The 143,771-nt window shown below is 47.8% G+C and overlaps 3 protein-coding genes across 8 annotated transcripts; 1 reads left to right on the forward strand and 2 right to left on the reverse strand.

The window, feature by feature from the left end:
- Positions 1 to 5,710: 5,710 nt before the first annotated feature.
- Positions 5,711 to 19,308, reverse strand: LOC146333727 (serine protease 57-like). 2 transcript variants are annotated; one of them, XM_084825817.1, is made up of 5 exons: positions 19,224 to 19,308; positions 15,968 to 16,139; positions 11,364 to 11,505; positions 8,002 to 8,262; positions 5,711 to 6,121 (listed from the first exon to the last, which is right to left on the reverse strand). In XM_084825817.1, exons 1-5 carry the CDS (start codon positions 19,294 to 19,296, stop codon positions 5,969 to 5,971), a joined length of 801 nt encoding a protein of 266 aa, XP_084681943.1. In that variant the 5' UTR covers positions 19,297 to 19,308; the 3' UTR covers positions 5,711 to 5,968. The 2 variants fall into 2 exon arrangements, with proteins under 2 accessions (XP_084681943.1, XP_084681944.1); XM_084825818.1 differs by lacking the exon at positions 19,224 to 19,308 and adding an exon at positions 17,311 to 18,316.
- LOC146333728 (phosphatidylinositol 4-phosphate 5-kinase type-1 gamma-like) lies at positions 19,293 to 89,773 on the reverse strand. Of its 3 annotated transcripts, XM_084825809.1 has the most exons (18): positions 89,098 to 89,773; positions 53,653 to 53,684; positions 51,774 to 51,866; positions 51,264 to 51,394; positions 50,850 to 50,967; positions 50,495 to 50,647; positions 48,694 to 48,993; positions 48,095 to 48,300; positions 45,912 to 45,995; positions 45,313 to 45,361; positions 43,049 to 43,133; positions 42,013 to 42,174; positions 40,123 to 40,261; positions 37,987 to 38,019; positions 37,084 to 37,188; positions 35,939 to 36,071; positions 31,836 to 31,910; positions 19,422 to 28,965 (listed from the first exon to the last, which is right to left on the reverse strand). In XM_084825809.1, exons 1-18 carry the CDS (start codon positions 89,756 to 89,758, stop codon positions 28,963 to 28,965), a joined length of 2,562 nt encoding a protein of 853 aa, XP_084681935.1. In that variant the 5' UTR covers positions 89,759 to 89,773; the 3' UTR covers positions 19,422 to 28,962. The 3 variants fall into 3 exon arrangements, with proteins under 3 accessions (XP_084681934.1, XP_084681935.1, XP_084681936.1); XM_084825808.1 differs by lacking the exons at positions 19,422 to 28,965; positions 31,836 to 31,910 and adding an exon at positions 19,293 to 19,403; XM_084825810.1 differs by lacking the exon at positions 31,836 to 31,910.
- A 40,341-nt stretch (positions 89,774 to 130,114) lies between these two features.
- Positions 130,115 to 134,820, forward strand: LOC146333729 (vomeronasal type-2 receptor 26-like). Of its 3 annotated transcripts, none has more exons than XM_084826132.1 (4): positions 130,115 to 130,869; positions 132,365 to 132,583; positions 133,080 to 133,206; positions 133,780 to 134,820. In XM_084826132.1, exons 1-4 carry the CDS (start codon positions 130,228 to 130,230, stop codon positions 134,682 to 134,684), a joined length of 1,893 nt encoding a protein of 630 aa, XP_084682258.1. In that variant the 5' UTR covers positions 130,115 to 130,227; the 3' UTR covers positions 134,685 to 134,820. The 3 variants fall into 3 exon arrangements, with proteins under 3 accessions (XP_084682258.1, XP_084682259.1, XP_084682260.1); XM_084826133.1 differs by having other exon boundaries at positions 130,139 to 130,869; positions 133,083 to 133,206; positions 133,780 to 134,819; XM_084826134.1 differs by lacking the exon at positions 132,365 to 132,583 and having other exon boundaries at positions 130,144 to 130,869; positions 133,780 to 134,816.
- The last annotated feature ends 8,951 nt before the right edge of the window (positions 134,821 to 143,771 follow it).

Here is a 143,771-nt window from a genome sequence, read left to right on the forward strand (position 1 = left end):
TACATAAAATAGGGAGTTCGCACCAACCAGCTGAATAAACCTGTTTTAAAATGCACCTTAGCAGATATCAGTGCAGATGGTGGTGCTGTCGGGGTAGGACTTTGGGGCAAAAGCACAGGGCCCCATTTGCACGGTGAGCAGGAGGGGAACCTGAACACAGCAGGGCTGGCCTACTGTATTTTCAAGAAATACACAGTACATACTAAAGAGCAGGGGTTTGGACTCGATGGTCTTGTAGGCCCCTTCCAACCCTATGATTCAATGAGGCATGTGTGTGTGTGTATTAAGTCCAAAGCCTAAAATTATTGATTTATTTTACAATATTTATATAACACTCCACAGCAAAAGATTTCGGAGCAGTGAACAGCAAAGATAAAAACAACAGCAGCATGTTAAAACAAAGCATTTTAAAAAGAAACACATTTCTGATAAGACCAAATTTAATAAACTGCAGCTGGTCACTCAAGGAAGGCTTCCTGAGATAGCAATGTCTTCAGGAGGTGCCGGAAGCAACACAATGTTGGCGCCTGCCTGACCTCCGAAGGCAGGGAGTTCCACCGGAAGGGGGCCACCACGCTGAAGGCTCTTTTACTAAAATTACTGAACTACTTCACTTAATGCAGCAGGTGATAAAAAATGTACAGGTTTAAGCCAGCCGTAAAAACAAACAAAAAACAAACACCATTATGTCTGGACATTTCTATCCCAGCCTTTCTTTCCTTGAAGGAGGTCCCATGGTTCTTCATTTATGGTTCTTCTCTACAATCTGTCTCAATTGTATCCTCACAACAACTCTGTGAGGTAGGTTAGGCTGGGAGAGAGAGACTGGCCCAGAGCTTTGTAGCTGTGTGGGGATTTGAACTTAGACCTTCCCAGCTCTGTGTCACCACTCTAACCACTATGCTACACTACCTATCAGGCTCCATCACTGACACATCCTGTACATCTCAGCCGTGTAACCCTCCAACCCCAACTTCCTAGGGCGGTGTAGCTGGCTGGGGGATTATGGGAATTGTAGTCCAACACATCTGGAGGACACCAGATTGGGGAAGGCTGTTTCAGAACTGGTTTGTTGATGTGGATCGAAACACCTGCCTGCATTTTTGCACTCCCCTTTGATGGAGTGCCCACCGGGGCTGTCATGATGAGCGCCTATACTTCAGAACTGACCACTATTCCACTGTTGGCGACCACAGAGGAAGCTTCTTGCCCGAGCCTCTCTGCTCTATCAGCAAAAGGCTGTTCCCCAAACCCAACCAATTCAGCAGGGCTGCTGCACTCCTTGGGGAAACTTGACATGCCTGTGGTAGGGCAGCACTTGGCAAGACAGGAGGGAGAGGAGAAGAAGGTCAAGCTAACCCGCTCAGCATCATTCCTAACCACTGATCCTGTTTGTCACCGCTCCAGCCTCCTCCCTCCTTACAGAGATTGGACATCAGGACATAATTAAATGCAGTTGTTTTTGTCAAATAACACCCTCAGCTATTAAGACCATATTGGATTGTTTCTTCTCTCACTCTCATTCCGTCTCTCTGCTTTTTCTTTTCCAGCTGGGACAGAAAAGTCAAAACAGATGGAAGCACTTACTCTCCATCCTCTGGTTGTTGCCGGGTCTTGGTGCTGATCTCAAAAGGCAGCTTGGCCAGGCCTGTCTGAACGCTGGTATGCCCGGGGGGAATGCCAGGACAGTGAGGTGTTAGGGGGGGGAGGCAGAGAATCTTGTCTGGGGCCCCCCGATTCCGGGTCTAGAGTGAGGAGCAGGTGGAAAAAAGATGGCACAGGGTTATAGAATCATAGAATAGTGGGGTTGGAAGGGGCCTACAAGGCCATCGAGTCCAACCCCCTGCTCCATACAGGAATCCAGGTCAGAGCATCCCTGACAGGTGGCTGTCCAGCCTCGTCTTGAAGGCCTCCAGTGTGGTTTGTGGTACGCAACCCGTCTCAAGCTCAGGTTAAGCCCAATCAGGTGACCTGGTTCAAGTTGATGTGGTTTCTTTACATCAGGGCTGGGTCACTGCAGGAGATCCAGGGGTGGGGCAAAAGACCCCCCTGCAGGCCACAAACAAGTTAACTTTGACCTTTTGAGTGCTCCTTATGCCACTGTGGGGGGTGCTGATTTTGAGGGGAGGGGCACATGCAACCTACCGTCTATGTGTTGCCAACCCCTGTTCTACATTATCGATGCACACATGTGCATGGATTAAATGCTAAAAAAAGTCACCTTGATATTATTGTATGTGTGGTTGCATCAAGATTCTCTTTCTTGTTTTGTTTTTTTAATCAATAAACTTAAGAGCCCCGCTGGATCAGACCAAGGTCCATCTAGTCCAGCATTCTGTTCACACAGTGGAAAACCAGCTGCCTGCAGGCAACTCACAAGCAGGACAGGAGTGCAACACCACCCTCCCGCCCATGTTCCCCAGCGACTGGTGTACATTAGCAATCAATGCTTTGATTGATTTTGGCTTTGTTGTTGTTGTTTTTAATTGGTTCTATCCATTCTGGGACTGATTGTATCAATTTCTGTTATGTTAATTAGTTTCCTGTATTTGCATGTACCAGTTGCTTTGAGATGGCTTTTTGTGGTGGGAAGCAATGCATACATTTATTATTATTATTATTATTATTATTATTATTATTATTATTATTATTATTATTATTATTACCACCACCACCACCAACACTGCAGCCAATGATGATACAGCACTGGCAGAATTTAAGCCCTAGTGAGTAAACATGCATCTCATTAACGTCTACCTATCCTCATGTCTGCAAAACTAAGTGGAGAGCCAGCGTAGCGTAGTGGTGAGAGTGTTGGACTGGGACTTGGGATACCCGGGTTCTAGTCCCTTCTTGGCTATGAAGCTCACTGAAAGACTTTGGCCCGTTGCTGACTCTCAGCCTAACCTACCTCACAGGGGTGTTGTGAGGATAACACGGAGAGGAGGAGGATCATGTAGACACCTTGGGTTCCTTGGTTGAAAGGCAAGATATAAATGTAACAAATAAATAAATGAATCAGTTGGAGCCCATGCAAGAAGGAATTTTAGTGACAGCAACTCTATCAACAGGGCATTTTGCAGAAACAATTAAACATGCTTGGTGAATGACAAAACTATTCGTTTGCTATTGCTTGGCTCACTCTGGCTGCATCTGGGTGGACAGCTCCTAGCGCCTCCAGTCAAAAGACAATGTGCAGCTATTTTGTCTTTTCCTCCTTAACGGATTCATTTTGTGGGGAGAAAAAAGGCAGAAGAGGTGGTGGGAAAACATGGGAGTGTCACAAACAGAAGACATGGTGACCAGAGACCCCATAAAATTCTGTGAATGAAGCAGGATGATTGCAGGATAAAGGCCTCATTTGAAGCCATAGGACTTCAGACACAAATGACCAGGATTGTTGGGAAATATATAACATACAACTGAAAGGAAAAATTTAAAGGCTGAGGTTTCGGTGGTCACTTTCTTTTTTCTAAAAGTCAACTCAAAGCGACATTGGCTTTTTTTTGTAATGGCCTGAAATCGTGCCCAAGTTTCTTTCTGCAAAGCTACGTTATGTGAAATATAGAGAATTGATGGAAGGTGAAAATGGTGTTGGCTGGAAGTGGTTTTTTCCTGGGGGGGCGGGGGGAGTAAACGTCTTGATGCTTCTATTGGCTCCAAGAATCACATCTTGGTTCCAAAGATATTTCAAACCCTGTTCACAGACAATCATTTAAGTGATGTTTGGAAGAACAGATTTTTTGTGTGTTTTTTTTGGTGCCAGATAGAGATTATATGTTTTCCTGAGGCAGGAACCAAGTATATTCATCAATCAACGCCCCCTTCACTAGGGCTAGGATTTTAAGAGAAGCTGAAAACACCAAGATTTGCTTGATGATTTACGCTAATTAGGCCACAGTGATGATGGAGAACCGCAGGACGGGAATACCCCTTTTCTGACTGAGACCCTGGAGTAATTGTGCAGTGAGTGGTCAGAGTTTCGGGATTTATTAGCAGGGTCACTGAAGTCATCTGCCCCTGCCCCCCGCACAAAGACTTCTTAGTTCCTTCTGAGCTTAGCTGCAATCCTCACAGTAGCTGGGGGAGAAGGGGAAGAATTTCCCCAGCAACACTATACTGTCCCAATGCAAAGGTTTTTTGGGTAGCTTGGTCTTGAAGGGGCAATTCTGACTAGGAATGTATGGATAATGTAAAATTCATTCCATTTCACAGATTGCCAGATGCCTTTTGTTCTGGTATCCGCTCATTGTTGTGATCAGATCTTTTCCAATTTCCCATATTTATGCAGATGCGCATTTGCGCAAAAATGCACTAATCCTTCCCAATGTGTAAATCTCCCATGCTCATTTTCATGCTTTAGAATGGTGTGGTGGCTATAGCGTTGGACTGGGAGCCGGGAGATCCAGGTTCGAGTCTCCACTCGGCCACGGAAGCTCACTGGGTGACTTTGGGCCAGTCACAGACTCTCAGCTCAACCTACCTCACAGGGTTGTTGTTGTGAGGATAAAATGGAGAGGAGGAGGATAATGCAAGCCACCTTGGTTCCTTGCAAGAGGAAAAAAGGCGGGATATAAATGCAATAAATAAATAAACAAATAAGGGGGAAATGCACATATTTGGCAGTGTTTTGTTATTTTACGTATGTTCTATGACTAAATTTGCATAAAATTGCAATGACAGCTATGCTTGATGCAACATAGAGATAACAAAAAGAAGTGGCCCACGGGTCACTTGAATTGGGGTAACCAGGATGGTGGGACAACCTTCCTAGACTCCTTGCTACTGATGTTTATATACACTTACCTTGGGTGGAGTGGGATATTTTGCCTATAACATGGGGGCAGTCGTTCAGGCCTGAGGGCCAAATCTGGCCCTCCATGGTTCCCCAGATGGCCCCTCACCCTGGCCCTCTTCCCTTTTCATCAACTGCCGATCATTTGGTGGTTTCCTGGCTTTTGTGCAGTTTTTTTTCCTGTTCTAAAAGGTGGAAAAGCCTCTCCAAAGGCTCAGTGACCGGCAGGAAGAGCTTCAAGCTAAAATACGCTGGTATTTTTGGCGCCTCCTCTCTTGCCTTTGGTCCACCCACCGCTGGATGTGGCCTCTGAGAGCTTCCCCAAAATGGAATTCAACTCTTGGACTGAACGAGGTTCAACATCCCTCACCTATAAGAACCAGTCTCCCCTGGACTGAAGCCAGCTCAGGGAATGACATAAACACAAGGGGGAATGCCTCATCTGAAATAAAGCATTCCCCTCTTTTCTCTCATATACACATGAGGGGGATGCCTCTTCTCTCTCCCCTCCCCCACACAAGGGGAAATGCCTCTTTTGAGAAGAGGTATTCCCTCTCTCTCTCTCTCTCCCACACACACACACAAACAAACACATGTGAGGGGGAATGCCTCTTTTGAAATGAGGCTGTGGCATTCCCCCTTCTCTCTCTCTCTCTCTCACATACTCATGAGGGGGTGCCTCTTCTCTCTCCCCTCCCACACATAAGGGGAAATGCCTCTTCTGAGAAGACATATTCTCTCTCTCCCCCCCCCCTTACACACACACACACACACACGAGGGGGAATGCCTCTTTTGAAATGCGGCTGTGGCATTCCCCCTTCTCTACCTCTCACATACACATGAGGGAGGTGCCTCTTCTCCCCCCACCCCACAAGGGGAAATGCCTCTTCTGAGAAGAGGTATTGCCCCTTCTCTCTGTCTCTCTGTCTCTCTCTCACACACACATACAGGAAGAGGGAATGCCCCTTGTAAGATAAGGCATTCTCTCCTTCACTCTCACAGGCACAAGGAGGGAATGTCTTTTCCAAGATGAATTACACTTAGCAATTTTATTATTATTATTATTTGTAATTGACTTAAAAATGCTTTCAGTTCTCTAATGCATTACTTCCTTTCCAATGAACAGATGGGCCTTCTATGGGACCCCAACATGGCCTTCCTGAAACCTCCACTCAAAATGTCACCAGCGTGTAACGGATCCAGGGGATGTATTTGGAGACCCGGGTGTAGATGTCGGGGTGCCTCCGATCCCCACATCTCTTTCCATTGAAGGACACGATCCCATGTACTCTGGTGCCACAAACTAAGGGTCCACCTGAGTCGCCCTGGGAAAGAGGAAAGCATAAGATCAGTGACGGGGTATCAGTGACGGGGATATAGGGCTGGTGGTCTGGAGTCTAGACAGCTCAAGAGAACCTCCGTCTGTGCCTGAGCTCCAAGTCTGAAGGAATCAGATCAGAGGCAGCAGCTTTATAGGGCCACCTGGAACCCTATTGGTCCCCTTGTGTCACCTGACTTGGTGGCTGCAATACCACCTTCTGGCCATCAGCAGTGTGGAGGCACTGCAATGGATCAGAAAGAAGGAGCTGCTCCTTCCATTTCTCCTGGGTTGGATGACCTTGCACCAGTCATCATCTCTGAGCCTAAGCTACCTCAGAGGGCTGTTGTTAAGATAAAACGTGGGGGCAGGGGAGAGGAGATGTATATGCCTCCTTCAGCTCCTTGGGAGAAAGGCAGGATATAGGTGTAATTAATAAGAATAAACAAGTAAATTATTTATTCTTATTGAAGGAGGAGGGTACCTCTAAAGCAACCTTTTCCAACGGTCCCCTCCAGATGTTTCACATTACCACTCCCGTCATACCCAATGGTTAGGGATGACTGAAGAGGTAGTCCAAAATATCTAGGGGAGACCAGTTTGGAGAAGGTTTTTCTTTTGCACACCCCACTGAAAATTAGTATGTTCTGCACCTGTACTAATTAACTGCAAAGATAACCCTTTTTCAAGTTAGCTCTGGGAAGTTTCCATTTTGAGACTGCGTCTGTCTAAACTGCAGACCTCACGGCCGCTACATCTGGCTAACATTTTTGGGACTTTACTATTTCTTTTCCCACCCCCTGCTTTTTGGATCACCTAGCCTGAGGAAGAGTTCTGGAGCATTTGAAAGCTTGTACACTTTTGTGGAATTTTTGTTGGTCCTATTGAAGGCATTGCCCAACTATAGATTTGGGATTTTTTCCCCTTTCTCGTGGAACAGCATGGGTAGATAAACTAGGGCTGTGCATGGACCCCCCCTCCTGACCCGACTCGGAAGCCGCTTTGGGGCTTTTGAGGCGGGCCCAACTCGGCTCGGACAGATTCCGGGGGCCCTGACTCGCTTCGGCCTACGAAGCCGAAGCGGGATTCGGACATCTGAAGCCCGGTCCCCCCACCATGACACACAACCCTCAGCTCCTTACCTGGGCCCTTGTTCCATGGGGGGGGGGGCTGCAAACCCTCTTGGCAAGGAGGGAAGAACAGGTGATGGGCGGGAGGCACCGGCTGCCTGTCAAGCCTGCATGGCCTACTTCCTTGCACGGAAGGAGACCATGCAGATTGGACAGGCACAAGGGCAGGAGATACCCACCAACTGCCCTCTTTCCCTTCCTTGCAAGGAGGGGAGGGCACCTGGTCGGAGGACAACTCCTACCTGTACTCAGGCCTTCAGGGGTTCCTTGCTAGTGAGGAATCCATGAAACCTTGAGTCAGGCCAGTGGCGGCAGCTCGCGACGAGGATGGGTTGCTGCGGGTGCTGCTGCCAGCTCCTAGGCCCTCTGGACGTGCGCTGGCAGCCGTTTTATTGTTCCAGGGAATGGGGGGAGCCATTTTTTAAAATGTTAAAAAGACGGCTGCTGGCGCGCATCCAGAGGACCCAGGTAAGGAGCTGGGGGCTGAGCAACAGTGTGGCAGCTGGGCCTCTGGATTGCAACGAGACGCACTGAAGCACTTCAGAGCAACCTGATTAACTTCGGGCCGCTCTGTGCCCCCTCCACCTTGATTTGGAGGCGGCCCGAAGCGGCCCGCTTCAACTCGGAATTTGGGCTTCGGGCGAAGCAGTGCACAGCCCTAAAATAAACCCTCCATTATCATTGAAATTCCAGAACATTCCAGATTTCTATTCTTGGGGTTGGGGTGGGAAATCCACTTTGGTCACCCAATACTCACTGAGCAGAATCCACGGAGTGTGGGATTTGTGTTGGCTGCACAAACCATACAACTGAAGACATGGCCGCCCCATGATATATTGCACTCTTTCCTGTCCACGATGGTTAGTTTGGCTTCCATCAGTTCGGTGGGGATGGTTCCATAATTTGAGACGTCCCCCCAGCCGGTCACTTGGCACATGGCTCCGGGGCGGGGGTCGCTGTTAGCTTGTGGGAGCCTGATGCGTTGGATATTTTGGTTCAAGGTGGCTGATGCGTTCAACTGGAAGCAGAGCAGGAAAATGGGGGCCATGTCAATTCCAGTGTGAACTCTTTTTCTCTCTCTAGTGGCAAAACCGTGTTTCAAGCAAGGAATGCAGGAACTGTAGAGCTACGTCAAGTAGCCATACAGCTGTCTTGCCTAATTGCCTGCAATGTGGCAACCCCTCCACAATGGTCACCAAAGAACTGCTCACAAAGCTAATGCAGAAGATCCAGGTTCGATCCATGGCTTCTCCTGTTAAAAGGATCATATATAAGACCTGGTATAAGGTAGATTTCTATGTTCTTGGAAGGGAACTTTCTCAAGGGTCAGGGTGGCTTTGCTTGCTGTGTTTCTAGTCCTCATGATTGTGAAGAGAAGCTAGTCCATAGTGTTAGTGCTATATTGGCTGTTGTTCTGATGTGGTTGCATTGATCTCCTCGCCTTGCCTTCTATGAACAGCTTGAGGGGTGGGGGGAGATGGGGTATAAATCTGAACTGAACTGAAAGGTTGGCCTGTTCTTGCAAAAGCTAAGCTTCTCAGTTTGGTGTATTGCAAATGTATTCATTCATTTATTTCACTTAAGAACATGAGAGGACCCCTGCTGGATCAGAGCAAATGCCTATCTAGTCAGACATACTGGTTCCATAGTGGCCAACCAGATGCCCCAATAAGAATGTTCCCCAGCAAGTGGTGTACATAGATATACCGTCCCTGATACTGGAAGTAGCATATAGCCATTCATGCCTAGTAGCCATTGATAGCCTTCTCCAAGAATTTGTCTAACCTCGGTTTAAAGCCATCCAAATTGGTGGCCATCACTATGTCCTGTGGTATCGAATTCCATGATTTAACTCTGCGCTGGGTGAAAAAGTCCTTCCTTCGATCGGTCTTGGTTCTCCCACCAATCAGCTGGATGGGATGATCCCAGGCTCTAGTATTATGAGAGGGGGAGAAAAATGTTTCCCTGTCCACTTTCTCCACCCCATGCATAATTTTGTACACCTCTCTCATGTCTCTCCTTCCCCTCCTTTTCTCCAAGCTAAACAATCCCAGCTGTTGTAACCTTCCCTCGTAGGGGAGATGCTCCAGCACCTTGATCATTTTAGTTTTCCAACTCTACAATCTCCTTTTTGATGTGCAGCGACCAGAACCGTATTCCAACTGCAGTTGCACCATAGATTTGTATAAGGGTAGTATCATACTGATAGTTTTATTTTCAGTGCCTTTCCTAATTATGCCCAACATGGCATTTCCCTTTCCCACACAAGCCGCTTATGTCCTGTAGCCCCAGAGTGGCTTAGAGTGGTTTTTGTAAAAATGAATAACATCCCTCTCACCTAAGGGCCTGCCAATATAAGGCAATCAAACAGTTTGGGGTACACCGCAAACTGCTGAAACACTGCACAGAGAAACCTGTGATACAACCATAGGAGAATCACAGCATGAATGGTTCTTTGCAGGGCTCCATCAATGGACACCCAGAAACCCACATGGGGATGTAAGGGGAAGTGTGAACAGGACTCCGAAATCCCAAGGCAAGTTTGGAGGAGAGGGATTTGAGAGGCAACACTTTCCAAAACAGACTGGGCTTCTTGCCACAGGGTTCAGATTTTTTAAAACCACGTGATTGCACGCATTGGTGTGCTGTGCTGAATTACTGGCAATTTCCCTTCCTCCGATCCCCTCCTATGTGACACATAGCAGTTATACCATTATCATACTGCAGTGATAACTATTGGGACCCACTGGTGTCATGCGCACCAATAGTTATCATTGCGGAATGACGATGGTGAAACTGTGACGTGAAGATTCAGCCAAGGTATGTATTGCTGCTGCTGGCAGATATTCTTCAAAGGCCTGTCCTGCCACCTAGTGGGAAATTTTTCAAAGGCCGAAAACAACAGAATGCCTTGTGGTGCTTGAAAGGCTAAGAGGTACATTACCTTCCTCACGCCGGCTTGGGCTGATGGGAATTTTAGTCCAATGTAGCTGTGGGCCGCCAAAGTGGGGAGGGACACAGAGCCTCTTTCAGCAATGAGGGCTGCATCCCATTTCAGATAAGCTTTCAGGGGCTGTATTCCAGCAGTGGGTGGGGCCAAAGGCAAAACAGGGGGGGGACCCCCAAAATGCAAGCATATTTTAGTTTAAAGTTTTTCCTGCCAGTAACTGTGCCTTAGGAGAGGCATTTTAGAATGGGGAAAAAACTGCAAAAAAAGCTGGGAAACCACCAAAAGACCACTGGCTGGAGAAAGGGGGTGGTATGCATGAAGTATAATCTGAAATATATGAGCTATTCTACAAGAGGCATAAGAACATAAGAAGAACCATGGTGGATCAGACCAAGGGTCCATCTAGTCCAGCATTCTGTTCACACAGTGGCCAACCAGCTGTCGACCAGGAACCTACAAGCAGGAGAAGAATGCAACAGCACTCTCCCACCCATGTTCCCCAGCAACTGGTGTACATAGGCATACTGCCTCTGATACTGGAGGTAGCACTGAGCCATGAGGACTAGTAGCCATGGAGAGCCTTCTCCTCCATCGATTTGTCCTATCCCCTTTTAAAGCCATCCAAAGTGTTGCCTATCACTATATCTTCTGGAAATGAATTCCACAGTTTAACTATGCGCTGTGTGAAGAATGTGTTATGTGCTCGTTATTCCCTACTCACAGTTGTTTATGGGTTCCTTAGTCAACATCTTGACCCTCCAATTTCACTTCTGTTTATAAACAGCTCTTTTGGCGAGTTTTTTCTTAGAGCAGTGAAAATGTGGTAATATTTAAAGAAAGCAAAAGGAAGTGTGATTTCCTCTTGTGTATTTGCACTATACCATAGTGCCCCCTAGAGGTCACTAGCGGAAAAGCAGGAATGCTTCATGTGGCAGAAAAGCAGGAATGGAAATGCTCTTCGTGTAGTGCTCGGATCTCAATTCTGTGATGAAACTGAAAGTAGATAGAACAGATGAACAGCCTCATGTAGAAAAGCCCTCTCTATACACACACAGATGCTTGAGGGGATTGTAAGCAGAGGCATTTGTCAGGCCATTGCCTCATTCACAGAGATTTACACATCACACACATTAACATAGGCACTCCGTCCCCCTCCTCTCTCCACTCACTTTGAGCAAGCGGATATCATTTCGCACTGTCTTGGGGTCATAAAGCGGGTGAGGAAGCGATTCCTGGATGCTGAAGATTTGCTGCGAGGCCTCAGGAGTCTTGAGGGAGTGGGCGCCCAGCACGACGCGGAAGGAAGGCTCCCTGGAGTTGAATTGGAAAGCGTTGGAAACAGCAATATTGTCATGGCCCTATGGGAGGGGTCCCCCCTCAGAGGAGGACCTGGAACCCCCAGAGACCCAGGACACCCCAGATCAGGTACTGCCCCCAGACCAGCAGGAGCCTGGGCCCTTGGGGATGATGGTTGCAGGTCCCTCTCTGTCAAGAGGAGGGGACTCTGCCTCTGAAGCAGAGACTGAACAACCCCCCGGCCCCCAGGGATGTCATTGCCTCAAGTGACAAGCCAGCAGGCCCCTGCGAGAAGGAGCACTCAATTGCAGAGAACGATACATTTGACATCAGGACAAATTTATTGACCTGATGTGAGAGCGGTACATTTCAACTACAGTGTGCACAAGTATCCAGAAGGATGCTCGTTCATTCCAGAGCAAGAAAACAAATGGCTTCTAATAGCTCCTGAGGAAGACAGGCTTCCAAAACGCATCAAGTGCAACAGATGTTGTTCTCTTGAGCACTGAAGCTTGTCTCCCCCTTCTTCGCACAGTGATAGAGAGAAAGGCAGAGAGACAGATGATCCCTTCCCAGCAAAGGAGCTGAAGCCAGACTGTATCATTTTTTTTTTGGCCTGTTTTCATCCTGGCAAAATCCTTAACCAGCTGACAAGTCACCCAATGAGCTCTGTGACTAAGGGGGGATTCAAACCCTGTTCTCTACCTGATCTCATTCCAACATTCTTTGTGCCCTGGTGCTGAAATTGGGGACTAGCTCCCAGTTTGAGGGCACTCGCCTTGATGTGTGGATGTATGATCGGTGTCAGCCCAAAGCCTCTTGCATAGCGCACAGCCCCAGTTCCATCTTTGCCATTGTCATCTGGGGTCATCAGGCATTCACGTACTTTGCGCAAAAAGGACTGTTTGGTTCGGAGGATGTCATGGTTTTTCTTGAACAGGACAGTCTCCCAATCATGGAGATATATGATACGGCAGGGGTGCGGAACTCTTTTCAGCCTGCGGGCCAAATTCAATTTAGGAGAAGCTATGCTGGCATCCCCTTCATGGATCACTGCCTTGTTGTGGCGAAGGGGCTTGCGTAACTCAGTGAAGCCATAAGCTATGCCGTGCAGGGCCACCCAAGACAGACAGGTCATGGCAGAGAGTTCTGACAAAATGTGGTCCACTGGAGAAGGAAATGGCAACCCACTCCAGTATTCTTGCCAAGAAAACCCCATGGAACATATCACAAGGCTAAAACAGATGACGCCGGAAGATGAGCCCCTCAGGTTGGAAGGTGTCCAATATGCTACTGGGGAAGAGCAGAGGGAATTTCCAAGTAGCGCCAGAAAGAGTGAAGCAGCTGGGCCAAAGCCGAAAGGACACTCAGCTGTGGATGTGTCTGGTGGTGAAAAGAAAATCCGATGCTGTAAAGAACAATATTGTTTAGGAACCTGGAATGTCAGATCAATGAATCAAGGTAAGCTGGAGGTGGTCAAACATGAGATGGCAAGACATCGACATCTTGGGAATCAGTGAACTAAAATGGACAAGCATGGGCGAATTTAATTCAGGTGACCATCATAACTACTACTGTGGGCAAGAATCCCTTAGAAGAAATGGAGTAGCACTCATAGTCAACAAAAGGGTGGGAAAAGCAGTACTGGGGTACAATCTTAAAAATGACAGAATGATCTCAGTATGAATCCAAGGCAAACCATTCAACATCACAGTAATTCAAGTCTATGCCCCAACCACTGATGCTGAAGAAGCTGAGGTTGATCGGTTCTATGAAGACCTGCAACACCTTGTAGAACTAACACCAAAAAAAGATGTCCTCTTCATCATAGGGGATTGGAATGCTAAAGTAGGAAGTCAAGAAATCACCGGGATAACAGGCAGGCATGGCCTTGGTGTACAAAATGAAGCAGGACAAAGGCTCATAGAGTTTTGCCAAGAGAACACGCTGATCATAGCAAACACTCTTTTCCAACAGCACAAGAGGTGACTCTACACATGGACATCACCAGATGGTCAATATCGAAATCAGATTGATTATGTCCTTTGCAGCCAAAGATGGAGAAGCTCTATACAGTCAGTAAAAACAAGACCTGGAGCTGACTGTGGCTCAGATCATGAGCTGCTTCTTGTTGCAAAATTTCGACTTAAATTGAAGAACGTAGGGAAAACCACTAAACCATTCAGGTATGACCTAAATCATATCCCTTATGAATATACAGTGGAGGTGAGGAATAGATTGAAGGGATTAGATCTGATAGACAGAGTGCCTGAGGAACTATGGACAGAGATCCATAACATTATTCAGGAGGCAGCAACGAAATCCATCCCAAAGAAAAAGAAATGCAAGAAAGCAAAGTGGCTGTCTGATGAGGCTTTACAAGTAGCTGACGAAAGAAGGGAAGCGATGAAAAGCAAGGGAGAAAGGGGAAGATATACCCAACTGAATGCAGAGTTCCAGAGAATAGCCAGGAGAGACGAGAAGGCCTTCTTAAATGAACAATGCAAAGAAATCGAAGAACACAATAGAATGGGAAAGACTAGAGATCTCTTCAAGAAAATTGGAGATCTCAAGGGAACATTTTGTGCAAAGACGGGCATCATAAAGGACAAAGAAGTCAGGGACCTAACAGAAGCAGATGAGATTAAGAAGAGGTGGAAAGAATACACACAAGAACTATCCAGGAAAGATCTTAATGTCCCTGATAGCCATGTTAGTGCGGTCACTGAACTTGAGCCGGACATCCTAGAGAGTGAAGTCAAGTGGGCCTTAGGAAGCATTAGTAACAACAAAGCTAGCGGAGATGACAGTCTTCCAGCTGAGCTATTTAAAATCCTAAAAGATGATGCTGTAGTGCTGCACTCAATATGCCACAAGACTGGAAAAGGTCAGTTTACATTCCAGTTCCAAAGAAGGGCAACGCCAAAGAGTGTTCAAACTATCGTACAATTGCGCTCATTTCACATGCCAGCAAGGTTATGCTCAAAATCCTACAAGCTAGGCTTTAGCAGTATGTGAACCGAGAACTACCAGAAGTACAAGCTGGGTTTCGAAGAGGCAGAGGAACTAAAGATCAAATTGCCAACATTTGCTGGATCATGGAGAAAGCAAGAGAATTCCAGAAAAACGTCTATTTCTGCTTCATTGACTACACTAAAGCCTTTGATTGTGTGGATCACAACAAACTGTGGCAAATTCTGAAAGTGATGGGAGTACCAGACCACCTTACCTGTCTCCTGAGAAACCTGTACGAGGGCCAAGAAGCAACAGTAAGAACCAGACATGGAACAACCGATTGGTTCCAAATTGGGAAAGGAGTACGACAAGGCTGCATATTGTCACCCTGCTTATTTAACTTATATGCAGAGTACATCATGAGAAACGCCGGGTTGGATGAATCACAGGTCGGAATTAAGATTGCCGGGAGAATTATCAACAACCTCAGATACACAGATGATACCACCCTAAAGGAAGAAAGTGAAGAGGATCTAAAGAGCCTCTTGTTGAGGGTGAAAGAGGAGAGTGCAAAAGCTGATTTGAAACTCAACATTAAAAAATCTAAGATCATGGAATCTGGCCCCATCACTTCCTGGCATATAGAAGGGGAAGAAATGGAAGCAGTGACAGATTTTATTTTCTTGGGCTCCAAGATCACCGCAGACGGTGACTGTAGCCATGAAATTAAAAGATGCTTGCTCCTTGGGAGGAAAGCTATGGCAGACCTCGACAGCATAGTAAGAAGCAGAGACATCACCTTGACAACAAAGGTCCGTCTAATCAAAGCTATGGTTTTCCCAGTAGCAATGTATGGCTGTGAGAGCTGGACTATAAGGAAGGCTGAGCGCCGAAGAATTGATGCTTTCGAACTGTGGTGCTGGACAAGACTCTTACGAGTCCCCCGGACTGCAAGGAGGTCAAATCAGTCCATCCTAAAGGAAATCAACCCTGACTGCTCATTGGAAGGACAGATACTGAAGCTGAAGCTCAAATATTTTGGCCACCTAATGCGAAGAGAAGACTCTCTGGAAAAGACCCTGATGGCAAAAGGAGAAGGGGACGGCAGAGGATGAGATGGCTAGATAGCATCACCGATGCAATGAATATGAACTTGAGCACGCTGCGGGAGAGAGCGCAGGACAGGAAGGCCTGGCGTGCTATGGTCCATGGGGTCACAAAGAGTCGGACACGACTAAACGACTGAACAACAAATACAGCCTGGGGCATGCTGGGAATTGTAGGACTTTTCCTGTCTAAACATGCAAAGGATTGCAGCCTTAATCTTTTAGAACTGGGACCCCCCAGTATGATATGGGGAGACAAAAGCTTAGTTTGGGGTGCAGGTTTGTTGACGCATTCGAGCGTTATTCAGTTTACTGAGTGAGCTCTCTTCTGAAGCTTTGTACATATAAGGAACGAACAGTAACCAACTTCAATAGTGGGTCTGTGATGCACTCCATGCTGACTTGCACGTACTTACTTGCCAATCGGGCAATGGGCTGCCGTCATCACCCATCTGCGCCGCACCAAAACCCCGCCACAGAAATGGTCCCCATCCTTCTGTATGGATGCCATAAAGGGCCGGGAATGAGGTGTCACTTCCTTGCCTCCTATAACCCAGGTCCTCGAGGTGCTGGTGGTGAACCAAAGACCTACAAGAGAAAAGGTATCACATTATGACTTCGGGCTTTCTTGAAGACCAGCTGATGATTGGCCAAGGACCTTCAAACAACCAGGATAGTAGATATCCCTTGATAGCTAAGAATCTCTCTTTGCAGCTGTTAGCGTGCAATGCCCTTCAGAGTTTTGGAGGAAGTGAAGCTGTCCAGCTAAAAGGAAGACTGGAGAAACAGTTTGGAAACAGAATATGCAATGTGGATTTATTTAGATGGGAGCGTGGGGAGAGTACGCATAGATCCCAAATAACCACACCCATTTACATGGCACAGTCCCTGTTTTCTGGGGAATAGCATATTGAAGTACTGATGAGATGATAGAGGACAAGTTAGAATCTAGCCATCGCTGCTCACCCACGGTTGGATGGCAGGATGGAGAGTTTCAGTTGGAACCCTGAGGGTACTGTTTATTCTTTTCCTTCATTTATATACCAATGGTGAGCATGGCTGGTCACAAAATACTCATTTTCCCAACAACTGGGGAGGCTAAAAGAAAAGCAACTTGTCCAGAAACGGAAGTCCAAGGCAGAAGTGAGGATCTGAGCTCCAAAACATAAAGCCAGTCTTTGGAACCCATATAATGACGGTGCAGTAGAAAAAAGAAACATGTTTTATTTTTTTAAAATTGATGATGATGATGATATAAACATTAGAATCAGCAGGGACAAGGAACCTGGCAGGTGCTAATAGAGGTGTCTGCAGGTACATTGGAGCCTGTGGGCAAAATTAAGTATTCTTAATTAGAATTAAGCATTCATTAGAAAGATACGGCCCTAATTATTACTGAAGAAAATACAAAATGTTTGTGCCCGAGCTGAGGACTTAAGTTCTACCAAAGCTTCTTTATAGCATGCTAGAGGGAGAACAGGGTGACGTGATCCTTTTTTGGACCAAGTGGAAGAATTTCAAATCTCAAAAACAGAGAAGGTGCACACCTTTGAAAGGGAAATCCCAGACATTGCCTCAGCTTAAAAGGAAAAAGTTTTAGGATATGAGGCCATATGGGGAAACCTTTGAGAGAAGGTGGCCTGGTCTGGTTTTTGCAACCCCAAGAGGAAGAAAGGTGGGATACCTAAACTGGATGAGCTTTGAGAGGGGATTTATGTGATTAGAAAAATAGAAGATGTAGCATTTAAGGTCAACATACCTCAGGCTTGTGGAATATACGTTATTGTTTAGAACCCTAAGGTCCATCAAATGGAGCCAGGATCAAAATGGTGGCATGGTGGTGGAGCCAGGATCAAAATGGTGGTGTGGGGGTGGAGCCAGGAGCAAAATGGTGGTGTGGGGGTGGAGCCAATTCCTACTGCACCCTATGAACCACACACTGGGATACCCTGCATATACAACAGAGATGCAGAACCTCAGCCTGGGGGCCAAATCCAACCCTTTGGTGTTATCTAGATGACCGTGCCCCTTCCCCTGGCTCCACCCCCTTTATTCCAACTGCCAACCATTTGGTGGTTTCCCAGCTTTTGTGCAGTTTTTCTCCCTTTCTAAAAGGCCGAAATGCCTCTCCTATGGCCTAGTTAGTTGCAGTAACAGCTTTAAGCCAAAATATGGTGGGTTTGAGGGGGACCCTTTGGCCCTGCCCACCACTGGAATATGGCCCTTGAAAGCTTTGTCAAAGCTTGGCTGAAAGAGATTCCACACACCTGCTCTACAAGTACAGCCTTACACCTGAGGTACTATGGATCAGGGATTCTAGGGGTGCTTCCAGACAGAGGGCTGCAAGCACTACCAATCAAAATACAGTGCACATCTTTTCCTCCTTAGCAGATTTATTTTTCTGGTAAGAAAAAAGATAGAAGCAGCAGTGGGAGAACATGGGAGGGTTGTTGTTCACTCGTTCAGTCGTGTCCAACTCTTCGAGACCCCATGGACCATAACACGCCAGGCCTTCCTGTCCTGCGCTCTCTCCCGGAGCGTGCTCAAGTTCATATTCATTGCATTCATTGCTATCTAGCCATCTCATCCTCTGCCGTCCCCTTCTCCTTTTGCCTTCTGTCTTTCCCAGCATCAGGGTGTTTTCCAGAGAGTTTTCTCTTCGTGTTAGGTGGCCAAAATATTTGAGCTTCAGCTTCAGTATCTGTCCTTCCAGTGAGCAGTCAGAGTTGATTTCCTTTAGGATGGACTGATTGGACCTCCTTGCAGTCCAGGGCACTCGTAAGAGTCTTCTCCAGCACCACAGTTCGAAAGCATCAATTCTTCGGCGCTCAGCCTTCCTTATAGTCCAGCTCTCACAGCCATACATTACTACTGGGAAAACCATAGCTTTGATTAATGGGAGGGTTACAGGATAACAATGGCTTCATTTGGGCCCCTGTAAAATTCTGACAGCCACAGCTGTGTCTGTGTGTCATGTAGAGATGCTAGAGAAATTTGAGACAGACTAAAATGAGTTCGGATTTCTAAGAATCTGACCTGCGGAATCTGTTGCAGACCTGTCCCCTCTGGGTCTGTGGACTCTCAGATTATTATTTTTTTTACTTTCCCAAAATTTACACAAATTTATTCATAAGATAATATATAAGTTTCTGCTGAAATTGGTAAATATACGTGGAGAAGAGTTGAATGGAATGGAGAATATGCTAAATTATGTAAATTGTTGCGAACCCTCTTACAGAATTGTGTATTTTTCCGCATAACGAAAAAAAATATGAATCTGTCTGTGAACCGACGCCGGAACAAATGAGATCGCACAATCCATGAAACACACACGGGATGGATTTCACAAAATCCCTAGTGTCACGTGCCTTTCCCTGTGTCCCCTAAGCTAGCCTGCACCCCCTCGGTGCATTGGAGGGTACCATCCCATCACAATAAGTGTAGGCAAACTTGGTGTCCTCCAGATGTTTTGGACTATAACCCTCATAATTCCTGACCATTGGCCATGCTGACTGGGGCTTCTGGGAGTTTACTACATCTGGAGGGACATGCTTCAATGGCCAGTCCAGTTTGCTTCTATTCGTAAGAATGGGATGCTAGGCCATGTTGAAGGGGTGGGGTGGATTATAACACAAATATCCCAAATACAAGGAAAGGAAAAGTTTATTTTACCTGCTTGGAGCAAGACGAGAAGCAGCACTGGTCTCCTTGCCAGCAGCATCATAAAGATTTTGGCTATCTTCATGGAACTGGAGCTGTATCTGGGACTGTCTCTGAACTCAAAAGCAGCGGCAAGGACCACAGGTTGACGCGTCTAGAAACAGGGGCGACTCCTTGGAACTGGAAACTCTCCTAACAGAATAAAGCTAGGAGTGAAAGCTCCGACAGTAGGTTGGTTGGTTGGCTCTTCCTCTTCAAGCCCAGACAAGAAAGGAGTTACTCAAGCTAGCAACTGGTGTGGTTTTCCACGCCAAGCACTTGCCCAACTCCTTCCTCAAGGCCTTCTGGTTGAAGAGAAAGAGCCAGTGAAGTTACCGTTGGAATATAACCTCTGTCAAGGAAAGGAAAGGGTGAGGGTAGTGGGTAGACGTTACTTCTGCATATTTTAGACTCTGGAGTTAATGGTTTCAGAGGGAGGGGGGACTCTTGGTCGGTAATGTGTATTCTTTCAATTACTTCCAAAGGTGGTAAGCCAGTCCTGCAGATGTCCTCTTTTACAGAGGAACATCCTCTATTTGAATCATAGAATAGTAGGGTTGGAAGGGGCCTGCCTATGAGACCACCGAGTCCAACCCCCTGGTGTCCTCTATTTGAAAACAACACCAACAAATAGCATACCTCCCATTGTAACCATTTCCAGAGGGGTAACTGACAGATATCATCATGAAATTGCTGAAAGATTCCATCAGGAAATTCAACTCTGTCTCCTGTGGTATGGATAAGGACAAAGGTGTTGTTGTTGTTTTAAAAAAATCATGCTACCTGTTAATTGGCTCACCATTGCAATGATAAAAAGTCCTGCAGGATCTTAAAGATGAACAAATTTATTCTGGTGTAAGCTTTTGTGGACACTGTCCAATTCATCGGATGTATTAGGTGTTAACCTCAAAGTGGCAGATTTATATACACGTGCTGGGGATGGGGGGAATATAAGTCATGTTTTCAGAGGGAATCGAAATGCAGAAAGTCCAGGCAGTGATGATTGCCTTAATGCTTGCCATTCACAAAACACTGTTGGGTGATAACACAGATACATTGCAATGGCAAACTGATTAAGATATGTAGTGTGATTAAAACACACACACACCTTTGTTCCTATTCAAACCACAGGGGCTAGAGTTGAATCTCTTGATGACTTGTACTTCAGCAATGTTGTGTTCATAACTGTTGGCTACCCCTCTGGAAATGGTTATAATGGAAAGCTATTTGAGAAGCTGTCCTGTCCAATTCTGTTTCTTAGAGATAATTTTTTTAAAAAGAAAAGCAAAACACAACAACATAAACACGCAATACACATACACTAAAATGTCTCTTTAAGATTCTAAGATATCTACCTTTGGCTCCCCTTACACAACAAATGCTTATTATTATTCTCCAGTTCTTATCTTAGTTGTAATATCATACATGGAGTTCACAGAATTATCTCATTTCTCTCCTAATTTTAAAAACAAAAAAAGAGAACCATCTCAAACTTCTAAATCCACATACATAGATATCATTTTTCTCTGTTTCTTGCACAGATTCTATAAAAGGTTTCCAATCTAACATAAATTTAGTTGTTGACCCTTCTTGAAGTATAATAGTAAGTTTTGCCATCTCTGCCAGCTCCATCATTGTCATGATCCACTCGCTCACAGTTGGTATGGTTTCATTCTTCCGCTTTTGTGCATACAGTAACCTTGCAGCTGTTGTTATGTAGAGAAAGAGGGTTCCCCCCTTCTCTTTTATGTGCTTATCTGTTAGTCCCAATAAAAAAGTTTCTGGCTTTAATTCTACAGTAGTCTTTAATATTCTTTGAGTTAAAGACTCTATTCATTTCCAAAATGTTTTAGCTTTTTTACAAGTCCACCATAAATGATAAAATGTTCCCTCTTGATCTTCACATTTCCAACATTTTCCAGAAATACCTTACAATTTAAATAGTGACATAAACCATCTATATACTTCATCTTACAAAAATTCTCTTTAAGGCTTGTACATAAAGTAAATTTTAAATCTTTTCCCCACATAGTTTCCCACTCTTCCATTGATATATTATGACCAACATTTTATGTACATTTTATCATACGATCTTTTACTTGTTCATCTTCTGTCTCATACCATAATGTCCAATTCTGTTTCAAACATTAAAAACAAACATGAAAACTGTTGCACATCAAGTGTTAGCACTTGGGCAATAGACTGAACAAGCACACAAATTACCAGGTCACAGCCTTCTGCACCGTGGTAAGATGTACTGCATTTCTATCAAAATAAAAATAATTCTTTCTAGATTTGCATCGATACGTATCAATTAGCTCACGCACATTTTCATGAGTGCCCACGGTAGACACAGACTATAAAGCTCAGAGGCAATCTCTAAAACACTGGCGGTGTCATACAGCAGGTAGGGAATGCTGGCACAAAAAGTTGTAGAAATCCAGCCAACTTTTTTCTGTATTTTCCTCTGGACTAGAGAGGATGATACTTAGGGACACTTACAAAATTCTGCTCACCATAGAGAGAACAATTCCCATCACCCTTACCAGCGTTTGGCCATGCTGTTTGGGGTTGATGGAAGTTGTAATCCAACATGCCTGGAGGGAGCATGTTTGGGGAAGTCTGCGCTTAGAGGGAGACTTCTTTACCATAGGAGCCAGGGAGAAGGCCCAGTCCTAAATACAGTAACACCAGGACAGGCGATGTTACGAAGACATATGCGCCTTTTATGAACCTGTTTTTGTAGGATATTCTCACCCAAGTTTAAGAACAGGCATGCCTGTAGTTTTCTTCTGAGTCACTAGGGATATCGGAGAAATCCACAATGGAATCAAATGAATTCAGACTTCTGTGAATCTGACCCATGGATTCCACAGCGGACCTCCTTTTCCTGAGTTGCACGGATTCCATGGACTTGTTGACCTGCCCCTTTTTTTAACTTTCTGGAGTTTTATGCAAATTTAGTCATAGAAAAATACATAATATATATTAAAAAAAAACCAGCCCAAAATGTGCATTTCCCCCATAGACTAAAGCATGAAGATGCACATGGGGAGTGGGGTGGATCTGCTCACTTTGACAGGGATTTGCAAATTTCCTCAAATGCGAATTTGTGCAAATTTGAGAAACGGGAAAAATCCAGTTCTGTCAACGCGTGGACGATGGAATGAAAGGCATCTGACAATCTGCAAAACGCAGGATTTATTTTCCAATAAAAAAGGGTGGGTAACCTGTGGCCCTCCTAATGCTGTTGGACATCAGCCCTCACCACTGGCTAGGGCTGATGGGAGTTGTAGTCCAACAACATCTGGAGGGCCACAGTGCCCATCCCTGCAAGAAACAGACACATTTGGTGTCAGAATATCTCTGTAAAGTGGGGAACTGAACCTCAGGCCTGACACCCCAATCGAATCCTCCAGGGATTGCCAAGCCATGCCTCCTTCCCTGCCCATCAATCACTTGGTGGTCCCCCCTGCCATTCTGAGAGGTTGAAATTCCTCTCCTTGAAGGTAAGAGCTTTAAGCTAAAATAGGCTGGTATTTTGGCCCTTCCCACCCCTAAAATGCAGCCTCCAAGAGCTTCTCTGAGGTGCAATTTGGCCCTCAGGTTGAAAGAGGCTCAACACCCCTGCTGTAAAACTTTTAAGACTCAAAAGATCATTTCCCACCCCATGCCCCTCTTGCTTTCGTTATTTCCTCTACTTCAGGCAGGCCACCTGAATTTACTAGTTCTTTGTCCATGAATACAAAGAACGTAGGAAGCTGCGTTCTACCAGATCAGACTGCTTAGCATTTTCTACTCTGACTACCAATATGGATGGCTTTAAACAGGGATTCAACCTACTCAAGGGGGAGAAGGCTATCAAGGCCTACTAGTCACAATGGCAATATATTACTTCCAGATTTCAGAGGCAGTAGGCCTCTGTATACCACTTGTTGAGGAACACAAGTGGGAAGATGCTATATCTTAACTGTGGGCTTCCTAAAGGTATTTTGTTGGCCACTGTGGCTTGATATGCCTTTGCCTGATGCAGCTCGCTCTTCTTGTGTCCGTATTTAAATTCTTGAGGGCTATCCAGAAGTTGCATTCAGCTCAATGGGCCTCACTTTTCAAGTTGACATGCATCATCTTGCACAGTTAAATCTTATTGATCGATCACCTCAAAACAATATTTAACTAGAGCCAAACAGTTAACAAATAAAGAAAACAAAATAACCAAGAGTGATTTTATCTTCCTATTTTATTAGATATTTCCAAAAATAAAGGAGAGGTAAGGGATGCCAAAAAGGGGGGCATTGCATATGAGAACGTTGACTTTCTTTCCTGCATGGTTCTATATTTGAATTCAGAAGTCACACAGGTATGGGTTACACTCCCCCTTTCCAAAAGAGAAAATAAGGGGGTGGGAGAGGAGAGAGAGACCGTCAAGCTTAGGGGATTGTCCACTTACGATCAGGCAAGAGAATGTTAAAACACTGAAATCCTCATAAATAAGCGTTTTTAATAAATTACACACACACACACACACACACACACAAGATGGCGTGAGGACAGGCCACGCCTGACGGAGCGTAAATCAGAAAACGGATCACACTCAGAAATTGTCCTGGCCACTTGGAGACAGCACTGCCAGGATAACTAACGGGATGGAGGTGGCCTGGGGGATCCACTCCTGAAGGGATGAGTGGCAAAGCAGTTCTGGAGTTCACAGACTCCATATACGTATGCACAAGGAGCCCAAAGAAGAGACGGATCATCGGAGGTGGAAATGAAATGCCACTGAGAGGAAATAACTGGAGCAAACGGAAAGGTCTCCTGTCATATGGAATGCTGCCTGCCCCCTGGCTGTTTTGGCCTACAACACCCATCAACCTGGGCCAGCACTGCCAATAGGAGTTGTAGACCATGGGAGTTGTAGGCCAAAACATCTGGAGGGCTGCAAGCCGTTGACAGGCTTCAGATAAGGAGAGGGCAACCTGTGGCCATCCAAATGTCCTTGGGATCCAACTACCATCTGCCCCAGCCATGACTAATGGTCAGGTATGATGGGAGTTATAGTCCAATGTCATCTGGAGAGCCACTGATTGCCCACTCCTGGCAAAGTTTAGACAAACAAAGGGTGCCATCGTCACATGCTTCATAAGTTATTTACAAGGTGGTGATGGTGAGAGAAAAAAAAAAGAGGGAAGGAACCATTTCTGTCAGGATGCATTTGTGTATATATAGAAGAGAAAATTAGCCTCTGGTTTTATATCAAAGACTACACTGCGGTCACATAGCTTCATCATACAGAATGATTTACACTTGAGGGGCGAAAATAGGTCTCAGGAACAAAAAGCAATTTGTGACTCAACAAAACCATTAAAAAGATACATGACGTTAACAAACCAAGTCTCACTAGCTTTTCTCCCCCCGCCCCCAACACTGCCCCACTCACATCATCATCCCCAAGTCCAATACATTCTTTGTACAAAGCATATAACAGTACAGATGTTCTGGGAAAAAATGACCTTTTTGCAAAATAACAAAATCAGAAAAATATATATATATATATCATGTATATACACACACATGGGTCTAATGTAGACTTCTAAAATAGTCATCTCAGACATAGTTCCTGTTGGCTTGAGCGTCAAGTTGTCTCTCCAATGAAATTGGGAGGAAAAAGGTGGTCTTTGAGGGTAGTTTAGCTGCTGGGGATGGGAAGCAACCAAGGTTTCTGGGGAATAGCAGGAGCCATTCACTGGGACCCCAAATCTTCTATCCAAGGGAACCTCCTTGCAGAGTTCATGAGGGCCTCTCTTTCGGTTGTCAGACCAGTGCAGACAACAGTGAGAAGAAACCCAACGCTGCTTATTGGCAGTGACAGCAGAGGACGCCAGGATTCGTAGGGGCACAGGGAGCATCACTTTGAGACAGACGCTGTTCAGTGGTGGGGTGAACACATCCCTGTCCTGAACTGCAAAACCAAACGGCTCTGCAAGGGGCATTATCAGTCAGATTTTGTTGTTGGGCTGCCTTGATTAGGACAACATCCTTGGAAAACGACCATGGCCAATGTAGTGCCTGGGCCAGGAAGTCTGTGCGTGCCTGCATGCGTCTTCCATTTCCCCCAGCTTGACTGGCTGAGCTAACCGGCGGCAACTCTCTCAGCCCCCAAATACAGAGACGCTCCAGGGCTTGATATGCAAAGGGCAACTTTGGAGGAGCCTTTCCCAACTTGGGGCCCTCCAGATGGCTTGGACAACAGCTCCCAGCATTCCTGGTCCTGCTGGCTGGGGTTGATGGGACCTGCAGTCCAACCCACCTGGAGGGCCCCAGGTGGGGGAAGGCTGCCTTAGAATCTGGCTTGCCATTCAGCCTGAGTTGTGCACAGTCTTAGCAACACCAAAGCCTGCAGTGATCACTTTTATGGATGGAAGAAGTGAGAGTGTGTCGGAGGCTGCTCTGAGTCGGAGGGCCACTCTGACAACTGGCAAAATTTGAAAATGAAAAGGGCACTGATGAGGCAACAGGCCCAATAAATCCAGCCAGACTCAGAAGTCCTTGATGAGAGAATGGCAGCTTTAACTTCTCTATCTCATGGCCCAAGGAAAAGAAAGAGGGCAGAAAAGCTTCAGCAATGGCTTAAGACGGGGAGAACACGAGGCCCTCCAGATGTTGTTGGACAGCAACTCCCATCATCCCTAGCTCTGGGTTGATGAGAGTCGCAGTCCAACAACATCTGGAGTGCCATATGTCCCGCAACCCTGGCCTTCAGAGAAATCTCAGCTGCCCAATCAGAAATGGAGTTGCACGAATCAGTGCTAACTGCAGACACCTTCAGGGATGCTTTTAGCCCTTGTGACAACAAAGGCTATCATGCCAGTGCAAGAAGCCAGGTTTCTAATTGCCCTGTGCTCTGAAGGACATGGCAGGAAGGTGGGAAACACTGCCCTCAAAAAGCAAACGAGGAGCGTGTGTCGGATGAAACAGACGTGGGTGCCTTTCCAGGCCTATGTTTTGGCTCCAAAGCAGAAGCTTTTGCTACAGTTCTGCCCTAGATGGGATGGGGCGTTCAGCCTTGGCTGGACAGCAGATGCTTAGGCAGCCCAAATACCCCCCTCCCCTCTTCCCAGCAGCAAAGGGCCTGTCTTTACAAGGGCAGGTTTGAGGAGGCCCTAGGCAAAGTGCAGTCTGGTGGGCCCTCTCCTGTCAGTGGGCCTTGGCAGGCTTACCTGTCTGCCACAGAAGCACTCTGCCCCCCTTCTCATTTCCCACAAGGCCTCGGAGCAACAGACTACCTGGTTCTGCTCAGAGTGCCACGCCAGGAAAAAAAAAAATTAAGGGGAGCCCCAAGATGCCTCCTGAAATCTCACCTCACCCCAGCACCGCTGCGAAAGATGGGTATCCAGGCAACCACAGGAGGGGCTGGAATCCCCAAGGATTTTCTTGCTAGCACTAGCAAGGGGACCCCCAAGCTTGTGTTTGTGGCAACCTGGCCTCGCCTGATGCATCCCTCAGCATCAGAAAGGTTGGATACCTTTGTTTTATAGAGTGGCTTCCCATAGCTTGGCATGAAATTGCAGCAAAGAAGGAACACCCCCCCCCCGCCCCATTTTGCAGGGAGCTCTCTGAGCAGGCTACACGTTACAGGAAAGGGTACTCCTTTTTTGACATTCAAGGAAGTGCTTAAATTTCACTTTTTCTGTGCCAGACCAACGTGTGTACATGTGTGTGGGGGCATTTATCAGAATAAAAGTTAAGGATTCTAATAAGGATTAGTGCTCTCTCACCTCGTGGTGTGACTTCCCTGTAAAAAAGGAGGAAAAAGAGTTGATTGAGCAAGAGGAAGAGCCTGTTTTAGTTCCATCAGGTTGCAAGGGTGGGCAGTTTGGCCTGAGGATGAATGACTGGGAAGAGCTTTTGGGGCCAGATCTTGGGACCCAGCCAGCAGGACTGGGGTGGCGGGATCTGGTTTCTTTTGATGACTGCACTGATGAGGTCTTTTGCTTTTGAACAGCTGCTATTTGGAGAAGTTCTCTCCTCTCCTCCCCCCCCCCCCACAACGCAAAGATTTGTCTGTGTAACCTGAAGCGAGGAGAGTGAGCACAGGCGTGCGTACACAGCGTACTGTCACAGCTGCAAGAATTATCTACCTGCAACAGCTCTCAAGGATGCGATAATTTCCAGCACTTTGGAGGTTGGCTGAGAGCATGAATAACGTGCACACACACAAAGGGCTGGATTGTCATGCCGCCTGTTTTTCCACATATCACATGACCGTCTCTTCTCCCACCCAGAATTCTAAGCCACAGGAACTACAGTGCCATTGTTTTTAGGGACAATATACTGGCCTCTCCCCTCAGTATTTGTTGCATTTCCCCCAAGACTGAGCACGCCTGCCCTGAGATTGGTAGACTAAAGCCCCATAAAAAAGAAGTCCAACTCCCCAAGTAGCCATGCCCATCTCTCTGGCAAAGTTCTCTCCTTTCTGAGCTGCTCATCTCAAGACCCAGAGGCCCATGACTGCTTCTGCTTGCTACGTCCTGTGGCTGAGGCCAACTCTGCTTTCACATGGAGTGCAATGGCGTTGTCTCCCACGCAGTGCTCTCTCCCATATCCACTGGATGCATCTGCCAGGAGAAGAGCCACGCCACAAGATCCTACAGAAGAGCTTTAGTGGAGTTGAGCTGCCCTAGCCAGAAAAACGGGGACTCGAGAGCATACATAAAACAAAGCAGGCAGCATGCACAGGAATAGAGCGCCCCCCCGCCCCAGATGGGAATGTGGTCATCACAGCAGCCAAAGTCTCCACGTTGCCTCAGCAGTGAATAGAGGCCAACAAGAGTTTTTGTTAAGCACACAAGTCGAAGAAGGATCTGCTTGCCTTGGGACAGAAAGTCCGCCCCAAAAAGACACAGAAAAAAAGCTTCCTGAAGGTTCCTGCTTGAGGCTTCAAATGTTTCAGCGAAGCGGGCCATTTCTCCCTTTTCTTGCCAATGCAAATGGAAGCATGGGACAGTTCAGTGATGGGCCCAAGGCTGCGGAGGCCATGGGAACAGGTGCTTGGCTCTTTCTGCACCCACGTCAGCCTCTTCACCATGCTGCCGCCCCTGCTCTGAGGCTCTTGATGCCTCGGATCCCTCTCACTGAGCAACACCCCCTGACAGACACTTCCTGGACAACGGAAGTACCACCTGGTGGACCAACTATACAAACAGAACGCCTTCCCCGTCGTGCCCCCAAAGTGCAGCAAACCAAATGCTTAAAAAAAAAAGCACAGGTGTGCTATGTCTGCGCAAAGATAAACGAAATAAATACATGATTAAAAATAAAAAGAAAGTTCACAGTATCATGTACAGATAAGTAGCTACAGTAGTGCACTTTGGGGGGAGAAATAATATATGTATACATATATAGAGACGTCTTAATTGGTCACTACCCGGACTTCATGGCCCCTTCCAGCTTTGGATGTCCCCGGGGCCAGGAGCTGCTTGGAAATACACATTGTGGAGAAAATGGAGGGAGGAGGAAGGAATGCGATGCGATAAAGGATGCTTTTGCTCCATCTTTCTGATACAGTTTGGGATCCTGGAGTGCAGCTGACGCCAGTGCAATGCGTTCTTCCCCTCATTTCGTCAGGGCGCCTGACGGCTGGCCAAAAGGTAATGCCTCCACCAGTGGCAGGAGGAGCACTCTTTTCAGGGCAGGCTGGGGGTTTGCATAGAAGTTACTGCAAGGGGCAAAACAGAGAGAGAGAGAGAGAAAGAGAGAGAGAGAAGTCACTGAAAGAGCACAGCCCATTTCCTGCTGTTTATGCTTGGGGAGAGGTGAGCAGGAGGGTGAAAGCATGCAGACAGAGACTCAGCGACTCCAGAAAAGGGTCAGGAGTCCTACGCTATGCTGGTTTCATTGGGGAGTTACTGGATGTGGGAAGATTTACCCGTAGGTTGGACTAAGCATGTTGTCTCTGGAAAAATCCCAACAGGGCCGAGTTCCTAAAAATCCCAGGTCATATCAGGATTCAGTTCCAACTGTCAGGAATAACTTGGCTCCTGGCCAATTTACAGTTTATCCAACCCGACAGGGACAGACACTCTGCACATGTTCAGAACTTCTTAACTCAGAAATGCTTTTCCCTTAAAAAAAAACACAGGTATATTTTTGGAAGAACTTACTGTATCACTCTCCTCATCGGAGACTGACTGGATTTGAGTGTTATAGTGGAGAGGAGAGTACACCCAGCTCCTCTCGTCTGTCGGCTGCTGGACAGCAAAGCAGAAAGCAAGAGCACAGCAGAGGCAGGGAACACAGAGAAATAAAGAAATAAATAGAGATGAAAAGTAGGACATTGATGAGAACAGCTGTATGGCTGGAAAGAGAAAGCACAAGAACAGAGCGTAGCCTGAACACAGAAGCTACCTTCTCTCTCGCACTTTGGTTTATACCTTGTCTACACTTTTCAACGGCTTGTGCCACAGAATCCGCACAGCTAAGACTCACTAACATGCAGGAGTTTGGGTCCTTTGCATGCTTTACTTCTAAACAAGAGGTGCTGAGGTTTGAACTGACCTGGGAGCCAAGCCACACCCTCTACTGAAAAGGGCCAGACACGGAGAGGATTTTGCTGCTACTGTTGTTGACTCAGTGTGGAAGAAAAGGCATTCTGTACATGCCCTAAAGCACACTCGCCCTGTCCTTAATTTTATGCACTCTATGGCAAATGGCCCCTTTGGCAGAAACAGAGTTGGAAAGGGGAAAAACATTCCCCAACCAAATTCTATACACATACAGATGATAATCTCCTACCTACGTAGCCCTGTGGGCAGAGATGTCAAAAGTCAAAGACACAGGAATGGTTTAGTCGCTCTTACCCCGCACCCACGTTGATGGCCTCTTTAAAGTATCTGAAGCCATTCTACTCTTTCCTAACTAGAGATTATATCAGGCGTAATAATATGAAGAGGTCATTCGGAAAATGTATGGAATTCCAAGAACAACCTGATGATTAAATATGCAAATGTTAAACTTTTTTCTTTTTAAACAACCTAACAATTGCATGTTAGCATGTCAGGGGTCCCCAACCTCTCGGTGGGCACTTTAGGAATGACGAGTGTCATGGGTGCTATCACAAAATGGCTGCCATCTACAGGGGACAGGCTTGCTTCTTTCATAACGTAGTTGTCAAGGTGGCCGCAACGAGTCACAAAACCCTCAGTTCTCAGAAGGCAAGCTGGGGGAGGCCTACAGGAGCTTCTAATCTGGCACATTAAGAGCCTATGGTGGCTGTCCCTCGGGTCTAGTGCCCTCCCACCTTGGCAGGAGATGTAGTCCAACACATCTGGAGGATACCAGGTGATGGCTGGTCTATGGCCACAAGCTAGAGAGGAAAAGGCGCTCTGAACTGCCAAGGATGGGTTCCAAGTCTCCTCCCACCCATGATTAGATAACCCCACTGAATAGCCGAAGCTTCAACCTGCAGGCCAGCCAAAATTCACCCTCTATGCCTTTGTAAGATGGAACATGAGAACATCCACCGTGAGCAAGGCCAGGCATAGTTAGCAGCTGAGTTACAGATCTGGAACACACACCTCTGCCTGCTTTGACTCTCACCTCTGCAGTGAACTCACTAGGTGTCTGAAATATGGAGAGAATCCTGACCTACTTCACAGAGCTGTTCGTTAAGGAATATGATTATGATTTTCATTTTTATACCGCCCAATAGCTGAAGCTCTCTGGGCGGTTCACAAAAATTAAAACCAAAGAGCACACAATAAAACAATACAAAATATATAAAACATTAAAACCACTGTGAACAATACAACCAGAATAAAACCTAGCAGCAGAGCAAGGGTTTAAAATACAGATTTAAAACAGTAAAGCTAGAAGTCTAAAGAGCTAAAATGCCTGGGAAAATAAAAAGGTCTTCACCTGGCGCCGGAAAGAATACAATGTAGGTGCCAGGCAACCCTCACTAGGGAGCTCATTCCACAGCCAGGGTGCCATAGCAGAAAAGGCCCTCCTCCTAGTGGCCACCCGCCTCACTTCCTCTGGCAGGGGCTCACGGAGGAGGGCCGCTGAGGATGATCTTAAGGTCCGGGCAGGCACATATGGGAGGAGATGACCCTTCAGATAGCCTGGCCCCAAGCTGCTAAGGGCTTTGAATGTTAATACCAGCACTTTGAATCGGGCCCGGAAATGGACTGGCAGCCGGTGCAGCTGGAAAAGTCCTGGCGTAATATGAGCTCGTTGGCCAGTCCTTGTTGACAATCTTGCTGCCCTATTTTGGATCAGCTGAAGTTTCCGGACCGTTTTCAAAGGCAGCCCCACGTATAACGCATTGCAGTAATCCAGACGAGAAGTTCTCAGAGCATGGATCACTGTAGCTGGGCTCTCTCTGTCCAGAGAAGGGCGTAGCTGGTATACCAGTCTAAGCTGATAAACATATTCTTTAGGAACATGAACGTGAACCACTCTTATCGAGTCTGGCTAGCCCCAGCACTGGGAGTGACAGCGGCAAACCAGGAGCCTCAAAGCACCCCCAAATCCCAAACATGGTGTTTCAAGGCTGGGGCTGCCTTCTCTGCCAGCAAATTCACTTACGTCCCCAGAGGAAACAGAGGCCGCTCGGAGCCTGCGCAGGTGGGGGGAGTAAATCCAGTACCTTCCATCTGTGAACTGGATGGCACACGCCAGGGCGAATGAGAAGGGGTGGGGATGAAAGAAAAAAAGGGGGAGGAAGGAGAAGATGAGAAAACATGAACAGGGGCAGAGGGGAGGAGAGAAAAGACAATGTTTCTGGAAAGGGTGAGCATGCATGAACATGAGAGACAAAAGCCCAAGGAGGGGACTATGCATGGGAAAAGAAAGATGCTGCTGGAGCTCAGATGTATGAGAAGGATGTCTCTGGAGCTCAGCTGCAAAAGGCTTTCTCAGGCCTTCTCTGCAGGAAGACATGCATGAATGGAACCTAGATTTATACCCAGAGAAATCTGCTACTTATTCTTAAGGCACTTTGAAAATTACAAGCATTTTTATAGCTCTAGTCAAAACATACTGCTTGCAATTTGCAAAGTTCTGATCCTGGCGTTTGCCTTTGATCTTCTGAGAGAGGCAATCCTTAAATTCTCACTTGATGTTTGGCTGTGAGCTGAAGCAGAGGGGAGTCCAACATGCTTGAGTTATAGCGTGAATGCGCAAGACACACCACAGGCACACTGCACACTGAGGTACATGCAAAACAGGAGCCCTGTAACTCAGCCTTTGGAGAGGCATTTTGACCTTTTGGAACGGGGGGAAAACTGTACGAAAGCTGGGAGACCACCAACTGGTGTTTGGGGGAAGGGAGCGTGGCCATCTGGGGAGCCCAGGTGGGCCAGATTTGGCCCCCAGGATGGAGGTTCTGCACCTCTGTTACAAAGCAACTTAAACAGGCTGCCTGATCATCAGGACTGTATGTATGCTGCAATTCTGCACCAGCACAAAATCTGATATTGGCAGCTGAAATTCAGCTTCACGAGGACCTCAGCACCCTTTTCTTTTTTGTGAAGCCAAGCTCCTAGCCCTTATGATTGCAAAGGCAAGCGCAAACATGCATGTGTGTGCAATGCCTCAAGAATCTCAGAAACTGAAAGAGCTGGCTGAATAAGGTTTGCAGTGACAGCGATCATTTGGGGAGGGGGTTGATTGTCTTCTCACAAAGAGCAGAAGTTACACCAAAGTGAGTTTATATGCACGTTTCCTCAACCTGCATAATCCGAATGCGGGCTCAGACCTTTGCAGCTAAGCGCAGCATGAAATACATAGAAAGAGCTCTGCTGCTGGGAAATCAGAACAGACCATCTGAAATCAGAACAGACCAATATTGGCCCAGGGGACTGAACTGAACCCATGAACGTTCAAAAGCAGCAGACCCTTGCAGGGATGGGGGGCATGTTTGAGAAATGGCAATGCGAGAAACATGGCAGTCAACCAATTCCAGATGGCCAGTTGCAAAGGGCAAATGTTAACAAAATAATAACAGAGGCAGATGGCATCTCTAGCACACATGCATTGTAAAACCATGCTGACCAGCATCACAAGCCGATTCCTTCTGTAGATAGTTGGAGATGTTGGCATGAGCAGGTGTAACAAGGGGGAGTGGATGGAAGAGGAGGGAGGTGGAGGCAAGGTGGAGAGGGGTGTCCTCTGGGATAGGGGGCAGAGGAGGCTTGGGGCTAGTCCACAACAGCTAAAACAGGCTGCAGGTGAACCAGTAAAGGGCACCTGAGGCAAAGAGAAGGATGGGGCCAGTCCTCTTGGCTGTGATCTAGAGCTCTAGCTGAACCCAGAATTACCCCCCCCAGCTGGGGGGAAGGGAGTCAGATACGAGGTTTTAAAGGCACAGTGGCTGCCAGTTCCCTGGTCTGCTCCCTTTGAGAAGGAGCTGGTGTGCTCCTATTGCTTTTGGGGTTGCATCACCCTGGGCACAGCTTGGAACAATAAGAGAAGGGATTTATTATCTGGCGAGGGGCAGCTGGTGACTATGCCATATCCCTGTTTCAGCACTGCCTGAAAGCAGCTTTCCCCAATCTGGTGCCCTCCAGATGTATTGGCCACACATCTGGCTTGGGATAATGGGAGTGGCCAATACATCTGGAGGGCATCAGGTTGGGGAAGGCTGGCCTAAAGGGGATCTATTTTTAGGCATCTGCTTCCCAATTGTCTCTGATGACAATTGCAATTGCTATGCATCAAACTTTCTCATCTGCTTCATCGCCATGGCAGATGCGACAATTGTCTGGTTCGCATGTAACAACAACCAAGGGCATGGGTTGTCCTTGAATCATGGGTTGTCGTTACATGCAAACCATGGATTATGGTTTAATTACGGGTTGTTAACTACGAACAACCCAGGAAGAGAGGTCATGGTTTGTTGTTGGATTGTGAACTCTGGGCTGTTTGTGGTTAACAACCCAGAGTTAAACTGTAGTACAGTGTTCGCACATAATGACAACCCATGACTCAACCCATACTCTGGGTTGCTGTTACATGAGAACCAGGCCATTGTCTCTCTCAACCCTGGTTAAGAGATTAGGATCGTACATTCCCTGAGATCCATGGAGCAAATGCTACCGCCTCCTCTTTCTGATCTGAACAGTGGTTAACAGATATCACCATCACCAACATTAACTGTGATTAAGGCTAACTGGGTCTCCCACTTAACCGGCCCTATTTAAGAGATAACCTGGTTAGGCTTAACCTTGGTTAGCTGGCAGTGCCAATACATCCCTTAACCAGAATCAAGACTGGAGAGTGAGGGGAATTTGATCCAGGAAGGGTAGGATATGCCTGTCCATTTGGCCGCCTGATTTCCTAACCCTAGTGGAAAGAGCCTGGATATAGGAGCACTGTGCAAATAAAAATGTTATTCATCAGCCAGGCCATGAACTGAGGGGTGGAGAAAATGGGCAGGGCACAGACCTGGAACCTGTCAGCTTTCCACCTCCTTAGTGGGAGGACATGACAGCGCTTTTCAAATCCCCGAAGGGCTGTCACACAGAAGATGAAGATGTGTTCTCTGCTGCCACTTCAGAGGGCAGGACTATATCTAACAGGTATAAGTTATAGGAGGAGAGATTTCAGCTGAATGTTAGGAGAAACGTCTTGGCGGTTGGAGCAGCTTGACAGTGGAACCAATGACCTAGAGTGGTGGTGGGCAGATGGTGGATCTTTAATATTTTGGACTTCAACTCCCAACATTCCCCGTCACTGGTCATACTGGCTTTTGGGAGCTGAAGTCTAAAACATCTAGAGATCTACCTTCTGTCCAGTCCTGTCCTGGAGGGGTGGTGGGCTCCCTTGCTGGAAAGTCTTCAAAGCAGAGGCTGGATAGGCCTGGATTTCCTGCCTTGAACTGGGGTGGGTTGAACTAGATGGCCTACAAGCCTGCCCTCCCCTGGCCACCTAAGCAGCCCTCCCAGCTGGAGGCTTTAGAACACAAGGAAAATCTCACATCACGTCTCCATCTTGTGTGAAACATCACATGACTTCACTCCCTGTATCCGTGAATACACCCTTACCTTGCCCCTTCTTTGGTGAAAGAGGACTCTTTGCCTTCCTTTCTTTAAAGCACGAGGGGCTATTAACCTCCAAAAACATGAGGGGAGAGGCTGGAGACTGTTTTGTGTTTGTGTGTTTCGTTTTTGTTGGGGAGGGGCAGGTGAATCCTCTTAGCACACTTCCCAAAAGCTAAAAAGGTAGAATCCAGCACAAGGTGACTTCTGCACACACACACGTGCACACACTCACACACCCTGGCTGACTTACTCCCCATCTCAGCCTCCCTAGACTTCCTCCTCTGAACCCACTTCAGCCTGCTGGGAAAGGAAAGGCAACAGTTCTCCAACTGCTCCTGGGAGCCCTGCAGGATCAACATTTCCCGGGCCGTCTGCCTGTTTCCAGGGAATCCCACTCTGACAGAGGAGGACTTCTGGGAGTCCCCAGTCGGGTGCAAGAGGACAAGCCTGGAGCAGGGTTTCAAGTCACGTCGAACAACCCAGTTCAGGAGATAAAAAAAATAAATTCCCCCCCCGAAAGGAACAGCTGGAGAAGCTGAAAGATTCTTACGGAGAAGGGGAGAAGGAAGGAGAGAGAGGGGAGAATGGCCTATCACAGCTGACTGAGCACTTTCCTATGCCTGTAAAAGTAAAAAAGGGGTCACTTACGAAATAGATATCTGGGACTGGCAGATCCTCCTCGTCCGAAGCTTGGCTGACGGGCTCGGAGGCCTGGCTGGCCGTCTCCACCTCAGCTGCAGCTGCCGACAGCATAGCGGTGCACGCCAGCGAGGCTGCCTCCCTGGAAAGGAGGTGGGGAGGCGAAGGAGGATTAGTGTTGGGTCCGGTGTGAACACACAGCAGCCCTGATGGTTGCAGAAACTACTGTTCCTGCCACCACTCCCCACCCCGAGAGGTGATGCACTGTCGCAGTTCCAGGGCTGTGTGCCATTTGAGCCCCCCATTCTGGCTCACACACTGCAAGAGCCTCCAATCTGTGAGTGGGGGTTGGTCTACCCCTGCAGCAGGAGGGAGGCTGGAGAATGGGCTATACCGTGGTCAAGTTGCTTCAAAGGGGGATGCCGTTTTTGAGTGCTGCCCTATATATATTTTCTTAAAAACCAACCCTTTGCAAGAAGGAAGTGAGCACAGCAGGGAAAAACAAGTTTTTTTTTTTACATGCTTGGAGGATCTCCCCCCCCCCCCCCGCCTCCTGAAATGTAGGAGAGCGTTCAGAAATGGGAACCTCTCCACCTGCGATGGAAGAACAGACAGTTATGCTTTAGACCAATGGTCTCCAAAGTGGGGTGCGGAAGATGATCCACTGGGGTGCACGAGCTGCCTGATCATTGAGCAGCCTCCTGCTGCTCCTATGAGCTGCCATTGTGTGCAACGACGGCAGCAGTGGAGGCAGCAGGAGGGGACGGAAGCCGAGAGGGAAGCTCCAGGGCATTTCTGCCTCAGCTCCAGTCCTGTCCTGCCTCTGCTGTGGCCACCGAAAGCAACTGCGCCAGTCTCTGCTAGGCACGGCAGGGGAAGGTCAGGTTGCTCACTCAGCTGTGGCAGCAGAGCAGCTGCCATCCTGCTGAAGGGAGAGCAAATTTATATACGTCTGCCCGAGAACTGAGATCTGTTGGAGGGGCCCTTCTCTGCGTCCCACCTGCCTGAGGAGTGTGTGGAGACAGGCGTGCATGCAAACAGCTATCCCAGCATTGGACTTCAACTGCCAACATCCCCAGGCTAGGGAAGGCTGGGCTATCCTGTAACAGCAACATGCAGAACTGTGAGGGCCCATAGCTGTGGGAGGGACTCACCCGGCAGCCGCCACATCAGGGACCACGATCTCGACGTTGCACTTGGGCTGGAGCTCCACCATGATCTGCTGGAGGTCCTCTTCTGCCCGGACCTGTTCGCGAGACCTGCAGTTCGGGAGGGGCATGGGACGACGACAAAAAAATCCTTCTCAGTGCCCATCGATAAATCTCTGTTTTCTCTCACTAATGCTAGAATTCAAGATCGCGTACTGCAACAGGCTGGCGGTAGCAAGGTGCAGGACGGGTGTGGGCTGAACATGGCTGCAAAGAGAAAAGGCAGCACTGGACTGCAATAGGAAGAGTGCTGGATGCTGCCTTCTATCAGATCAGGGTCTCAGGAACAGAAGGGTTTTCCCCATCACCTGCTCCCTGGCATCCATTTTGAACTCCAGATGGCAGATTTGAACCCGGGACCTTCTGCCTTCAAAGCCTTTGCTCTGCCACAGAGCAATGGACACTCTCCATGTGCAACATAGGTAATAACATCAGGCTCTGTTTAGATTGTGCAGCCCCCCCCCCCCCCCCGGGCCAGCTGACATCAACAGCCCTGCAAGAAAGAAGATGGGGTGAGGACAGGAGCAGGGAGCAGGTATATCAGGGCTTGCTCCAGTTGGCTGGGGGTAAGCAAGACCATCCAACCAGCCTTGCTGAAAGTCTACTTAATTGCTTCCCTCTCCATCTCTTTTTCCTAGCATGTTGGGTCATTTTTAGAATGTATGCCTATGGGCAGGGACCATCTTGTTTCACTCCAGGAGCCTTTTTTGGCCTGAGGAATGGGATAAAAATACTTTAATGACATAAGTAATACGCATCCTCACTAAAATAAACAGTGCTATATATGAGGAACAGGACACTGGGGCCTGCCGATGGAGGCAAACCGTTCAGCAAAAGTGTCTAACTCACCTTCCGTCCTGTCCTGAGGACTGGGTGCGCCGCCTGTGAAGGAACAGCAATGCATGAAGTTTACAAGTTAATTAAGAATATACGAAGAGCCCTGCGGGATCAGACCAGGGGTCCCTCTAGTCCAGCGTTCTGCTCACACAGTGGCCAACCAGTTGCCCATGGGAAACCCGCAAGCAGGGCAAGAGTGCAACAGCACCCTCCCGCCCATGTTCCCCAGCAAGTGGTGTACACAGGCTGACTGCCTCTGGTACTGGAGGTAGCACAGAGCCATCAGGACTAGTGGCCATTGCTGGCCTTCTCCTCCAGGAATTTGTCTAACCCCCTTTTCAAAGCCATCCAAATTGGTGGCCATCACTACATTTTGTGGAGTTGCACTGTGTGAATTATAATCAGGCGTAATCCCTCCCAGCACCCCCTTCTTCGATTGTAATTATTCCCATCCAAGCTGCATTTGATTACTTGGAGGAGCAAAGTTCAGTAAGAGCCCTCTTTAGCATTCCAGGCCTTTAAAAAAAACAAGCCCAAGCATTCAGAAAGACCTGAGCCATCATTTCTACACAAAATTGGGGCTCGGTGAAGGAGTGGGTGGCTGTCGGATGCTTGCAGACCATGCGGCACTCGCGGACAGGTCTTGTGAGTGCCATGCAGTCCACGAATGGGGTCCGGGGGGGGGGGGGAGTCCATCAGACTCCACCCCAATACCCCCCCCCCCGACATCCCTTGTAGTCACTCTGGATGCTATTGCAGTAGACAGTGTAGGAGATGGGTTAACTAGACTCTTCTTTTATGTTCTCTTATTACATTTTTTTCTATGCTGTTCATAATGGTTATTAGTCATATACAAGAAAATGAATAAATGAGAGTGAGTGAACAGTAGGCATGATTATGAGCTCTCAACCACGTCCGTTAGGTCTTACAATATTAGGGCGAAGAATGGAAAGGGGAAGAGTGTAGAGAGATTCCACTGATAGCACTTACTTAGAAATGTGAAGGCTCGGAAAAAAAAGAAAAACCAAGTGTTTTTTCCCTGAGGACCATTTTTGTTTTTTCCCCCAAAATTGGAAAAATTGAATAGCTTTGGATTATGAAATATTTTCTTTTAAAAGTTAAGACAACGTATTTATATATTGTTACCCAGCCTTTGCCCCCACCCCCACCCCAAAATTAATTCTAAAAACTATATAATAAGAACACTTTTATAGAAAGACTAGAGAGGTAGTGTGTCTGGAAATAATGAAGCCATGGCGAAAAATATTTTTAATCCTCTCTGTAAGATTCTCAGCATAGCTATTTCTTCCATTCCTTCTTAAAATTATTGATCTAAAGTATATTTTACTGATAGACATTTATGCTCAACTTCCTAACATATGAGTCACCATTGTGTGTTCTTGACAGTAAATGTGCATTCTTGGCAGCTTGGGTTTTGTTCTATAGAGTCCAGTGTTTCTGATGCTGTAGCAGTCATTTAATGTAGTTCTAATGTATTCAGGCAAGAATTACAAGTTTACTGAATTTTCTTTTAAAAGCTTGAGAATATGATAATTTTATGAGCAAATGAAGTTATACATTAATAACTTCTTTAAGCCAGCGTGGTGTAGTGGCGAGAGTGTTGGACTGGGAGCCAGGAGATCGGGGTTCTAGTCTCCACTCGGCCATGGAAGCTCCCTGGGTGACTTTGGGCCAGTCACAGACTCTCAGCCCAGCATACCCCACAGGGTTGTTGTTGTTGTTGTGAGGCTAAAATGGGGAGGAGAAGGATTATGTACGTCGCCTTTGGTTCCTTAAGGAGGAAAAAAGGTGGGATATAAATGTAAGAAATAAATACATACACTTTAGGAACAGAAAGGCTGCTTTATCTTCCTAAAGCAGCCCTCTCCAACCTGGTGCCCTCCAGATGTTTTGGACCACAGTGCCCAGAATTCCTGACCACTGGCCATACTGCCTGAGGCTGATGGGAGCTGAAGTCCAAAATACCTGGAGGGCACCAGGTTGGGGAAGGCTGCCTTAAAGCAAGGAAGTGACTTTAAGATCTGCAAAGAGCACCAAAAAAAAAAAAATATTGCTTATTTTTCCATTCTTCCCAACATTTCCATTTCCCTCCTAAAATTTCTGGAAATGTTACATCTCTACACTTACCTGTACCGGGGCTGTTCCGAGGACTCGGAGGGAGACCTCTCGGGGACAGAAAGAGATGTGGATGAGAGCGTTGTAGTTATAGATGCGGTGGTCGCTTCTTCAAATGACGGCGGGGTGCAAGGAAGCAGGTCTGGCCGCCCTGCCATGTCCATGAAGAGAAAGGATAGAAGAGAACATTGAGTAGCAATGCAAAAGAGTGCTAAGCCCTCCCCCTATCGAGGGCGGGATGCAACGGAGTGCTGTTCACACAACTATTCTATGTACGGGAGTACATTTGTTGCCAGTTTCCCCGCAAGGAAGATTGGGTTCAGCCAAAGGCACAGCAAACATCCCACAATGCTTTCTCCACTTTCTAGAGAGAAAGTAGTTTTCATTGGGGAAGGGGAGTTGTGCCTTATGGTGGACAGAAGCACTCACAGGGGAAGGGGTTGGGTAGCCCTGCTGTGGTAAGGTTCACACGGACAAAATGGTTCAGGAGTTGGGGGTGGGTTTGGTATCAAAATCACCTCTTGCAAAAATCTCTTGCGGTGGAGCGTGGTTCTCTGCTACCTTGCTAGCATTGTGAACAAGTCTGGTCTACTGCCAGTTATGTGTACGCACACCCCTGTGCCAAAAGGAAACCAGCCACGCCGGAGGAGCAGAGAACGGGGCAACTTATCTCTCCTGATCATGGAAAAGTTTTCAGCAGATGGGCCGAGATATCTGGGTCGCACCACTCTCTTTTCAGAACAGAGAACGTTAAGCTGTTCAAATTTCACTTAAAGAAAGAGAAGCAATCTCCTTGCCCTCATGATTGCAAAGAAAATGTGGAGGATATGATGAAGTCTATTTCTGCTCACACATACACACAGAGACAGGGAAAACCTTGGAGAGTCTGCATCCCACACATTTTCCTCTTGCCCCCTCCCTCCCTCAGCTTGAACCCTTTCAGGGGTAGAACATGTTTTTTAACACACGGGCTATGGTTGGGAAATGTTCTAGCCCGACATCTTCTCTCCTCCCTTTCAATTTCTCCAACATAAAACGTATCCATTTCTGCGGTTTGTGACGCACGCACAAAACGCACAACCCAACTGGCACACCTAGAACCGAGGCACATCAAGCACAAGTCAACCAAAGGCTGCAAATGAAATTTCATAGCGTGGATTGTGGGCAGAATCCCGCTGAAGCAGCCCCTCCGTGTTCCCCCCACCCTGCCAGAAGGTGTTCTTTCGTGTGTGCCCCCTGCCTCCAGAGGACTCGCCCCTCTTGAGATGCCAAGAGCTGACTCTAACCAAATCCTGCCTTAAAACGGGCTTTAAAAAACCTCTGGGTGCTTTGAGAAGGATCATGCACCCTTGAAACTCAAATGTTGATCCCAACCAACTCCAAAGGGCTGCCAGGGAAGATAAAAAAGAAGCAAAAAGTATCACAATGAAGTCCTTAAAGGCAGGAAGTTTAAAGCCACTGCACAGCCATCGTCTTTGTTCACCAAAGAAAAAGGAGGGACCCCAAAGCCCTTCCAGTACAACTTCCTACTGACGAACAGAGGGAGAAATCAATGTTCTTGCCTTCCCCCCTGTTGAGGTTAGCTTCAGCAACTGCAAAAGCACAGCAAGAGATCGAGGGAAAACGATCTGTGGGATGGTGCCAGGATTCTGGGAAGCGCTACCTGTACTACGGGGTGGCAGAGGACCGGATGTGTCCAGGATAGCCACTAAGGCAGTTTTCCCCAACCTGGTGCCCTGAAGATGTGTTGGACAACAACCCCCATCATTCCCCAGCCAGCATGGCCACTGGAATGGTGGCCTTTGTGGTCCAACTCATCTTGAGCCCGCTGGGTTGGGATGGCTGAGCTACAGGCAGTGCAGAAATCAGGCAAGATGAGGGTTAGTGGGTGACACACGTTACCTTCGTCGTCTAGAGTGGGGTAACTCCTGGCTCCCCGGAGGTCGTACTGGGCCTCGTCTTTCTCTGAGGGGATCTGGCTTGCTGAAAATGCAGCCATTGGGCCAGCTGGCTTGATGGCTAACAAGGCACTCCGCCCTTTCTTCGAGGGAGACGCTTTCAGAGCTGCAAAGGGGAGCGGTGTTGGACAGCAACAACAGATGTCAAACAGGGGAAGGAAGGTGAGGGGACTCTCATGTGTGCAGGATCCAGCTCTTGGCCCAGAGAAAGCCCCTCAGCCCCGGCAGAAAATCACCCCCCCAACCTGAGAAAAGGTTCACAGAGCTGCCCTATGTATATATTATTGATTTATTAATATTTATATACTGCCTTTCCACAGGTGTCACCAAGGCCGTGAACAAGTCTAACAAGAATACATAAAAACATGAAAGCCATGCAATCATATTAGAACAGCGTGACTACTGTTCAATACAATTGTATTGAGGGGATGTGGAGGAGATATATAAATTTTATATTTATTTATTTAAAACATTTCTATCCCACATTATATCATTAAGATCTCAGGGCGGTGTACAGATAAAATCACTTTAAACAGTATAAAATGATAAATAATTTAAACACCTAAAAACCTATTAAACCATTAAGCAAGCTAATACCAGTTAAAATCTAAAACAATAAAACAGTTAAAACAATATGCTATTTATGCATTTAGCCCTCAAAGGCTTTGGTAAAAAGCCATGTTTTTACTTGGCGCTGAAACAAGACCAATGCCTGCGCCAATCGGGCCTCCAAGGGGAAGGCATTCCACAACCAGGGTGCCACAGCAGAGAAGGCCCTCCCACCCATATGTGTGGGACTACAGCTTCCATCATCCCCAACCAGACCCTGTTGGAGTTGTAGTCCAACACATCCAGAGGGCACCAGGTTGGGGAAGGTTGCCTTATCCCATTCTATCACTATACAGCAAGCTTTCCCCCGCTTCAAAGCCTCAAAGGGAAATTAATTTTTAAAAACGAACTGCAGGCAAACACACACGTACAGGAACTCTTCCTGAACACCGTATTGGTCATGAACTTGAAGAACCTCTCTGCATAGAAGCTGGGCCTGTGGACTGACACCGTGTCCTAGAAAAACAAGGATGGAGAAGGGAATGATAGTAAGAATAAAAGAATAACGTAAAGTGGGAGAGGCCTTCTCAAAATAGCCAGGTCTCCAAGGCAAAGTGTCGTGAAGCTGCGGCTGTGAAGAAATCAGATTGCCATGTATTGGCTTCGCCCTTGCAAAAGCTACAAATAAAGCTTGGAGTTCTGCTGCCTGCCTGATTGCGCTTGTGATTAGCTGCTTGCTCTGATTTTGCAACGAGCTTTATTATAGAATTACTTATGCAGATCACACTACCAAGTGCAATGAGGTGTTATGGAGTGACAATGAAGACAGGTTCCTGCCCTAAGAAGCTTACAATCTAAAATCAATGCATGGAGGTGAGAGGAGGAGGAAGGAAAGAAGGAAATGTAGATGTGCTGGGAGGGAGTTGCAGTCATAAGGAAGAGCAAGGGAGAGTAGATTTATACATTGTAAATCCCTGAGGGCAGGGGCCTGTCATTCATGGATAGTGCAATAAGAAGGACGAGAAGAAGGGAGAAAGAGAAGTCATCACACATTTTAAAAAGCGAATTATACCAGTACTTATAACAAGGTGGCAGAGAACAGGCATTCCTGTCTGTGTGAGAGGGAAGGGGGAATGCCTCTTTGAGGTTGGTTCGTGCTGTGACATATGCATACATTGTTATGCAGAACCAGAAAGCATTGGTGCAATCTTGGCATTCCCTCCTGTGTGAGAGTAAAGAGGAAAAACCTCTTCCAAGATGGTGCCTGCCTCTGGCAGTTCTTAATAAACACTTGCATTAAAAATGTTGCACATTTTTAGATGGCATGCGTACATGCTGCAGAAGGCACCAACATTGAAGATGCATTCCCCTGTATGTGAGAGTGAAGGGGGAATGCCCCTTCCAAATGGTGCCTGACATTAGCAGTTGTTGACTATTTTCAATACAAACACTTGCAAGCATTCCGGAAGTAAGATTCCACTTTTACTCTCACATGGCAAGGAATGCCTCTTCCAAGATGACACCATTTCCTGCTGGTGCTGCATAACAACGCATTTGTATGTCTTTGGCATTACAATATCAGTCTCTGTCCATTCCAAGACCCTGCTCTGCTATTCTTTAATTGCAGGAATAGAAGCTGGTTGCAACAAATACATTCTGCAATAATAAAATAGCTACCCTGGGTTGGATGCCATCAAAAAGATTAACAGAAATGCAGGAAGCTGCCTTATATCCAATCAGACTTTTTTCTCCATGTACCCCAGTATGGCCTGTTCTGACTGGCAGCAGCTCTCCAGGGTCTCAGACAGAGAATAGTCTTTTTCATCATCTGCTAGCTAATCCTTTTTTAACGAGATGTCGGGGATTGAAACTGTGACCTTCTGCATGCAAAGCAGGTGCTCTCCCGCTGAGGTATGTTCTCTCCCCAACAGTCCAAAAGATTTTGTTTTAATTCTTTTTTTTTATTGTTAGCTGCCTTGAGTGCCATTTCTGGGTAGAAAGATGGGATATTAAATAAATGAAATATAAGCAAGAGAGATGTGGTCCACACTCTTACACGGGGCTGGGGTGGACATAACAATCCCAGCTTCATGAACGACTGTTGGGCCAGCGTGCTCCCCAACATCCCTTCCCCCTGCTGTGTGCCAGCTTGTGTGCTTTGCTGCTGATCTCTTTAAACCACAGTGCCCCCTTATGACACAGGTAGCGGTTGTTAGAAGTGGCTTACTAACCAGGATCGAATGGTGAGTTAAGATCCTGGTTAGGAAACAGGCATTGAGCCTACACAGTTCCCTGTTGCGGACGTAACAAAGAATTGTGGTTTGATTTAACTAGAACGCAGCCAGCACCAGAGCCAGTGTGCGAGGAGAACACCAGGTTTAGGAAGCTGGGATCACTGCGTCCAAACTGGGAATCACTGTGCCCTATTTTCTGTGCCCTATACATCTACTTTGTTAGGGAGTGTAGAAAAGTTACGACGGCTTTCCCCAACCTGGCACCCTCCAGAGGTGTTGAACTACGACTCCCAAAATCCTCAGCTAGTATGGCCCTTGGTGCTAGTCTGGGGAAAGCTGACCTATAGCATCTGTTTCTGTGGCAACCTACACTTTGGAGAGCATAGAGGAGCCCCAAGAATGCAGCTGGGCCGCCACCAGAGCACCCCATTTGCTTGGCGGCCCTTCTGGCTCAAACTCACCCCGTCATGGACGAGAGCCTTCCACGTATGTTCAAGCTTCTTGATGAACCTGGATTGTAAGGAAAAAAATGGGTGTGTGCGCATAAATAAGACGGCATTATCCCTAAACCAAAAGGGCCATATTCCTTGCCTTTCTGCAATCAAAAGAAGGGGTGAGAGATGGGTGGGGTAGAATTTTAAGGGCTGGTAGAACTACGGCCAAATCACACTCTAGGGTAGGAGGACCCTTAACACCCCCTACAGCCAAATACTGCCTCCCCACCGCCAGTTTCCCCACCGCCTGTACTTTCCACTCCCTTCCCCACTCCAGAGAGTCTCAGAGAGATACCTCCTTCCTTACTGCTAGCTGGAAAAGAGCCAACAGAATCTGGGATTACTGGATGCGCGCGCCTGCATGCTATATGTGCTCCTGCATGCATGCGAATGGGTGTGCAGCAGTCTGTGCATGCAGCTCCTGACACCCCCCCAAAAAAACCAGGGTAACATGTGGCCCCCGGAGCCGAAGAAGTTGTGTGCCCCTGTCCTAGGGGAACTCAAGGGGGCAGATCTGTGCACCTTCTTCCGTCGAAGGTCAAAAGAGAGTCCCAGAATGTGCCTACCGGTAGGACTGGAGGATGTCTATGATGCCCACGTGAAGGAGTAGGCGCTCTGCTCTGCCATTCACAGCTGGAATGCCGCCCATCCTGAAGGGAAAAGACCAGGCCAGGCTCGTTAACAGCCCCTCACTCGGATAAGGACACAATCCTAAAGTGCACTTACAAGGGTGCAAGTCCTACAGCACCCAACGGGGCTCGTCTCCCAAGCCAACATGCCTGTGCTTTGGCTGTGTTCACTGCCTCAAGGCAGAACCACATACACAAAGGGGCATTTCCCCTAACAAGAGTCAAACGTATATGTAAGTCAGGATGAAGAGAAAAAAGTACTACAAACTTGCAAAGACTGATCGGTCCTATATATGCACAAGCACACACATGCATGTGCGTGTACATATACGTGTGTGTGCATTTAGGACTTTGATATATTTGTATCAGTCACCTCAAAGCAACCAGTTGGGAACCGTTTTATAGCTTGTATCATTTTCCTCTTTATTTAGAGAGTCAAAATGATGAATGCACATTAAGAGCAGCTCTGTTGGTGTTTCAGAAAGCATCCTGCTCCTCACAGTGGCCAAACAGATGCCTTCAGAAAGCTCACAAAGCAGGGTGAAAAGGAAACGGCTCCCCTGCCTTGATTACCTGCCCCCTCTCCCAGCAACTGGCATTCGGAGGTGGACTGCCTCTGAATATGGAGGTCCCATTCATGCTCCAAAGCCACTGACAAGACATCTTGCCCTCCATAAATTTGCCTAATCCCATTTTAAAGCCAACTGAGTTGGCTTCTTCTGACTGGGTGGTCTACAACTCCCATCAGCCCCAGTCAACACAGCCAATGATCAGGAGCGATGGGAGCTGTAGTCCAACACATCTGGAAGGCTGACCTAAGCGAAGTAAGAGACTGGTGTGTTCATGTAGACACACACAGACAAACCTATTATTATCTGTATCTGCCACCCCGGACATGCTGACGTGCTGCACTGTAACTCTCATCATTCCCAGCCAATGTGGCCACTGACCAAGGCAATCCAACACATGTGGAGGGCACCAGGTTGGGGAAGGCTCATCTACATAGCTCCAGAAGGATATATGGCTCTTTACAGAGTACAAGAGAATGTCTTCTACCCCGAGGAGCTTACAATCTAAAACTCAACCACAGAGAGAGGCAGGGCGTAAACAGTGAAGGAATCTGCAACTGTTTCAGCTGCGCAACTAAAAGCAAGGGAAAATCTGCTGGATTTACTACCAACAGTTCTATAAAACTGATAGGCGGTTAATGCATTTTTTTCTCCACCTAACTCCTTCCATTCTGGATCACTAACAAACAGGCATCGATTGTTCAAAAATTCATCTGTTTTCTGTCTCCACCTCTTAAGCCAAGGCTTGGGGGAGCCTATGGCCTTTCAGATGTTGCTGGACTCCAATTCCCATTAGTCACAGCCAGCACGGACTGACTTGGATTCCTGCATGGTTGGACTCGGTCTTATAGGCCCCTTCCAACCCCACTATTCTATGATTCTATGATGCGAGTTGGGGTCCAACCATCTCCAGAGGGCCACAGGCTTCCCACCCGGCTTAACCTCAACCATTTCACTTCACCCCAGGCTCTGGGAACCCATTCATTTATCAAGGGTATGACAGGGTTAACGACTGTACTTTGCGGAGACAATTTTGGCTGCCATTTGCAATTAAATAAATTGCAGCTAAAATGGTCCATGCAAAGAACTGGCTGATTCACTGCAAGTAATTACAGGCTGACTAACATTCCACAGGCCTGGCCTTCCCTTTTTCATTTAGGCCAATAAGACCGCCCTCCTGTGACTTCAGCAAACGTTCCCCATGTTCTGCAATCTCTCTCCAGCCTTTGGAATGAGATGTTCCTCCTCCCTAACTCCCCACCCTCTGACTCCCCTGCGCACAGAAAACTCACAGGTCAGTGAGGAGACTGGCTCTGAGCGATGCTTCTCAGACATCCTGTTTTTCCATGGAGCTGGCTCAACATCCACAGCAGCTCGTTTGGACAAGCCTGCTCCACCCTGGTCCAGCCACACTGGATTGATGAGTCAAGTCCACAGGCTTCAATGAACATAGGCCACAGCACCCTTGAGTGGGAGGCTCTACCTGTACAGCTCTTCTGCTTGCCCCTGCAGGGAAGGGGGCAAAGGTTCGGGCCACCAGCCCCCACTTACGTGTCGTCCGTGTCGATGGACTCTCCCCGGGCAGCTCCGCCCTGGATCGACTCCATGGCTGTGGAGTACAGGGCTTTCTGCCCCACGGGGCGCTTCTCGTCGGACATGCTCTGGGCGCCGTCTGCCTGCCGCTCCCGTTCCTGCTGGTCTATATTGTGGACTCCCAGGAGCAGGCTGTAGTCCATGATTTTGAAGCTTTCGAGCACCTGGAAATGGGGGGAAGGAGGGAGGGATTCAAGGGGGGAAAAGGGGGGATTAGCCAGGGAAACCACTCCGGTTGTGTTCCACAAGCTAACTCCGCAGTACAACATAGCCTAGCGGCTAAGAGCGTGAGAGAGGGGGTCCCCAAACTCAGAGGTGGAGCACATGCTTTGCAAGCTGGCAGTCCCAGGTTTAAACTCTGCTGTCCCCAGTTGAGTGGCCACAGACAGCAGGCCTTGGAAAGGCCTCTAAGTGGCTCAGTGAAACAGCCTTCCCCAATCTGGTGCTCTCCAGATGTGTCGGACGGCAACCCCCACCATTCCTCTTGCAGCCCAACACATCTGGAGGGCACCGGGCTGGGGGAAGCAGTCGGGTGGGCTTCGTCCCCCTGGACCTACCAAGCAGTCCCTCTGCAGCGTCTTGACCAGGGCGCTGAAGGTGTCCGTATCTAGCATGATGCCATCGGGCATGTCCTGCATGAAGTCCAAGTCCTTGTAGGTGGGGCCTGACTTCTCCTTCTCCTTTTTGGACGCCCGGCGCTTGTAGGTCGAGCCCTTGAGGTCGTATTTCAGGTGCATCTTCACCACCCGGGGCAGGATATTGTTCATCACCACCACCCGAATGTTTTTGCCCCCGGACTGGACGCAGTAGAGGCCGTAGAACTTGGGCAGCAGCGTCCGGGGATTCTGGTTCAAGTTCTAGAAGAGTTTGAAAAATAAAATTAAAACATAACGTTTGGACGGGCACCTTGACAAATCGACAACACACAACTGTGTGATTCGGGTTCCAACGTGAATTTTCAGCATCCTGGCCACTTCAGCTTTCACTATTCAAAAGTGAGGTTTCTAGTCCTCATGTGTTTGTAATTTATTCTGTTATATATTTATGTTTATTTTCAATATTTATTTAAAGAATTTTTTTTAATCCCACTCTTGACTGGGAAAAAAGGCTCCGAGAATGGCTTACAGATAATATTCATTGTCATCATCAGATTTATTTGTCGGCCGACCGTAACATACAGATGAATAAAACAAGAGACAGTCCCTTACAACTGAAAAGTCACGACACAAAAGGAAAAAAAAGGGATGGGGAGGGAGGAGGGAAGCAAATGGGACGTTGTGAAATTTTTGTCCCATCCTTCCCTTCAAGGAACTAAGGCAGCATACATGGCTCCCCACACCATTTTATCCTCACAACCGAGGCCACCTAGTGAACTTTGCAGCTGAGCAGGGTTTTGAACTCGGATCTTCCCAGTCCTAGTCCAACGCTCTAACCACGACCCCAGATTGGTTCCTTGAAACCATACGGCAGCTTAAAAAAAAGAAAGGGAGGCACAGACTTATCAATTGAAGACAGCTACGAAGATAAGCTTGAAGACACGCAGACAGGGCCTGGTAAAACCTCTGAAGCCAAAGGAGAGCACAGGGAAATAGGAAACTGACTTATGATGGGGTTGGACCATTGCTCCATCTAGCCTGCATTATCTTCTCTGACCTTCAGTGGCTCTCCAGGCTCTCAGGCAAAGAAGGGTCTTTTCCCATCACCTGCTAACTTGATCCATTTAATTGGTGATGCAGCTAATTACGACACGTTAAAGTGCTACAGAAAGGGGGAAATGACCTCAGTTGTGATTTTATTCTGGCTCTGTGTTGGCTTAGTTTTATGGCCTCTCAGCCTTATAGATGATACTGCTTATGATTGGTTTTTACAGCTTTATTTTTTAAAATGATAATTCCTTCTAGTAGCTAATGCAGGTGGCCAAGTGCCCATCGTTTTGGAAGCAAAACAGGGCAGCCACCCAAAAGACGGTAATGCCTTCTACACACCTTAGGAACAGAGAGGTTTGCAAATGAAAAGAAAAAGGTCAAGGGGAGGGGAAAGCAACCTAAAGCAGCCCAAGGACACCTTTCAGTTTCAAATTATGTATATAAAAAAGAGTTCAAGACGAGCAAAGGGTTGGATGTGCCCGATCTCGGAAGCTAAGCAGAGTCAGCTCTGGTTAGTACTTGGATGGGAGACTGCCTGGGAATCAGACTTCCTGCATTGTGCAGGGGGTTGGACTTGAAGGGCTCGACCTATAAGTGCCGGGCATCCAAAAAGGAGAAGGAGAAGTCTTACAGGCCCCTTCCAACCCCATGATTCTATGAGGGGTTCCTGCTACAAACCCACAACAGCCAGGAAGTGGGTTCTAGCACGTACCATATAATAGCCCGGAAGAAGCTTCTGGAGGAATTCGGCCTCTTTGTGCATCACCGTTTTGATAATGAACTCATCGTCACTGGTGACGTAGAAGAGGGAGCCACTGGCTCCGGGGTTGGACAGTTCGATCAGGGGCTCGTTGCACAAGGAATACTGAGGGAGGAAGGAGAGGAGGCAAGAAAGAGGCAGTCAGGAGTGTGCAGGGGGCTCACATTAATAGGCAAGCAGGTGGGCCCTCCGTCCACCCCAACCCAAGTCCCACGCTGCTGACCCACGGAATCTGGATATTGCTTGGATCTACACACCCGAAGCCCCACTTTTTATTTGGGCAGGGGTGAAGAGAAGCCGCTCTTACCAAGTAATCATCTGGACGAATGCCAAAAAGCTCCCGGAAATACCGAAAAGCCACTGGCGCGTACGTTTTGAACCTGAAGTCCGGGTAGTGGTGTGCAGGGGTGAGGTTACTGCCTTCGCTGCATGGGGCGGGGGAGTGCAGACACAAACCGAACAAGTCAAGCATTTTCCTCTCAGTCAGTAATAGTTATCAGCTGTAGCATTTTTGCTGTTAATACCAGAGCTAGCTGCAGCACTCCACCCCCCGGCCCTCTTGGAAAGGGGCTTGTCATGTGTGCACACCTCCCAGCATGACCAAGAGATACTGGCTGAACTGCCATTCACATGACACCTAAAAATCTCCCTTTTTGCATGATGCAACCTCCCTCCTCACTCGAAGCAATCTCCCCTCCCAGCACTGCCAGTGGCATCCTACCTGGGAAAGAAAATGCTCTCCACCACGTAGAAATCCTGCATCAAGACGTCCCTCTCGGGCTTGGAGCTCAGGTTGCCCACCGTATAGCCAATACCGAGTTGGATGGCCCCCTTGAGCGTGGACGATGTGGTCTGTGGTGGACAGGAGGGGACAACGTCAGTGCGATCTCCCCGAGGCTGAGTCATTGGCAGAAGGAGGAGGGAAGCACGCAGGGTTTGGATGCAGGGAGAGGGGGCTCCACCTGTACTCAAAGCTCAACCCTAGCCGGTCTCCAGATGGCCTTGCCCCCTTCACCCACCCCACACCCTTTCTGTGCTTTTGCATGTTTGTCCCCATTTTAAAAGGATGAAATGACTCTCCTAAAGCATAGAGTTTTAGGTAAAATATACTCCTATTTTTGGTATATTGGCCCCGCCCAATACTGCAATGTGTCCCTGGAGAATGTCTCTGAAATTGAATTTGGCCCATAAGCTGAAAGAGGTTCAACTCCCCTGCGCCAGGAGATCACACCTTCTTGTACGTGGTTTCCCCCGAGGCATCGACCCCTCGGTGGCCAATCTTCTTCCCCTGGCCGGGCCCTGGCTGCCCTGTCAACGATGGTGCCTGAGAAGGGAAGGTGTTCAAGGTGAGCACAAATAAGCAAGGAAAACCCACCCTAGATGTAAAAAAGAAGTGAGACAGGGGGCACAGGGAAGGTAGGAGTCCCATGGAGCTAAGACACAGAGAAAGTCAGTTATTGCTCCTTGGGGATACTCTCAAGGGATGCTGGTCATGTTCCTCAGGAGAGGGAGTGCTGGACGAGTTTCACTTACTGTATTTATTTCTAACCTTTGCGTTCTGTACTCTTAGCCTGTGGGGCTCTTGAAGCAGCCAACTATCTTTACAAGCTCTCCTATAAATATTACCATAAACTACATGATTTCAATCACAGCTAAAACCCAAAAGGCCCAGAGGGCAACCAAAGAGGCAAGAAAAGGCAGCCTCAAATCTCCCTCTGGTGATCAACACCCAAGACGGTTTGTTTCTTTTAGGCAACCTGCTAAAGATCCAGGAGTAAATTAGCCAGGGAGTTCTGGATGAAGGCTTGGCTGACCTAAGACACTCGTTCTCCACCCACCCTGGGAGCAGTGTGCCTAAACATCGCAAGGGAACCTAGGGGAGGAGGCATTCCTTCAAGAATCCAAAACTATGCAGGTAGCCAGAACTCTCTGCATCCTGCTCCCTCAACTCTGTGGAACCTGAGCTCACAAGGAGGAAGGATAGGGTTGGAGCAAACTGTTAAGGAAGGAGATGTGGATGTGATGGAGCTAGCTCATGGGTGGCAGGGGGAGAGACACTCTTTTTATGCTTCTGGCAACTACAAATTGAGGAAAAGGCAACTCTGCAGGGGTAACAACAGCTGCCAAACAGGAGATAGTTCATTCATTCCATCACAGCATTATTACTGGCTCTTCAGCCAAGAAGTTTTCTGGAGTGACTTAGATGCAGTCAGTAAAAGAAGAGAGTCCCTGTCCTCAGGCTTACAATCTAAAAAGACATGGCACACAAGGAAAAAGGGATGCGGAGGGAAGAGGAAAAAATAAGTCGCCGCTCATCACTCACTCTCACACACAGCACCACCATCACAACTGCAAGTTATTCTCTGGGTGTCTGGAAAAAGGATTGGGCCAAGCTGTGGAACTGTTAGCTGTGCCTTGGAGCGAAAGAGGATGGACATATGAATCAATGGTTTACGTGCAGCTCCTCTAGCCTGCTGCCTTCCAGATGTGCTGGACTGCAATTCCCATCATCTCCAGCCAGCATAGGAATTGCAGTCCAACATATCTGGAGGGCATCAGGTTGGTGAAGGCTGCTGTACACTTAATCTTGGGAGTAACTCACACTAAACTCAGTAAGACTAACTTCTCAGGAGACATACGTAAGATTGCACTGCAAGAGAACCACAGCCCCCAGTTCTATTGACTTCTATTTTATTTTATAGATTTTTATCCTGGTTTTCCATATAAAAAATTAAATATTAAGAAGCTGCTAACAACATATTTAAATCACACCAAAAAAAGTCAGGATCCATAAAAGCACAACTTAAAATATAAGCCATATACAAAAACAACAAACTCAGAAGCATTAAAATAAGCTAGTCAAACCAGCCAGAAGCAACAACTGGCTCACTGAAACAGCTACAGTACAGCTACTGCTTTAGCGTGGAAAGAAAAGGTTCCCTGGAGAGATCTACAGTTTTGGGTGCCACCATGGAAAAGGCCCCATGTATCTTGCCCACCCATCCTCACTCTTCTGGTAAGAGGACAAACAGCAGGGCGTCCTGAGGCTCAACTTAAAGCTTGGACAGATTTGTAGCATTTCCTGACAGAAGGAAAGCAGCAAAACTCACCTCAGTTAGAACGGCTTTCTTCAGAGCGAGTCCTGGGAAAAGGAGAACGATATGGTAAGGGGGGATGAATATCAAAGCATGTTGTCTTGGCAAACTGATGACTGAACCAGGTGTGGGGAGATCACTGCCACCTTCCTCTGTCCCTCCCAGAAAGCTGCACTCCTTGTTTAAATCCCCACTTTAAAATTCAAGTCTCTTAACTTACACTTATATATCCTTCTCCCTTCCCCTCATCTTTCTAAGGCTGCAAGCCTATACACATTTACCTGGGAGCAAGCCCTATTAAATATAGTGGGATTTACTACTGAGTAAACAGAGTTCCTTGGGCACCAGGGTCAGGCAAGAATACAAACTAGGATCTACTTATAGGTCTCTCAGTGATTTGCAATAGATCAGCAAGGATTTCTGAACCCCAATGGTTTAAACCCCAAAAGGCTCCCACAGCCCTACTAAATTAGGTTGGTAAAATCAAGAACGTTTTGGGGAAAGTAGGAGTAGATTTATGTATGTCAAAGTGTGTGTGAGAGCTCAGATCCAATTCTGAAACCTAATTCCTGGGATGACCAAGTGTGCAGAGACACCTTGTTCCTCAATTCTATGTCTACTTTCTCAATCCATTCTTTTCCACCTGACTCCAGTTGCTGGACCATGGGGTTCTAGTGAAAAAGAAAAGGCGATGTTCCCCAAGCCTAAAATCTGCCCACTCCTATTTTACACATTAGTCAGGAGGCTAGTTCTCAGTGAGGTAGTCAGCCGGTGTCTAAGCCAGCCTTTCTCAACCTGGTGCCCTCCAGATGCTGGGAGGTGAAGTCCAACACATCTGGAGGGCACCAGGTTGGGATGGTCTAGACTTCATGTAAGACTTCAGATGGGGACTTGACAGGCCAAGTCCAGCTCCAAAGGATAACCCTCCCCATATAAATCCCAAGGAAGAGATTTCCTAAGTGGAGGAATATTCCTGCCCCATGGAAGAGGAACATTTGGCCTTGCATGTGGCATATACTAAGAGTAGTAAAGTAATTTAACAGATACACTGAGTTCCAGCATCTCCTTGAAGTTCTTGGCTCCTGCCCCAAGACACCCCACAGCCCATATAAATTATGCACGGCAAGCAAATTTGCACAATTTCTCTGGTTTTACATAACCTAGTGATCTTCCCTCAGTCAGAGTAGCGGATCCCTGCCCACAGCCAATGAAATGCTTCTTTTCAACAATCCAGCGGCTCTTTAAGACCTGGAGTTTATCTTCCCAGCCATGTGAACTAGGAATGTGATTTTTATTTTTAAAAGAGGCAGTGTTTTCAGCAAGCTGGATCTGGCACACACTCTGCTTTTTCTGGTGTAAACAGAGCCCCACACAATGACAAAGCACGAGATCTCCAAGATCAGATCTCAGTTATGTGATCCCCACAACTATCCGCTATAATGATGATTTTTTAAAAAGCCATGCCTTCCCACACTGCTAGAGAGATTCCAGGGGAAACTGTGCTGGCTAATCCCTTTTCTGCACTCTTGTCAAAATTCCAGAGCAGGAGATTGGCTTCAATTTTGCAATAATTCCACAAGCAGCTTTGCCTTGCAGCTGCTAAGCGCCTAATCGACTCATTCCTGGGTCGAGCATGGCCCAGGCTGGAGGAGAGGGAGCACAAGAAGGGCTGAATCAGCAACCTTGGGAAGAAAAGAACAGCAGAAGGAATTTTGGACACGTTCATGCTTCGAATGTGCAACGGGAAAATCTGATTTGCAAGAGGGGCCTGGGCGAAAGAAATGAAGCCCTTTGTTGGCTACTGGTTGGAAGCATTAAGGGAGCACTTATCTCTTAATCATGCTGACAGACAGCCTGGTGAGATACACACACACAATAACAACTAATTTAACTCCAGTTTCTCGGCAATGCTGTACCACCAGGGGAAGCATCATTTAAGACTAGATTCCTACACGCAAGCCTTGCTTACCCAGCTTGATTCAAATCTCGTGACCGCATGGAGAAGTGTTCACATGAACCAGACAGTGTGTGTGTGTGGGGGGGAAAGGTGGCCATCCAACGATTCGTCCGATCGCAGGAGCTGAAAGGGGTCCTTTCTTGCACGCAGGAACTACCCAACTCAGCCTTCCCCAACCTGGTGTCCTCCAGATATTTTGGATGACACCCTCTGGCATTCCTGACCATTGGTCAGGGGGGCAGGGGCTGGTGAGAACTGAAGTCCAAAACATGTGGAAGGCACTAGGTTGGGGAGGGCTGCCCAACTCATGCTTTGCTTCCCCCACTCCCAACCATCATGAGAAGCAGGCTAAGGACATGAGCAAACCATATCAGGTGCCAGACCTGAGAAATGGGGCAGAATAGCTCTCCAGCCCTACACAGGCCAGCCTTCCCCAACCTAGTGCCCCCCTAGTACTGGGGGAGGGGGGATGCTGGGAGTTGTAGCTGAACCTATCTATTGGGCACCAGGTTACGGTAGGCTGCTCTATAAAGTTCAATTCTATCACACGTGGCTTAAGATCAAGACAAAGGCTTCTTATCACATGACATGTCTTAAGAGTTCAGCTGTTCGCCATTGTAATCTCCTCTTGAAATTCCTATATTCAAGAATGGCCACAGCAGAGGTTGGCAACCTGGTGCCCTCCAGATGCTTTGGACTACAGCTCCCTGGCTGCGGCTGATGGGAGCTGTAGTCTGAAACTTCTGGAGGGCACTAAGTTGCCCACCCCGCAGTTACAGAGTGTTCCGGAAGGCTGAAATGTTCTCCCACTCTTTGTCCTGGGAACTGTTGGTGGAAGGGAGGTATAGGAATATCCAAAAGAAATAATAAACCCACACACTAAGTGTGGAGCTGTAGTCCAAAGCATCTGGAGGGCACCAGGTTGCCAACCTCTGCTGTGGCCATTCTTGTGTAACTTTTGGAGACCTTGGGGATGGAGCTGCACCCTGAATGACAATGCCAACAACTCATGTTAAGAAAATATTAACAAGGAAATTGTTAACGATAAAAGGAAAATAGAGAACGTTGAGCATATGGGCGTCCATGTTTCCTTGTGCGTCTTGCCTAATTCACTCTGCGCTCAAATGGAAATGCAGAGAGAGAAAGAGATTAATAAGGGCCAATGAGCAATCTCACTCTTCAGTCTAGACAACCAAGGGCATGAAGAGTGCAACTGGGACAAGAAGATACACTTTTGGAACAGTCCGTTCTGAAAACAGCAGCATCCCCAGGTTGATGTGCCCACTCATGAATGACAGCGATAGGGCAAGGTGGAGAATTTAAAACAACACAGGGAGGAAGTGCTGAAGGATAAAGGTGCACAGGACATAATTTTCCAAGATAAAGGCATTGCAAAGGAAACAGAAAAGCATCCGTCACACGCTGAAAGCGTTACAAAGACACAAAAACATACCATACTGCATTTCTGTTTTAAAAACATGACTGCCTTGGGCAGCCTTCCCCAACCTAGTGCCCTCCAGATCTGTTGGACTGCAACTCCCATCATTCCCAGCCAGCATGGCCATTGGCACCAGGTTGGGGATGGCTGGCGTAGGATTTCTCAATGCAAAAGTGAGGCTCCTAGGAATCTAAAAGATCTCTCCAGACTTGTGTCAGCCAGTTGCATCCCACAATATCCTTCTCAAGTGCAACCTTCACTATCAGAAAAGCCTCCTCTCACCCTCCAAGGAGTATCCAGGCACAAGAGAACAAAACCAGGGAGGAAGGAAGGCTTTCTTGGTAGAATGACAACTAGGCCACGCTGCACCAACATTGGGGTATTTCTTTAAGGTTGTACTATTATAACCTGGGAATGTATGAAGCCTAACACCAGGGCGGCCTTATTAATCTATCCAGGATTATCTACTCTTGACTGGCCACAGCTCCCTAGGGGGCTCAGGCAGACAAGGGTCTTTTCCATCACCTGCCCCAGGAGGGCAGGGAGAGAGACATAACAGCCTCCTTTTCTCTCCGGCACACAGTGAAATGATAATGCTTCTACAAGACACTTTCTTCGTCCCATCCGTAGTCGGAAGAAGGACAGTCAGCAGGGGAGTCTGTGTGCCCCACTGGACATCCCAAGGTCAACTTCCTGGAGAATGCCTCACCCAGAGCGGGACCTGATGTTCCCTGACTGGACAACCCCCCCAGCTCCAGACCGTCCACAGTCACTCTCCCCCACCCCCAACAAAACCCAGAAGGCACAAGCATATTTGGCAGTGTGGGAACTCCTGTGTCAAAGCCCTATGTGGGAGGAGGAATCATGAAACCAACTACCTTTCAGTGCTCCATGGATTCCCCAAGTAGCGGTGGGGCAGCAGGGGCAACTATGCAATCTCGCACAGACTACTTGGGTGTTGCTGGTGCAACACCTCATTCCTTCCAGCATCTAGTCGTGTGCGCTGGTTCCAATTCCTTGGCTGGACAGCTCCCCTGTTGCGTCAGCTTTGCCACAGACCTGTCCCTTATCCTGCTGGACAGCTCCCTACAATACTGCTTTGAGCTTAAATCTGCTCTGCTTTCGATGCCTCTGGTTTTATTGTTATCTCTCTCTCTCATGTACTGCATTACATTTGTGCCCTATTTTGGTTCTTATGGGGGGGTTTGCTTACCGCTCTAGTATCTTGCAATGAAAAATGGGTTGAAAACACTTTTAATAAATAAAATGAATAAATACATAGGACACAACTCTGGGTTGGTGAGAACAGGACACTGCCCAGATCATACCAAAGGGGGGTGTCAACTGCTATTGGGTGGTATAGAAATGTCAAAAATAAATTAAAATTCAAGTGCATGTATTTGCTGGTAATTCCAAAATGAGTGGAATGTCGCCATGAAATACCCAGACGGCACCCACCAATACCCTGCAGCGGCACCCACCATCTGGAAAACCCTCTCTTATGTAGTTCGGGAGCAGAAAACGCGACATCTTTCAAATGCCTCCTGAAAACACACTTGTCCACCCAGGCTTTCCCTGGGTTGTAAGCAAATTAATTACGATGCTCCATTTTACTGCTCCTTATTTTTTTACTGTAGTTGGAAGTCCCCTTCATGGATCACTGCCTTGTTGTGGTGAAGGGGCTTGCGAAACTCAGTGAAGCCATAAGCTATGCCATGCAGGGCCACCCAAGATGGACAGGTCATGGTGGAGAGTTCTGACAAAATGTGGTCCACTGGAGAAGGAAATGGCAACCCACTCCAGTATTCTTGCCAAGAATACCCCATGGAACCTATCACAAGGCTAAAAGAGATGACGCTGGAGGATGAGCCCCTCAGGTCGGAAGGTGTCCAATATACTACTGGGGAAGAACAGAGGGAATTTCCAAGTAGCGCCAGAAAGAGTGAAGTGGCTGGGCCAAAGCCGAAAGGACACTCAGCTGTGGATGTGTCTGGTGGTGAAAAGAAAATCCGATGCTGTAAAGAACAATATTGTTTAGGAACCTGGAATGTCAGATCAATGAATCAAGGTAAGCTGGAGGTGGTCCAACGTGAGATGGCAAGATTGAACATCGACATCTTGGGAATCAGCAAACTAAAATGGACAAGCATGGGCGAGTTTAATTCAGGTGACCATCATATCTACTACTGTGGGCAAGAATCCCTTAGAAGAAATGGAGTAGCACTCATAGTCAATAAAAGGGTGGGAAAAGCAGTACTGGGCTACAATCTCAAAAACGATAGAATGATCTCAGTACGAATCCAAGGCAAACCATTCAACATCACAGTAATTCAAGTCTATGCCCCAACCACTGAGGCCGAAGAAGCTGAGGTTGATCGGTTCTATGAAAACCTACAACACCTTCTAGAACGAACACCAAAAAAAGATGTCCTTTTCATCATAGGGGATTGGAATGCTAAAGTAGGAAGTCAAGAAATCACCGGGATAACAAGCAAGCATGGCCTTGGTGTACAAAATGAAGCAGGACAAAGGCTAATAGAGTTTTGCCAAGAGAACACGCTGATCATAGCAAACACTCTTTTCCAACAGCACAAGAGGCGACTCTACACATGGACATCACCAGATGGTCAATACTGAAATCAGATTGATTATGTACTTTGCAGCCAAAGATGGAGAAGCTCTATACAGTCAGTAAAAACAAGACCTGGAGCTGATTGTGGCTCAGATCAGGAGCTTCTTATTGCAAAATTTTGGCTGAAATTGAAGAATGTAGGGAAAACCACTAAACCATTCAGGTATGACCTAGCTTCGGCTATTGGGCAGTATAGAAATGAAATAAATAATTAAATAAATAAAAAGACCTAAATCATATCCCTTATGAATATACAGTGGAGGTGATGAACAGATTTAAGGGATTAGACCCTTAATTAGACAGGTTGGAATTAAGATTGCTGGGAGAATTAACAACCTCAGATACGCAGACGATACAAGCCTAATGGCTGAAAGCAAAGAGGATCTAAAGAGCCTCTTGTGGAGGGTGAAAGTGGAGAGTGCAAAAGCTGGTTTGAAACTCAACATTAAAAAAACGAAGATCATGGCATCTGGCCCCATCACTTCCTGGCATATAGAAGGGGAAGAAATGGAAGCAGTGACAGATTCTATTTTCTTGGGCTCCAAGATCACCGCAGATGGTGACTGTAGCCATGAATTTAAAAGACGCTTACTCCTTGGGAGGAAAGTTATGGTAAACCTAGACAGCACAGTAAGAAGCAGAGACATCGCCTTGCTGACAAAGGTCCGTATAATCAAAGCTATGGTTTTCCCAGTAGCAACGTATGGCTGTGAGAGCTGGACTATAAGGAAGGCTGAGCGCCGAAGAATTGATGCTTTCGAACTGTGGTGCTGGACAAGACTCTTACGAGTCCCCTGGACTGCAAGGAGGTCCAATCAGTCCATCCTAAAGGAAATCAACCCTGAGTGCTCATTGGAAGGACAGATACTGAAGCTGAAGCTCAAATATTTTGGCCACCTAATGCGAAGAGAAAACTCCCTGGAAAAGGCCCTGATGCTGGCAAAGACTGAAGGCAAAAGGAGAAGGGGATGGCAGAGGATAAGATGGCTAGATAGCATCACCGATGCAATGAATATGAACTTGAGCACGCTCCGGGAGAAAGCGGAGGACAGGAAGGCCTGGCGTGCTATGGTCCATGGGGTCACGAAGAGTCGGACACGACTTAACGACTGAACAACAACAAGTTGGAAGTGTTTTTGATGCTGTGTTTTTATGTTGCCTTTTTAATATTGTATTTTCATATTGTGAACTACTGAGAGATTTGATTACATTCAGCAGTATACAAACGCCACAAACAAATAAAAAAATAAAATTGTCTCGAGTGGATTGAGAGCAAGCATTTCTCAACCAGCTCTATCTGTTCTTAAAGCTGCTTGGCTAAATTTTCTAAGATTTCATTCTGCGACAGCTGTTGTTGTGTGATCTGGAGATTTTCCTGAAGCACACAAAACCGCTGAAACGAAAACCAAATCGAACCAAAGATTTGGGGGGAGATATGTAAATGCTGCTGGGGAGGGATAGGCATGAGACTATGTTAGCCTTTCAACCTAGATGAGCATCCCTAACCACTTCTTTTCTTCCTTATGTCATACGGGCTATTAACAAGGAGATATGCGTGTTTGTGTGTCTGTATATATCTAGCTATACACCCACGAATATATCTATATATACACACACCACTGCCTTTTAAAAGGATGCTGTCTGTCTAGAGATTCTTGAATAGATTCTTTTTCAAGCTGCCCGTTTCTAACTTACTATCCTGTGTCCTGCATTCTTGGGGTGGGGGGAAGGTTATTTCCCAATTTGCAAAAAAGGCAGCCCTCCAAAAGCCTAATACTACACAGTGTTATCACAGGGCTACCTAGGTGGGAAGAGTACCTGCTTAAATGCTTCTTCCCCCATTGTCAAAACTCCCCTTCTCAAATTACAATTTGTTGACAAACCTTCAGTGGTTCTGTCTCTTTATGCAACACAATTCTTGATTTGGTGGTGGTGAAAGACCAAGGAGGCCTGAGGCCCCGCAGGCAGAGCTGCCCTTATGTCAGAGAAACATCAGCCAGACAGAAAGCCTGTCACAGAATCAGGGAGTTGGAGGGACATTGGGAACACAGGAACCTGCCTTCTACTGAGTCAGATCCTTGATTCATCTAACCCAGTATTGTCAACACTCAGTGGCAGTGGCTCTCTAGGGTTTGAGGCAGGAATTTTTTCTACCCTACCTGGGAATTGAACCTGGAGCCTTCTGCAGGGTTCTGTCACTAAGCTACTCCCTTACAAGCTCTTCTAGCCCAACCCCCTGCTGATGCAGGTGTGGCACCTGGGGCCACAGGCTCATTTAAATAAAGATCTGAGTGGGGAATTAAAGGATTCAGACAAACACCTCGTATATTAACAAACTTTCTTCTTCAGAATTCAAATGAGTAAGGATACATTTCCCCTCCCTCACTTTACATTGGAATCAACCTTTCGTCTTCCCTTGGTGTGTGCACACAGTATCTTTGCTCTGTCTACTGCAACAGTGTGCTGTTCGGATTTCTGAAATGGAGATGGCCTCCTGCTCCTGCCAGCCCCCCCCCACACACACATATTCAGTTCCCTGATGGTCAGGCTGGCTCCTCATCTTGGCTTCCTGCTCACATGCTGGTTAAAAACATCCACTTCCCAAAGCTACCTTCCTCTTCTCTCCCCCCACAACCGACTTTTAACCGCTCTTCCCCGCTCCTTCCATTTCCTCTAGGAACTTTGCCATGACTCTCCCCTTGACAATATCCCACTTGCCTGGCTTACTCATCCCATGCCGTGCAGGAAATCTACTACTATAACAGCCCTGACAGGTCGACATCCAGTCTCTGCTTAAAAAACCTCTAATAAACAAGAACCCACCACCTGCTGAGACAGTGTGTGAGTGGTGTGTGTTGTGTTGTGCTGTGTGTGTATGTATTTATATGTAATACACTATACAAATATTGTCACACTACACCATAACACAGGTGGTGTAGTGGCTAGAGTGTTGGACTGGGAGTCGGGATAGCAGAGGATAGGACCTCAGCTTTCCAGAGGTCCTATCCCCTGGAACAAGAGGGAATAAATCTGTTCCACCTATGTGTCAGCCCTTTGGACATTTGAAGATGGCTACTGCATTGCCTCTTCATTGAATGTCCTCCAGCCTAAACAAGCCCAACTCCATCAACCTTACCTCAAAGGACTTTGGCAGAGTCGTTGGGATCTGAAGGGAGGGAGCAGGCAGGCAGAAAGGCCCAATGGAAGAGGAAAACCAGAGGCCTAAGAGAGAGGCAGGTGATGTAGAAGCAGGGAGAGCTCAGGAGGGTTTGGCTTGAACTTGGGAGAGGGAGGGGAACTGGGGTGTGTGTGTGTGTGTGTGTGACAAGGGCAGCTGGTAGAGGAGGAGGGGGAAAGGAAGCAGTGCAAGTAAGGAACTGCATACTGATATGAAATAGGCAGCTAACGCTTTGGCTTGCAGACTTCAAGTCAGAGTGACCCAGCCTCTCAGGTCAGCTAAGCCAACCATCCCCAGGACCCAGTGCCCCCCAAGTGTGTTGGACTACGACTCCCAGCACACCCCCCCCCCCTTGCCAGCCTGGTTGGAGAAGGTGGAGCTAAACTGTCAGGACAAGCAAAGGCTCACTACCCAATGCTTCAGAGCTCCCCAGAATGAACCAGGAGGAATAGCTGCCAAATGTTTTGCCACCTGCACTTTTGCTGTCTGCCCATCAGGCAGTGGGCCACAATTACACTTTCTGCAGCTGGCATGAGGGGCGGTAAAATAGCAGAAATGTTCAAAACAAAAACGACCAGTGCCCCCACCCAAGTAATAAGGCAGCCTCCAAGTTCCTCTTCTTCCTACAACCCGAATCCTGCCATGGAGTGTAGGGAGAAGTTGGTTGCTGCGTTTGCTCACCTTCTGATTTTTCCAGCTTCTCCGCAGCTCCCAATGGCTATCTTTGTCAGACCAACGGAAAAGCAAGCACAGAACAAGCTTGGAAAACTGCAGTGTAAGGGCCTGGGTCGCATAACAGATTGAGGCAATTGGAAACAAAACACAGAACAGTCTGGCAAGGGGGGGGGGGTGCACATAGTTCAATTTTCCCTGCATTCTGTTCTCAAGGGCCAGCAGTCCCAAGCCAGCATGGACTCCTCCTCCTTGCCTGTGGCCCTCTGTGACCTCAACAGTGAGCCCTGCGCCCTCCCCCTCCAAACTCTCTTACTGCCAAGAATCCTACTTGAGATCACAGTGGTGCCAGCTTAGGACCCTTTCTCCCCTGAAGTGAACACTCAAAATTATTCTTCTTTGCATAAGAGGGGCCATCACTGCTTTGCACACAGAAGGTGCCCCAGGTTCAATTCTCAGCATTTCTGGTGAAAAGGATCAGATAGCAGATGGGAAATCAAACAAAGAAACAAAGGTGTTTCTTTGCCTGAGATTCTGGGGAGACACTACTACAGTAGACAATACAGGGCTAGACAGACAAACAGGCTGACCTGGGAAAAGGCAGCTTCTGATGTATCACAGCCCACCTTAAGCTCAGGGTGGTGGACCTGTGGCTAAAGCGGGGTAACCCACAACCACCCTGTGAGGTTAGTTTGGCTGAGAGACTAGCTCAAAATCACCCATTGAAGTTCATGGCTCTGCAAAGATTCAAATCCCGATTTCACCAGTCAAAATCCACCCTCTAGCCCAACCGGGTGCCCTCCAGGACTGCAACTGCCCTGAGATGCTCTGACCTGGATTCCTGGACTGAGCAGGGGGTTGGACTTGATGGTCTTGTAGGCCCCTTCCAGCCCTACTATTCTATGATTCTATGAACTCCCATCCTTCCCAGCCCCAGCGTGGGAGTTGCGGTCCAACACATCTGGAAGGTACCAGGTTGGGGAAGGCTGCTCTAGCCACCATACCACACTGGCTTTCGACACAAACTGGATAAGGACTGCAGTTCACTGTGGAGCTGTTGGCATTTTTAATACCACAAGATGGAGACTGGAGGCAAGGAAATGCCACACGACATCCCGAACCTGCTTCCCCAGTTGACTCTTTCCCTTGAGTTGGTATAAAGCAAGCCTGAATCATGCTGCGTCACTCATCCTGGCAGCTTCTGCTCCTTATACTGCCACTAAAAAGGATCAGAAGCCCTCCTCCGTTCTGCTGCCTGAAGCAGAACCCCATACCTTGCTCCCTCACCATGGAAGGGCCAAGCCTTGCTACATCGCCATTAGGACAGCAATTTCCTGCCTTCAACTATCTCCTTAAATTTTGCTGCCCAAGGCAGCCTGATAAATTGTTGGGCTTGGCAAGGGCCCACTGCCAACGGCTGGAGCCTCCTGAGCCATTTGCCACAGCTCCCTGTTCTTGCTCACTCAAAGGAGAACAGGTGCAGGCAAAGGGAACCTCAGGGCCTGCTCCGGTTGGACTGCCCCACCTTCCCGGGAGATGAGAGGGCATGCACCACCAGCGCTGCTAAAAGTCAGCTTATTTTTTTCCTCTTCTCTCCCCATTCCTGTTTCACTGCGTGTTGTGGCTTTTTTAAATGGTAAGCCTGTGGGCAGGAACTGTCTTCTTTACTGACTGACTGTAAGCCACTCTGACAGCCTTTTTCTGGCGGAGGTGTGGGTTTAAAATACTTAATATAAAATAATTAATAAATAAGGGAGGTGAGCGAGAAGGAGCAGCGGCTTCCCCTTGCCTCAAACCCTAGGCCAGCCTTCCCCCACCTGGTACCCTCCAGACAGGTTGGACTAATATTCCCATCATCCCCAGCCATCATGGCCACTGGCAGCAATGAAGACTGGGCCTCCAAGAAGACAGTGACAGAATGGGCAGCAGTGACATGGGTGAGGCGGTGGCCTCATGGAAGGCATTTGTTGCCCAAGGCTCTCTCATACCTGGAGCTGGCATTGCTCCACCCACAGAGATGCAATGGTGGGTGGGGATGAAGACCCTTTCTATAAGCCCAACTGTGTTCGTACAATTTCAGCAAGCTGCACACAGGGAGATGAGGGCAAAGTAAGACGATTCGACCAGGCCAGCTGAAAAACTATTTCATTTTTTCCTCTTCCCTTCCCAGCCTTTCTTCCTTGTGTGCCATGTCTTTTTAAACAGTAAGCCTGTGGGCAGGCACTGTCTTACTTGACTGACTGGATGGAAAGTGCTCTGAGAGCTTGTTTGGCTGAGAAGTGGGGTAAAAAGCCTTTAAATAAATTCTGCTGCCCCTTCAGCCTGGAACTTCCTCCCAGAACGCTTACATGGTGCCAATTTGTGCCCTCTCTTCTGCCTTCCAGTGAGACTTTTTTGCTTAAGCCTGGTATGACCACAATAGAAAAGAACCCTCATAACTTTTCCTGTCCTTACAGACAAGTTGCATCTCCAACCTGGCTGTAAGATTCAGAACTGAAGTTGCTTAGAAGATAGTAACCTGTCCTTCTGCTGATTTATGTGACACTGTAAACTGCCACATAGATGGATGGCATGCTATAAAAACAGTGCTGTGAAAGCCAATGGAGTGTAACTAATCTGCTTTAATGTACCTTGGTACATGCTCCCCAAACTGTATGATCTTCCTTTGTTCTAGTCTCCACATGACTCTTGCCTCCACACAATGACCTGATTTGGGTTGTTGAATTCTGGATTGTCGCGATGTGCGACTGTGGCTATGCTAACAAACCATTGTTTTGTTAACCACAACTAAGAGACTGAACCCATTGGCCCTGTTCGCATGTAGCAGTGGCAAATCTTGGGTTTATTAACCCATGATTTGCCATAGCACATACTGCCACCATTTTGAATATGCAACATCTGATTAATCCGATTGGAGGTTATTCCGTGATGTGCAAACCAACCCATAGTTGACCTACACTTAGTTCTTAAGTTAACTGTTGAGGTGTTTAATCCACGATTAACCTATAGTCTTTGGGTTCACACTTCACAGAATAACCTCTGATTGGAGCCTGCACATTCAAAATGGTGGTGGCACGCTGTCCCAGCAAATCTTGGGTTAAGTAACCCACAATTTGCTGCCATTACATGCAAACCAGATCATGGTTTGTTGTTGCGTTATGAACTCTGGGTTGATTAAACCATAGGCTGTCATTACATGTTAACCCAGAACCTTGGGTCGTTTTACTAGGCTACAGAGGCAGCAGGCAAGATCTGTAACAAACAAACCAGCTTCTCTACATGTCAGTACTACAGCACCACAAATACATTTGGGATACAGGAAGCAAGTGGACAAAGTGGGAAGGAAACACACAACCCAGGGACTGAAAATACAACTTGCAGTTTGTTCTACTGTTTGCCAGACAAATCCTGGGTACAGCAACAAACGATGGGTTAAATAAATCCTGGGTTGGTGTTATGTGCAAACCTGGGCCAGATCTACATCTCATGTCATATTTATATGATCCCATCATAGTGATGGTATATTCTTCTTGTGCATCTATACCATGTAGCCCACACAATGACATCTGTTATGGTATTTTGGATAATACGGAATAAAGAGTGTGAAACAATGCTAAAAAAAGCAGTATATAGAATTTGTAATGTGCCTGAACAGTGATCAATGCACTTCAATACCGATAAAAAGCACTAGTGCAGATCTAGCCATGGTCAATGTCCCAGTTGAGACATCACACCAAACCATGGCTTCTGCACTAGCCACGGTTCAGAATCCCCAAACCATGTTCAGAGCTTCTCGCCCGTTTTCAACCTGCTCATCTCATCTGCATCTCTTGGTGCAGAAGCCTCAGGACCTAATCAAAGCAACAGTTTGTCAATTCAGACATCACACCGAAGCATCGTTAGAACTATAGCTCGCAAACTTACACCAAACCACAGTCTGCAAGTTATGGCTTGTGCCAACTTCACTTCAAAACCACGATTAGCATGAACCATGGTTTGTTGATTTAGCGAATGACACCAAACCACAGTTAAAACTAGCCACCATGGTTTAGCATGATTTCTACTCTGAACCAAGGTTAGCTGCTCTGTGCAACACTACACCGCAGTGGCTTTCTCAAAAGTGCAGCAACCGTCAAGAACAGGCTGCAGCTGGGTTTCTTGCCATGGCCGTTCTTTAGTCAAGCCACCCTGCTGCTTCCCTCACTCCTGCTCCACACTCCTACTCCATTTCAGCATAATCTGCTCAAGATGAAGAGCAGCTTCTCTGAATGTCTCCTAAGCTACTTGGCACCCTTGAGCTATTCTGCAAACAAAGCAAACCGGCAGCGATCCAGAACAGAAGATGGCTATGCGCTCTCTCTCTCTCTCTCCAAAACATACAGCTCGAGCACCTTCCAGCAGAAAGAAAAATGGCATGTTACAGCCATGCCAGAAGGAGCTTTATGTGGAGTCTGCTGAAACTGACAGTCAGACTTACAGAATTCATGGCCACAAAGCTGTGCTGATGGCTATTTGTAAGGCTTTGTGTACTCTACTTAGTTGTACTTTAAAAAAAATTCTGCTATACCCAGGTAACCCAAATCATCCACCAAACCCTCAAACCAAATGCCAGACAGGCAAAAACACAAACCCCCCATACTGAATTCTGGAACAAATCGACATTATGGAAATGCGCAAATTGTTACCATCTCTCATTTTGCATGAGTTATTCCTGCAGTGTTACCTAATGTGCCACATTTATTCTAGTTTTGTTCATCTTGGGGAAGAAGAGATGTACCAGCCCACCCCCTCCTGACTGCTAGGTGAGAAGAAGGAAATCCCCGCAACCCCAACCTGATTCAGCACATAATGTCACCTGGCATTGCTCACCCACTTTCAAGCTTATCTTTGCAACAAAATGGGCTAGAATCTTGATTTTTTTTTAAAGAAAGCCAAGATTCCCAGGAAATTGAATTGTCTGCCCACTGCTACACATGCTGGTTTTGCTGTTCTCCCACGAACTACAGTTTTGTCCATCCACTTTAGTAAGCCTTTGCAAGGATTGGGCTCCTCCTCCTTTGCCAGGATTCCAGGGCCCAGGAGGAGCTGGCTGTCAGTCGAAGCAGGGCCAAAACAGGTGCAGTCACAACCAGAATGGGGCAGGATCCAAGGGAGAAAGCACTTTGGCAGTGTCCTCACACACAAGTTAAGCTGGCTCAGAACAAGGAGCAAGTGTTCAGGCTATAGCTCTTTTAGGGCAGTCTTGTTACTAAGCCCCCCCCCCCCCTCTTAATCAGCTGGCAAAACAATCACTCCTACTCCTGCCACTTATGAGTAAAAACTAAGCATATCTATTTTATTTATTTATTTATTTCATTTCTATACCGCCCAATAGCCGAAGCTATCTATCTATCTATCTATCTATCTATCTATCTATCTATCTATCTATCTATCTGGCTGTAAGTGCAGTGGGGTGGCATAAGAGAAACAGTTAATTGTTTCTCCTTTGCCAGTCTGCTGCATTTCCATTCTGGCTGCAGAGAAAGGGTCTTAATTTCCTCTGCAGCCTGCACAGTAGCCAAGTGGGCTGGCAAAGGAGAAACAGAGTTCTCTGTCTCTCCTTTACCAGCCTGTTCACTTGCCTGGAGATAACTCCACTCACTCGTCTGCATGAAATTCCTGGTCGCCAATTGTGACCAGGTGACTAATTAAATACAAGACTGCTTTTAGTTCCTGCTGGGCAGGGTTTGGTGCTTGCTTACGTGTGAGAGTGTTTGTGTGGTCAGTCAACAAGCTCAGGCCCACTAATACTGCAGCCTAGATGGCACCCTTAAATTACTGCACTCAGACTGCCAGGCTTGTGGTGGTAATATTGCCAAGAGCCCTGGATTCATCCTCCCCACATCTCAGAAGATAAAAGTACTTTGACAACTGCATGGAATATAGGTGGATCTCTTAATACCCATTAGCCACAATAACTTAAGAATTGGGGCACATATACTGAGAGGCAGGATACGACCTACTCTCAAGTCCAGGGGCAATGTGACAGCCATCATCACCATGCCCTGCTATCCAGTTTTCCAAGGGGCATCTGGCCAGCCAGACTGCTCGAGACATGATCTAGATGGGTCTTTGCAAAGGAGGTTGGGGTATGTATTTATATGCAAGTGGGGGGAGCACTTGGTAGTGTGTATAACCTCTGCTTGCACCAAAACATGTAAAATAGCCTTCCCCAACCAGGTGCCTGGTCCCAGCATGGTGCCAGGGAATGATAGGGGCTGCAGTCCAACACATCTGGAGAGCATCCTCCCCACTAAAAGGAGGGGGAGGGAGAAAGCTCAGTCATCAAGGGCATGATCTTGCATGGAGAAAGGCCCAGGTTCAATCCCTGCCATCTCCAGTTAAAATGGTCAGGGAGCTGACAGAAAAGACCATTGCTGGGGACCCCGCCAGTCAGAGATAATGTGGGGTTATGCAGACAAATGCTGTATACCAAGGGAGATGATTGTATTACTTTGGGGAGGGATCATAGCTCTGTGGTAAAGTACCTGCTTTGCAGGTATGAGCTCAAGGTTCAGCATCTCCAGGTAGGGTTGGGAAAGACCCTGGTTTGAAGCTCCAGAGAGCAGCGGCCTGTCAGAGTAGAGCCACCGGTGGGCAAGATGGAGCAAGGACTGATTTAGCATAAAGCAGCTTCATCTGAGAGCTCAGCAGGGGCTGCCAAGCACTATTTGGGGACCCAAACTGAGCAAAAGCAAGGGACTGAAAACATGGCAGTTAAAATATCTACTCCCCCCCGCCCCCGCCTGTAACAATCAGGAGGTACACAAGCTCCGCTGTGTCATTTCCCCCATGAATTGCTGAGGTTTTAAAAACGCCTTCTATTTACAAACCCGCCACTATGGATTTAAGAGGCACCAGGCCAGCATCTCATCGCTCACCCAGTTACAAACATACCCTTCATGATGCCACCAATTCTGTGTGTGGGTACATGCACATATGTACACATCCTCCTCCTGCCTTGCCACAGCAAGAGTGAAGGTTGCCGGTACTAACTCTTTGAGCTCAGCTCCTGGCTGTATTTGTGAAAAGTCACTGGAAAAGTCACTGATGCTGGGAAAGATTGAAGGCAAAAGGAGAAGGGGATGGCAGAGGATGAGATGGCTAGATAGCATCACCGATGCAATGAATATGGACTTGAGCACGCTCCGGGAGAGAGCGGAGGACAGGAAGGCCTGGCGTGCTATGGTCCATGGGGTCACGAAGAGTCGGACACAACTGAACGACTGAACAACAACAACCTTGCTGTATTAAATATTTATCAAACAAATATACACGGAGTGCAGCAAGATTAAATGTCTCCTCCTCACAAGAAATTTGAGCCAACTTAACACCACGAAACAATGTTCATTAACTTACAGTGGTGTCATCAGCAAAAAGCTCACCTTAATAACCCGCCTGATTTAAAATATTAGTAAACTCAACACTCAGCCACGAGCATACACATGTGTATCTACTCTTTGACTGCACAGCGTCCGAGGGGTGACTTACATGTATGAATGGGGCTGAAATGGACAGAAGATCTGTCCTGCCTCACAACACCAAAGAGGCAATACTTCCTTTGGGGGCACTGGTTCAGCCTTCCCCCACCTGGTGCCCTCCAGATGCCCTAGCCAGCTGGATGTTGTAGCCTAACACATCTGGAGGGCACCAGAGTGAAGTAGTCCACATCTTTTCCTGTGAATCCTCAAGTGTGAAATAATTAAGGGACTCCTGTATTTCAGGCAGGGGGTCTAGTAAGAATACATTATGTTTTCAAACATTGTATGTATTCACACAGATTTCAAAAAGAATCTGACATAGATACTTTCCTTGGTACCATTTTCAGCATGATCACAATTTGAAGCCCAGCTTTGCCCACACACATGTACTGACAGGGGGAATTGTGTGTGTGTGTGTGTGTGTGTGGACACAACCTTGATTTATCCTGCCTCATTATCACGTGTTGGTTAAAGGGTGTTACCAATGACTCATGCTAAAGGGGGTGGGGTCAATTTTAAACCATGCATGGTATTTTTAGTTGGTGTGTGTGTGTGTGTATGTGTGAGTTCTTTTACGGTCTGAGGTTATTCTGGATCAGGGGTATTACTGTGAGAGAGAAAGTAACACAGATATTATTAAAGATGGATTTTTCTTCAAATGATCTTTTCAGGGGGTGGGGAGGAGATGCTTAAAAAAATGGCAAGGTCTCTTATACTTCCTGCAGGTGCTCAAAAAAATGAAAGTAAACTCCACTGAGATTTTGGTAGCACTAAAGTTTATTTAAATTTAATGAGATTAAATTTGGTTAAAAGGCAGGTTAAGAGGCTTTTAACTCTGCCTTGTTCACAGAATTTTCAGAGGGGAGGGGGAAGTTGAGTGTGGGTACAAACAACAGTGTCTGCCATTTGTAACCCTCTGGTATTTTCTTAATGGATCTTCCGACTTCTTTTCTTTCTACAAAAAATCCATGAAAGAGGAAAAGATGGAAGGGCCACACAATGCCGTTTGCATGGTAGCGCCAGGAGCCCTCCTCCATCTGGAAGCAATCCTAGAAGTCTTTTTGAAACTTGACAGGCCTGATTTTAACATTCCAAGCAGGTTGCATGGTGTAATAAGCACAGCTCCCAAACTCCTCCTGGCGGTGTCATTTTGGACGGATGGGAACATCTCCTGGGGGAGGGTGGAGAGAGAACAAGCCCAATTGGTTGGTGTTAAAAATAAATTCCAAAGAGAGGGGGGTGGGGAGAGAAGCAACCTTTGGAGAGGAGGGAGCAAAATCACGTTTAAGCTCCCTGAAGAACTGGGAGGCAGGGAAGAGAGAGGGGTTTCTATCATGGGAGAGAGAAAAAAGAGAGAAGGTCCAAGTTAATTAATACGGGAAGGAAGGGAAAAGTGCCCATAGACTGGTGTGTGGGTGAGTTTCTGTATTGTCACCTTCTCCTCATGCTATTGTGCTGTTTTCCCCCAAAGAATGCTCCTTGCAGCTGAGCAATTTTCTCTACTCCTACTTCCACCCTGGTGACGTGGCTGTCCTCTTTTCAACTCAGATGATCTCACAGCTCAAGCCCCCTCCCCGCTGCCCTGCATACACACATGCTGCCCTCCTCCCACTACAACTCCACCACCTGTCTTTTCCTTTATCCTCCTACCAGGGTACTACATTCTCCCCCCTCCACACCCCTACAGACTTCTCCAGCCAGGACAAATTTCAGCATTTCCTGCTTTCTGCTAGCCCCGGCCACTACTGTTCCCACTAGTTTCCCCCAGATCTCCCCACTTCAGCATTTCACCATGGCTCCCTTATATCTTGCCCCCCTTCTTCTATTGCTCCCGTTGCACCATCTCCCCCAATCCACAGCTTCTTTCCCCACCCCTGCCCCTCAATTTCCCCTTAACACACACCCTGCCCCCTGGGGCCAGGACTTCCCCCAACCTCTCAGCCCCTCCTTATTTATTAATTTATTAATATTTATACACTTCTCATTTTGAAATAAACCCTTAAACTCCTGAATTTCTGCCCCCTGCCCTCCCAGATTTCTCCTTGCAGATCTGCCTGCTCCATCCCATCCCAAATTTCCTCTCCCCACTCTCTACACTTAATTATGAAAGTGCCACTATGATTCCTTCACCAGTCCCCATCCAGGATTCTTCCCCACTCCACAACCCATCATCTCCTCCAATGTATTACTACAACAGATACATTGTGCTTAATAACCCCAGATGCTCCCCTTTGGCAATTATACTACCATTCCCCTAAACTACTCCTAATACTAGTTACACTGATATTTAATATTGGTGTCGCTACAATTGCTACTACTAAAACCCCAAAATTCCTTCTACTATTTTCCCCAATGCAACAAATATTACTACTTCTAACATCTCTACTTTGTCCCCTATTCCAGAATTTCTTCAGGCCTGGCTTCATTATTTCCCTTGACAGACACACACATTCCATAATAAAGCTGTAACAGATAGCACACTGGCTTTCCCTCTGGCTGTATTTCCCACTGACTGTCATACTAACACACTCCCAAATATTATAGTTGTCAATATTAACACCAATACTCTCACTAACAACGCCAAAATTCACTCTTACTCCCTCAGTGCACATCTGCCAACACACCCTCCCATGCACATACTATTACTGGTGCTAATATTACTTCTAATTACATTACTAATAGCAGCCCCACAACAGCTCCTATCATACCCTCCATCCCCCAAAGTATTACAGAATATCCAAGAGTCCACCCACTCAGTCACTACACACCATTCACCCAGAAAATATTACTATTAATTCTAGAAGTTGCAGCCCCAGAACTACCAGTATCATCCCAACACACACCACATTATAATTTATCATTATTAAGTATTTATTCTGGTTAATAATAATCCACTCTTTGCTCCCTTGGGCACCATACCCTCAGAAATTACTATTACCAATGGACATTAATGCTGATAAGATCCCTGGGCATTCTCTATCATTCTCCCAACGAACATAATAACAGCCAGGATCCACTGCCTTCCTCATCCTCAATTACTGTCATTTAATAACTATTAAGAAGCCTCCTACCATCCCCTCAAAGCACAACACGGTATCAGCAATAACACTGATGAATTAATAGCATTAATGATGCTATTAATAACATCTCCACGATTCCCCTTATCCACAGCACACCATATCATCATTTATCTTAGTACTATTATTACTAACACTTTTAATAACAGGCTCACAATACCCACAGCCATCCCCCATAGCACAGCATCTTATTATCAACATTATTAGATCACAATATTATTAATACTTATTGCCATTACTAATAACATTAATGACAGCCCCATGCACCTCTTCCATCCCCCAGAGCACACTGTGTCATTGTCATAATCAGGAATGAGGTTAATTAATAGCATAACTGTTACCAAGGCTAATAATAATCAGCGTTATTAATTCTTAGTATTCTTAATAATGTTACTAACTGCAGCCTCACAATCCCCTCCCATCCTACATATTATCAGTAATATTAATTCCTATTATTGCTAATAATGTTATTAATGGCAGCCTCACAGTCCCCCATCCCACCCTCACAGCACTCTATATTATCAATATCATGAATTCCTAGTATTACTACCAAACATTATCTGCAGCACCACAATTATCTGCACCCATCCTTCACATATCATATAATGAATTTCTAGTACTGCCAATAATGCTATTAATGGAAGACCCACAATCCCCCTTCCCACCCCATATTATCAGCATCATTAACTACTAATATTCTAATAATGTCATTCTCTGCTGCCCTACAATTCCCCCCTCCCAGCCCCCACATTATTATCGGTATTATTAATTCCTAACATTGCTAATAATGGTAGCCCCACAATCTTATTATTATAGGTATTATTAATTACTAAGATTACTAACAATGTCATTATCTGCAGCCCACAAAAACCCCTCCCACCTCCCACATTGTTATCAGTGTTAATTCCTAATATTGCCAGCTGTGTCATTATCTGCAGGCCCACAATCCCCCCTCCCACCCCCCACATTATTATGAGTATCATTAATTCCTCATATTCCCAACAGTGTCATCATCTGCAGATCCACAGCCCCCTTCCACTATTATCAGTATCGTTAATTCCTAATATTGCTAACCGTGTCATTAGCTGCAGGCCCACAATGCCCCCCCCACATTGTTATCAGTGTTAATTCCTAATATTCCCAACACTGCCATTATCTGCAGGCCCACCATCCCCCCTCCCGCCCCCCACATTACTGTGAGTATCATTAATTCCTCATATTCCCAACACTGCCATTATCTGCAGGCCCACAATCCCCCCTCCTGCCGCCCACATTATCGTGAGTATCATTAATTCCTTATATTCCCAACAGTGTCATTAGCTGCAGGCCCCAAATCCCCCCACATTATTATCAGTGTTAATTCCTAATATTCCCAACCCTGCCATTATCTGCAGGCCCACCATCCCCCCTCCCGCCCCCCACATTATTGTGAGTGTCATTAATTCCTCACATTCCCAACAGTGTCATTAGCTGCAGGCCCACAATCCCCCCCACATTATTATCAGTGTTAATTCCTAATATTCCCAACACTGCCATTATCTGCAGGCCCACCATCCCCCCTCCCGCCCCCCACATTATTGTGAGTGTCATTAATTCCTTATATTCCCAACAGTGTAATTAGCTGCAGGCCCAAAATCCCCCCACATTATTATCAGTGTTAATTCCTAATATTCCCAACACTGCCATTATCTGCAGGCCCACCATCCCCCCTCCCGCCCCCCACATTACTGTGAGTGTCATTAATTCCTCACATTCCCAACAGTGTCATTAGCTGCAGGCCCACAATCCCCCCCACATTATTATCAGTGTTAATTCCTAATATTCCCAACACTGCCATTATCTGCAGGCCCACCATCCCCCCTCCCGCCCCCCACATTACTGTGAGTGTCATTAATTCCTCACATTCCCAACAGTGTCATTAGCTGCAGGCCCACAATCCCCCCCACATTATTATCAGTGTTAATTCCTAATATTCCCAACACTGCCATTATCTGCAGGCCCACCATCCCCCCTCCCGCCCCCCACATTACTGTGAGTGTCATTAATTCCTCACATTCCCAACAGTGTCATTAGCTGCAGGCCCACAATCCCCCCCACATTATTATCAGTGTTAATTCCTAATATTCCCAACACTGCCATTATCTGCAGGCCCACCATCCCCCCTCCCGCCCCCCACATTACTGTGAGTATCATTAATTCCTCACATTCCCAACAGTGTCATTAGCTGCAGGCCCACAATCCCCCCCACATTATTATCAGAGTTAATTCCTAATATTCCCAACAGTGCCATTAGCTGCAGGCCCACAATCCCCCCCACATTATTATCAGTGTTTATTCCTAATATTCCCAACACTGCCATTATCTGCAGGCCCACCATCCCCCCTCCCGCCCCCCACATTATTGTGAGTGTCATTAATTCCTCACATTCCCAACAGTGTCATTAGCTGCAGGCCCACAATCCCCCCCACATTATTATCAGAGTTAATTCCTAATATTCCCAACAGTGCCATTAGCTGCAGGCCCACAATCCCCCCCACATTATTATCAGTGTTTATTCCTAATATTCCCAACACTGCCATTATCTGCAGGTCCACCATCCCCCCTCCTACCGCCCACATTATTATGAGTATCATTAATTCCTCATATTCCCAACAGTGTCATTAGCTGCAGACCCACAATCCCCCCCACATTATTATCAGTGTTAATTCCTAATAGTCCCAACACTGCCATTATCTGCAGGTCCACCATCCCCCCTCCTACCGCCCACATTATTGTGAGTGTCATTAATTCCTCACATTCCCAACAGTGTCATTAGCTGCAGGCCCAAAATCCCCCCACATTATTATCAGTGTTAATTCCTAATATTCCCAACACTGCCATTATCTGCAGGCCCACCATCCCCCCTCCCGCCCCCCACATTACTGTGAGTGTCATTAATTCCTCACATTCCCAAAACTGCCATTATCTGCAGGCCCACAATCCCCCCTCCTGCCGCCCACATTATCGTGAGTATCATTAATTCCTTATATTCCCAACAGTGTCATTAGCTGCAGGCCCAAAATCCCCCCACATTATTATCAGTGTTAATTCCTAATATTCCCAACCCTGCCATTATCTGCAGGCCCACCATCCCCCCTCCCGCCCCCCACATTATTGTGAGTGTCATTAACTCCTCACATTCCCAACAGTGTCATTAGCTGCAGGCCCACAATCCCCCCCACATTATTATCAGTGTTAATTCCTAATATTCCCAACACTGCCATTATCTGCAGGCCCACAATCCCCCCTCCCGCCCCCCACATTATTGTGAGTGTCATTAATTCCTTATATTCCCAACAGTGTCATTAGCTGCAGGCCCAAAATCCCCCCACATTATTATCAGTGTTAATTCCTAATATTCCCAACACTGCCATTATCTGCAGGCCCACCATCCCCCCTCCCGCCCCCCACATTACTGTGAGTGTCATTAATTCCTCACATTCCCAACAGTGTCATTAGCTGCAGGCCCACAATCCCCCCCACATTATTATCAGTGTTAATTCCTAATATTCCCAACACTGCCATTATCTGCAGGCCCACCATCCCCCCTCCCGCCCCCCACATTACTGTGAGTGTCATTAATTCCTCACATTCCCAACAGTGTCATTAGCTGCAGGCCCACAATCCCCCCCACATTATTATCAGTGTTAATTCCTAATATTCCCAACACTGCCATTATCTGCAGGCCCACAATCCCCCCTCCCGCCCCCCACATTACTGTGAGTGTCATTAATTCCTCACATTCCCAACAGTGTCATTAGCTGCAGGCCCACAATCCCCCCCACATTATTATCAGTGTTAATTCCTAATATTCCCAACACTGCCATTATCTGCAGGCCCACAATCCCCCCTCCCGCCCCCCACATTACTGTGAGTGTCATTAATTCCTCACATTCCCAACAGTGTCATTAGCTGCAGGCCCACAATCCCCCCCACATTATTATCAGTGTTAATTCCTAATATTCCCAACACTGCCATTATCTGCAGGCCCACAATCCCCCCTCCCGCCCCCCACATTACTGTGAGTGTCATTAATTCCTCACATTCCCAACAGTGTCATTAGCTGCAGGCCCACAATCCCCCCCACATTATTATCAGTGTTAATTCCTAATATTCCCAACACTGCCATTATCTGCAGGCCCACCATCCCCCCTCCCGCCCCCCACATTACTGTGAGTGTCATTAATTCCTCACATTCCCAACAGTGTCATTAGCTGCAGGCCCAAAATCCCCCCACATTATTATCAGTGTTAATTCCTAATATTCCCAACACTGCCATTATCTGCAGGCCCACCATCCCCCCTCCCGCCCCCCACATTACTGTGAGTGTCATTAATTCCTCACATTCCCAAAACTGCCATTATCTGCAGGCCCACAATCCCCCCTCCTGCCGCCCACATTATCGTGAGTATCATTAATTCCTTATATTCCCAACAGTGTCATTAGCTGCAGGCCCAAAATCCCCCCACATTATTATCAGTGTTAATTCCTAATATTCCCAACCCTGCCATTATCTGCAGGCCCACCATCCCCCCTCCCGCCCCCCACATTATTGTGAGTGTCATTAACTCCTCACATTCCCAACAGTGTCATTAGCTGCAGGCCCACAATCCCCCCCACATTATTATCAGTGTTAATTCCTAATATTCCCAACACTGCCATTATCTGCAGGCCCACAATCCCCCCTCCCGCCCCCCACATTATTGTGAGTGTCATTAATTCCTTATATTCCCAACAGTGTCATTAGCTGCAGGCCCAAAATCCCCCCACATTATTATCAGTGTTAATTCCTAATATTCCCAACACTGCCATTATCTGCAGGCCCACCATCCCCCCTCCCGCCCCCCACATTACTGTGAGTGTCATTAATTCCTCACATTCCCAACAGTGTCATTAGCTGCAGGCCCACAATCCCCCCCACATTATTATCAGTGTTAATTCCTAATATTCCCAACACTGCCATTATCTGCAGGCCCACCATCCCCCCTCCCGCCCCCCACATTACTGTGAGTGTCATTAATTCCTCACATTCCCAACAGTGTCATTAGCTGCAGGCCCACAATCCCCCCCACATTATTATCAGTGTTAATTCCTAATATTCCCAACACTGCCATTATCTGCAGGCCCACAATCCCCCCTCCCGCCCCCCACATTACTGTGAGTGTCATTAATTCCTCACATTCCCAACAGTGTCATTAGCTGCAGGCCCACAATCCCCCCCACATTATTATCAGTGTTAATTCCTAATATTCCCAACACTGCCATTATCTGCAGGCCCACAATCCCCCCTCCCGCCCCCCACATTACTGTGAGTGTCATTAATTCCTCACATTCCCAACAGTGTCATTAGCTGCAGGCCCACAATCCCCCCCACATTATTATCAGTGTTAATTCCTAATATTCCCAACACTGCCATTATCTGCAGGCCCACAATCCCCCCTCCCGCCCCCCACATTACTGTGAGTGTCATTAATTCCTCACATTCCCAACAGTGTCATTAGCTGCAGGCCCACAATCCCCCCCACATTATTATCAGTGTTAATTCCTCATATTCCCAACACTGCCATTATCTGCAGGCCCACCATCCCCCCTCCCGCCCCCCACATTACTGTGAGTGTCATTAATTCCTCACATTCCCAACAGTGTCATTAGCTGCAGGCCCACAATCCCCCCCACATTATTATCAGTGTTAATTCCTAATATTCCCAACACTGCCATTATCTGCAGGCCCACCATCCCCCTTCCCGCCCCCCACATTACTGTATCATTAATTCCTCACATCCCCAACAGTGTCATTAGCTGCAGACCCACAATCCCCCCCACATTATTATCAGAGTTAATTCCTAATATTCCCAACAGTGCCATTAGCTGCAGGCCCACAATCCCCCCCACATTATTATCAGAGTTAATTCCTAATATTCCCAACACTGCCATTATCTGCAGGCCCACCATCCCCCCTCCCGCCCCCCACATTATTGTGAGTATCATTAATTCCTCACATTCCCAACAGTGCCATTATCTGCAGGCCCACAATCCCCCCCACATTATTATCAGTGTTAATTCCTAATATTCCCAACACTGCCATTATCTGCAGGCCCACCATCCCCCCTCCCGCCCCCCACATTATTGTGAGTATCATTAATTCCTCACATTCCCAACAGTGCCATTATCTGCAGGCCCACAATCCCCCCCACATTATTATCAGTGTTAATTCCTCATATTCCCAACACTGCCATTATGTGCAGGCCCACAATCCCCCCTCCTACCGCCCACATTATTATGAGTATCATTAATTCCTCATATTCCCAACACTGCCATTATCTGCAGGCCCACAATCCCCCCTCCTGCCGCCCACATTATTATGAGTATCATTAATTCCTCATATTCCCAACAGTGTCATTAGCTGCAGACCCACAATCCCCCCCACATTATTATCAGTGTTAATTCCTAATATTCCCAACACTGCCATTATCTGCAGGTCCACCATCCCCCCTCCTACCGCCCACATTATTATGAGTATCATTAATTCCTCATATTCCCAACAGTGTCATTAGCTGCAGACCCACAATCCCCCCCACATTATTATCAGTGTTAATTCCTAATATTCCCAACACTGCCATTATCTGCAGGTCCACCATCCCCCCTCCTACCGCCCACATTATTATGAGTATCATTAATTCCTTATATTCCCAACAGTGTCATTAGCTGCAGGCCCAAAATCCCCCCACATTATTATCAGTGTTAATTCCTAATATTCCCAACACTGCCATTATCTGCAGGCCCACAATCCCCCCTCCCGCCCCCCACATTATTATGAGTATCACTAATTCCTCATATTCCCAACAGTGTCATTAGCTGCAGGCCCACAATCCCCCCCACATTATTATCAGTGTTAATTCCTAATATTCCCAACACTGCCATTATCTGCAGGCCCACAATCCCCCCTCCCGCCCCCCACATTATTGTGAGTATCATTAATTCCTCACATTCCCAACAGTGTCATTAGCTGCAGGCCCACAATCCCCCCCACATTATTATCAGTGTTAATTCCTAATATTCCCAACCCTGCCATTATCTGCAGGCCCACAATCCCCCCTCCTGCCGCCCACATTATTATGAGTATCATTAATTCCTTATATTCCCAACAGTGTCATTAGCTGCAGGCCCAAAATCCCCCCACATTATTATCAGTGTTAATTCCTAATATTCCCAACACTGCCATTATCTGCAGGCCCACAATCCCCCCTCCTGCCGCCCACATTATTATGAGTATCATTAATTCCTCATATTCCCAACAGTGTCATTAGCTGCAGACCCACAATCCCCCCCACATTATTATCAGTGTTAATTCCTAATATTCCCAACACTGCCATTAGATATCTGCAGGCCCACAATCCCCCCTCCCGCCCCCCACATTACTGTGAGTGTCATTAATTCCTCACATTCCCAACAGTGTCATTAGCTGCAGGCCCACAATCCCCCCCACATTATTATCAGTGTTAATTCCTAATATTCCCAACACTGCCATTATCTGCAGGCCCACCATCCCCCCTCCCGCCCCCCACATTACTGTGAGTGTCATTAATTCCTCACATTCCCAACAGTGTCATTAGCTGCAGGCCCACAATCCCCCCCACATTATTATCAGTGTTAATTCCTAATATTCCCAACACTGCCATTATCTGCAGGCCCACCATCCCCCCTCCCGCCCCCCACATTACTGTATCATTAATTCCTCACATTCCCAACAGTGTCATTAGCTGCAGGCCCACAATCCCCCCCACATTATTATCAGAGTTAATTCCTAATATTCCCAACAGTGCCATTAGCTGCAGGCCCACAATCCCCCCCACATTATTATCAGAGTTAATTCCTAATATTCCCAACACTGCCATTATCTGCAGGCCCACCATCCCCCCTCCCGCCCCCCACATTATTGTGAGTATCATTAATTCCTCACATTCCCAACAGTGCCATTATCTGCAGGCCCACAATCCCCCCCACATTATTATCAGTGTTAATTCCTAATATTCCCAACACTGCCATTATCTGCAGGCCCACCATCCCCCCTCCCGCCCCCCACATTATTGTGAGTGTCATTAATTCCTCACATTCCCAACAGTGTCATTAGCTGCAGGCCCACAATCCCCCCCACATTATTATCAGTGTTAATTCCTCATATTCCCAACACTGCCATTATCTGCAGGCCCACAATCCCCCCTCCTGCCGCCCACATTATTATGAGTATCATTAATTCCTCATATTCCCAACAGTGTCATTAGCTGCAGACCCACAATCCCCCCCACATTATTATCAGTGTTAATTCCTAATATTCCCAACACTGCCATTATCTGCAGGTCCACCATCCCCCCTCCTACCGCCCACATTATTATGAGTATCATTAATTCCTCATATTCCCAACAGTGTCATTAGCTGCAGACCCACAATCCCCCCCACATTATTATCAGTGTTAATTCCTAATATTCCCAACACTGCCATTATCTGCAGGTCCACCATCCCCCCTCCTACCGCCCACATTATTATGAGTATCATTAATTCCTTATATTCCCAACAGTGTCATTAGCTGCAGGCCCAAAATCCCCCCACATTATTATCAGTGTTAATTCCTAATATTCCCAACACTGCCATTATCTGCAGGCCCACAATCCCCCCTCCCGCCCCCCACATTATTATGAGTATCACTAATTCCTCACATTCCCAACAGTGTCATTAGCTGCAGGCCCACAATCCCCCCCACATTATTATCAGTGTTAATTCCTAATATTCCCAACCCTGCCATTATCTGCAGGCCCACAATCCCCCCTCCTGCCGCCCACATTATTATGAGTATCATTAATTCCTTATATTCCCAACAGTGTCATTAGCTGCAGGCCCAAAATCCCCCCACATTATTATCAGTGTTAATTCCTAATATTCCCAACACTGCCATTATCTGCAGGCCCACAATCCCCCCTCCTGCCGCCCACATTATTATGAGTATCATTAATTCCTCATATTCCCAACAGTGTCATTAGCTGCAGACCCACAATCCCCCCCACATTATTATCAGTGTTAATTCCTAATATTCCCAACACTGCCATTATCTGCAGGTCCACCATCCCCCCTCCTACCGCCCACATTATTATGAGTATCATTAATTCCTCATATTCCCAACAGTGTCATTAGCTGCAGACCCACAATCCCCCCCACATTATTATCAGTGTTAATTCCTAATATTCCCAACACTGCCATTATCTGCAGGTCCACCATCCCCCCTCCTACCGCCCACATTATTATGAGTATCATTAATTCCTTATATTCCCAACAGTGTCATTAGCTGCAGGCCCAAAATCCCCCCACATTATTATCAGTGTTAATTCCTAATATTCCCAACACTGCCATTATCTGCAGGCCCACAATCCCCCCTCCCGCCCCCCACATTATTATGAGTATCACTAATTCCTCATATTCCCAACAGTGTCATTAGCTGCAGGCCCACAATCCCCCCCACATTATTATCAGTGTTAATTCCTAATATTCCCAACACTGCCATTATCTGCAGGCCCACAATCCCCCCTCCCGCCCCCCACATTATTGTGAGTATCATTAATTCCTCACATTCCCAACAGTGTCATTAGCTGCAGGCCCACAATCCCCCCCACATTATTATCAGTGTTAATTCCTAATATTCCCAACCCTGCCATTATCTGCAGGCCCACAATCCCCCCTCCCGCCCCCCACATTATCGTGAGTGTCATTAATTCCTCACATCCCCAACAGTGTCATTAGCTGTAGGCCCACAATCCCCCCCACATTATTATCAGTGTTAATTCCTAATATTCCCAACAGTGTCATTATCTGCAGGCCCACCATCCCCCCTCCCGCCCCCCACATTACTGTGAGTATCATTAATTCCTCACATTCCCAACAGTGCCATTAGCTGCAGGCCCACAATCCCCCCCACATTATTATCAGTGTTAATTCCTAATATTCCCAACACTGCCATTATCTGCAGGCCCACCATCCCCCCTCCCGCCCCCCACATTATTATGAGTATCATTAATTCCTCATATTCCCAACACTGCCATTATCTGCAGGCCCACAATCCCCCCTCCTGCCGCCCACATTATCGTGAGTATCATTAATTCCTTATATTCCCAACAGTGTCATTAGCTGCAGGCCCAAAATCCCCCCACATTATTATCAGTGTTAATTCCTAATATTCCCAACACTGCCATTATCTGCAGGCCCACCATCCCCCCTCCCGCCCCCCACATTATTATGAGTATCACTAATTCCTCATATTCCCAACAGTGTCATTAGCTGCAGGCCCACAATCCCCCCCACATTATTATCAGTGTTAATTCCTAATATTCCCAACACTGCCATTATCTGCAGGCCCACAATCCCCCCTCCCGCCCCCCACATTATCGTGAGTGTCATTAATTCCTCACATTCCCAACAGTGCCATTAGCTGCAGGCCCACAATCCCCCCCACATTATTATCAGTGTTTATTCCTAATATTCCCAACACTGCCATTATCTGCAGGCCCACCATCCCCCCTCCCGCCCCCCACATTATTGTGAGTGTCATTAATTCCTCACATTCCCAACAGTGTCATTAGCTGCAGGCCCACAATCCCCCCCACATTATTATCAGTGTTTATTCCTAATATTCCCAACACTGCCATTATCTGCAGGCCCACCATCCCCCCTCCCGCCCCCCACATTACTGTATCATTAATTCCTCACATTCCCAACAGTGCCATTAGCTGCAGGCCCACAATCCCCCCCACATTATTATCAGTGTTAATTCCTAATATTCCCAACACTGCCATTATCTGCAGGCCCACCATCCCCCCTCCCGCCCCCCACATTATTATGAGTATCATTAATTCCTCATATTCCCAACACTGCCATTATCTGCAGGCCCACAATCCCCCCTCCTGCCGCCCACATTATCGTGAGTATCATTAATTCCTTATATTCCCAACAGTGTCATTAGCTGCAGGCCCAAAATCCCCCCACATTATTATCAGTGTTAATTCCTAATATTCCCAACACTGCCATTATCTGCAGGCCCACCATCCCCCCTCCCGCCCCCCACATTATTATGAGTATCACTAATTCCTCATATTCCCAACAGTGTCATTAGCTGCAGGCCCACAATCCCCCCCACATTATTATCAGTGTTAATTCCTAATATTCCCAACACTGCCATTATCTGCAGGCCCACCATCCCCCCTCCCGCCCCCCACATTATTGTGAGTATCATTAATTCCTCACATTCCCAACAGTGTCATTAGCTGCAGGCCCACAATCCCCCCCACATTATTATCAGTGTTAATTCCTAATATTCCCAACCCTGCCATTATCTGCAGGCCCACCATCCCCCCTCCCGCCCCCCACATTATTGTGAGTATCATTAATTCCTCACATTCCCAACAGTGTCATTAGCTGCAGGCCCACAATCCCCCCCACATTATTATCAGTGTTAATTCCTAATATTCCCAACACTGCCATTATCTGCAGGCCCACAATCCCCCCTCCCGCCCCCCACATTATTGTGAGTATCATTAATTCCTCACATTCCCAACAGTGTCATTAGCTGCAGGCCCACAATCCCCCCCACATTATTATCAGTGTTAATTCCTAATATTCCCAACACTGCCATTATCTGCAGGCCCACCATCCCCCCTCCCGCCCCCCACATTATCGTGAGTGTCATCAATTCCTCACATCCCCAACAGTGTCATCATCTGCAGGCCCACAATCCCCCCCACATTATTATCAGTGTTAATTCCTAATATTCCCAACAGTGTCATTATCTGCAGGCCCACCATCCCCCCTCCCGCCCCCCACATTACTGTGAGTATCATTAATTCCTCACATTCCCAACAGTGTCATTAGCTGCAGGCCCACAATCCCCCCCACATTATTATCAGTGTTAATTCCTAATATTCCCAATACTGCCATTATCTGCAGGCCCACCATCCCCCCTCCCGCCCCCCACATTATTACGACCATGTTGTACTTGAGTTCTTGGTTCTAAGGGAAGCAAAAGCCGAGTGTAGTCAAACGCGTACCCTGGATTTTAGGAAAGCTGATTTTAATAAACTCAGAACAATGATCAGTAAGGTCCCATGGCAAGTGACGCTAACGAGAAAAGGAGTCCAAGATGGGTGGGAACTTTTAAAAAAGGAAATTCTCAAAGCACAATCACAAACAATTCCAACAAGAAGAAAAGTTGGAAAACAACAGAAGAAGCCAATGTGGCTTCACAAAAAGCTTAGGGATGACCTGAAAACAAAAAAGGACACATATAGGAAGTGGAAAGAAGGCCAAGTAACAAAGGAAGAGTACAGGCAGGTAGCACAGAATTGCAGGGATGGCGTCAGGAAGGCTAAAGCGGAGAACGAGCTGAGGTTAGCGAGGGATGCTAAAAACAACAAAAAGGCTTTCTTCAGCTATGTGCATAGTAAAAGGCAGAGGAAAGAAATGGTGGTTCAGCTATTAAATAAGGATGGCAAAACGATAACAGATGACAAAGAAAAGGCAGAGGTGTTCAATTCCTACTTTGGCTCAGTCTTCTCCCAAAAGAGGGTCTATGACCCCCCTGGCAAAGGCGAAGTACAGGCTGAAGGGGCAGGATTGCAGCTTGAGATCGACAGGCATATGGTCAAGGAACACCTCATTACTTTGAATGAGTTCAAATCTCCAGGGCCAGATGAACTGCATCCTAGAGTCATAAAGGAACTGGCAGAAGAACTCTCAGAACCGCTGTCTATTCTCTTTGAGAAATCATGGAGGACGGGGGAAGTGCCAGATGACTGGAGGAGGGCTAACGTTGTCCCTATCTTCAAAAAGGGTAAAAAGGAGGAACCTGGGAACTACAGACCAGTCAGTCTGACATCAATCCTTGGGAAAATGCTGGAGCAGATCATAAAGCAATCCATCTGGAAGCACCTTGACAACAATGCCGTGATTACTCGAAGCCAACATGGATTTGTCAAAAACAAGTCCTGCCAGACAAATCTGATCTCATTTTTTGATCAAGTCACCTCCCTTGTAGACCGTGGGAATGCTGTAGACATCATATACCTCGACTTCAGCAAAGCTTTCGACAAAGTGCCCCATGATATCCTGATGAGCAAACTAGCTCGATGTGGGCTAGATGAAACAACAATCCGGTGGATCCACAGTTGGCTACAGAATTGGACTCAAAGAGTGCTTATCAATGGGACCTTCTCAAGCTGGGGAGAGGTAACGAGTGGGGTACCGCAGGGCTCAGTCCTGGGCCCAGTGCTCTTCAACATTTTTATTAATGACTTGGAGGAGGAGGTGCAGGGAATGCTGATCAAATTTGCAGATGACACAAAATTGGGAGGGATAGCTAATACTTTGGAAGACAGAAACAACATTCAAAGTGATCTAGATAGACTGGAGTGCTGGGCAGAAAACAACAGAATGGCATTTAATAGGGACAAATGCCAAGTTCTGCACGTAGGAAAAAGAAACCAAATGCACAGTTACAAGATGGGGGATACGTGGCTCAACCACACTACGAGCAAGAAGGATCTTGGAATTGTTGTCGATCACAAGCTGAATATGAGGCAACAATGTGATGTGCTGCAAAAAAGGCAAATGCTATTTTGGGCTGCATTCATAGAAGCATAGCTTCCAAATCCTGGGAAGTACTAGTTCCCCTCTACTCAGCACTGGTTAGGCCTCATCTGGAGTACTGTGTCCAGTTCTGGGCACCACACTTTAAGAAGGATGCAGACAAACTGGAGAGGGTTCAAAGGAGGGCAACAAAGATGATCAGGGGACTGGAAACAAAGCCCTATGAAGAGAGACTGAAAGAACTGGGCATGTTTAGCCTTGAGAAGAGAAGACTGAGGGGAGATATGATAGCACTCTTCAAGTCCTTGAAAGGTTGTCACAGAGAAGAAGGCCAGGATCTCTTCTTGATCATCCCAGAGTGCAGGACACGGAATAATGGGCTCAAGTTACAGGAAGCCAGATTCCGGCTGAACATCAGGAAAAACTTCCTGAGTGTAAGAGCAATACGACAATGGAACCAATGACCTAGGGAGGCGCTGGGCTCTCCCACACTGGAGGCCTTCACGACGAGGCTGGACAGCCATCTGTCAGGGATGCTCTGACTTGGATTCCTGCATTGAGCAGGGGGTTGGACTCGATGGCCTTGTAGGCCCCTTCCAACCCTACTATTCTATGATTCTATGAGTATCATTAATTCCTCACATTCCCAACAGTGTCATTAGCTGCAGTCCCACCATCCCCCCTCCCGCCCCCCACATTATTGTATCATTAATTCCTCACATTCCCAACAGTGTCATTAGCTGCAGTCCCACCATCCCCCCTCCCGCCCCCCACATTATTGTATCATTAATTCCTCACATTGCCAACAGTGTCATGAGCTGCAGGCCCACCATCCCCCCATTATTATCAGTGTTAATTCCTAATATTCCCAACACTGCCATCATCTGCAGGCCCACCATCCCCCCTCCCGCCCCCCACATTACTGTGAGTGTCATTAATTCCTCACATTCCCAACAGTGTCATTAGCTGCAGTCCCACCATCCCCCCTCCCGCCCCCCACATTATTGTATCATTAATTCCTCACATTGCCAACAGTGTCATGAGCTGCAGGCCCACCATCCCCCCATTATTATCAGTGTTAATTCCTAATATTCCCAACACTGCCATCATCTGCAGGCCCACCATCCCCCCTCCCGCCCCCCACATTATCGTGAGTGTCATCAATTCCTCACATCCCCAACAGTGTCATCATCTGCAGGCCCACAATCCCCCCCCTTTCCCTTATTATCGCTTAAGACTGCCGCGAACGGCGGGCCCACGACCCCCTCCCGCCCGCCGAGTGACGCCGGCATGACGGGGCGGGCTGGCCCGAGCCCCAACCGACCTGCCTGCCTGCCCTCGCCCGCGGCCGAGGGGTCCAGCGGAGCCCCCCATCCTCCGCCGCCGCCCGCCGCCTCGGGGGTGACGGGCCCCGCGCCGGCCTCGGCGCCGCCCGCCTCGTCGGAGGCCTCCAGCTCCATGGCGCAGGCAGGCAGGCAGGCAGGCAGGCGAGGGCCCGGCCCGGCCCGGCCTCGGCTCGCCTCAGGCCGACGACCCGCCGCCGCTTCGCCCGAGGAGGACGGCAGAGAGAGCCTCTGCGCAGGCGCCCAGCTCTGGGCGGCGCCACAGAGCGCGGCGGCTAGAGCGACGCCGTCGCCTCCAGGGCGGAAGGCGCTCTCGGGGCTCTTCCGCCCCAGAGCCCCGGCCACGTGTTTGCGTGTTCGGCTTCCGGTTCGGCTTCGGGACGTCCGCCGTGGGCGACGCTCGGGGCCGCCTCTCGGTGGTCCGCGGGGCGCGCCGCCTTCCGCCTGGACCGCGGCCTCCGGGGCAGGCGGGACGCGCGCCCGGTCATTCGTTCGTTGCTGGAAGACTCGGGTGGGTGGGTGGATGTTTGTAGCCCGTTCCTCAGCCAGAAAGGGCTCCCGGAGCAGCTCACGTGCACAGTCAATAAAACTAGGCGCTCCCTGCCCCGCGGGGCTTACAATCTCCAAAACAAAAGAGGGCATGAAAGGGAAAAGGGATGCAGAGGGAAGAAGCAAGAAGCAGCTACCCGTGGTGGATGTAGGTGCAGACCACAGGGCCAGTGTCCAGACCCCACAGCTCTGCCCCCCCCCCCCGCCCCAGAGAGAAACAGTGATCAGGGCAGCAGCAAACAGTCCCGACACCTGGGCCAGCATAGGCATGGTGGGGCTGATGGTGCTGGCTGCTGCACCCATTTTCTTCTTATTAAAAATCACAAATAACTTTAAAGTTAGGAGGTGGCCAGCTAAGGATGAACAGAGTTACAGATAACCCTTTAATTTTTTTAATTACATTTATATCCCACCTTTTCTCCTCTTTGAAGAACCCAAGGCGGTGTACATAGTCCCCCTCCTCTCCCTTTTAGCCTCACAACAACAACCCTGTGAGGTAGGTTGGGCTGATGATCTGTGACTGGCCCAAAGTGACCCAGTGAGCTTCCTTGGCTGAGTGGGGACTAGGACCTGGGTCTCCTGGCTCCCGGTCCAGCACTCTAGCCATTACACCACAGTGGCTCTCCATAACAACTTCTACTATTTTTACTTTGCTACGACAAAAAGGTTCTTGTTCCCAAGTAGAGTGCATTCGTCATCACAGAAGCAGCGGAAGCAGACCCTGTTTCATTCCTCTAGTCGTGATTCAGTATGTTTCAAATGTGCAATTGCATATGCACAGAGCGTTTCTCTTTTTTCAGAGTTGGCAAACATTCCCCACTCCCTTCTATGTTTTTGCCTTTACATATCGGGAATGCAGAAGTGGTTGGAAAGCATGGAATGGATGGCAGCAGGAGAAGAAAAGTTAGTTGTGTGCTTTGCAGCTGAAATAATGCCCATGGCCATCTAAAGAGAGGACCCCGTAATGCCATGAATCCCAGGGTCATTCCAGTTGGCAGGAATGAATGACCAAGTGAGGGAACTACATGTCTAAAACCATCCATGAGGCAAAAGCATGTGGGCATCATTAAAAGATATGTTTTGATTTTTATTACAGTGGAAGGGGGCCAGGGATAGCTTTATATTTTCTGGAAAATTTTTGACAATTAAGCATTTGTGCACACGTAGCATTTGTTCCAGCAACGATGGGGGTGCGTAGAGTGAACTCTGTAGGGGGTAGGATCTTTGCAACCACGCCCCAATTAGCATTTTGGGAATAAGTTAAACTTACACCATAAACTCTTAACATGGTATCTTTTTGAATTTTCCCAGGATGTCTACAGACAGGTATTAGGCAAGAGCTAATAAGCCTGTTTGCAGGTATATCTCTTGGCAAACAAAAATGTTTTACTCTCGTGATGTTAGCCAGGTGAAGCCAGTAATTATCAGCAAATCACTGGGACAAACTTTTCTTTCCAGGGGCAGACCCCCCTTTTTGCACCTTATTAAGGAAACACAATGCAACACTACTAACACTACAACACACATGTTTGATCTTCTTTGGGATCTGACCGTACGCCGGGCAGCTATTCACCTGGCGTACTAGCAAGCTGCAGTAGGGTCTAGTCCCCTTCTTCAATTCTCCAGTTGCAGGTCTGACCGTACGCAGGGGGACAGTCTCCTGGTGTGTCCACAGTAAGGTCTAGCCTGAGTCTTCTTACTGCTTTTTCAGAATGATTTTTAAAGGATTTTTGAAAAGGAAAGAAATCCTTTCAAAGGATTTTTAGGATTTTTGTTCACAGTCTACTCTCCCCCTCTCGCTCTCTTGACTCGTGTCCAATGTATCCAGGGTTTAACTCCAGCTGCTTTCATAGCTGCGGGGGTGGAAAGTATGACAGTTTTCAGTCTTCTCCATCTGGGAGTCAAAGGGTTATTTTTATCTCTTTAACTCATACTTTAACTCTTGGTTAGAAAGAATGAGCTTCTGTGATGGGAATGGCTTATTTTCTCAGACAAAGCGACGCTGGGCTTGAAGAACTTTGCCCAGTGTTTGGACTTCTTGTTTAAGGCTAACGTTTGCTTGCTCTTGATGCCGCTCCAGTGTCAATCATGAAGTCAATGTCACGGCCCCTCACAGCCAATGTCACGGCCCCTCTCAAGCTGTCTCCCTCTTGGCCCATTCTGGCCCCTTTGGTTTTCTCCTTTGTGTATTTGATTTATTTTATTTGGGCATTCATGCCACTAATGTCCATCTTGTCCACACTGGGCACAGTGGTTCTTTTTTAAGAATCTTCTGCCTCTGCCGGGTCTTCTTTTTTCTTTCGTCCACGTCTTCTTGGGCCTCTGGGTTGAGGGAGGGGGGTATACTGGCGATAGGCATTTGAAAGACGCTCCAAGTACGCTCTGGGGCCTCGGTGGCACCTTGCAGCACTTTAGACACTTTGGTCATATTAATTGACTTTTTCATACCTGCCTTTACGGCTTTTAACAGCAGGGTTTGATACTGGGTGAGGCGCTCTAGCCCCACTTGTGTTTTGGGATTCTAGCGGGGGGGGGGGTTACTTACAAGGGGACTTTATTGGGTAACTTACAGCACACAGGCGTACTTAATGGTTGGATCAGACAGCTTCTCTGAACCACGAGCTATTGGGCTAACCCATGAGGCAGCACAACACTAGCAAGCATTTTCAGCATAGGCTAGAAGTGTTTGGTTCTCAGGCACAGCTTCCTGTAAACAACTTCGCTTCCCAAAGTGCTTGATAACCCTTTTATTTATTAGTATGGGAAGACAAATTTTTTCTCTTTCTTTTGCTTTCTTTTTCTTTGCTGATCTGCCTGTATTGCAGATCATGTTTCAAACTTTTTACATAAAACTTTCTGCTCCATGCACCAGCCTTGTCTCTTTATTTGTCTTTTTCAAGTTAAACTCACTTACTTAAACCTTTCTGCCTTACACTAGTCCCAATGACACACATTTGGGATAGGCTGTTCTCCTCCTTCTAGTTACATTTTTTTCATCTTAAAGAACTATTACATTATTGTGGCTACTTTACCCCAGGTAATAAGCTCCAGGCAAAATCAGCTGCTTTTAATTTACCTTGGGGGCAACTATGGCCACGCTTCTTTTTTACAAATGTTTTTTTTTTCTTTGCCTCTTGCCTTTTTTTTTCTTCTTTTTTTCCTCCCTTCTCTATCTGTCTTCTACTTTCTCTATTTCCTTCTTTTCTACTTGCCTTTGTCTTTTCTCCTTGTCATCCATCGGGAACCACACTCAGTATCATTTGGAGTTGCAACTAACACTAATCTGCAAATATCACATATATTTTATGATATCTAAGAAATCATAAAATATACACAACAAACTTTTTCTGCAATTTAACACAATGAATAGAAAACACTTTTTGCATGGTAAGGCATGATGGAGCAGATCCAGCAATTATACTGCTCTTCTGGCTGAAAGCTCAGGGCCCATTAAAATCAAGGGACGGGCATACCCACACACGCAAAGAGTTCTAGGTCACCCTTTTTGCATCGGCAACTTTATGCTGCATGAGTTCTAGCAGAAGGAAATCTAAAAGTCACAGATCAAACTCAGCCTGCTGTACACTGAGCTGACTACAAACACAGACACACGGTCCACAGCGATGAGAGTTCAAGTTTATCAAAAGCTTCACAGCACTGTCCATGGCAAGTCTTTGACAATTTAAAATTTTAGTCCATGTGCAGAGTGTCTCTAAAAAGCCCAGACAATGATGGAGGCAAACAGAGAAGGCTCTGGGCAATGAAGATGCGATGTTTCCAGCAAAGGCTCTCTACTTTTGCATCATTTAAACAGGGAAAGTGTGGCCCTACACCCCTCCTGACAGACAAGGGCCTTTAACTTTTTAGCAAGGCCTCTGTCTAAACAGAGCGGCACAGCTCAGCTCTCTAGCCGTGACGCTTTAACCTGGGCAACTCTTCTGTAAATTTTATTCTACTTCTGTCAGGTTCTCACAGACATTTTAAAAACTTACTCTTTTTTTTTCTTTTCCAACCTGGTACACGAGAGCACTGAAACACTTGAGTGCCGAAACTCAGGACGCTGGGGGGTGATGGGCACCGCCTTATACTTGCATTTTTCAGGCAGCCATTAATCTTCGGGGAGGCGGTGGGGTGATTTGCAGGACTTCAGAGGCAAGCTTCTCAGTTTGTTTGTATTTGTAAATCCCAAGCTCAAAACAGGACACGATGAGGTGCAGGGCAGCCAAATTCTTGCTTTGGCACAGGCAACAAATAACTCGGGTCAGCTTTCTTCGCTGGGGTCTCAAACAGGAAAACAGTCTTAATTTAAAGTTGTAACATCACTGACAGCGTCAGCCAGCCAGCTACACAGATCTCATTGTTTTTTAAGACAGTTGCTCCAATATCTTCTTTTCTTCTCAATCAGGTTGGGTCTCCCAGCTTACACAGTTTATTGCAGCTTCCAGGATCATGGTAGTAGCGTGATTTTGGCTTGGCCAGGAACGTGCTGTCTGGTTTCTCGGTCTCTTCAGCACACACACTGAGGCAGTGTAACACTGGACACTCAAATCAGTGAGATTTCTTCATTGCAGGGAATCCCACGGCAAAAGCGTAATGGTTACGCTCTTCAGAAATCATATAGCCGATGGTCAGTAGCTACAGGCTCTATGCAATTCTAACACAGTTCAAAGCTAAACACGGCTACCTTGACAGAGATCTTCAACGTGGTCTCTCCGCTTCATTCTGCTCTGGGACAGTCTTATGGCACACTTTCCACTCGAAGAGGGGTCTAGCCTGTGCTCTGGGGGCTGATTCTTCACCTTTATTTTCTATTTTGCCTTCATCTTCTGGGTCTTCATTTTCAGTTTCCATTTCTTAGGGATTTCATCTCAATTAGGCGAGGTGATGATGTTGCACAACTCAGAACGTTGTGGGCAATTTTCCTGCCCCCCCCCCTCAGCGCGCTAGGCTAACGGCTACTTCTTCGGCCTCACGCTCTCACGCTCCCACGCTTTGTTAAAAGCCAGACTGTCCTGCAACATTTTTTCTAATTAACAGCCTCAGATCTTGTTTTTTTCCTCTCAGCTCGACCTTGAGCTTTTTGCTGTTTTCTCTCTCTATTCTGAATCTTTTTTTAAAAAAAAACCTTTTTCCTTCTTTGTTTGACATACATCCCAAGGGGGTGCAAGGTTTGCTTCCCCCACCACCCATAGCCTCCCTCCTAAATTGAAGACAGACACAATTAGGGAAGGGGAATTGGTCAGTGAGTAAGGGGTCTCACTGGCCGACACAAGAGGATTTTTCACACCACGCACTTTGCTACTGGCCTGGGCACCCGGACGGTCAACGGTATGCGTCAGAAACCGCAGTAGCCACTCACACAATCATCAGTCTCTCCACTACATCCATCTGTCCCTGCCACCCACTTTTCCCACTTTTTACCAGAGCGGAAAACGGCTTCCCCAGCTTCCTCAGCTTCCTACTGAGTACTGGCGTGCTGGGTACTGGCGCCCGCTCGGGGGTGTGATCAGGCCCCCCTTCTACCCACAAGGAGTAGGTTCTTTTTGTATACGTATACCACCAACACTGACGTTCTTCATAAAGCGGGGCCCTCTTTTTTTCTGCCCAGTGGCCTTTCTCCCTAAAGGCGGGGCCCTCTTTTCATTCCATATACTTGCCTTTCTCCTGAAGGCTTCCAGTGTGGGTTTCAACTCAGTTGCAGCTGCGATACAGGCAGGGCTCAGGTTCCTTCTTCCGCTTCCCAAGGTTCTCTTACCGTTCGCTGCCATTTGGGAATCCCGGCGCAGGCTTTCTCCCATTCACTCGACAAAAAGGTCAGTGCGCCAAGAAAGGGAGGCATGTGCCGAGCTCGTCTTCCTGGTGCGGCGATCAAGAGCAGGCAACTGCCACCTGTCTGGCTCAGAGCCTGCCACATCCGAGTCACGGCACCATTTATATTGCAGAACCCAGAGTCAGAGAGACCACGGAGTGAAGGAAAAAGAGATTCTTTATTTAACGCGCGGGCTTAAGGCTGGAATCATTTCCGAAGAGCCAGGAGCCCCGAAATACATCAGCACATTGGTTTTATAGACATTGTGACACATATGAAACGGCTCCTCCTCCCCATCCCACGTGGGGTTGCAGTCCTCAACATTTCTTCTCCTAGCACCATTGTTTATAATACAAGAACTGGGTGATAGGGTAGCCGTGATAAGCAGAGAACAGAAGAGAACAGCAGAGAACAAGATATACGATTTTATGACCTTTGACAAGACAAGGAATTCCTGTGTCTCATCAGCTTACAACAATATATTCAAGGGAGAAAGAGCTCAGCAAGAACATGAAGCATGAGACTGCATGAGGCTACTTAGTCTGACCCCCGATATGGCTGCTACAATGAGAAGCAGGAGGAGATAAAAATCTTGGGACAAAGTCTCGGGACAAAGACCATAAACCATTTCAGGCCATAAACCAAGAATTGTCTCTCTCTCTCTCTCTCTCTCTCACACACACACACACACACACACAAATACACCACTGCATTCCGAGCTGCATTTCATTGCAACATCACAAGAGCCCTGCTGGATAAGTTCCATCTAATTCAGCACATTTAGTATTATTTATTATGTATTTAATTAATTTTGTCCAGCCTTTCAGCATTCAAGTACTGCCAAGGGGGCTTTCGAGGAAAACCAATATACAATAATCAAAGCAAAGCAAGAGAATAACAACACATGATTCACCAGGAACCTTCTCACAAGGGAGCTACGTCAGGCTTAACCATGGATAAGAGTTCTGGATTGACCCAGCCTCCTCCATGAATAAGAATGTCAACAGATGAGTCCCCGGGATCAGGCTGAAGTGGCTCCATCTAGCTCAGTCTCCTGTCTCCAACTGTGGTCAGCCAAGATGCTTCCTGGGAGCCCCACAAGAAGGATGAGAAGGGAACGGCTCTTCTTTCCCCTCTCTCTCCTGCTCAACAAACCCAGTGCAGTGCTTGACTGCCTTTAATGTGTTGTCTCTCTCTGTGTTAGGTACCATTGTTAAGAAGGGTCAATCGTTCTGTCCTCCAGGAATTAGTCTGAAACTCTTTGGAGCAAATCTATCCCAGCAACCATCCATAACTGCAAAACGTCTCTGTAGGACAGCAAGGTTTTGACGCAGTGATTCAGGAGTATGGCGGTTCAGGGCTGCATCTCAGTGGTAGAGAGCCCCTGCTTTGCATGCAGGGTCCCAGGTTCAATCTCCGACTTCTCTAGGCAGGGCTGGAGGAGACCCCTGTCTGAAACCCGGAAAAGCTGCTGACGGTCTGTGCAGACAATTATGGCTTGCTCGCACTACAACCCTGACAGGGTATAAAGCAGCTTCTTAGTTAAATCAGCCCTCCGTTTAGAACCAGGCAGACTGGAAACGTCTTTCATTTTCAGAGGAAAGGCCATAGCTCCATGATGGAGGACGCCCTTCAGACGCAAGTGGTCCCGGGTCTTATGGCTGGCCTACAGTGCCGGCTCTGGGTCTTGCAGGCCTCTGGGCCAGACTCCCCCAATGGGCCCGTTGCCTGGGGCTGAGGGAGAGGCAGGTGAAGAAGCAGGTTGTGCAGAGGAAGAGGAGGAGCAACGCCGGGGCCCCTTCCAGTGCAGCCCTGCTGGCGTGTGGCCCCGGCAGGTGCCCGACCGTGCCCACCCTCGACGCTGTTCCTGCTCGCATGTTCCGGCAGCCCTGGAGAGACCCCTTGTCTAACAACCTGGGGAGCCACTGCCAGCCCAGGAAGGCCATACTGAGCTGGAGAGAAATGACGGTCTGACTCAGTCAAAGGCAGGTGGGCCGATGGTCTGACCAAGCGGAAGGCACTTCTGAGTAGGGATGTACAAGAACTTTGGTTCCATTCACAAATCGCTTGAAATTGCTCCGTTTGCAACCCCATATGCGAACGGGAGTGCCTGCTTATTCTCCCACAATGTTTGCACATTCCCAAACCCGCATCTTTGTTAGCAAATGCACACCTTAAAAAATGCACAACTTGTAGAACACGCAACTTCTGAAAAATGTACAACTTCAAAACTTTTAAATTGCACAATTTTCTCTGTTGTGGAAACTTCTTTCCTTTGAGAGGTAAAGGAGAGAGCAATCGGAAGAAAATACATATGCTCAAATGGGATATACTTGCTGCACAGCAGTTCAGTCACCCAGTGTGTATGTGTGTGTGTGTGTGTGTGTGTGTGTGAGAGAGAGAGAGAGAGAGAGAGAGAGAGAGAGAGAGCGCTTGGGGACACTGTAGGAGAAGCACCACAATCCAGAAGCGAAATGGTAGATCCCCCACTTTCAGATCCAAGCCTGCAGGTGAAGGCGAGGTTGCATGGCAGATGACATGGACTCCCTGTCCCTACTCCAGCAGAGAGGCAAATCTAGGCCTACGGCCCACCTCTCTGCCCCTGTCGGCCATCGAACGCCAAGGCAGTGGTGAAGCACAAACTACCCACAGCGTAAGATGTCATCCCAGATGCATATCGCCTGCATAACACATCTGTGAAAAACACGCCCCTTAGAAACCATAATTTGGCAGCATTTCGGAGTTTGAGTGTACATGGAAAGTCTGTCGTACAACCAATAGATAAACTAATGAACCAGCTAGGAAATAAAGAAATGCATGTAAAACTGAAATGTTCTTGTTTGTTTATCAAATAGAATATATAGGTTTCATTTTCATTTGAGCATGGAACGTTACCTATCTGTCAGTATTCAAAATGTAATGTATATTTTGGTATGTTCCACAGCTTGGGCAAAAGCTTGTTTTGTGCAATAACTGCACTACTGTCTGACTAACTGTTAATTGATCATATCAGCCGTTTGTTTGTTTGTTTGTTTAGAGAACTTTAATACTGCATAATATCATGAAATCTCAAAGCGGTTCGCAAGACATCTGTATCGATGCATTGTGAGCTTTTTCTATTACCAGACTGCTTGATTATCTTATCAGGGATTTTACTATCTGTCCCCACCCTGCAAGACGTCTGGCTCACCCAGCGGTGGGAATGCATTCAATGGGGCAGCAGGGGGTGGTGGGACACTCATGTCTTTATCATTGCCAGATCCTTAACATGAAACCAGATCATTGCTTAGCTCTGCCTGCCCTCCATACAGCCTCGAGAGGGAAGTCAATTGTTCTCCCAGTCTGCAAAGGTGTGGATACGTAATGGCAATGTCTCCCAAGGTCACCACCACAGCCTGACTCAGAAGAGGACTCTACAAAGCAGGTTTGTGGCCCTGGAAACCTGAAAGTAATTTATTCCAAGGAAATCACTCTGCATTGACATCACCAGGGGACGCTGCAAGGTCTGACATCTCCCAACCTCTGTGCTGAGTTCTCCTGCCTCTGAAGTCCTGTAATCTGCCTTGTCCAGTCACGCATGCATAGACCTTTTGATGTCTGTATTCTTCCAGAAATAAATACAGCAACAGTGCTGGTCTCCTTCACTCTCTGGAAATCAAAGTAGTGCCTGGGATGCCTACACAGGAGCAGTGGGGGTGCTAGAGAGGGAATGAAGGGGCTGTTCTTATCTAGCTCAGAATAAGGCCAAAGAAGGACCCTGCTTTGATTCCCATGATTCCCATTGCACACTGGTTCCATTCATTGCAAGTTCCAAGAATCATGCATAAAGCCAGAAACGCAGAACCTAAGTTAAAGGGCCAAGGCATACACTACATGCAGCTCTTGAATCTGAGAGGAAAACAGGCAAACATCTACCCCAGATTCCTCTTGTGGAAACTTACAAACTTACAGTGGATCATTGACCAACTGTGATGGTCCCAGAATCATTTCATCCCCTGTAGATAGATGAAGAACATCGCCAAGGGGCAGGTTCCCGCCAACAATGAAGTCTCCTGGCTGGTAATAGTCTTGCTGCACTTCATAAGGCCTGGCCAAGAGGCAGGCGGTCCTCGCCATGGCCTGTGTGGCCTGCGTCCGGTTCCAAAACAGCAGCAGCAACTGAATCATCATCAGTAGAAAGAGACTCTTCCTCCAAGTCAGCAGCCAAAAAGAACCTGAAGGACAGCTGAATACACAGGCTCCACCGGGGGAATGAGATCTTAGCAAGCACCGAGGAGATGCTGAATGATCAGACACCACCGCAGCCCCGCCTGGAAGGGCCCAGCGCCTATTTATGTTAAGCAAGTGTTGACCTGCAGCACTTTGCTCTTGATTTGGCGGATGGAAATCCAGGGGGGATTCTGTTATTTTGTTATAATTACTGTTATTTTGATAATACCTGGGTGGAGAAAGAGCCATAGTGCTGGGCTCGCTTTGCCCCTGGAAGGGTGGAAAACATCTTTGCAGCACTCTCTGCTTCCCTGTGGGACAGGTGGACTTCGCGTTAGTTGTCAGGATCTGCCCTTCAGTCTGTTTGAGCTGAGCACCGCAATCCAAGAGGGAGCCCAGGCATGTGCGAAGTGTGTTGCCCAGAGAGATGGCCGGGGGAAGGGAGGAGCTGCAGTGGCAGAGTTCTGCTCCATGCGCAACCCTGCTGCTCTGGTCCTTGTTCTGCCCGGACAATGGTGTCTTCCTAGGTCCCAGGGGTCCGGGGACCCAGACTGCACAAGAACTGCTGTGAAGACCCTTTCTGGGTTGTTCCTCAGCCAGGCAATGGGCTCACGGCATGTCTCTGGGAGAATCCTGGCTTCCTCTAGCTGGTCCATAGTGCCTCGGAGGCAAGGCCCTTTTCTGTCATGGCCACTGCAGCAGGAGTCGTCTCTGGCCCACAGAAGTTAACCTGCCACCTCAGTCTGATGGCTTTCAGTGTGTGACTGTTAGGGCAACACGACAATGGGACCCATTCCCTGGGGAGGCGGTGGGCTCTCCCACACTGGAGGCCTTCAAGAGGAGGGTGGACAGCCGTCTGTCGGGGATGCTCTGACTGGGATTCCAGCACTGAGCAGGGGGTTGGACTTGATGGCCTTGTAGGCCCCTTCCAACCCTACCCTTCTAGGATTCTATGACCCCTGTGCGGCCCTGAGGCTTACCCCGGTTTGAGTCATGGGGCGTGTGCTGGTGTGGATCTTGGCCCCTCCCCAGCAAGGGATCCCCTGAACCAAAGAGACAGCAAGCAAGCATCATAGAGGAGGCCACTCTTAGGCCAGGGACCTTGGGAGGGAGAAGACCCTGAAGTGAATAAGAAAGACGTTTGACCAGCCTCGGCCTGGGAAAGTTGGTCCTGCCCTCATTGTGAACTGGTAGCCTCCTGAATCCCACTGCTGCCAGAACCATTGGATCACATCACTGTGGATAGAGTGGGCCCATCCTGCCCACATCCAAGGGCCAGATTCATCCCAGTGCTGGTAGATTATGCCGCTCAATACCCTGAGGCCTTCCTCCTTCAGTGGGTCCCACCAGTCGTGAGTCGTGAGCTCGCTCAGGCCTTTTCCTTTTCCCCACGGACTACTCTCAGGCCAGGGCATCCACATCTCAGCTGTGCCGCACCCCCCCGTGGGAGTTGGGAGTCAAGTCAGCACAAACCCTCCCTTATCCTCCTCACATGGACGGTTCCGCTGAGTGCCGGAACTGCACCTTGAACATGAGACTGTGGAAGGTTTCCTGGTGACGCTGGCCAGCTTCCCTGCAGGCGCATTCCCTGGCACCGATGGGACACGCTGTCCAACCCAACTGTGGGCCATCTGCCTGGGGAAGGCCGACCTGGGACAACTTGTTGCCTGCCCTTCCATGCTCCCTCCAGATGCCCCAGAATCCTTTGCTCCCTTTGACCCGCTCTCTTGATTCCTCTATCGATGATAGGGGCGCAGGGCATATGTTAGGTCAGCCGGATGTCAGGACTGGGCCATGGGCAATGGTCTACAGAGCCTGGAATTGGGAGCCGGGAACAAGGAGCATCTTTCTTCTCCTTAACAGGTTTAATGTCGCGGAGGCGGGGGGGGGAGACGGACGATGCAGGAGGGAAACAGTGTTTGGAAATCTTGTAACATAACATCCCATAAAACTCCATGAGGCGCAGTGATGGCGTGGAAGAAACAATATCTGGCATGAATGGGAAGGGCAGGAAGACAGGCGTGGGAAGGGCAGGAAGACAGGCGTGGGAAGGGCAGGAAGACAGGCCTGGGAAGGGAAGGACAACAGGCATGGGAAGGGAAGGACAACAGGCGTGGGAAGGGAAGGACGACAGGCGTGGGAAGGGAAGGACGACAGGCGTGGGAAGGGAAGGACGACAGGCATGGGAAGGGAAGGACGACAGGCACTGAGAACGATGGGGTGGTGTCAAAGAACAAGGCAAAGGAAGTCCTTTTTACTGTGGTTTCTTTTTTGCTTTTTAAAAAGAAAGAATCTAGGAAAAGAAAGGGAAGCCTGGTTGGAAAGCAAGAGTTGACCTGAGAAGGGCTGGGTTGGATGGAAGAAGAACTGCAAGTGACGCTGCGGGAGAACACACACACACACCACACAGACCTCTCTCCTCCTCGCTAGGAGCGACTGGCTCTCTCACACAGCACCAGCTCAACAAAGCCCCCCCCCCCCAGCACTCTGATTCGCATCAGGATTCGGATTCTGCTCCGAAGAGGTGCACAGCCCTGCTATTCGCATTGTTTTTGTGAAATCTGTTTGATCCTTAAACCAGACGTTGCTTGACCCTGGAATTCTCCATAAACTGATTGGGTGGGTGGAAGTAAGAGGAACAAGATTTCGTGACACCGGTAGCCCGCAAATTGCAATTATTTATGCAGATCCGTAATGGAAGATAAACCGATGAAGCGAATTCTCCACAGACGTGCATTAAAGGTCGTCACTTTGCACCATTTCTCTAGTACCTGTACCAATCCATGTATGTAAAACTCGTACTAGTCATGCTATGACAGGGAGACCTAATGCGCTTCAATGCACACGAGTGAGAAGATGCCAAGATGTCCCTCTCTGGATTTTTAGAACTGCTGAACACAAGGGAAAGGCTTCGGGGCAAAAAGGAAAACAGGTCAATAATGGATTTGATTGGCTAGTTTCACTTTTAAGAAAAACGGATAAGATCACATTAACTCGTGTCTTGATAAATATGATGGGGAAGGGTGATTCATTGGCGAGCAAATACATCTGCAAGGAGTGCTATGGAGCATAAGATTCAAAATGCACTGTTTCCTGACAAGATGCTCTCTGCAGTGTAGAAGGGAGCCTGTTGTTTCACAAATATTATCAGTTTTTCTGAGGAATTGTACCAGTACGCATGACAGGAAACCAGACAAGCAGGGCATGCTCCAAGGTGTAAGATTCCTTAACCTTGTTTCCATATTAGATGATTCCTGGTGTTGAGGTTGGGCCTCAGCTCAGTAACGTAGCATTTGGGAGAAAGATGCGACCCAGGAGACCAGCCCCAGAGGCCAAGGTGGAGAAGCTCTCCACGGCCACCATGGACTTCCCCTCGGTGCCCAGGTAGGTGGGCACAAAGGACACCCAAACACTACATAACACCAGCAGGCTGATGGTGATAAACTCGGCTTCATTAAAGCTGTCAGGCAATTTCCTTGCAAGGAAAGCCACCCTGAAGCTGAGGGGCGCCAGGAAAGCCATGTAACCCAAGGCAGTATAAAACAGGGTGACTCAGCCTTCCTTTCATTGCACTATGATCTCTCCTGTCAGGGAACAGAAGTCCAAGTCTGAGAATGGGGGAGACGTCACCAACCAGACAGTGCAGACCACAGCTTGGATGAGGGGCAGATCAGGAGAAGGGAGTTTACTGCCATTCACCTCTGGTGCAACCACGCTTCGAATGCTGTGCAGAGTTCTGGTCACCACACCTCAAAGAAGGATGTGGCAGAGCTGGGAAAAGTGCGGCGAAGGGCAACTGAAGTGATCAAGGGGCTGGAGCATCTCCCTTATGAGGGGAAGCTGCAACTGCTGGACTCATTTACCTTGGGAAAACAGGAGGGCAGGGGAGACATGACCGAGGTCTACAAAATAATGCATGCTGTAGAGAATATGGATAGGGAGACGTTTTTCTCCCTCTCTCAATATACTAGAACCCGAGGTCATTCCATGAGGCTGCTTGGGGGGAGATTCAGGATAGATAAAAGGAAGGATTTCTTCACACAGCACATAGGTGAACGATGGAATTGGCTAACTTAAGATATAGTGGCAGCCACCAATTTGGTTGGCTTTAAAAGGGGCTTAGACAAATTTCGGGAGGAGAAGGCTATCAATGGCTACTAGTCCTGAAGGCTATATGCTGCCTCCAGTACCAGATGCAGTATGCCTATGTATACCAGTTGCTGGGGAACGTGGGTGGGAGCATGCTGTTGCGCTAATGTCCTGCTTGTGGGTTCCTGGTCGGCAGCTGGGTGGCCACTGCGTGAACAGATTGCTGGACTAGATGGACCCTGAGTCTGACCCAGCAGGGCTCTTCTTATGATATTATCTTCTTATGTTTTTATATTATGTTGTTGTTGTTGTTGTTCAGTCGTTCAGTCGTGTCCGACTCTTCGTGACCCCATGGACCATAGCACGCCAGGCCTTCCTGTCCTGCGCTCTCTCCCGGAGCGTGCTCAAGTTCATATTCATTGCATCAGTGATGCTATCTAGCCATCTCATCCTCTGCCGTCCCCTTCTCCTTTTGCCTTCAGTCTTTCCCAGCATCAGGGTCTTTTCCAGGGAGTTTTCTCTTCGCATTAGGTGGCCAAAATATTTGAGCTTCAGCTTCATTATCTGTCCTTCCAATGAGCACTCAGGGTTGATTTCCTTTAGGATGGATTATATTATGTTACAATCTTGTATTTTAAGGCATTTCATCTCTGTAAACCATCCAGAGAGTTTTGGCTGTTGGGCGGTATAGAAATGTAATAAATGAAATGAAAGATGGTCACAGACACAGTTTGTAACATCAATCCATTCCTTCAAGTATCTAAAAGCTGTGGGTGGTGTCCCCCCCCCCCGCTTTCAAAGCATCTTCATTGCAGTGCACAAGGGAAGGGAACACGGTGGCTCTCCATGGCTTTTCAGAACCTCTTACAAAAAGAAGCCGTCTAGGGCTTCTTGAAACACACATGGTCGCTCATAAGGCAGAAATGGAAAATGGGGGGGGGGACCCTTTACCTTCACAGCCCTCCTTATATGAGCAACGCTAGAGATGAAGGATTTGGGGAATGGTGCAATTGTGCCATGACAAGGAATTAAATTGCTCTAGGCATTTGGCGGCGGGGGCGGGGGGGGGCGTCGTTAAGGGACGGCTTTATGAATGTAAATACAGAGGCTTCACAACAAGGTGCAAACCACTGGTAACGCTCAAGAACCGAAAGGCCAGCTTAGCCCTTGCCACCTAAAAAAGCCTGCCCAGTTCTGGAATGAGATTCTTTGGACTAATGAAACCAAGATTAACTTGTACCAGAATGATGGGAAGAGAAAAGTATGGCGAAGGAAAGGGACAGCTCATGATCCAAAGCATACCACAACATCTGTCAAACATGGTGGAGGCATGTTATGGCCTGGGCACGTATGGCTGCCAATGGAGCCATGTCACTGGTGTTTATTGATGACCTGACTGCTGATAAAAGCTGCAAGATGAATTCCGGGGGGGAGAAATGGTGGGGCGAGCGCTTTTCTGGGCATACCTGTAATTTCTGAACTGATCTTGAGCATCTATAGGTGATGTGGATTCTTTTCATGATAAAAAATATGTAAAAGGTGGGATTTGCTCACCAGGCTAGGGGCGAAATCCTATGCATGTTTAGACTGAAATAGGCCCTACAGCTTGCTGGGGAATGCTGGGAGATGCAGAACTTCTTTCTGTCTTAACTAGGGATGTACGAAAGTGACTTACCTTTCCGCGGATTGTGTTGATGCTGGGGGGGAGGCGTTCCATCCCTCCCCCTGGAATCCTGGCCGGGGGGGGAGGTGCTCCGTTCCTCCCCCCTGGAATCCTGGCCAGCCGGCTCCGCAGGGATTCTGCGGAGCTGCCGGCTGGCTCCGCCAGCAGCCAGACATCTGGCCGCTGGCTAGCAGGGACGCAAATGGCAGCGGCCATAGCCGCCGCCGTTTGCGTCCCTGCAGTCAGCCGTGATAGGCTACGTAAATGTTTACGTAGCCTATCACGGCTAATTTTTTTTAAAAACCGTGCATATGCAAATGCGTTCTTTATTTTGGCACGTCTTAGTCTATGTAAACATTTACGTAGACTAAGACGGCGAAAATAAGGGGAACGCAAATAGCGTAGTGTCTTTACGTAGCCTATCATGGTGTTTTTTTAAAATCTAGTCGTGATGGGCTACGTAAATTTTTATGTAGCCTATCACGTTTTTTTGTTTTTGTTTTAACTGGAAATGGCGGCGGTGGCAGCCGGTCAGAAGACCGGCCGCCGCCACCGCCGCCACCAATCCGCCAGCGGAACCTCTGCCGAAGCTGCCGCCGCCCAAGGTAAGTCCTGTCCCGGGGGGACGGGGGGGGCCGTTCCACCACCGATTTCGGGGGGCCGAATGCGCTGGCATTCAGCCTCACCGAGATCCGTGGCAGAATTCTCTGCCATCCCTAGTCTTAACATGTATAGGATTGTGCTCTTAGATGTATAGAATAGAGATATCATATGGTCTCAGAATGCAATTGTACCCATGTAGTTCCTGAGGCATCTAAAATGCGGGTGTATTGTTTGCCTCCAATATGGCACACAAGAGTTGATCTTGTGATGTCGTCTTCCACCCCGTCCTCAGCTTTTCAGAACCTCTTAATAAAGCAAATGATCAGGCCGTAAGGAAATGTTCAGCAAAGAGGGACACATTTGTCAAATTTTCACATCTCCGCTGCACCTTCCCCTGCTGTGAGTGTCGGGAGACAAGGCAGTAGAGGTCTCCATCCTGAGACAGATGGCCTCGCTGAGAGTGAGAACTGCACCCTGAAAGTGATCCTGGGGACAGTTACCTGGGACAACCCTCCCGCCTAGGGTGCCATCTTGCCTCTCCCGATCATTGCCCTTCAGGAAGCCCCACAAGTTTCAACATGGTCTGATCCTTTTGAATTCCTCTTTCAATGCTCTTTAGGACGAAAGGGTTGCAGGACCAGTGTAGGTCTTGCCTGGTGGAGAAACGCCTTCTGGAAGTTTCTGACTAAGCTGTTGGCTCAGAACTGGAGAAAGGCGAGAGCTGAGAACAAGAAGCAATCCAGACCTGAGGGGAACCATGAATCATGACCGAGACCACACATGCAACACCTATCAAAGCTCAGACCTTGTTGCGCCGAGTGGGTTGGCTGAAGTTAATTCCGAAGATGCTGAGCCTGTTCTCAGGGAATGGCAAAGAACAATTCTCAGTCTCCAGGACATCACTGGAGACTGAAGGGTCCTTTATAAAGCACCAGCACTTCCTCTGAACCATGTGTAGCAAGCCAACCCACCTCAGGGAGCAGCACGGGATGAGCTAGTTGCTGTTATTACGGCTGAGTAGGGATTTTGAGTGTCAGTTTGTACCGGGGCATTCTTTTCTTCACCTACCCTACACTGCTGCCCCATTCTGAGATGGCATGAAGATTTGGCTATGCCCCCCCCCTTTGGTTGAGCAGGCTATGACGGGGAGACCAGCGACCTACAGGATCCAGACCTGAGCTTGGGTGGCTTTGCCCTTTAACAATACAGGGGATGCTTCCAGACTGGGGTCTCCTACTGCTCTCCGTGCGAAAGCATCGTGCAGCCATTCTGTCTTTTCCTCCTTAATGGATTTTATGCAGAAATAACGAAAGAAGAAAGGCAGAAGACATGGTGGGAAAACACGAGAGCATTACAGGTGGGAAATAATCTCTGGAAATCCCATAAAATTCCAGGAATGAGGCCTGTCGAGCACAGAGCGAAAGGTGCTTTGATTGGCAGGTTTAAGATCACGAGTCAATAAAATGAGGGTCTCTTTTCGATTTGATCACATTATAGGCACAAGTTCTGCCACTGATCTGTTAATTGGATAACTTGAGATCAAGCTGTATTTTCCAAACTCCTCCAGCATTTTGGATACAGAGATATCTGGCTGTGTGTGATCTGTCTGTGAACTAAAATTCTCATGAGTGGTACAGAATCTATGGACAAACTGAAGTACAGTATTATAGCTTTCCAAACTCTGAAACAAACTAACAGGAAAATATTCCCCCCAGTCAAATACCTTCAATTCTCTGTTCGTTGTCAGGCAAGCAGGGCTGGAAACTTCAAGCCACATCACATCTCAGGGCGCAACACTGTTATGCTCATGCAGCCCACTTCTGAGCAGTGAGAGGTTTTGGGGTTTCCACCATGTAGTCAGGTAAGCCTCCTTCCAAAATAGTCCAGAAGGGGTAAAACAAGCTGGGTCACCTCTGCTCATCTCTCAGTGCTCTGTTCTCTGGGAAGTGTTGTCTCCAGGCATCTCTCTTGATAGTTCCGACATCTTCGAATCAAGAGCTACAGTACACAGTCACGAAAACAAGACGCTCCCTGCCCCGGGAGGCTTACAATCTCCAAAACAAAAGAGGACACGAAAAGGAAAAGGGATGCAGAGGGAAGAAGCAAGAAGCAGCTACCCGTGGTGGATGTAGGTGTGGACCACAGGGCCCATGTCCAGACCCCACAGCTCTGCCCCCACCCCCCACTCCGGCCCAGAGAGAAACAGGTGATCAGGGCAGCGGCAAACGGTCCCGACACCTGGGCCAGCATAGGCATGGTAGGGCTGATGGTGCTGGCTGCTGCATCCATTTTCTTCTTATTAAAAAACAGAGGAACTTAGCAGGGCGGAATGTGGTTGATGGACTGGACAATGAATTCACAGTGAATTCTCCAAAGTATTAAAAATCACAGATTCTTTCTCCTTATTAGATGATCCTTGCAGTTGAGATTGGGCCTCAGGAGAATAATGTGGCACTTTGGTAGAAAGATACAGCCCAGGAGACCAGCCCCAGAAGCCAAATAGAGAAGACCTCCACGGCCTCCATGGACTTCCCCTTGGTGCTCAGGTAGGTGGGCAAAAAGGAGACCCAAACACTGCAAAACACCAGTGTACAACAATTTAAAACAATAAAACCATAAAACAATTTAAAAACCCAAGAACATTAAGTACTGTAAAACATTAAAACAGTGACATAATTTAAAAGGCTAAATTAAGGGCTACAGTTGCCACAAGACAAAAGCAACACTTCAGTGAGTTCAGAGCTTTAACCCCCACTCCACCCCCCAGCATTAGTATATCCAGTATAATTCCTTTGGCTCGTTCATGATATTTATCTTCTTTTACTCAAATGATGGATGATTCAGAGCGTTGCTACATGAGGAATTTGTCACACGCTCATTATTCCCTACTTATGGATGTTTATAGGTTCTTGAGACAATGCCATGACCCTCCAGTTTTGCTTCTGTTTGTAAACAGCACTCTCTGAGAGTTTTTTTTAGACAGGGAAAATGTGGTATTATTTCTGATTGGCAAAAGAAAGCACAATTTCCTCATCTGTATTTGCACTATTCTGCTATACCACAATGCCACCTAGAGGTTAGGTAGCAGAAAAGCAGGAAAGAAAACACGGTAGGGCTCAGATATCAATTGTGCGACAAAAACTAGATGCAGTGGATCAACAGCCTCATGTAGGTAGGAAGTGTTGTGTGTTATCAGCGTGAGCGGAAATTAGTTCTGAAAGCTGATGTCAAGCAAAGCCACTGTTCAACTGGATGCAGGCTCCTCCCGTTTATACAGCCCCTGAGAACCTTGGCACCTGACCTTCAAGTCAAAGAAGCAGATGCTTTGTTCCAGTCAAGAGAAGCTGGAGACATCTTCTTGTGCCTTTATCTCACAACTCCCCCCAGTTCTGAAATGACGGGGAGGATCTACCATGCGTTCAGCCCTGATTTGCAGGTTCAGTGTTCTCGTGCCCAACTGTCATCTCGTTTCTCCAGCCCTCGCTTTCCCACCTCCTTGGCAGCTCTCTTCCTCTCTGCCCTACACTCTTGTGCAGAGTCACTGTGGCTGCTCGTTATTCTGGTCCAGGTTGAAGTAAAGCTGGTTGAAACAACTTTATATGGTCATGGAGCAAGGATACATAAAACAAAAACAAAGAGTTCAGATTCCTCAGAGATGTGCTTCGAGTTAGGACCCCCCGAGCTGACCGGGAAGCCACTTCGGGGCTTCCGAGGCAGGCCCAATTTGCTTTGGGCTGATTTGGGGTGGTGGGGAATCCACCTTAGCCCCGAATCTGAAGCAGAATTTGGATGGCCGAATCCTGCTTCGGGACCCCCCCCCCGACACCCTCGCTGTGCTGTGCAAGCCCCCAGCTCCTTACCTGGGCCCTCGGGACGTGTGCCGGTAGCCATCAGGAGGAGGAGTCACTGTCACCATCGCTGCCACCATCTCTGCTGCCTGCACTGCCTCCTCCAAGGCTCAGGAGCTGGCAGCAGCGGAAGCTGGCAGCGGCGGTGATGATGGAGGCAGCGGCAGCAGCAAGAGCAGAGGTGGAGGTGGTGAAGGTGGAGGAGTGGCGGAGGTGGCGGCGGTGATGGCAGTGGTGGTAGTGCTGACTACCATCAGCAGTGATGATGACAGTTAGTCCTTCTGATGGCTCAGGTAAGCAGCTGGAGGCACCCACACAGCTGGGCTGGGGTGTCAAAGCTCTAATGTGCATCGAAGCACCTCAGAGAGCCCCCGACCCACTTCAGGTTGCTTCGTGCCCCCTCTGCTTCTGGTTGGAAGGGGTCTGAAGCAGCTCGCATCAACTCAGGCTTTGGGCCGAAGCGGTGCACAGCCCTACTTCAAATGATGAAAATAAAACATTTAGCTTTGGATCGCTTACGTAGGACCAGTGCTGGCTTCTTCCTACGGGCATCCCAAGGCTGATGAGATTGAGGTTGTCTATGGGATCCCCATCACCACAAGCTCATCTTTGTGTTTAAGCCTGAACGACATTTCTGGGAAGGGCTTAACTCTTGGTTCATGCCTACAATTTTCCTCTATACACCAATGTGATGAGGAATCAGGATTGACTGTTAGGTTAGCAACTGAATTAGCAGGAAAGGCACCAAAGTGTTAGATTCCTTACTCTTTTTTCCTTCTCTGATTATCTCTGGTTTTGACATGGTGCCTTAGCACAATAATGTAGAATTTGGGGGGAAAGATGCAACCCAGGAGACTAGCCCCAGAGGCCAAGATGGAGAAGATCTCCACAGCCACCATGGACTTCCCGTTACTGCTCTGGTAGGTTGGTACATCGGAGACCCAAACGCTGCAAAACACCATCATGCTGAAGCTTCTACTGAGTTAGAGCCTTGGTGCACCTAGCCTGTTATGGCCTGCACTGACTGGCAGAATTCTTCTGCCCCTCCCGGTGGCTGGATCTCTCTCAAATTGATACATTTGGAGCTCTGGCTCCTCTCCCCTTCCCCCCTCCCTCCTCCTCCTCCTCTGCATGATCTTTCACAAGTTCATACATTTTGGAGACAGCCTGCCTGGGCTGTTCAGAAGGTGTAAGATGAGCTATGAATCTTTGAGGCAGAGAAGCCACTCCGCTTTTGAGGATGCCTCGTTGCTGTTCTCGTCCACTTCTGGTTGCAACGAGGCACCTCTGAATCAGCCTGCTTCACTTCGTCAGTCCAGCTTCAGACCAAAGTGGTGCACAGCCTTAGTGAATTCCATGGATTAACTATGCGCTGTGTGAAGAAGTATTGCCTTTTATCTCGCACCAATCAGCTTCATAGGATGACTCTGGGTTCTAGTATTTTGAGAGAGGGAGAAAACTGTCTCCCTATCCACATTCTCCACACCAGGCATAATTTTGTAGACCTCTCTCATGCCTCCCCTGATCCTCCTTTTTTCCAGACTAAACAACCCCAGCTGTTCTCACCTTCTCTCATAGTGGAGATGCTCCAGCCCCTGGATCATTTTAGTTGCCCTTTTCTGTCCCTTTTCCAGATATACAATATCCTGTTTTAGGTGTTGTCACCAGAACCGTACACAGTATTCCAAGTGTGGGTGCACCCTGATTTGTATAGGGGCAGTATGATATTGGTCGTTTTATTCTCAATTAACTCTAAAAGATTAGTGAGACAGGACTTACCTCTGTTGAAGCCATGTTGATTCTTTTCCAGCATGGCTTGTCCTTCTTTCTGCTTCTAATTTTCTCTTTAATAATGCCTTCAACCAATTTACCTGGAACAGACATTAAGCTAACTGGACTGTTAATTTCATGGATCCTGGATCCCTCTGGATCCCCGGAGTTGGAAGGGATCCGGAATCCCTTTGCAGTCAGAATCTTTGGGCTGTAAGTGTCCCAGAAAGGTCGTTCAGACCGAACCTCAAACCATAACAATACTGAAAGCTTTTCATAATGTGAAACAAACAAACAAACAAACAAACAAACATATGACCATCCAGGAAAACATATACAGAAATAATGGATTGGATTGCATAGATTTATTGTAAAATAAAACAAAGTATAAGTAACTCCTGTAAAGGAACATGGCAGGGTGGAATGTGGTTGATGGACTGGACAATGAATTTACAGTGAATTCTCCAAAGTATTAAAAATCACAGATTCTTTCTCCTTATTAGATGATCCTTGCAGTTGAGATTGGGCCTCAGGAGAATAATGTAGCACTTTGGTAGAAAGATACAGCCCAGGAGACCAGCCCCAGAAGCCAAGGTAGAGAAGACCTCCACGGCCACCATGGACTTCCCCTTGGTGCTCAGGTAGGTGGGCAAAAAGGAGACCCAAACACTGCAAAACACCAGCATGCTGAAGGTGATCAACTTGGCTTCGTTAAAGCTGTCTGGCAATTTCCTTGCTAGGAAAGCCACTGTGAAACTCATGAAAGCCAGGAAACCCATGTAACCCAAGACAGTGAAAAACAGGGTGACTGAGCCTTCGTTGCATTCTACTATGATCTCTCTGGCGAGAGAATGTAAGTCCAGGTTTGGGAACGGGGGAGAGGTTACCAGCCAGACAGCACAGAGCACAGCTTTGATGAGGGGACAGGCCAGGACGATGGAGTTTGTCACTTGTCTCTCCAACAATTTTCTTGCCATGTTTCCTGGCTTGGTGGACATGAAGGCCAGAACCACCGTGACCGTTTTGGCCAAAACTGAAGAAACTACAAGAGAGAAACTGATGCCGAAGCAGCTTGTCGGAGAAGACAAGTGGTTTCTGTGGGTTGACCAATGAACAGGAAGGAGCAGAGAAAGCAGAACTGGAGGGAGATAAGGAAGACGTAGGTGAGGTCTCGGTTGTTGGCTTTGACGATGGGTGTGTCACGATGTTTAATGAAGGTTGCCAGGACGAGGAAAGTGATCAGAAACAGGAAAACAGCAAGAGATGCTAAAACCAATCCAAGTATCTCTTGATATGAAAGGAAGTGGATAATTCTGGGGATACCCTGGTCTTGGTTCTCATTTGGGCATTGATCTTCCGGGCACTGAGTACAGCGAACTGCATCTGGAATGAACAACATCTCAAACATGGCAGAGTTGTTGGGATCACTGCACCCAGGAGTAGATGGAATTCCCCATTCTGAAGCTTATTGTAGACCGAAGTGCATAACCCCCCTTTAATTGCCCTCCCTGTAAACTTCAGCAACGTATTTAATAAGAACATAGAAAAGGTTCAAAATGCCTCTTTTTCATACGGCACTCCGCCGTATCAGCTCAATAGACTCCAATGAAGAGAAAATCAAATTCTATAAGCAGAAATGAAAACCTGGTAACTATAACAACCAAACCACAGTCTGTCCCCTGCAGTGCTTTCTAAATGTGCCGATAAATAAATCATTTTCTTCAGATTATGGACTGAGGGCATTAGTTGGTGTAGAAGCTGGGGGAAAGGTTATGGAAGACACTACAGAAAGAAGGGCTACCTGTTTGACACTGGTGTAACATGGTCCAGTTGTTAGAAGCATGACAAACCATTGGCCCAGATCTGTCTTCTGCCCAAACAGCTTCAGGTCTGATGCCAGAACAACTGAGAATGCCAACATGGTCTTAAATAACTTAGGCATGGAAAGGTGAGCCAATGGGAATGAGGAAGTTCCAGGAAGCCACATTCCAGCTGAACATCAGGAAAAACGTCCAGACTGTTAGAGCAATACGAAAATGGAAACAGTTACCTAGGGAGGTGGGGGGCTCTCCCACACTGGAGGCCTTCAAGACGAGGCTGGACAGCCACCTGACGGGGATGCTCTGACTGGGATTCCTGCAGTGAGCAGGGGGTTGGACTCAATGGCCTTGTAGCCCCCTCCCAGCCCTAGTGGTCTATGATGCTGTGATTCTAAGTAACAGATACTGTACTTGCGAGCAATAGCAGTTTACTGAGATGATTGCATTATTTAAATAGAAGATTTATTCAGGAAATTTTGAAGACTTTGCAAGCAAGTAAACCACCGAAATATGCAATCTAAAATGGAATTGCCAAAAATCTATTCCTGAGGGAAATGGCAGGCTCCTTGTCTATGATCCCCTCTTGTCCCAGTTCCACTCTTACCTCAGTACATCCTGCACTTCTATATGGCTCTCAAACTTTGAGCTACCTGTCCAGTTAGAAATTGTCCCTTCTGGACAACGATCACATCTGTAGCAGCAAATCGGCTTCTCCTCTGGATCTTTTTTCCAGTGTCCTAGAGGGCATCTCTGCACACATCTCGCAAAGGGTATCTTCTAAAAGGTAGAAGACAAACAGTTGAGGACATCCAGATGACAGAAATTGCAGTGAACTAGACTCAGAATGACTCAGTGGAATTCCCATTCCATGATGGATTTTTCCCCAATTGAGCAGGGCCAAACCACTTCTGAATGCCTTCAGGTACTTAGAACTATTATATTCAAGGCTTATAGAAAATATCTTCTGAGACAGAAACATGACTGTGGGAAGCTGCCTTCTACGGAGTCAGACACTTGGTCCTCCTAGTCTGGTATGGTCTGCATGAATGTCAGCAGCTCTCCAGGGTTTTAGACGGAGGCCTTTTTCCAGCCTACACGAAGACGTTGGGCACTAAAGCTGGAACTTCCTGCATTCAAATAAGCTGTTTCACCATTGGTCTAATCTAGGAAAATTCTACTGAATTGAAAGGACAGAACTGCAACATTCTTTACTCCTCCCACGACCCCAGAAGATTCACTTCAACCCCACTTCTGCAGGCCAGATGATTGCATCAGAGATAATGGTGAAGTCTTGTCCTAGGGGAGCATCTGGATGCACCCATCCAACTTTCGCAGGGGCAAAAGATTCATTTGGCAAGAAAATCCAGTTCACAATATTGTAAGTAGAAGACATCTCGCCGTTTTCAGTGAAATAGACTTCATCTCCAGCACTGTTGTTAAACTGGGTAGTCTTCAAAGAGCCAAGAATCTGAAACGTAAGAGGTGCTTAGACAATGGGGTTGCTAGCTTTTTGTGACTGTGACTGAGGTCGCAAATCGTCTAACATACCGTGCCTGCCATCAGACATCTGTTGTTTGGCTCAACACTTAAGATGTGTCTTCATTGGGCACTAGCTGTGAGAAGCTGCTTGCCCAGTGGCTTCGGGGTTTTGCTTGGTGGTGCCTTCTTCCTCCCCTTCATGGATCACTGCCTTGTTGTGGCGAAGGGGCTTGCGTAACTCAGTGAAGCCATAAGCTATGCCTTGCAGGGCCACCCAAGATGGACAGGTCATGGCAGAGAGTTCTGACAAAATGTGGTCCACTGGAGAAGGAAATGGCAACCCACTCCAGTATTCTTGCCAAGAAAACGCCATGGAACGTATCACAAAGCTAAAAGAGATGAGGCCGGAAGATGAGCCCCTCAGGTCGGAAGGTGTCCAATATACTACTGGAGAAGAGCAGAGGGAATTTCCAAGTAGCGCCAGAAAGAGTGAAGTGGCTGGGCCAAAGCTGAAAGGACACTCAGCTGTGGATGTGTCTGGTGGTGAAAAGAAAATCCGATGCTGTAAAGAACAATATTGTTTAGGATATGCAATCCCTGTGAATTCACTGTGAATCCCTGGGAGCCACAGTGACCCAGGCATGGAAAGGGAGGGACAAGTTGAGCTTTTAGACACAAGGCGTAGGCGCAGGCACAAGCGAGAGATTGCAGGTGCTCAGCTGAATTGGTTCAACGTCAACAGCTGCGCCCCGAGGTCCCACGGGAGAGGGGGAGATCTTCCCCTCTCACCCCTTAAGTTCAGAGAGTTGCCGTGTTTTTCCTGGATGGATACCAACTGAGGTCCTAACCCTTAGAAACCCCCAGAAGGCTGTTCCTTTGCAGTTCCTCTGGGACTCAGGCAAATAGCATCTGTATGCTGCATTAGGCTGAATGGAATTAAAGCCTTGGAAAGCAGCCCTTTTGTCTGAGTGTTGATACTGGCTATTGGAGGATTCCGTAGGCAACAGGAGCATCCTGACAGCGGCCACCGAGAGCAACTGTGCCAGTCTCTGCCAGCTGTGGTAGAGGACGCCGCAGCATCAGGGAAGCTGGCATCCTGCTGAAGGAGAGCGTGAAGGAGATTAACCCTTCCCACTCTCCTTTGGCAGAATGAAACCTAGCAGACAATGCGTGCTATGACAGCTATGTCAGGCTCTTCCCACCGCACCCTTCTGTAATGGGTTTACCATTCATTCTTGTTGTTTGCTCATACAACAATTTTTAAAAATTCACTGTAGTTGCTTATTTCCCACACCCCCTTTTCAGTTCTTTCTCAACGATTAGTTTGCCCTTACTTTGATTCTCTCTAGAGTAGGGATGTTAGAGAATTCCGCCACGGATCTCGGTGAGGCTGAATGCCAGTGCATTCGGCCCCCCGAAATCCGTGGCGGAACAAAGCCCCCCGCCCCCCCACCCCACGAAATGGGCCCGGAATGGAGCACCTACCTGCTGCTGTCCACGCTGCATTGCGAATGGCGGCCGTGTCTGAGGCCGCCATTCGCTTCTTCCATGTAGCCATGATAGGCTACGTAAATACTTACGTAGCCTACCATGGCTAACGCAGGGACACCATTTTCATCCCTGTGGAAGCTGTGATAGGCTGCGTAAGTATTTACGTAGCCTATCATGGCAAAAAAAAAAAGGGGGAATGCAAATGGCGGCGGGTACGGCGGCCGCCATTTGCGTTCCCTTTTTTTTTTTTGCAGTGATAGCCTACATAAATATTTACATAGGCCATTATGGCAAAAAAATAGAAAGAACGCAAATGGCATAGTGGCCACCATTTGCATTTCCTTCTTTTTTTTTCCGTAATAGTATACGTAAATATTTACGTAACCTATCACGGAAAATAAAGGGAACCCAAATGGCAGCCACCATAGCCGCCGTGATTTGCGTTTGATTTTTTTTTTTTTGCCGTGATAGGCTACGTAAATATTTACATAGCCTATCATGGCAAAATACAGGGACGCTACGGCAGCCGCCATTTGTGTCCCTGCAGGCTGCCCAGCGGCTGGATGTCAGGCTGTGGGCGGCCCCGGCCGGTGGCTCCGCGGAATCTCTGTGGAGCAGAGGCAGCCGGAAAGAATTTCGGGGGGAGGGACGGAGCACCTCCCCCCCCACCGAGAACGTAACCCTTCAAAAAGGTAAGTGACTTTCATACATCCCTACTCTAGATATAGAGAGATGATAGAGAGATGGATGGATGCATGGATGCATGGATAGATAGATAGGTAGATAGATAGATGATAGATTTAGTACTTTCCTTTCCATTTCTTGGCTCCCCTCCACCTCCCCTTCTCAATTCCTGTATTCCTTCCCTTCCCATTTTTTATCTCTATTCTCTAAAAATAAATGAATGAATAAAAATCCCTTTCTCTTCTGTTAGGATTATAGTTAGTCCCCCCCCCCCGCTTGCAGTTTACTGTTTGTTTTGCTTTTCTCTTGTGTGTGTGTGCTTGTGCTGTGCGGACAAGCTAACAGTGTGTGTCAAAGGACTACACACAGTCCACATTTCCAAAAACAGTGGGCAAAGCACTACGCACATTAACGGCTAGTTCCCAGAAATGTCCTCCAGGCTTAAACACAAAGATGAGCTTGTGGTGATGGGGATCCCATAGAAAACCCCAATCTAATCAGCCTTGGGATGCCCGTACGAAGAAGCCAGCACTGGTCCTACGTGAGAGATCCAAAGCTAAATGTTTTATGTTCATTATTTGAAGTAGGGCTGTGCACCGCTTCGGCCCAAAGCCTGAGTCGATGCGAGCCGCTTCAGACCCCTTCCGACCAGAAGCAGAGGGGGCACGAAGCGACCTGAAGCGGGTCGGGGGCTCTCTGAGGAGCTTGGACACCCCAGCCCAGCTGCGCCATTGCCTCCAGCTGCTTACCTGAGCCATCACAAGGAGTAACTGTCATCATCACTGCCATCGCTGCCGCCGCTCCTCCACCTCCGCTGTTGCCGCTGCCGCTGTTGCTGCCGCCATCTTCACCGCTGCTGCCAGCCGCCGCCGCTGCCAGCTCCTGAGCCCTGGAGGAGGCAGCGGAGGCAGCAGAGATGGTGGCAGCGATGGTGACGGTGACTCCTCCTCGTGATGGCTACCGGCACACGCCCCGAGGGCCCAAGTAAGGAGCTCAGGGCTTGCGCAGCACAGTGAGGGTGTCGGGGGGGGGGTCCCAAAGCAGGATTCGGCCATCCAAATTCTGCTTCAGATTCGGGGCCAAGGTGGATTCCCCACCACCCCAAATCAGCCCAAACCAATTGGGCCTGCCTCAGAAGCCCCGAAGTGGGTTCTAGTCCCCACTCAGCCATGGATGCTCTCTGGGTGACTTTGGGCCAGTCACAGACTCTCAGCCCAACCCACCTCACAGGGTTGTTGTTGTGAGGCTAAAATGGAGAGGAGGAGGATTATGTACGCCACCTTGGGTTCCTCAAAGAGGAGAAAAGGTGCTATAAATTACATTATAAATGTAATAAAAAAATAAAAGGGTTATCTGTAACTCTGTTCATCCTTAGCTGGCCACCTCCTAACTTTAAAGTTATTTGTGATTTTTAATAAGAAGAAAATGGGTGCAGCAGCCAGCACCATCAGCCCCACCATGCCTATGCTGGCCCAGGTGTCGGGACTGTTTGCTGCTGCCCTGATCACTGTTTCTCTCTGGGGCGGGGCGGGGTGGGCAGAGCTGTGGGGTCTGGACACTGGCCCTGTGGTTCACACCTACATCCACCACGGGTAGCTGCTTCTTGCTTCTTCCCTCTGCATCCCTTTTCCCTTTCATGCCCTCTTTTGTTTTGGAGATTGTAAGCCTCCCGGGGTAGGGAGCGTCTTGTTTTTGTGACTGTGTACTGTAGCTCTTGATTCGAAGATGTCGGAACTATCAAGAGAGATGCCTGGAGACAACACTTCCCAGAGATCAGAGAACTGAGAGATGAGCAGAGGTGACCCAGCTTGTTTTACCCCTTCTGGACTATTTTGGAAGGAGGCTTACCTGACTACATGGTGGAAACCTCGAAACCTCTCACTGCTCAGAAGTGGGCTGCATGAGCATAACCGTATTGCGCCCTGAGATGTGATGTGGCTTGAAGTTTCCAGCCCTGCTTGCCTGAATTTTTCTTAGCAGACAACCAACAGAGAATCGAAGGTATTTGATTGGGGGGAATATTTTCCTGTTAGTTTGTTTCAGAGTTTGGAAAGCTATAATACTGCACTTCAGTTTGTCCATAGATTCTGTACCACTCACGAGAATTTTAGTTCACAGACAGATCACACACAGCCAGATATCTCTGTATCCAAAACGTTGGAGGAGTTTGGAAAATACAGCTTGATCTCAAGTTATCCAATTAACAGATCAGTGGTAGAACTTGTGCCTATAATGTGATCAAATCAAAAAGAGACCCTTATTTTATTGACTCGTGATCTTAAACATGCCAATCAAAGCACCTTTCACTGTGTGCTCGCCAGGCCTCATTGCTGGAAGTTTATGGGGTTTCCAGTGACGATTTCCCACTTGTAATGCTCTCGTGTTTTCCCACCATTCTTGTCTTTCTCCTTTTGTTATTTCTGCATAAAACCCATTAAGGAGGAAAAGACGGAAGGGCTGCACGATGCTTTTGCACGGAGAGCAGTAGGTGCCCCCCGTCTGGAGGCATGCCCTGCGTTGTTAAAGGGCAAAGCCGCCCAAGCTCAGGTCTGGATCCTGTAGGTTGTTGGTCTCCCCGTCATAGCCTACTCAACCAAAGGGCGGGGAGGGCGGTAGCCAAATCTTCATGCCATCTCAGAATGGGGCAGCAGTGTAGAGCAGGTGAAGAAACGAATGCCCCGGTACAAACTGACACTCAAAATCCCTACTCAGCCGTAATAACAGCAACTAGCTCATCCCGTGCTGCTCCCTGAGGTGGGTTGGCTTGCTACACATGGTTCAGAGGAAGTGCTGGGTGCTTTAGAGTTTTATGGGATGTTATGTTACAAGATTTCCAAACACTGTTTCCCTCCCACATCGTCCGCCTCCCCCCCGCCTCCCCAACATAAAACCTGTTAAGGAGAAGAAAGATGCTCCTTGTTCCCGGCTCCCAATTCCAGGCTCTGTAGACCATTGCCCACGGCCCAGTCCTGACATCCGGCTGACCTAACATATGCCCTGTGGCCCTATCATCGATAGAGGAATCAAGAGAGCGGGTCAAAGGCAGCAAAGGATTCTGGGGCATCTGGAGGGAGCATCGAACGGCGGGCAACATGTCGTCCCAGGTTGGCCTTCCCCAGCCAGATGGCCCACAGTTGGGTTGGACAGCGTGTCCCATCGGTGCCAGGGAATGCGCCTGCAGGGAAGCTGGTCAGCGTCACCAGGAAACCTTCCACAGTCCCATGTTCAAGGTGCAGTTCCAGCACTTAGTGGAACCGTCCATGTAGGGATGTACGAAAGTCACTTACCTTTCGCGGATTATGTTGATGGTGGGGGGGAGGCGCTCCGTCCCTCCCCCCGGAATCCTTGCCGGGGGGGGAGGCGCTCTGTGCCTCCCCCCCAGAATCCTGGCCGGCCGGCTGTGCTCCGTAGGGATTCTGCGCAGGACATCCGGCCGCTGGCTAGCAGGGATGCAAATGGCGGCGGCCGTAACCGCCGCTGTTTGCGTCTCTGCAGTCAGCTGTGATAGGCTACGTAAATGTTTAATTTACGGATGCTATGCTATTTGTGTTCTTATTTTCGCCGTCTTAGTCTACGTAAATCTTGACGTAGACTAGGACGTACCAAAATAAAGGACGCAAATGGCGGCGGCCATGGCGGCCGCTATTTGCATACACGCGTTTGTTCTTTTTAAAAAAAAGTCGGACCTGATAGCCTACGTAAAGATTTACGTAGCCTATCACATCTTTTTTAAAAACCTAGCCGTGATAGGTTACGTAAATCTTTATGTAGCCTATCACATCTTTTTTTTTTTTTAACTGGAAATGGCGGCGGCCGTCACCGCCAGGAACATCCGCCCCAGGAAGGTCTCGTCCTGGGGGGGGCAGACCGTTACGCCACCGATTTCGGTGGGCCGAATGCGCTGGCATTCGGCCTCCCTGAGATCCGTGGCGGAATTCTCTGACATCCCTACGTCCATGTGAGGAGGATAAAGGAGGGTTTGTGCTGACTTGACTCCCAACTCCCACGGGGGGGTGCGGCACAGCTGAGATGTGGATGCCCTGGCCTGAGAGTAGTCCGTGGGGAAAAGGAAAAGGCCTGAGCGAGCTCACGACTCACGACTGGTGGGACCCACTGAAGGAGGAAGGCCTCAGGGTATTGAGCGGCATAATCTACCAGCACTGGGATGAATCTGGCCCTTGGATGTGGGCAGAGCGGGCCCACTCTATCCACAGCGATGTGATCCAATGGCTCTGGCGAAGATCCACACCAGCACATGCCCCATGACTCAAACCGGGATAAGCCTCAGGGCCACACAGGGGTCATAGAATCCTAGAAGGGTAGGGTTGGAAGGGACCTACAAGGCCATCAAGTCCAACCCCCTGCTCAGTGCTGGAATCCCAGTCAGAGCATCCCCGGCAGACGGCTGTCCAGCATCCTCTTGAAGGCCTCCAATGTGGGAGAGCCCACCGCCTCCCCAGGGAATGGGTCCCATTGTCGTGTTGCTCTGACAGTCACACACTGAAAGCCATCAGACTGAGGTGGCAGGTTAACTTCTGTGGGCCAGAGACGACTCCTGCTGCAGTGGCCATGACGGAAAAGGGCCTTGCCTCCGAGGCACCGTGGACCAGCTAGAAGAGGCCAGGATTCTCCCAGAGACATGCTGTGAGCCCATTGCCTGGCTGCAGTAGTTCTTGTGCAGTCTGGATCCCCGGACCCCTGGGACCTAGGAAGACACCAATGTCCAGGCAGAACAAGGACCAGAGCATCAGGGTGGACGCGTGGACACACCAGTCATTCAGAGTTATGCATGGAGCAGAGCTCTGCCACCACAGCTCCTCCCTTCCCCGGCCATCTCTCTGGGCAACACACTTCGCATATGCCTGGGCTCCATCTTGGATTGCGGTGCTCAGCTTCACACAGACTGAAGGGCAGAACCTGACAACTACAGCAAAGTCCACCTGTCCCACAGGGAAGCAGAGAGTGCTGCAAAGTTGTTTTCCACCCTTCCAGGGGCAAAGGGAGCCCAGCACTATGGCTCTTTCTCCACCCAGGTATTACCAAAATAACAGTAATTCTGCAGGAATCCCCCTTGGATTTCCATCCACCAAATCAACAGCAAAGAGCTGCAGGTCAACACTTGCTTAACATAAATAGGTGCTGGGCGGGACTGCAGTGGTGTCTGATCATTCAGCATCTCCTCGGTGCTTGCTAAGATCTCATTCCCCTGGTGCAGCCTGTATATTCAGCTGTCCTTCAGGTTCGTTTTGGCTGCTGACCTGGAGGAAGAGTCTCTTTCTACTGATGATGATTCAGTTGCTGCTGCTGTTTTGGAACCGGACGCAGGCCGCACAGGCCATGGCGAGGACCGCCTGCCTCTTGGCCAGGCCTTATGAAGTGCAGCAAGACTATTACCAGCCAGGAGACTTCATTGTTGGCGGGAACCTGCCCCTTGGCGATGTTCGTCATATATTTACAGGGGATGAAATGATTCTGGGACCATCACGGTTTATCATTAATCCACAGTAAGTTTCCACAAGTGGATTCTGGGGTAGATGTTTGCCTGTTTTTGTGCAATAGGGATCATGGGAACAAGAACAGCCCCTTCATTCCCTTCCTAGCACTACCACTGCTCCTGTGTAGGCATCCCAGGCACTACTTTGATTTCCAGAGAGTGAAGGAGACCAGCACTGTCGCTGTGTTTATTTCTGGAAGAATACAGACATCGAAAGGTGTATGCGTGCGTGTCTGCACAAGGCAGATTACAGGAATTCAGAGGCAGGAGAACTCAGCAGAGAGGCTGGGAGATGTCAGACCTTGCAGCGTCCCCCGGTGATCTCAATACAGAGTGATCTCCTTGGAATAAATTATTTTCAGGTTTCCAGGGCCACAAACCTGCTTTGTAGAGTCCTCTTCTGAGTCAGGCTGTGGTGGTGACCTTGGGAGTCATTGCCATTACGTATCCACACCTTTGCAGACTGGGAGAACAATTGACTTCCCTCTCGAGGCTGTATGGAGGGCAGGCAGAGCTAAGCAATGATCTGGTTTCATGTTAAGGATCTGGCAATGATAAAGACATGAGTGTCCCACCACTCCCTGCCGCCCCATTGAAAGCATTCCCACTGCTGGGTGAGCCAGACGTCTTGCAGGGTGGGGACAGATAATAAAATCCCTGATGAGATAAACATTCAGTCTGATAATAGAAGGAGCTCACAATACATCGATACAGATGTGTTGTGAACCACTTTGAGATTTCATGATATTTGCAGTATAAAAGTTCTTCAAAGAAACAAACAAATGGCTGATATGATCAATTAACAGTTAGTCAGACAGTAGTGCAGTTATTGCACAAAACAAGCTTTCGCCCAAGCTGTGGAACAGACCAAAATATTGTTGTTGTTGTTCAGTCGTGTCCGACTCTTCCTGACCCCATGGACCATAGCATGCCAGGCCTTCCTGTCCTGCGCTCTCTCCTGGAGCATGCTGAAGTCCATATTCATTGCATCGGTGATGCTATCTAGCCATCTCATCCTCTGCCGTCTCCTTCTCCTTTTGCCTTCAGTCTTTCCCAGCATCAGGGTCTTTTCCAGAGAGTTTTCTCTTTGTATTAGGTGGCCAAAATATTTGAGCTTCAGCTTCAGGATCTGTCCTTCCAATGAGCACTCAGGGTTGATTTCCTTTAGGATGGACTGATTGGACCTCCTTGCAGTCCAGGGGACTCATAAGAGTCTTCTCCAGCACCACAGTTCGAAAGCATCAATTCTTCGGCGCTCAGCCTTCCCAATAGTCCAGCTCTCACAGCCATACATTGCTACTGGGAAAACCATAGCTTTGATTAGACGGACCTTTGTCAGCAAGGTGATGTCTCTGCTTCTTACTATGCTGTCTCGGTTTGCCATAGCTTTCCTCCCAAGGAGCAAGCGTCTTTTAATTTCATGGCTACAGTCACCGTCTGCGGTGATCTTGAAGCCCAAGAAAATAAAATCTGTCACTGCTTCCATTTCTTCCCCTTCCATATGCCAGGAAGTGATGGGGCCAGATGCCATGATCTTAGATTTTTTAATGTTGAGTTTCAAATCAGCTTTTGTGCTCTCCTCTTTCACCCTCAACAGGAGGTTCTTTAGATCCTCTTCACTTTCGTCCTTTAGGGTGGTATCGTCTGCGTATATGAGGTTGTTGATAATTCTCCCGGCAATCTTAATTCCAACCTGTGATTCATCCAACCCGGCATTTCTCATGATGTACTCTGCATATAAGTTAAATAAGCAGGGCAACAATATGCAGCCTTGTCGTACTCCTTTCCCAATTTGGAACCAATCGGTTTTTCCATGTCTGGTTCTTACTGTTGCTTCTTGGCCCTCGTACAGGTTTCTCAGGAGACAGGGAAGGTGGTCTGGTACTCCCATCTCTTTCAGAATTTGCCACAGTTTGTTGTGATCCACACAATCAAAGGCTTTAGTGTAGTCAATGAAGCAGAAATAGACGTTTTTCTGGAATTCTCTTGCTTTCTCCATGATCCAGCGGATGTTGGCGATTTGATCTCTAGTTCCTCTGCCTCTTCGAAACCCAGCTTGTACTTCCGGTAGTTCTCAGTTCACATGCTGCTGAAGTCTAGCTTGTAGGATTTTGAGCATCACCTTGCTGGCATGTGAAATGAGCGCAATTGTATGGTAGTTTGAACACTCTTTGGCATTGCCCTTCTTTGGAACTGGAATGTAAACTGACCTTTTCCAGTCTTGTGGCCACTGTGGAGTGTTCCAAAATTGAGTGCAGCACTTTAACAGCATCATCTCTTAGGATTTTAAATAGCTCAGCTGGAATACTGTCATCTCTGCTAGCTTTGTTGTTACTAATGCGTCCTAAGGCCCACTTGACTTCACCCTCGAGGATGTTCGGCTCAAGTTCAGTGACTGCACTATCATGGCTATCAGGGACATTCAGATCTTTCCTGGATAGTTCTTCTGTGTATTCTTGCCACCTCTTCTTAATCTCATCTGCTTCTGTTAGGTCCCTGCCTTCTTTGTCCTTTATCATGCCCGTCTTTGCACAAAATGTTCCCTTGAGATCTCCAATCTTCTTGAAAAGATCTCTAGTCTTTCCCATTCTGTTGTTTTCCTCCATTTCTTTGCATTGTTCATTTAAGAAGGCTTTCTGGTCTCTCCTTGCTATTCTCTGGAACTCTGCATTCAGTTGGATATATCTTCCCCTTTCTCCCTTGCTCTTCGCTTCCCTTCTTTCCTCAGCTACTTTTAAAGCCTCATCAGACAGCCACTTGGCTTTCCTGCATTTCTTTTTCTTTGGGATGGATTGAGTTGCTGCCTCCTGAACAATGTTACGGACTTCCGTCCATAGTTCCTCAGGCACTCTGTCTATCAGGTCTAATCCCTTAAATCTATTCCTCACCTCCACTGTATATTCATAAGGGATATGATTGAGGTCATACCTGAATGGTTTAGTGGTTTTCCCTATGTTCTTCAATTTAAGCCGAAATGTTGCAAGAAGCAGCTCCTGATCTGAGCCACAGTCAGCTCCAGGTCTTGTTTTTACTGACTGTATGGAGCTTCTCCATTTTTGGCTGCAAAGGACATAATCCATCTGATTTCGATATTGACCATCTGGTGATGTCCATGTGTAGAGTCGCCTCTTGTGCTGTTGGAAAAGCGTGTTTGCTATGATCAGCGTGTTCTCTTGGCAACACTCTATTAGCTTTTGTCCTGCTTCATTTTGTACACCAAGGCCATGCCTGCCTGTTATCCCGGTGATTTCTTGACTTCCTACTTTAGCATTCCAATCCCCTATGATGAAGAGGACATCTTTTTTTGGTGTTAGTTCTAGAAGGTGTTGTAGGTCTTCATAGAACCGATCAACCTCAGCTTCTTCGGCATCAGTGGTTGGGGCATAGACTTGAATTACTGTGATGTTGAATGGTTTGCCTTGGATTCGTACTGAGATCATTCTATCGTTTTTGAGATTGTACCCCAGTACTGCTTTTCCCACCCTTTTGTTGACTATGAGTGCTACTCCATTTCTTCTAAGGGATTCTTGCCCACAATAGTAGATATGATGGTCACCTGAATTAAATTCGCCCATGCCTGTCCATTTTAGTTCGCTGATTCCCAAGATGTCGATGTTCAATCTTGCCATCTCTTGTTTGACCACCTCCAGCTTACCTTGATTCATTGATCTGACATTCCAGGTTCCTAAACAATATTGTTCTTTACAGCATCGGATTTTCTTTTCACCACCAGACACATCCACAGCTGAGTGTCCTTTCGGCTTTGGCTCAGCCGCTTCACTCTTTCTGACGCTACTTGGAAATTCCCTCTGCTCTTCCCCAGTAGTATATTGGACATCTTTCGACCTGAGGGGCTCATCTTCCAGCATCATCTCTTTTTGCCTTGTGATACATTCCATGGGGTTTTCTTGGCAAGATTGAATACTGACAGATATGTTCCATGTTCAAAAAGAAAAAACCAAGAAGAGAAAATGAAATGAAACCTATATACTCTATTTGATAAACAAATAAGAACATTGCAGTTTTACATGCGTTTCTTTATTTACTAGTTGGTTCATTAGTTGTATTGGTTGTATGACAGACTTTCCATGTACACTCAAACTCCGAAATGCTGCCAAATTATGGTTTCCAAGGGCCATTTTTTCACAGATGTGTTAGGCAGGCAATATGCACATGGGATGACATCTTACACTGTGGGTAGTTTGTGCTTCACCACTGCCTTGGCGTTCGATGGCCGACAGGGGCAGAGAGGTGGGCCGTAGGCCTAGATTTGCCTCTCTGCTGGAGTAGGGACAGGGAGTCCATGTCATCTGCCATGCAACCTCGCCTTCACCTGCAGGCTTGCATCTGAAAGTGGGGGATCCACCATTTCGCTTCTGGATTGTGGTGCTTCTCCTATACTGTCCTCAAGCGAGCGAGCACGTGCTCGCTCTCTCTGTCTCTCTCTCTCTCTCTCTCTCTCCCAGGCAACGGAGGGGCCAAGAAGGAGGGGCACCAGGTCCCATGGCCCCCTTGCTCCCTGGCTCTCTGCTTGGCAAGCGAGCGAGGGGGAGCCATGATGAGGAAGAGGAGGAGGGGAGGAGCAGCTGGGGACCAGGGCGGTGAGAAGATCGCCTCACTGAGGGCGGGGGCCCATTGGGGGAGTCTGGCCCAGAGGCCTGCAAGACCCAGAGCCGGCACTGTAGGCCAGCCATAAAACCCGGGACTACTTGCATCGGAAGGATGTTCTCTGTCATTGAGCTACGGTCTTTCCTCTAAAAATAAAAGAAGTTTCCAGTCTGCGTGGTTCTAAACGGAGCGCTGATTTAACTAAGAAGCTGCTTTATACTCGGGATGTACGAAAGGTACTTACCTTTCGTGGATTATGCTGATGGTGGGGGGGGAGGCACTCCGTTCCTCCCCCCCCCCGGAATTCTGGCCGGCTGGCTGTGCTCTGCAGCGATTCTGTGGAGCCGCCGGCCGGCTCCGCCAGCAGCTGGACATCCGGCCGCTGGCTAGCAGGGACGCAAATGGCGGCGGCCGTAGCCACCACCGTTTGCATCCCAGCAGTCAGCCGTGATAGGCTACGTAAATGTTTACGTAGCCTATCACGGCTAATTAAAAAAAAAAAATTGTGTGTACGCAAATGGCGGCGCCCATGGGCACCACCATTTGCGTTCCTTATTTTGGCACGTCTTAGTCTACATAAACATTTACGTAGACTAAGATGGCGAAAATAAGGGGAACGCAAATAGCGTAGATGCTATCACTTTTTTTAAAAAAAAAAACGGGAAATGGCAGCAGCAGCAGCAGCCGGTCGGAAGACCTGCCGCCGCAGCCACTGACGCCGAACCGCCGCTGGAGCCTCCGCCGGAGCCGCCGCCACCAGGAAGATCCGCCCCAGGTAAGTCTCATCCCGGCGGGGTGGCGGGGGGGTGGCAGACCACTCCGTCACCGATTTCGGGGGGCCAAATGTGCTGGCATTCGGCCTCCCCGAGATCCGTGGTGGAATTCTCTGACATCCCTACTTTATACCCTATAGTGCAAGCAAGCCATAATTGTCTGCACAGACCATCAGCAGCTTTTCCGGGTTTCAAACAGGGGTCTCCTCCAGCCCTGCCTGGAGAAGTCGGAGATTGAACCTGGGACCCTGCATGCAAAGCAGGGGCTCTCTACCACTGAGATGCAGCCCTGAACTGCCATACTCCTGAATTACTGCATCAAAACCTTGCTGTCCTACAGAGACGTTTTGCAGTTACGGGATGGTTGCTGGGATAGATTTGCTCCAAAGAGTTTCAGACTAATTCCTGGAGGACAGAACGATTGACCCTTCTTAACAATGGTACCTAACACAGAGAGAGACAACACATTAAAGGCAGTCAAGCACTGCACTGGGTTTGTTGAGCAGGAGAGAGAGGGGAAAGAAGAGCCGTTCCCTTCTCATCCTTCTTGTGGGGCTCCCAGGAAGCATCTTGGCTGACCACAGTTGGAGACAGGAGACTGAGCTAGATGGAGCCACTTCAGCCTGATCCCGGGGACTCATCTGTTGACATTCGTATTCATGGAGGAGGCTGGGTCAATCCAGAACTCTTATCCATGGTTAAGCCTGACGTAGCTCCCTTGTGAGAAGGTTCCTGGTGAATCATGTGTTGTTATTCTCTTGCTTTGCTTTGATTATTATATATTGGTTTTCCTCGAAAGCCCCCTTGGCAGTACTTGAATGCTGAAAGGCTGGACAAAATTAATTAAATACATAATAAATAATACTAAATGTGCTGAATTAGATGGAACTTATCCAGCAGGGCTCTTGTGATGTTGCAATGAAATGCAGCTCGGAATGCAGTGGTGTATTTGTGTGTGTGTGTGTGTGTGTGTGTGTGTGTGTGAGAGAGAGAGAGAGAGAGAGAGAGAGAGAGAGAGAATTCTTGGTTTATGGCCTGAAATGGTTTATGGTCTTTGTCCCGAGACTTTGTCCCGAGATTTTTATCTCCTCCTGCTTCTCATCAGTCCCACTGGGATCCCACCGACCCTCAGTGTCACTCTCATCCCAGGACAATAACTGAGAACAACCTTCACTACCTTGCCTTGGCATTTGCCATCAAGGAGCTCAACGAGAATCCAGCTCTCCTACCCAATGTGACCCTGGGCTTCCGCATCTATGACCACGGCAACTTTGGAAGATGGATCTACTTGAACACCCTGTCCCTGCTCTCCACATGGGGCCAAACTTTTCCCAATTATAAATGCAACAGGTGGGATAACCTGCTCTCTGTTATTGGGAGTCTCGACTCCACGTCCTCAAGGCAGATTGCATCTCTCATGGGCATCTTCAAGATCCCTCAGGTAAGAGGGTTCTGCAGAACTCAGGAATGCAGAGACGCAAAACCCGGCCTCTGACAACGGTCTCTTACCCATGCTGTGGGTGTGTGGTGCCACCGTGTTTCCCGGCAGGAGAAGGAGGAGAACCTCCAACTTTTGTCAACCTGCCAGATAGTAACCCTGGTGGTAGCCATTCACCTGAGTTTGCTATGACATGACTGATCCCAGCCAGCAATGGGGTTTGGGCAGGGGGGACACAACTGCATTGGGAGATACAAACACAAGGAGTATTGTGACACCTTACAGACTGAGAAACGAACAAGGTTTCCAGAGACTCTTGGTTGCTCTGGCTGCCAATGACCAACACTGCTACTGTCCGTGGGGGGAGCCCTCCCCCCAACACACCGTCCTCTTGAGGAGCCCCGGGCATGAGCGCTGGCATGCCACTGAGCCCCTTCCTCCTGCGCTAGGTTTTAAGGAAGCCTTTGACAGCTGGCGTGGGGCAAGACAGGTCCCGGCACGGACAGCCCCAACCATAAGTGCCATAAAGCTCTTTGTTGATTTTGCTGCAACAGACTAACACAGCTGTCCCCCTGGAAATTCCTTCCTTCAGCTCATGTATGGTGTCTTGGAACCTATTCAAAGGGAGAAACTGGTATTTCCTTCCTCCTTCCGCATTGAGCCCAATGACATGCTGCAATTTGAGGGCTTAGTCAGGCTTCTCCTGCATTTCAATTGGAACTGGATTGGGCTGTTTGTTTCAGAGCATGACGTTGGTGAAAATTTCATCTGGACGTTGACATCAATGCTGAAACTGAATGACATCTGTTTGGCCTTCAGCCATATGGTCGATAGGGTGTATGCTACACCTCTAACAGAGTTTATCGATTCTGAATCTTGGGCTGAGTTGCAAGTGATGATTCTCTTCGGGGACTTCCAGCTCTTAGCAAGTGTTGCATTTGCAATGGCACACAATCAATATTTTACCAAGAACTCGTTTAGGAAGGTCTGGATCTTAACAGCGCATCTGGAATTATCTGCAACAAAATCCCACTGGGGCATTCCTGATCTAAAACCTTTCCATGGTGCTTTGCACTTCACAATCCACAGAAGGCATCTGCCAGCATTCAAACAATTCTTCTGGGCTTTAGATCCACTCCGACCAAAAAGAGACGTCTTTCTCCATGACTGGTGGGAAAGGGCATTTTCCTGTCGGTTCCTGAAACCAGGCCAACCCCTTGAATATGGAGTGAGGTGGTGTACAGGGGAAGAGAAACTGGCGGACCTGCCATCCCCCATGTTTGATATGAGCATGACCAGTCACAGCTACAGCATCTACAATGCCGTCTACTCCGTGGCACATGCGTTGCATGCCAGGTCTTCATCTGAATCTGTACATGCCATGATGGGGGAAGGCAAGGGGCTTCTGAGCATCCAGCCATGGCAGGTAACAGCCTCCTTCACAATTGCTTCTCTTAATTAAGTGTCTGGTTGATGATTTCAGGCATCAGGTACTGGAAGCAAATGGTGAGCCTGGAAGAAGGTCTCTTAGTGTATTCTAAAGATCCTAAGGAAAAGATTCCCCAGGGATATTCTTCCACGGCCACCATTCCCTGGAAAGAGCACTAGGAAGTGGGCAGAGAGTAGAAGGGGCCTTTTGTACTTTTGTAATAAGAATGTGTGTAGATATATAGAGAATGAGGAGGGAGGAATCACGCAAGCTCTCACCCTACACATCACGCTAGTCTATACAGCAGTACTGACCCCCCTCCCAAGCCTTGCAGTAGCAAACAGCGGGAGCCCCCCCACCCCCTCCTCAGGGACCTTTTTTCCAGCCAGCAGCTGAAACTCAGATGTTGTTCTCTTTGCTGGTTGGAGCCCTGCTCCCTCTCATGGCCACACAGAGAGATCCGGATGTGTTGTAGCAAGCAGACACCAGACGAAAACCTCCAAACGACTGGACTAGGGATGCAGGAGAATTCAATGTCTACCGGCAGAACGGGACAATGGGCCCTGTTTGCAACCCCAAATGCTGGTGTGAGCAGGAGAATGTGGTCTCCCAAAACATTCGCAACTTCTCAAACAGGCACTCACTTTCAGAAAATGCACACATTTTGAAGAGAAAGAAGTTAGCTATTGCACAACTTTGAAAATGCACCATTTCACCCCTTAGTCTATAGGGAAAATTTGTGCAACTCTGGAAATTTGTGCAAATTGGAGGTTTATTCTTTTCTTCTTTTTTTGCACAACTTTCCCATTCAGGCAAACTTGGAAATGTTTGCAAAGGCAAGTGCAAATCCAGACTGATACTACAATACTGGAAGGATAAAAGCTCAATGCCTATAATGCAGTGGACTGAAGACTTCACAATGCTAGCCATGTCTGAAAGAGCGGCATATAGGTGTCACTTGCGAACAGTCTTAAATTGGGATGTCTGGTCGGCTTTTACTGACGTTTATGTGTAATCTAGTCTGTTTTCCTTTCCCCCCCTAGAATGTTGTAATATTTGGAACTGAGGGCTTTGGAGCATGCTTTTATATTCTCAACTTTTTGGCTTTGTTATGTTTTTGTTTGTTTTGTTGAAACTCACAATAAAAAATTGATAAAAGGGAGAAGCTAGTACTGAGCTGATGTTGGTGAAATCGAACACCGCTTCTTCCTCCATCCCTACACGGGATATGCATATTTTAACAGTTAGTGGCCAAGAAAGGGTGTGTTGTAGCAAGAAGGCACCAAGCAAACCCCGGAAACCACTGGGCAAGCAGCTTCTCACAGCTAGTGCCCAATGGAGATGCATCTTAAGCGTTGAGCCAAACAACAGAATGCGGAACAAAAGAGATTCCTAGCCTGATGGCAGGCACGGTACGTTCGACGATTTCAGACCTCACTCACAGTCACAAGAACCAGTCACCTCATTTTTCTAAGCACCTCTTACGTTTCAGATTCTTGGCTCTTTGAAGACTGCCCGGTTTAACAACAGCGCTGGAGATGAAGTCTATTTCACTGAAAACGGCGAGATGTCCTCTAGTTACGATATTGTGAACTGGATTTTCTGCCCAAATCGATCTTTAGCCCCCACAAAAGTTGGATGGATGCATCCAGACGCTCCCCCGGGACAAGACTTCATAATTAACTCAGAGGCAATCATCTGGCCTGCAGAGGTGGGATTGAAGTGAATCTTCTGGGGTCATGGGAGAAGTAAAGAATATTACAGTTCTGTCCTTTGAAAACAGATGAGACCAAAGACCTACTGTGTCCAGGGTGTGGCTATTACCCAATGCAAAAACAAAAATATTTGGTTGCAGGAAGTTCCAGCTTTAGAGCCCAACGTCGTCATGTAGACTAGAAAAAGGCCTCTGTCTAAAACGCTGGAGAGCTGCTGGCATTCATGCAGACCCTATCAGACTGGGGGGACCAAGTGTCTGAGTCAGTAGAAGGCAGCTTCCAAAAGTCATATTTCTGTCTCAGAATATACTTTATTTAAGCCTTGATTACAACAGTTCCAAGTCACCTGAAGGCATTCGGAAGAGATTCGGCCCCCCTAAATTGGTGAAAAAATCCATCTTGTAATGGGAACTCCACTGAGTCATTCTGAGTCTAGCTGAGTGCAATTTCTGTCATCTGGTTATCCTCAACTGTTTGTCTTCTACCATTTAGAAGATACCCTTTGCGAGGTGTGTGCAGAGATGCCCTCCAGGACACTGGAAAAAAGATCCAGAGGAGAAGCCGATTTGCTGCTACGGATGTGATCGTTGTCCAGAAGGGACAATTTCTAACTGGACAGGTAGCTTAAAGTTTGAGAGCCACATAGAAGTGCAGGATGTACTGAGGTAAGAGTGGAGCTAGGACAAGAGGGGATCATAGACCAGGAGTCTGCCATTTCCCCCAGGAATAGATTTTTGGCAATTCCATTTTAGATTGCATATTTCGGTGGTTTACTTGCTTGCAAAGTCTTCAAAACTAATGTTTCAGTCCATAATCTGAAGACAATGACAGATATTTATTTGTTCATTTGTTTGTTTCTTTATCTGTGCATTCAGAAGGTACTGCAGGTGACAGATTGTGATTCCATTATTACAGTTCCCAGGTTTTCATTTCTGCTTTTGGAATTTGGGTTTTTCTTCTTTGCAGAATATTGAACATGAGTCTGATATAGGGGAGTGTCATACAAAAAAAGCATTTTATACATTATGAAATATGTTGCGGAAGCATAAAGAGAGGGCAATTAAAGGGAGTTTGTGCACTTCGGTGTACAAGAAGCTTCAGAGTGGGGAATTCCATCTACGCCTGTGTGGAGTGATCTGCCCCAACATCTCTGCCATGTTTGAGATACTTCAATCGTTGTTGTTCATTCCAGATGCAGTTCGCTGTACTCAGTGCCCGGAAGATCAATGCCCAAACGAGAACCAAGACCAGTGTATCCCCAGAATTATCCAATTGCTTTCATATCAAGAGATACTTGGATTCATTTTAGCATCTCTTGCTGTTTTCCTGTCTCTGGTCACTTTCCTCGTCCTGGCAACCTTCATTAAACATCGTGACACACCCATCATCAAAGCCAACAACCGAGACCCCACCTACGTCCTCCTCATCTCCCTCCAGTTCTGCTTTCTCTGCTCCTTCCTGTTCATTGGTCAACCCACAGAAACCACTTGTCTTCTCCGACAAGCTGCTTTCGGCATCAGTTTCTCTCTTGCAGTTTCTTCAGTGTTGGCCAAAACTGTCACGGTGGTTCTGGCCTTCATGGCCACCAAGCCAGGAAACATGGCAAGAAAATTGTTGGAGAGACAAGTGACAAACTCCATCGTCCTGGCCTGTCCCCTCATCCAAGCTGTGCTCTGTGCTGTCTGGCTGGTAACCTCTCCCCGGTTCCTAAACCTGGACTTACATTCTCTTGCCAGAGAGATCATAGTAGAATGCAATGATGGCTCAGTCACCCTGTTTTTCACTCTCTTGGGTTACATGGGTTTCCTGGCTTTCATGAGTTTCACAGTGGCTTTCCTAGCAAGGAAATTGCCTGACAGCTTCAATGAAGCCAAGTTTATCACCTTCAGCATGCTGGTGTTTTGCAGTGTTTGGGTCTCCTTTTTGCCCACCTACCTGAGCACCAAGGGGAAGTCCATGGTGGCTGTGGAGGTCTTCTCTATCTTGGCTTCTGGGGCTGGTCTCCTGGGCTGTATCTTTCTACCAAAGTGCCACATTATTCTCCTGAGGCCCAGTCTCAACTGCAAGGATCATCTAATAAGGAGAAAGAATCTGTGATTTTTAATACTTTGGAGAATTCACTGTGAATTCATTGTCCAGTCCATCAACCACATTCCACCCTGCTATGTTCCTTTACAGGAGTTACCTATACTTTGTTTTATTTTACAATAAATCTATGCAATCACATCCATTATTTCTGTCTATGTTTTCCTGGAAGGTCGTAAGTTTGTTTGTTCATTTGTTTGTTTGTTTCAAGTTATGAAAAGCTTTCCGTATTGTTATGGTTTGAGTTTCGGTCTGAACAACCTTTCTGGGACACTTACAGCCCAACGATTCTGACTGCAAAGGGATTCCGGATCCCTTCCAACTCCGGGGATCCAGGATCCATGAAATTAACAGTCCAGTTAGCTTAATGTCTGTTCCAGGTAAATTGGTTGAAGGCATTATTAAAGAGAAAATTAGTCAGCAGAAAGAAGGACAAGCCATGCTGAAAAAGAATCAACATGGCTTCCACAGAGGTAAGTCCTGTCTCACTAACCTTTTAGAGTTCTTTGAGAGTGTCAATAAACATGTAGACAGGGGTGATCTGGTAGACGTTGTTTACTTGCCCTTCGAAAAGGCTTTTGACAAAGTCCCTCACCATAACCACTTATGGATCAGTAACTGGTTAAAGAACAGAAAACACAGAGCAGGAATAAATGGTAAATTCTCCCAATGGAGGGAAGTCAATAGTGGGATCCCACAGGCATCTGTATGGGGACCAATGCTTTTCAACTTGTTCATAAATGATCTGGAAGTAGGAGTGAGCAGTGAAGTGGCCAAGTTTGCAGATGACACCACATTATTTAGGGTGGTTAAAACAAAAAGGGATTGTGAAGAGCTCCAAAAGGATCTCTCCAAAATTGGAGAATGGGCATCTAAATCACAAATTCATAGGGATGGGGGAGAATTTCTCCCCGAAACTTCGGGGGGCTGAGTGCCAATGTATTCGGCCCCCCGAAGTAGTTTCGGGGAGAAATTCTCCACACACCCCGCACCCGGCCCCCCCCCGGGATGGGACTTACCTTTCCCGAATGTCCCTCCCAGCGGCGGGTCCCGGCGGCGGTTGGGCAGGTCTTCGTCAGGGGCGGGCTGATTCGGAGGTGCCTCATCGCAATCAAATGTGGATGAGAATAGCAACGAGGCATCCTCAAAGCGGAGTGGCTTCTCTGCCTCAAGGATTCATAGCTCTTCTTACACTTTCTGAACAGCCCAGGCAGGCTGTCTCCGAAATGAATGAACTTGTGAAAGATCATGCAGAGGAGGAGGAGATGGGAGGGGGGAAGGGGAGAGGAGCCAGAGCTCCAAATGTATCAATTTGAGAGAGATCCGGCCACCGGGAGGGGCAGAAGAGGAGGATGGATGGAGGGGGAAGGGGAGAGGAGGAGGAGTGAGCTTTGCTGTGAGTCAGCCTCCATTTGCTCACTGTGAGAGAGGTGGTGTTACTAGAGAAGAGAGGACTGTCTGGACATGATTTAGCTAGAGTAGGGGTCTCCAAAGTGGGGTGCATGCACCCCAGGAGGGGGCACAAGACGATCCATTGGGGTGTGTTAGCTGCCTGGTAATTGAGCAGCCTTCCCCTGCCCTGACAAGCTGCCATTGTGTGTGATGATGGTGGTGGTGGTGGTGGCCGGGGCAGCAGGGTAGAATGGGAGCAGAGAGGGAAGCTCCATGGCATTTCTCTCTTGGCCCCAGCCCTATCCTACCTCTGCTGAGCTGTCAGGGTTGTATCTGAGCCCATAGAGCACCAAGGCAGCTCTCCTTCTGAGGAGGAGATACAATTCGTGGGAGAGGAACGCTCTCAGACTTCAGAGGCGCAGCTGGAGGGGGAGCCCCACCCCCGCTCACATCCCTGGGAGCCACAGTGACCCAGGCATGGAAAGGGAGGGATAACCTGAGGTTTTAGATGCGAGGTGCAGGCACAAGCAAGAGACTGCAGGAGCCGAGCTTAGGCACTCAGCCCAATTGGTTCAACATCAACAGCTGCGCCCCGAGGCCCCAAGAATGAGGGGGAGATCTTCCCCTCTCACCCCTTAAGTTCAGAGAGTTGTCGTGTTTTTCCCGGATGGCTACCAACTGACGTCCTAACCCTTAGAAACCCCCAGAAGGCTGTTCCTCTGCAGTTCCTCTGAGGCTCAGGCAATTAGCATCTGTATGCTTCATTAGGCTGAATGGAATTAAAGCCTTGGAAAGCAGCCCTTTTGTCTGAGTGTTGATTCTGGCTATTGGAGGATTCCGTAGGCAACAGGAGCATCCTGACAGCGGCCACCGAGAGCAACTGTGCCAGTCTCTGCCAGCTGTGGTAGAGGAAGCCGCAGCATCAGGGAAGCTGGCATCCTGCTGAAGGAGAGCGAGAAGGAGATTAACCCTTCCCACTCTCCTTTGGCAGAATGAAATCTAAAAGACAATGCGTGCCATGACAGCTATGTCAGGCTCTTCCCACCGCACCCTTCTGTAATGGGTTTACCATTCATTCTTGTTGTTTGCTCATACAACAATTTTACAAAATTCACTGTAGTTGCTTATTTCCCACACCCCCCTTTCAGTTCTTTCTCAACGATTAGTTTGCCCTTACTTTGATTCTCTCTAGAGTAGGGATGTTAGAGAATTCTGCCACGGATCTTAGTGAGGCCGAATGCCAGTGCATTCGGCCCCCCGAAATCCATGGCAGAACAAAGCCCCCCGGACCCCACCCCACGAAATGGGCCCGGAATGGAGCACCTACCTGCTGCCGTCCGTGCTGCATTGCCACCATTAGCTTCTTCCATGTAGCCGTGATAGGCTATGTAAATACTTACGTAGCCTACCACGGCTAACACAGGGATGCCATTTGCATCCCTGCGGAAGCCGTGATAGGCTGCGTAAGTATTTACGTAGTCTATCACGGCAAAAAAAAAAAGAGGGAACACAAATAGCGGTGGGTACGGCGGCCACCATTTGCGTTCCCTTTTTTTTTTTTGCAGTGATAGCCTACGTAAATATTTACATAACCTATCACGGAAAAAAAAAAAGGGAACCCAAATAGTGGCCACCATTGCTGCCGCAATTTGCGTTCACTGTTTTTTTTTTGGCCGTGATAGGCTACGTAAATATTTATGTAGCCTATTACGGCAAAATACAGGGACGCAAATGGCAACGGCTACGGCAACCGCAATTTGCGTCCCTGCAGGCTGCCCAGTGGCCGGATGTCTGGCTGCGGGTAGCCCCGGCCGGCGGCTCTGGGGAATCTCCGTGGAGCGGAGCCAGCTGGAGAGAATTTTGGGGGGAGAGACGGAGCGCCTCCCCCCCACCGAGAATGTCACCCTTCGAAAAGGTAAGTGACTTTCGTACATCCCTACTCTAGAGATAGATAGATGATAGAGAGATGGATGGATGGATGGATGGATGGATAGATAGATGATAGATTTAGTACTTTCCTTTCCTTTTCCTGGCTCCCCTCCACCTCCCCTTCTCAATTCCTGTATTCCTTCCCTTTCCATTTTTTATCTCCATTCCCTAAAAATAAATGAATGAATATAAATCCCTTTCTCTTCTGTTAGGACAATAGTTAGTCCCCCCCCTCCTTGTTTTACTGTTTGTTTTGCTTGTTCCTTGTGTGTGTGTGCTTGTGCTGTGTGGACAAGCTAACAAGGTGTGTCAAAGGACTACACACAGTCCACATTTCCAAAACCAGTGGGCAAACCACTACACATCTTAACGGCTAGTATTTAAATAATAAAACACTACCCCGTGTGTTGCAAAACAAGCACGCCCAATATGAGGCATCTTCGGGGTCTTGGCAGGGGCAGGCATGGGCGAGATGGTGCTGCGCCTCCTGGCAGGGTTGCTGTGTTGCTTCCTGCCTCTGCCAGGCCCGCAGACTACTGTTGTTGCTCTTCATTCAAGTCAGCTGCTCACCTGGCAGGGTTGCTGCCTTTGTTTGCTTCTCGCCTACCAGCCAGTGTTTTCCCAGGCAACTCAGCCAAAGAGACCCTGAGGTTATTGACTGTGGATAGGAAAGTAGTACTATTTGCACTTCAGAGAAACCTACAGCAGAGTTTAGGGATCGTGATCTCCTCACTGCTTCCACACCTAACTGGATTATCCCTTTATGACCTTGGGTTTGAGTTTTGAGAACAACACATTTTACCTGTGCCTAGCACAAAATCCCTAGAAAAAACTGCCTGAAATTTGGCAGGTGGGATGCCCTCCAGGGGGGCTGAGAGTTCCCCATAGTTTACTTTTTGATCCTGCAAACTGAAAATTCTCTGGCCATTTGTGTTTTCCCATGCAAGTCAATGGGAAAACACCAAAAATAAGTGCTTCGGATATCCAAATCTCCCTTCAGAGTCGGATCCAAGTTGAAGCAGATGGGGCATGAATCAGTCCAAAGAGAAGCAGGGCCGCTTCAGACAGTTTTTCCAGAGGAGACCAAGGCCTCTTGAGTCTAGGGAGGGGCCATTGTCCAATGGTAAAACACATGCCTTCCATACAGAATGTCCCGGGTCCAATCCCCAGAACTTCCAGGGAGGGCTTGAAAACAGGCCCTGTCTCAAACCCTGGGGAGCTCCTGCCAGCCATTCAGTGCAGGCCATAACGGGCTAGGTGCACCAAGGCTCTAACTCAGTAGAAGCTTCAGCATGATGGTGTTTTACAGCGTTTGGGTCTCCGTTGTGCCAACATACCAGAGCAGTAACGGGAAGTCCATGGTGGCTGTGGAGACCTTCTCCATCTTGGCCTCTGGGGCTAGTCTCCTGGGTTGCATCTTTCTCCCCAAATTCTACATTATTGTGCTAAGGCACAATGTCAGCACCAGAGATAATCTAATAAGGAAAAAAGAGAAAGGAATCTAACACTTTGGTGCCTTTCCTGCTAATTCAGTTGCTAACCTAACAGTCAATCCTGATTCCTCATCACATTGGTGTATAGAGGAAAATCGTAGGCATGATCCAAGAGTTAAGCCCTTCCCAGAAATATCGTCCAGGCTTAAACACAAAGATGAGCTTGTGGTGATGGGGATCCCATAGACAACCCCAATCTCATCAGCCTTGGGATGCCCGTAGGAAGAAGCCAGCACTGGTCCTACGTGAGAGATCCAAAGCTAAATGTTTTACGTTCATTATTTGAAGTAGGGCTGTGCACCGCTTCGGCCCAAAGCCTGAGTCGATGCGAGCCGCTTCAGACCCCTTCTGACCAGAAGCAGAGGGGGCACGAAGCGACCTGAAGCGGGTCGGGGGCTCTCTGAGGTGCTTCGATGCACATCGGAGCTTGGACACCCCAGCCCAGCTGCGCCATTGCCTCCAGCTGCTTACCTGAGCCATCACAAGGAGTAACTGTCATCACCACTGCCACTGCCATCGCCGCCGCCACTCCTCCACCTCCACCTCCGCTGTTGCCGCTGCCGCTGTTGCTGCCGCCATCTTCACCACTGCCGCCAGCCGCCGCCACTGCCAGCTCCTGAGCCCTGGTGGAGGCAGCGGAGGCAGCAGAGATGGTGGTAGCGATGGTGACAGTGACTCCTCCTCGTGAAGGCTACTGGCAAACGTCCTGAGGGCGCAAGTAAGGAGCTGGGGGCTTGCGCAGCACAGTGAGGGTGTCGGGGGGGGGGGTCCCAAAGCAGAATTCGGCCATCCAAATTCTGCTTCAGATTCGGGGCTAAGGTGGATTCCCCACCACCCCAAATCAGCCCAAAGCAAATTGGGCCTGCCTCGGAAGCCCCGAAGTGGCTTCCCGGTCAGCTCGGGGGGGGGGGCAATTCGAAGCACATCTCTGAGGAATCTGAACTCTTTGTTTTTGTTTTATGTATCCTCGCTCCACGACCAAATAAAGTTGTTTCAACCAGCTTTACTTCAACCTGGACCAGAATAATGAGCAGCCACAATGGCCCTGCATGAGAGCGTAGGGCAGAGAGGAAGAGAGCTGCCAAGGAGGTGGGAAAGCAAAGGCTGGAGAAACAAGATGACAGTTGGGCACGAGAACACTGAACCTGCAAATCAGGGCTGAACGCATGGTAGATCCTCCCCGTCATTTCAGAACTGGGGGGAGTTGTGAGATAAAGGCACAGGAAGATGTCTCCAGCTTCTCTTGACTGCAACCAAGCATCTGCTTCTTTGACTTGAAGGTCAGGTGCCAAGGTTCTCAGGGGCTGTATAAATGGGAGGAGCCTGCATCCAGTCGAACAGCGGCCTTGCTTGACATCAGCTTTCAGAAATAATTTCCGCTCACGCTGATAACACACAACACTTCCTACCTACATGAGGCTGTTGATCCACTGCATCTAGTTTTCGTCGCACAATTGATATCTGAGCCCTACCGTGTTTTCTTCCCTGCTTTTCTGCTGCCTAACCTCTAGGTGGCATTGTGGTATAGCAGAATAGCGCAAATACAGATGAGGAAACTGTGCTTTCTTTTGCCAATCAGAAATAATACCACATTTTCCCTGTCTAAAAAAAACTCTCAGAGAGTGCTGTTTACAAACAGAAGCAAAACTGGAGGGTCATGGCATCGTCTCAAGAACCTGTAAACATCCATAAGTAGGGAATAATGAGCGCATGACAAATTCCTCATGTAGCAACGCTCTGAATCATCCATCATTTGAGTAAGAGAAGATAAATATCATGAACGAGCCAAAGGAATTATACTGGATATACTAATGCTGGGGGGTGGAGTGGGGGTTAATGATCTGAACTCACTGAAGTGTTGCTTTTGTCTTGTGGCAACTGTAGCCCTTAATTTAGCCTTTTAAATTATGTCACTGTTTTAATGTTTTACGGTACTTCATGTTCTTGGGTTTTTAAATAGTTTTATGGTTTTATTGTTTTAAATTGTTGTACACTGCTTTGATGGCTTTTAAGCAAATAAGCTGGTATCTAAATGTTAATAAATAAAAGTAAATTACAGCTGCTTCTTTCTGCTTAAGCTCACTTTCCCTATGTGCTGGGTGGCTGGCAAAGGTGCAGCTAGGTAATCTTAGACCCTGGGATTCATGGCATTACGGGGTCCTCTCTTTAGATGGCCATGGGCATTATTTCAGCTGCAAAGCACACAACTAACTTTTCTTCTCCTGCTGCCATCCATTCCATGCTTTCCAACCGCTTCCGCATTCCCGATATGCAAGGGCAAAAACATAAAAGGGAGTGGGGAATGTTTGCCAACTCTGAAAAAAGAGAAACGCTCTGCGCATGTGCAATTGCACATTTGAAACATACTGAAGTCACGACTAGAGGAATGAAACGGGGTCTGCTTCTGCTGCCGTGATGACGAATGCACTTTACTTGGGAACGAGAACCTTTTAGTCGTAGGAAAGTAAAAATAGTAGAAGTCATTATGGAGCGCCACTGTGGTGTAGTGGCTAGTGTTGGACTGGGAGCCAGGAGACCCGGGTTCTAGTCCCCACTCAGCCATGGAAGCTCACTCGGTGACTTTGGGCCAGTCACAGACTCTCAGCCCGACCCACCTCACAGGGTTGTTGTTGTGAGGCTAAAATGGAGAGGAGGGGGATAATGCATGCCACCGTGGGTTCCTCAAAGAGCAGAAAAGGTGGGATATAAATGTAATAAAAAAATTAAAAAAATAAAAGGGTTATCTGTAACTATGTTCATCCTCAGCTAGCCACCTCCTAACTTTAAAGTTTTTTTGTGTGTTTTAATAAGAAGAAAATGGGTGCAGCAGCCAGCACCATCAGCCCCACCATGCCTATGCTGGCCCAGGTGTCGGGACTGTTTGCTGCTGCCCTGATCACTGTTTCTCTCTGGGGTGGGGGGGGGGCAGAGCTGTGGGGTCTGGACACTGGCCCTGTGGTCTGCACCTACATCCACCACGGGTAGCTGCTTCTTGCGTCTTCCCTCTGCATCCCTTTTCCCTTTCATGTTCTGTTTTTGTTTTGGGGATTGTAAGCCTCCCGGGGCAGGGAGCATCTTGTTTCCTTTACTGTGTACTGTAGCTCTTGATTCTAAGATGTCGGAACAATCAAGAGAGATGCCTGGAGACAACACTTCCCAGAGATCAGAGAACTGAGAGATGAGCAGAGGTGACCCAGCTTGTTTTACCCCTTCCGGACTATTTTGGAAGGAGGCTTACCTGACTACATGGTGGAAACCCCGATACATCTCACTGCTCAGAAGTGGGGTGCATCAGCATAACCGTATTGCGCCCTGAGATGTGATGTGGCTTGAAGTTTCCAGCCCGGCTTGCCTGATGTTTTCTTAGCAGACAACCAACAGAGAATCGAAGGTATTTGATTGATGGGAATATTTTCCTGTTAGTTTGTTTCAGAGTTTGGAAAGCTATAATACTGCACTTCAGTTTGTCCATAGATTCTGTACCACTCATGAGAATTTTAGTTCACAGACAGATCACACACAGCCAGATGTCACTGTATCCATAATGTTGGAGGAGTTTGGAAAATACAGCTTGATCTCAAGTTATCCAATTAACAGATGAGTGGCAGAACGTGTGTCTATAATGTGATCAAATTGAAAAGAGACCCTCATTTTATTGACTCATGATCTTAAACCTGCCAATCAAAGCACCTCTGACTGTGTACTCAACAGGCCTCATTCCTGGAATTTTATGGGATTTCCAGAGATGATTTCCTACCTGTAACGTTCTCGTGTTTTCCCACCATGTTTTCTTTCTTCTTTCGTTATTTCTGTGTAAAATCCATTAAGGACAAAAAGACGGAAGGGCTGCACGATGCTTTTGCACGGAGAGCAGTAGGAGCCCCCTGTCTGGAAGCATCCCCTGTGTTGTTAAAGGGCAAAGCCGCCCAAGCTCAGGTCTGGATCCTGTAGGCTGCTGGTCTCCCCATCATAGCCTGCTCAACCAAAGGGGGGGGGGGAGTTGGGTGCCCAAATCTTCACGCAATCTCAGAATGGGGCAGCAGTGTAGGGTAGGTGAAGAAACAAATGCCCTGGTACCAACTGACACTCAAAATCCCTACTCAGCTGTAATAACAGCAACTAGCTCATCCCATGCTGCTCCCTGAGGTGGGTTGGCTTGCTACACATGCTTCAGAGGAAGTGCTGTGTGCTTTATAAAGGCCCCTCCAGTCTCCAGTCATGTCCTGGAGACTGAGAATTGTTCTTTGCCATTCCCTGAGAACAGGCTCAGCATCTTCGGAATTAA

The sequence above is a fragment of the Heloderma suspectum genome, chromosome Z (assembly GCF_057233095.1).
Source record: "Heloderma suspectum isolate Gila_16-S chromosome Z, 16-S_ref, whole genome shotgun sequence".
Lineage (NCBI taxonomy): Eukaryota > Metazoa > Chordata > Lepidosauria > Squamata > Helodermatidae > Heloderma > Heloderma suspectum.

Coding starts and splice junctions, on each gene's coding strand:
- LOC146333727 (XM_084825817.1), bottom strand. CDS start 19,296: ATGAAGATAGCCAAAATCTTTATGATGCTGCTGGCAAGGAGACCAGTG. Junction 11,506..15,967: donor GCCCATTGCCCGATTGGCAA/GTAAGTACGTGC, acceptor ATTCAACTCCAG/GGAGCCTTCCTTCCGCGTCG. Junction 6,122..8,001: donor CACTCCGTGGATTCTGCTCA/GTGAGTATTGGG, acceptor CCTCTTTCCCAG/GGCGACTCAGGTGGACCCTT.
- LOC146333728 (XM_084825808.1), bottom strand. CDS start 89,758: ATGCCCTCTTTTGTTTTGGAGATTGTAAGCCCCGCGGGGCAGGGAGCG. Junction 50,968..51,263: donor GAGAGCATTTTCTTTCCCAG/GTAGGATGCCAC, acceptor CGCCCCATGCAG/CGAAGGCAGTAACCTCACCC. Junction 40,262..42,012: donor CCCCACTCTAGACGACGAAG/GTAACGTGTGTC, acceptor TGGACATGGCAG/GGCGGCCAGACCTGCTTCCT.
- LOC146333729 (XM_084826132.1), top strand. CDS start 130,228: ATGCTGAAACTGAATGACATCTGTTTGGCCTTCAGCCATATGGTCGAT. Junction 130,870..132,364: donor TGAGCATCCAGCCATGGCAG/GTAACAGCCTCC, acceptor CTTACGTTTCAG/ATTCTTGGCTCTTTGAAGAC. Junction 132,584..133,079: donor CAATCATCTGGCCTGCAGAG/GTGGGATTGAAG, acceptor TCTACCATTTAG/AAGATACCCTTTGCGAGGTG.